This window comes from Mustela nigripes, chromosome 11 (genome assembly GCF_022355385.1).
Source record: "Mustela nigripes isolate SB6536 chromosome 11, MUSNIG.SB6536, whole genome shotgun sequence".
NCBI lineage: Eukaryota > Metazoa > Chordata > Mammalia > Carnivora > Mustelidae > Mustela > Mustela nigripes.
In genome coordinates, this window is record NC_081567.1 from 36464606 (window position 1) to 36604341 (window position 139736).

General features: G+C 48.3%; 8 protein-coding genes, 1 long non-coding RNA gene and 1 pseudogene across 30 annotated transcripts in view; 5 read left to right on the forward strand and 5 right to left on the reverse strand.

Annotated features, from left to right (window-relative positions):
• CLUAP1 (clusterin associated protein 1) overlaps positions 1–24348 on the reverse strand; it is a 32673-nt gene extending 8325 nt beyond the window's left edge. For 2 of the 13 annotated variants that reach the window (XM_059415513.1, XM_059415512.1), the window contains exons 1-9: positions 24241–24348; positions 21245–21356; positions 20026–20110; positions 18369–18548; positions 14839–14934; positions 11406–11489; positions 8438–8571; positions 4579–4720; positions 2549–2621 (exon numbers count right to left, since the gene is read on the reverse strand). In XM_059415513.1, the coding sequence (XP_059271496.1) occupies positions 2549–2621; positions 4579–4720; positions 8438–8571; positions 11406–11489; positions 14839–14934; positions 18369–18548; positions 20026–20110; positions 21245–21356; positions 24241–24262 (928 nt within the window). In that variant the 5' untranslated portion in view covers positions 24263–24348. Of the gene's footprint in view, positions 1–1743; positions 1822–2548; positions 2622–4578; positions 4721–8437; positions 8629–11405; positions 11490–14838; positions 14935–18368; positions 18549–20025; positions 20111–21244; positions 21357–23842; positions 24022–24240 lie in introns of those variants that run through there. The other 11 variants (XM_059415500.1, XM_059415502.1, XM_059415501.1 and 8 more) reach the window with 11 other exon arrangements.
• A 4811-nt stretch (positions 24349–29159) lies between these two features.
• On the forward strand, positions 29160–31044 carry C11H16orf90 (chromosome 11 C16orf90 homolog). Its single transcript, XM_059415891.1, has 2 exons — positions 29160–29180; positions 29668–31044. Exons 1-2 carry the CDS (start codon positions 29160–29162, stop codon positions 30163–30165), a joined length of 519 nt encoding a protein of 172 aa, XP_059271874.1. The 3' UTR covers positions 30166–31044.
• Positions 31045–31195: 151 nt separating this feature from the next.
• NAA60 (N-alpha-acetyltransferase 60, NatF catalytic subunit) lies at positions 31196–75007 on the reverse strand. 5 transcript variants are annotated; one of them, XM_059415528.1, is made up of 7 exons: positions 74839–75007; positions 43138–43253; positions 40503–40632; positions 39146–39242; positions 37975–38209; positions 36595–36942; positions 33906–36337 (listed from the first exon to the last, which is right to left on the reverse strand). In XM_059415528.1, exons 2-6 carry the CDS (start codon positions 43245–43247, stop codon positions 36786–36788), a joined length of 729 nt encoding a protein of 242 aa, XP_059271511.1. In that variant the 5' UTR covers positions 43248–43253; positions 74839–75007; the 3' UTR covers positions 33906–36337; positions 36595–36785. The 5 variants fall into 5 exon arrangements, with proteins under 5 accessions (XP_059271513.1, XP_059271511.1, XP_059271510.1 ...); XM_059415527.1 differs by lacking the exon at positions 74839–75007 and adding an exon at positions 59459–59545; XM_059415530.1 differs by lacking the exons at positions 33906–36337; positions 74839–75007 and adding an exon at positions 31196–31284 and having other exon boundaries at positions 43138–43346.
• Positions 43270–104518, reverse strand: ZNF174 (zinc finger protein 174). 4 transcript variants are annotated; one of them, XM_059415515.1, is made up of 4 exons: positions 104452–104518; positions 103369–103994; positions 102136–102358; positions 95406–98913 (listed from the first exon to the last, which is right to left on the reverse strand). In XM_059415515.1, exons 2-4 carry the CDS (start codon positions 103774–103776, stop codon positions 98312–98314), a joined length of 1233 nt encoding a protein of 410 aa, XP_059271498.1. In that variant the 5' UTR covers positions 103777–103994; positions 104452–104518; the 3' UTR covers positions 95406–98311. The 4 variants fall into 4 exon arrangements, with proteins under 4 accessions (XP_059271499.1, XP_059271500.1, XP_059271498.1 ...); XM_059415516.1 differs by lacking the exons at positions 95406–98913; positions 104452–104518 and adding an exon at positions 43270–43357 and having other exon boundaries at positions 103369–104445; XM_059415517.1 differs by lacking the exons at positions 95406–98913; positions 104452–104518 and adding an exon at positions 90152–94031 and having other exon boundaries at positions 103369–104445.
• On the forward strand, positions 75234–82539 carry ZNF597 (zinc finger protein 597). 3 transcript variants are annotated; one of them, XM_059415472.1, is made up of 4 exons: positions 75234–75455; positions 75554–75638; positions 76506–76632; positions 78747–82539. In XM_059415472.1, exons 2-4 carry the CDS (start codon positions 75606–75608, stop codon positions 79859–79861), a joined length of 1275 nt encoding a protein of 424 aa, XP_059271455.1. In that variant the 5' UTR covers positions 75234–75455; positions 75554–75605; the 3' UTR covers positions 79862–82539. The 3 variants fall into 3 exon arrangements, with proteins under 3 accessions (XP_059271455.1, XP_059271456.1, XP_059271457.1); XM_059415473.1 differs by having other exon boundaries at positions 75234–75383; XM_059415474.1 differs by having other exon boundaries at positions 75234–75345.
• A 95-nt stretch (positions 104519–104613) lies between the features above and the next one.
• LOC132026973 (uncharacterized) lies at positions 104614–109654 on the forward strand. The gene is made up of 2 exons (XR_009407042.1): positions 104614–104799; positions 106201–109654. It is a non-coding gene; the product is annotated as an uncharacterized LOC132026973 (long non-coding RNA).
• Positions 109655–110118: 464 nt separating this feature from the next.
• On the forward strand, positions 110119–112683 carry LOC132027116 (zinc finger and SCAN domain-containing protein 32-like; annotated as a pseudogene).
• Positions 112684–112768: 85 nt separating this feature from the next.
• LOC132027117 (zinc finger and SCAN domain-containing protein 32-like) lies at positions 112769–115740 on the forward strand (the record flags this gene model as incomplete). Its single annotated transcript, XM_059415893.1, is given in 3 exon segments — positions 112769–113055; positions 113057–113337; positions 113340–115740. Coding segments are annotated over 3 exon segments (738 nt in total), but the record flags the coding sequence as incomplete, so codon positions are not given.
• Positions 115741–121745: 6005 nt separating this feature from the next.
• Positions 121746–122684, reverse strand: LOC132027237 (olfactory receptor 2C1). Its single transcript, XM_059415985.1, has one exon. The coding sequence runs from the start codon at positions 122682–122684 to the stop codon at positions 121746–121748; it is 939 nt and encodes a 312-aa protein (XP_059271968.1).
• Positions 122685–139087: 16403 nt separating this feature from the next.
• The window catches only part of LOC132027238 (high mobility group protein B1-like), a 1165-nt gene continuing 516 nt past the window's right edge, over positions 139088–139736 (reverse strand). Inside the window, exon 1 of the mRNA XM_059415986.1 lies at positions 139088–139736. This exon is cut by the window's right edge and continues 516 nt beyond it. Coding sequence (XP_059271969.1) covers positions 139509–139736 — 228 coding nt within the window. The 3' untranslated portion in view covers positions 139088–139508.

Consider the following 139736-nt stretch of genomic DNA (forward strand, 5'->3'; position numbering starts at 1 on the left):
TCAGAGTCAAGAATAGTCTTTCCAACAGATGGTGCTGAACGACTGGACAGCCCCATACCCAACAATGAGGTTGGACCCCTACCTCACACGACATACAAAAATTAACTCAAAATGGATCAGAAATCTAAATTATGAGTTGTAACTGTAAAAATCCTGGAAGAGGGACGCCTGGGTGGCCCAGTGGGTTAAGCCACTGCCTTCGGCTCAGGTCATGATCTCAGGGTCCTGGGATCGAGTCCCGCGTCGGGCTCTCTGCTCAGCAGGGAGCCTGCTTCCCTCTCTCTCACTCTCTGCCTGCCTCTCTGCCTACTTGTGATCTCTCTCTGTCAAATAAATAAATAAAATCTTTTAAAAAAACCAAAAAGAGTCACACGTGGCTTGTTGCGAGGTACTAAGCAGCACAGTTCAGGCGCTGAGCTTTCCGAGCGCCTCACGCATCACTGTCTCGAGCGCCAGTACGATGCCAGCATGCAGGAGGCAGTAAAGTAAGTGTGAAATGCAGGAATGTCTGCTCTCCACTAGAACATAAAAACTAAACCACAGTAAGGTTACTAAAGTGCTTTCTAGAAATTTCTCAGTCATTTTATGAATGTACCACCCGCAGCAAGGTTTAAAAGAATGGTGGGAAGATGAAGGCTGCCTTACTTAGTACAGAGCATCTGAACAAAATACTTGGCCTTGCTCCTAGGGCGTTCTCCTATCTCTAAGCACTCAGACTTTCTCTCGCTTCTTCAAGTCCCTTCCTCCAAACCCACAAAGCCAGTTTGGTGACTTCAACTCCGCTCAACAGAGGAGACAGGAGCGTCAGATGGGAGCCCTTCAGCACACGATCCGCCTTCCAGCTCGTCTGTCCTGCCTCAGTTCAAGTCCTGCATTCACACATTCAGCAGAGCTCACTGCCTCACTGGGCTCTGCTTCCCACGCTCTTACTCACTCCCAGGACTCTCACCTGGTGCCTCCTTTCTCCTCACATCCATAGACTGAGGCTTTGCTTCAACAGCATCTCCTATTGAGGCCTAGAGAGATGCCTACTGTGACCCCTACTTAAAATACAATTCCACCCCACCCTCTTCACCCGCTTCTCTGCTCTACTGTCCCCCCCAGGGCATTTTTTACCTTCTGCATACAGCTTGCTCTGTGCTCATCTCCTCACTGGCAAGTACACTGCTTAAAGCAGAGATCCCTGTCTTTTGTCCATTAATGAATCCTTCACGCCCAGAAGAGAGCCTCAACAATGCTTCCGGCGCTCAATCAGCTGCCTGCAGAGTGGTCTAAACGCGATGATCTCTTCCAGCTCCTGAATTTTGCCCATTCTCACCCATAATTCATGTCTGTGTTCTATTAGGTCTTTCTTTTCAGAGAAGTTCAGAAGGTCTTCCTTTTTATATCCGCCCCCCAATCCCAATTCTCTGGGCAATGTTCCCACATATACAGCAAAGCAAAGAAAGGCAGCACACCCTAAGAACTGCTCAGTGCTGAGCAGCACTGAGACTAGCCCTTCATATTTTCCTACCTTCTTCACCATCCCAAGCTAATTAAGTGCTATCCCTCATTCAGCTGTGTTAAGCTGGAAATTATTTTTCCCAAAAAAGCTAAATCAGAGATGCTCCTTCAAGAGATCCCAAACCTACGGATCACAAAATTAAGTCTGGGTTCAGAAGAATAAAGCAAGATCAGTGAGAAAGGCCTCACGTGCTGGCCTGGGAACAGAGAAAGGTGCAGCCAACCCATTGGGGCTCTTACCTGTGCTGGGCCTCTCGGGAGAGGATAAACTCCACGCAGGCTTATCACTTAGGGCCGCTTCAGGCTCTCCTGGCTGACCTGGAACCATAAAGGTGAGGGGCTGCTTTGGCTAGAGAGGCCCTTGGAATTCCCTACGCTTGCCCCTAAAGGATTCTCCAGCAGTCCCTATTCTCCCTCAAGAGTTTCCTGAGATTTAGGAGAGAGAGGCATATAACAAGTAGGAAAGAAGAGAGATACAAAGAGAGAGAGAGAGAGAGCTCTCTCACGTACAAGCCTGAAGCCCCAGGTACGGCATCCTCAAGCACAGGAGAATAAAATATTTCATCTTAAAAAAGAGAGCAGCAAGCAAGAGAAGGAGGCAGTCTGAGACACGCAGCATGAAGACTGAGTGCTGCCACTGGTCCTGAGGCTGACCTGACATTCGGTCAAGTTCACGGATGAAGCACGCTAACCAGTCGTGGAGAACAGTCCTCCCCAGCATCAAGCTCCTATATATAGGTAACCCCATCTCCCTACAGACAACAGCCTCGCTGATCATCTTGGGTCACTGGGGGCCTAGGATGGGTATGTAAGTAGGGGACTCACTCTAAGCGATTAAGCCATTCGCATGCACGGCATCACGACACTTGCTTTCCATCAGTAAGCCCGAAAACAAGGCACCCTACAGACCTCCGAGACTGGGCTCTCTTTTCTAGTTACGTATTATCTGCAATTAAAACCTTCAAACAGGAAAATGATATTTTAGGTGACAAGAGCCCCCAGTGCTCGCCCGGGGAGACCGCGCTGACTGGGAGCCTGGCCTTACTTCCACTGCGGAGCAGGCGCTTCTCCTCCTCCTTCAGCTTGTTCTGCATCAGGCGCAGAGTGTTCTCGGCTTCCTATGGAACAGCAAACACAAGACTCAGAAGACAGGACCCTTTTGGGGGCTGTTTCATTATTCTTTAACACCTGGGTACATAGAGCTAAGTCCGGGCTACAGATCCCACAGAGATCTAAACTACATGAACAGACCACCACCACCTGAGCACAAGCTCAGGCCGGGCCGCTTGCCCCACTCTCTGCCAGCAGCAGCCCAGAGAACGGGAGGCAGCAGAGGGGGTGACTGGCCTGCCCAGCCCTGCGGAGAACGCAGTGACATGGCAAGAGGCCATCCCGTGTGACCACGGGTGCCTCCGGGGGATGTGGACACGGGAACAGACGCATTAACTATGGGACAGTACAGGCCTCCTGCTCCTAAAGAATAAAGTTCTGCACAACTCCAGCCCCAAAAGAGGCAAAATGGTGAGACTGATTAGGCTGAAAAGAGAAAGAAATATTAGTCTAACTCCTAGGGGGACAAAAACTAATGCTTCAGCTGGGCTGCCTAATGTGGCCCTGATCACTGTCAAAAGAGGGAACAGGAGAAGAGACTGGCTTTTAAAACTCTGTTGTCCTAAACATTAAAAAGAGAGCAGTGTTTCGTGCACGAGCTAGCGTGAGGGGCCAGCGCTGTAAGCACAGAGCGGAGGTGCGAGCACAGAAGAGCTAAGCAGCTGCCGAAGGATGGAGGGACATGCGTCCCTCCTGGCACTCTCTCTGCCCGCTCAGCGGCCCCACATGACAGCACGGAAGGATAATTTACTGTCACTGGCCCAGACACCCAACTTTTAAAATGTCCTGAACTCCAGGCTCTTGCCACTGCCCTCCAAATGTGCCTGTCCCAGGCCCTGTGGCTCCACAGCCCGCCCTTACCCTAGAGCAACGGTGGCAGCGGGCTCCTTGCCAAGGGAAAGGTGCCCGCAGGAGGGCGGCACCTACCTCCAGCCAGGCCTCCTGTGCCCCAGGGCAGCTTCGCCTGTTCCAAACACCCAGGTTTGTAGGAAGGCGAGCATAACCTTTATACCAAAAGCTGTCAAGGACAGCGTGAGAAAGGGAGACTGTAGACCGAATTCATCATGAACAAAGATTCCAAGTGACCACTCCTGGGGTTAAGTAGAAATATCCCCAAGGCATAAGAACAATTAAAAAACCTTTAGTAACTTGGTCCAACTTCCTTTGCTCTGAATTATGTATTTATCAGCTCATGGGACCTGAAATGTTCTTTCCTAAATGGCCTTGAGCGCTGGGACGAGAGAAGCCTGTAAAACCTCTGGTTCTGGGTCGTACACATTTCCCACAATAATCAAGAAACTGCACTTCCTCTTTATTTCCATCCTCCTCTCTGATACACAGGTTTGGATGATTCAATTTGGATGATTCAACCAGGAAAAATCTTTCAGTGAGCTGACCAAGCAAGTTTTTAGATCTTCACCCAAGACCAGTTACCTAGTCTGCAGGACTCAGTGCAAATTAAAATGCATTTTAAAAATTATGAAGACTTTCGGGGTGCCTGGGTGGCTCAGTTGGTTAAGCATCTGTGTTCAGCTCAGGTCATGGTCCCAACAGGGTCCCAGGATCGAGTCCCGCATCGGGCGCCCAGCTCCATGGGGAGTCTGCTTCTCCCAATGACCTTCTCCCCGTCGTGTTCTCTCTCATTCTCTCTCTCTCAAATAAATAAATAAAATCTTAAAAAACAAACTATGAGGAATTTCAATCCAGTGACAGCACAGCACTGAAGCAAGCACAGGCTCTTCTAAGCTTAGTCTGTGCAACAACTCGGGTCACACATTGGTCCTGTGTGCAGTCTAACTGACCAAACCCATCAGAAAGCCGACAACCTTCGAGTCCAGGCTACACTAAAAGCAACACAAAAGAATTACATGAGCAATCCTCAGACTTGATCGTGGCGAAAAAACACTCACAGATTTATTTTTTCCACAATGCCATTTGCAGCAGACCTACAGGCCAAGCACTTGCCTCAAACCTCTCTTGCTCCATCCTGTGATGGTCTTCGAGCTGCTGTTCCAGATAAGCCAGATTTCGAAATTTCTCTAGATAAATGTCGTACTGCTTTTGCAACTCCTCCTCGATCTTCTCATATTCATCCATAAACGCTGGCCTGGAACAAGCGAATGAAATACAAAGTGAAAGATTATACTGTGAGTTCTGGGTCCCATCATAATTTGCTGTGGAAAGCCTATAGGTGGAGATGGTTCTTCAACTTGTAGCTGTTTAAAGTTAATTTTCCAGGGCGACTGGGTTGCTCAGATGGTTAAGCGCCTGCCCTTCGGCCCAGGTCATGATCTCAGGGTCCTGGGATCAAGCCCTGCATAAGGCTCCCTACTCAGGGGGAAGCTTGCTTCCTCCTCTCTCTCTCTCTGCCTGCCTCTGCCTACTTATAATCTCTCTAAACATTAAAAAGAGAGCACTGTTTCGTGCACGAGCTAGCATGAGGGGCCAGCTCTAATAAATAAATAAATAAATAAAATATCTCTAATAAATAAATAAAATCTTAATAAATGAAGTTGATTTTCCTTTTCTCCTCCCTCCCCTCAAAATGAACATACCTATTGTTTCTTTTTTTTTTAAATCAAAAGCTCGGGGCGCCTGGGTGGCTCAGTGGGTTGAGCCTCTGCCTTCAGCTCAGGTCATGGTCTCAGGGTCCTGGGATCAAGCCCCACATTGGGCTCTCTGCTCAGCAGGGAGCCTGCTTCCCCGCCTACTTGTGATCTCCCTCTCTCTCTGTCAAATAAATAAAATCTTTTAAAATAAATAAATAAATAAATCAAAAGCTCTTAGGGGCACCTGGGTGGCTCAGTGTCTGCCTTTGGATAGGGTCATGATCGCAGGGTCCTGGGATCGCATCCCATGTGGGGCTCCCTGCTCAGTGGAAAACCTGCTTCTCCCTCTCCCTCTTTCCCCTGGTCCCCCTGCTCATGCATGTTCTCTCTCTCAAATAAAAACAAAACAAAACAAAACAAAACAAACCACCACCCCAAAACAATCAAAAGCTCTTTGTAAAAATTTGAAATAATCCTGAAAGTATGAAGGCTAAAGTAAAAATCACTCATAATCTGGATCACCTGGGTGGCTCAGTTGGTTAAGCAACTGCCTTTGGCTCAGGTCATAATCCCAGGGTCCTGGGATCAAGTCCCATGTCAGGCTCCCTCTGACCCTCTGCCCTCTCATGCTGTCTCTCTCTCAAATAAATAAATAAAATCTTTAAAAAAAATTAGTCATAATTCTATCACCATATATAAGCACTTAATAATTGATAAGCATTCTTCCAGACTTTCCTATGCATGGATACATACATGGCACATATTTTTAAGCATCATTAAGTTTATTATCTTCAATGAAGCTTTGCAGTCTTTTCTCTTACTCAAAATGCCTTGGATTTTAATAGACTTAAAAAGTTATCTTGTATCACATACACCTCGCAAAATCAAGAAGTTAAATACACACATTATCTTACTTGAGCAAAATACTCCTCAAGTATACTCCTCGATATATTTTGGGTGCTCCAAAATATATTCAGCCCCCAAAAAAGGGAAATGCAGGTTGCAACAAATTGAAGCTAAATTTTTTTTTTAAAAAGATTTTATTTGAGGGGCGCCTGGGTGGCTCAGTGGGTTAAGCCGCTGCCTTCGGCTCAGGTCATGATCCCAGGGTCCTGGGATCGAGTCCCACATCGGGCTCTCTGCTCAGCAGGGGGCCTGCTTCCCTTCCTCTCTCTCTGCCTGCCTCTCTGCCTACTTGTGATCTCTGTCTGTCAAATAAATAAATAAAATCTTTAAAAAAAAAAAAAAAAAGATTTTATTTGTTTATTTGACAGACAGAGATCAGAGTAAACAGAGAGGCAGGCAGAGAGAGAGAGGGAAGCAGGCTCCCCGCTGAGCAGAAAGCCTGACACGGGACTCGATCCCAGGACCCTAAGATCATGACCTGAGCCGAAGGCAGTGGCTTAACCCACTGAGCCACCCAGGCGCCCTGAAGCTAAATTTTTAAAAAAGACTTTGTAATTTTTTTTTTCTTGAGAGAGAGAGATTGCACACAGGGAGGGGCAGAAGGAGAGGGAGGGAGAGGACCCTCAAGCAGACTCACACTGGGTGGGGGCCCGACATGGGGCTGCATCAAGACCTGAGCTGAAACCAAGAGTCCAACGCTTAACTGACTGTACCGCCAGGTGCCCCCAAAGCTAAGGTTTAACAATATAAAATCGAAAACCAAAACCATAACACAAAAACCTGTTTCAACTGGTTTGCTGAATCTATTCTTTTCTCTTACTGGGAGAACTTTCTTTTTTTTTTTTCTTTTAAAGATTTTATTCATTTATTTGACAGATAGAAATTACATGTAGGCAGAGAGAGAGAGAAGAGGAAGCAGGCTCCCTGCTGAGCAGAGAGCCCGATGTGGGGCTCAATCCCAGGACCCTGGGATCATGACCTGAGCTGAAGGCAGAGGCTTTAACCCACTGAGCTACCAGGTGCCCTGGGAAAACTCTCTTAACAATATAAACAGGGAAGCCTGGATGGCTCAGTTGGTTAAGTGTCTGTTTTCAGTTCGGGTCATGATTCCAGAGGCCTGGGATTGAGTCCTCCATCTAGCTCCCTGCTCAGCTGGGAGCCCGCTTCCCCCTATCCCTCTGTGTACACCCCGGCCACGGTTTCTGTGCTCTAATAAAGAAATAAAATCTTTAAAAAAATAAATAAGGGGCGCCGGGGTGTCTCAGTCGGTTAAGCAGCTGCCTTTGGCTCAGTTCATGATGCCAGGGTCCTGGGATCAAGTCCCGCATCGGGTTCCTTGCTCAGCAGAGAGCCTGCTTCTTCCTTTCCCTCTGCCTACTGCTCTGCCTACTTGTGCTTTCTATCACTCTGTTAAATAAATAAATAAAAATCTTTTAAATAAATAAACAAACTAAAAAATAATAAATAATCTTTGGGACTAGAGCAAAATACAGAAACTTTTCTATTGAAAGGCCATAAGGCTTAACAAAAATGAATTTATGCCTGAGAGGCAGAATTTTTTAATGAGACACCCGTGTCAGGTGGCCCAGACTACAAAGGTGGAAAGGGCATGGGCTTGCCTGTGGTTTCCGCTCCCTGGGTTACTCATGTCTACAGGGGAGATCTTCCCACAGATGTTAGAACTAGTGTCAGGTTGTGGGCCAGTCACCAGTATCTCCAAAATGCATGACATTCAGACAGATGGAGCAGCTACACAGATGGGAGGGAAGAGAGAAAAATAAAGGCAGAATGAAAAGGCAAAGCAGTGATGCAGGAGAAAGACTGACAAGAGATGGAGCAAGAGAAGGAGGGCGCGAAATGAGCAAGAGAAAGGCTCTAAGAAAATGCGAGGAACCCACTTGAAAGGGTCCGAAGACCTGGACGGTACCATTCACAGTCCCTGGAAAAAGTTCCCTTTCAGAGAGGGAACGTCAAAAGAAAGATGAACTGGTGAAGAATTACAAAGGTCTAAAATCTGCTCAAACTAAGAAATGGTAGTGTGCTTCTGCTTAAACCTCGTTCATGGCAAGGCACAGATCTTAGGAGACGAGCCGTGGGTAACTTTCACCCTCTGGGTTCACTAACTCTGCCCTGCATTCCAAGAAGCCATAGAACCCTGAAGGGAGGTTCAAGAATGGAGCCGTTTCCCAGGCACACTGAGAACAGTAAAGACGAGTCTGGCAGGGCGCGTTGTTAGGACGTGTGTGGCCCCCACACTCTCAGTCCAGATGGCCCCACGCCCGAGGGGCTACCACCACTGACCACTTGTCCTCACGCTGCTAGAATGTACAAGACAACTTTCCACCCACTCTTCAGGTGTTTGGATCTACCTGACACTCTGCAGAGTCTGAAGCCGCTTCCGATTTCGTTCCAGTTCTAACTTCCTCTTCTCGATCTTGGCTTCTAGGTTAGCTTCGTCAGAGGCCACGTTGTTGAGCAGATCTTTAGTCTTCTGCACCTGCGCCTGCGTTGAATAGGAAATGAATGAGAGGAAGGCCCAGGAAGCAACTCCCCGTGGCTCCTGGAAGAGAGGAATTCCATAGCTCCTCAGGCACAGCGACATCATGCTGCATAAAAGCAAAAGTAAACACACAAAGCACACTCCCCCAAGCCATCACTCAGTTAGCCGTTTCCAGACAGGAAGTCACACAGACCCAGAAAAAATGATCATCCTTTCCCCTGAAAAGAGGATGTCTGTAGCCATGCAAACAAGGGAGGATGGAAGGAACAGTGTCCCGAGTAGAGGGAGCGGGCCTAGATGTCGTGTGCGGTCACTGGCTCACACGGCTGCCGTACCACTCTGGCTTGTCAGTCGGCCTTTATTCTCACTGTTCTGCTCACTCCCCTAGTTACAAACATCTGCATCACAGAATATATGCACCAGGAGACAAAAAGAAACATCAGGTGGTCCCAGCCCTTGTCCACTGCCTGCTGGGACTGAGAGAGAAGGTTTCCCCTCCCTCTGGCTGGCAAGTACACCTCAACTACAGACTAAAACAGGGAAACCACTCTGTGAAGTCAGCGAAAAAGCGGCTCCCTCAGTGGACCAAGCCTTTGGGAGGGAGCCTGGGCAGCTAGGGCAGAGAAACAAAGTGAAGGGGAAGAGAGATCACGGACAAAACACGCAGGCCTTTCTGCTGTATCACAAGACCAAGTTCATCTGACAAGTGGAGGTCAGAATGAATGCACAGTCTTCACACCCGTGTCGCCTGGAAAGCTGGCCGGGCAGGCCTACAGCTCAGCTGCAATCTGCCGCATTAGGAACCACATCTGGAACCAGCCAGCTGAGTGTGCCGCTGCTTTCTGGGTTCTGATGTGCCAACTCGGCCTTAAGTTCCTGATGCCCGACAGGGGGTTCTCCCCCCAGTACTTCGGCACAATGTGTCACGCCCCGGAAACACGGAGGGACTGTCTACCTGCAGGTCTATGGTCTAGGGTCCATGAAGAACTCCTCAAAGAAGTTCTAGAGTCCATGAAGAACTCCTCGAAGGAGCCCAAACACTCTCTGTAACTGTCAAAGACAGTGTATATCTGGGAGCAACCACTTTTACTCTTTACTTACGGCTGAACTTTTTTCAACTAAGTACACTAATAATTTCATGAAAATAATCATATCACTCTCCATTGGAAAACCCCACAAGAGGTATGAGTTCACTCTCACAGGAAGACAAGGCGAGTTTCTGAACAGCACACACTGATGGTGGCTCTTCTCTGAATCAGTCAGACAACACCTAGTGGATGTATCTGACTTCAAAAACAAAAGCAGTTTTTTAAAGGTCTGTGCTCCTCAAACATGAAATACCAGCGGGGCACCGGGGTGGCTCAGTTGTTTAAGTGTCTGACCCCAGTTCTGGCTCAGGTCATGATCTCGGGGTCATGGGAACTAGCCCTGCGCTGGGCTCTGCGCTCAGCAGGGAGGCTGCTTGACATTCTCTTTCCCTCTGACTCTTGCCAGCACATGCATGCACCCAGACACTCTAATAATCTTTCAAAAAAAAAAAGTGAAAAAAAAAAGTATCTGTGTGATAGACACAATTTCCCCTAGCTTTCTGAAACAAATGGCTTACAGATCGTAACCCTATTATTCATGCTATTGCTTCGGTTTTGTTTTCAGAATTATCACGTATCATGGACCTTTTGCAAGCACAGACACGTTAAAAGGTGCTCGCCATCCACGGTGCACGGCTGGAACTAACCCCATGTGCCACCCATTCTTCAAGAAGAAAGAAAGAAAATGGCACCTGGGGGGGCTCAGTCAGTTAAGCATCTGCCTTCTGCTCAGATCATGATATCAGGGTCCTGGGATGAAGTCCTTTGTCCGGCTTCCTGCTCAGCAGGGAGTCTGCTTCTCCCTCTGCCCTTCTCCCTGCTCATGCTTGCATGTGTGTGGCACATGCTTCCTCTCTCTCTTGCAAAATAAAAAATATTTTTTTTCTTTTTTTTTTTTTTTAAAGATTTTATTTATTTATCAGAGAGAGAAAGGGGGAGAGAGCGAGCACAGGCAGACAGAATGACAGGCAGAGGCAGAGGGAGAAGCAGGCTCCCCGCCAAGCAAGGAGCCTGATGTGGGACTCGATCCCAGCACGCCGGGATCATGACCTGGGCCAAAGGCAGCTGCTCAACCAACTGAGCCACCCAGGCGTCCCGCAAAATAAAAAATCTTTAAAAAAAGGGATGGGCGCCTGGGTGGCTCAGTGGGTTAAACCTCTGCCTTCAGCTCAGATCATGATCTCAGGGTCCTGGGATCGAGCCCTGCATCGGGCTCTCTGCTTAGCAAGGAGCCTGCTTCCTCCTCTCTCTTTGCCTGCCTTTCTGCCTACTTGTGATCTCTGTCTGTCAAATAAATAATAAATAAAATCTTTTAAAAAAATAAAATAAAATGAGAGAGAGAGAGAGAAAGAAATCTCTGTGCCCATGTTTCAGCACCCAAATAAATAAATAAATAAATAAATAAATGGAAAACATGAAAATCACTTAAATGCCCAGCAGCAAGGAAGTGGTTAAAGTATGAAGAGTCCCTTAAATAGAGCATTACTTAGGAAAATTGAAGAATTTAATCAAATTATTAAATTATTAAAACTGACAAATTTGGGGGGATAAGTTGTTCATATTTATAACAAGGGGAAAAAAGTAACCTAGAATGTATCCTTGAACGTCCTCTGCATTTCCCATTTCCCCACGATCATACCCCTTCTCTGTCACTGGGCCAAGGGTTGGTGTTTCTTGAGGAGGCAGGGAATAAATCAGTATTTTCAAGTTCCAGGCACAAAAACATTAAATAAAAGCAAATAATCTTACCAAAATATCTTTTATTGCAATTCTCATCACTTTTTCAGTTTCGTTTATTTCCAGAGGCCTGGCAATAGCTTCTGTTCTCAATTCCTATGGGAAACAATGAAATGGAATTACACACACTCTCAGAAAAGCAATTCTCAAAATAAATCCCCAGATCTGGATATGGCTTATGGACTAGTTCTCAAAGTTCCATCACAGGGTGCATCTCTGATACAGAAACACTTCTTCTAGCACCTCTTCCAAATGTCTCTTCTTTTTTTTCTTTAAAAAAAGAAAAACACCCCAGACCCCACTGTGGGGCCTGAACTCACAACCCTGAGATCAAGAGTCATAAGCTCACCAACTGAGCCAGCCAAGTGGCTCCAGGTCTTTCTGATCCTACCACCAACCTGGTCTCCCTCCAGTGCCCTTGGCCTTCTCCAGCTAAAGTCCCCACACACCCTCAACACCAGGGGGGCAAAACTGGGCTTACCCTCATCATCTTTTCTCCCAAATTTGCTTCTTTACTTCTATTTGTTCAGGTGAACCCCAAACCAAGTGCAGCTCAACCAGCTGTCCGAACCCCCTGCCAGCCCCTATCATCATTCCTATGATTCATTTCCTCTAAATTGCCTGTCACTTCCAACTGCAACCGATGAGAGGAGTCACATTGTCCCCGCCCCTAGCATTAATCACTAACCAATCAAAGGAAGCATTTGTGCCTATCATACCAGTGCCAGGAACTTCTGAGACATGGGACTTCAATGCCAATGCAGGTTCCTGCAGCACTTTCCCCAACTCAGTCTTGGGCTTCCTTTATTCCACGGTACCCCTCAGGGCCCACACTGGTGGAAAGCTACAGAGAGCACAGATCAAGGTGCCTTGCCTGTCTGTCGTTGGTGCCAGTACTCAAAGAATGTTAGTTGAGTGTATGAAAAACCAACACCAGGGGCGCCTGGGTGGCTCAGTGGGTTAAGCCGCTGCCTTCGGCTCAGGTCATGATCTCAGTGTCCTGGGATCGAGCCCCGCGTCGGGCTCTCTGCTCCGCAGGGAGCCTGCTTCCCCCTCTCTCTCTGCCTGCCTCTCTGCCTACTTGTGATCTCTGTCTGTCAAATAAATAAATAAATAAAATCTTAAAAAAAAAAAAAAAAGAAAAACCAACACTGGATGGGGGATCTTCCTCAGATCACAGCTGTACAGAATTTGAGAAGTACCATATTCATGGCTCCTATGGCAACATTTCGGCTACTGGTTATTTCAATTCATTACGGGACGGTGCTAAGAGTCCCCAGTGGAAACCTGGTTAAGTCTCACCATGAAGCCACAGCTCTGTGGCAGTTACCAAGTGACTAGCACTTCACAGGTCTGTCTCTAGGTCTGTCAGAAATGTGCGGAGACACATGCACACAACCGCACTATAAAGAGAAAACACAGAAGGCCTGGGGAGCTGCCTTGTTAGTTATCTAAATTAGCTATGAGATAGGAGCAGCAGCTTTGTTCTGTCAACTGGGCAGCTGGTCAGCCACTAGGTTAACACATCAGCAATGCTGAGCTGGCATCCCAGTCCCCTGCTCCCTGTCTGCTCCTGGGGCAGGAATGAAAAGCCAGAAGAAAATACCATTACACTAGAGCAGTGATGCCAGAAGGCGGGCCAGGCCGAAAGGACAATCATGGCTGACAAACCTGACTGGAGTAAAAAGAATTAAACGCATTTAGTTTAAAAACACTAGAGAGCGCCCGGGCGGCTCAGTCGGTTCTGCTTGGGTCAGGATCTCAGGGTGGTGGAATCAAGTTCCAGATCCTGCTCCTGGCTCAGCAGGGAACCTGCTTCTCCCTCTGCCTTCTGCTCCCCCTGCTTGTGCTCTCTCTCTCTCTCTTGCTTTCCAAAAAATAAATAAATAAAATCTAAAATCAAATAAATGAAATAAATAAAAACACTAGAGGTGAGGGGCGCCTGGGTGGCTCAGTAGGTTAAAGCCTCTGCCTTCAGTGCAGGTCATGATCCCAGGGTCCTGGAATTGAGTTCCACATCAGGCTCCTTGCTTGACGGGGAGCCCACTTTTCTCTCTGCCTCTGTCGGCTGCTCTGCCTGCTTGTGCTCCCTCTCTGATAAATAAATAAAATCCTTAAAACAAAACAAAACAAAAAACCACAAGAGGTGAGCATGTATGCTTCAAATGCCATAAACCCTTACAGGAAAGAATTAAACAAGACTCCACTTCTTAAACCAGTGGGTCCCAAACTCTGCTGCATGTTGGAATCCCATGACGATCCTTAAATGCTGGATGCCTGGAGGGTGCCTCCGGGGCGCAGCTGGTTAAACAACCAACTCTTGGTTTGGGCTCAGGTCAAGTTCTCTGCAAAATATAGCCTCACACTGGGTTCTATACTCAGAGCAAAGTCTGCTTGAGATTCTCTCTGCCTTTGCCTCTGCCCCTCCCGCCCACACATCTCTCTCTCTCTCTCTCTCTCTCTCCCTCAAATAAATAAATAAATAAATATTAGGGGGAAAAAAAGGCTGGATGCCTGGCTCTCACCCCCACACATTCTGATTCACTGCTTTGGGGGACAACCCAGACATCAGGTGATTTAAAGGGAGCCCTACAGGGGTTTTAGAAGCCATATTCTCATTAAACAGCTCGGTAAACTCAGTAGATGAAGCACTCTTTTCGGCTCACATTGGCTAGAAGAACAGCAGATACATTTTTATGGTGACACCAACGTCAGCTGATGAGTAGTAGCTGCCTAGGTCACGGGCTGCCCAGCTCTGCACACGTGAGAGTCACCCAAGACTTACAACTCCCAATGCCCAGGTCCGCTCCAAACCCGTGACACTGGCACGGAAGCCGGGTACCAGTAGTTTTTACAGGACCCCACAGCATCCCACGCAGAAGCAAAGTGTGGGAACCATGGGTGCAGAAGAGTACTTTGTAGACAGGAACGTGGAACTCCTCAGGAAAAACACCAGACTTTGCTAGGTCTGCCACGGGCATGGAGGAAAGTTCCAGCAACATGCTATGTAACATGCTACATAACTGCCGCTCCTGAACGAGGAGGGAAAGCTATTAACAACAGATCAGCAGGGGTGCCTGGGTGGCTCAGTTGGTTAAGCAACTGCCTTCAGCTCAGGTCACGATCCTAGGGTCCTGGGATCGAACCCCACATTGGACTCCCTGCTCAGTGGGGAGCCTGCTTCTCCTTCTCCCTCCACTGCTCTGCCTGCTTGTGCTCTCTCACTCTCTCTGTCAAACAAATAAATAAAAATCTTAAAAAAACATTTAAAAACAGACCAGCGGGACCAGAAGTAGGAAGAGCAGCTAATGCTATCACCTCCCTGCAGATCATCTCATTTCAGCAGGTACAGTGTGATGAAATGGGAAGGCCGGGGAAAAGCAGAATCAGAAAAAAAACCTTGAAAGAGGCTGAGAAAGTATTTAAGTGTCTGAACATGGCTCACCCTCAATTCTACCTCCTTGCCCAGCAGGTCATACAGGGACGCTCCTCTGGAGGTGATTTCAGAAGCAAGCTGCCTGGCCGCCTTCAAATCTGCAATCTGGAGGGAAAATATCAAACACAGAAAACTCGGTGAAGCCTTGGGGCTCTTCGGTGGCTCAGTCGGTTCAGTGTCTGCCTTTGGCTCAGGTCACACAGTCAGGGTCCTGGACCAAGTCCCTCATGGGGCTCAGAGGGGGAGTGTGCTCCTCCCTCTCCCTCTGCCCTCCACACTGCTCCTGAGCTCTCTGTCTCAAATGAATAAAAAATTTAAAAATGAAAATAAAAAAAAGAAATAACCAGTTTGTTAGAATCAATTCCTGCCTCCCATCAGGACACTGGACTACTGAGCACGTTTTCCACGAGACCCATATTTCCATCCTGTGAACAAGCGCTCCCAGGACATCTGGGTCTCTCTGAAAGTCCAAATCTCAAGTCGAATGTAATCTTTAACCAGGAACCATGGGAGTGTGAAAGTGACATGCTTCCTATTTGGAGGAGGTCACAACAGGGGACAGGCGACCAGAGGGGAAGCAGAGAGACACATTTCCTACCGCAGAATGCTGCTGCCCCCGGCTCTCCGCCTCTGGACAGCCTGGTGCACAGCTGCTGGGGCTCCTGGGAATTAACCTGCACAAAGCCCCACGGTGTGACCCGCCTCCCTCAGGGGCGGCATCTACTGCTGTGAAGATGACAGCCTCTAGCCCCGAGCATAAGCTTCTTTCTTAGGAGTCACAGGTCATCCCACTTCCTTGCATATGGTAACTTTTCCAGAGAATCCAAACATTTCCTTGCTCTGCTCACTCTTCCTCTCTCCAACTCCCACACCGGCCACAGCAAGTCTCCCTCTGCATTCACAGCTGCTATCTTCCCCTCCCTTAGTCCTGCAGGGTTCCGATCCCTCCAGCTCCAGCTCCCCCGGCCCAGACCACCTCATAGCAGCAAACATCCCACTTCCTTAGCAGTAGTCTCATCATCTCCCTTGCATCCCGGACCCTGAGGCCATCAGAGTTCAGTCCCCTGAACTCTTCTCTACTCACACCCCCTCCTAAGCTCGTGGCTGTAACACTTTCTACAACCGAACACCTCATACTAAACAGCTCAGCTGTTCCAACCAAACTCCCGCCTTTCCTACCAGGCCTGCTCCTCCCACACTCCCCTCCCTTTCAGTAAAGGCAACTTAACCCCTGCAGGTGCTCAGACCAAGAACTCCAGAGCTATGAAGGCTAAAACTGTGTGGACTTGCCACAGATGGCCTTTTCCATGTTTCATTATTTAAATTTAAATAAATTTGGAACCCTGTTATTCGGTGACGCTAGCTACATGTGGCAAGTAGCTCCAACAGTATGGCATAGATAGAGAACATATCCATCATCACAGAGAGATCTAGCAGACAGGGTAGCTGTAGGATCTTCCTTGCATGGTCTGTTTTCTCTCAACCCACATTCAAGCCCACAAGATCCATGCTCAGAATAGGTTCTAACCCCTGGCCACTTCTTTCCACTGATTCTGGCTCCTGGTTACAAACCTCGGTATGAATTCTTGGACCTGATCACAGGTGATCACAAAGGCTTTCCCTGGCAGGCCTGACAGGGGCACCTGCGCCAGGGCTCACCCCAGCTGAGGCACAGCAGGGCACTGCAGGCTCTGAAGGAAGCAGCAGTCAAGGACGCAGGGCCTTTGACCCCCATGATCCATAAAGTATGTGGGGCCATCACTCCCAGGTCTCTTCATGGCGGGCTGAGGTGGCCTTCTTGTGGGGGAACTAGGGAGAAAACCTGGGGACACTCTTCCACTCCTAGTCCTCCCCCAACTCAGGGTCATAAAAGTGCAATGGCCATGGTCACCAAACTGTGGAAAAAACCAAGATGCCCTTCAACGGATGGATGGATAAGGAAGATGTGGTCCATATACACAATGGGCTATTTCGGCTCCATCAGAAAGGATGAATACCCAACTTTTGTAGCAACATGGACGGGACTGGAAGAGATTATGCTGAATGAAGTAAGTCAAGCAGAGAGTCAATTATCATATGGTTTCACTTACTTGTGGAGCATAAGAAATAACAGAGGACATGGGGAGATGGAGAGGAGAAGGGAGCTGGGGGAAATTAGAGGGGGAGATGAACCATGAGAGACTATGAACTCTGAAAAACAATCTGAGGGTTTTGAAGGGGTGGGGGAGCAGGAGGTTGGGGGAGCCTGGCGGTGGGTATTGTGGAGGGCACATATTGAATGGAGCACTGGGTGTGGTACATAAACATTGAATTCTGAAAAGAATTTTACACTGAAAAGAAATTTTAAAAATTAAAAAAAAAAAGTGCTGGAGCCTTTTGTTCAGGGCTCCCTCAGGAGACAACCCCTTCAAGGGTGTGCCATCTCCTGGGAGACAAAGGAACAGTGTGGTGGGAGGGAGGCGTGACACTTCCTCTGCTTTTAGCCCCTTGATCAAACCATCACAGTAAGTGACTGAATACTTAACTTTCATTTCGGCTTGCTGCTTTCATCAAATCCTCCGATGCCTGGCAGCTCAGCTGTCTCCCATCTTAGCCGAGCTCCTGATATCAGCAACCACTCTGTCCAAAGTCACTGACATGTCTGCGTGTACCCTCATGCCCCCCTCAGTCTAATCTCAACCCAGGAGCCGGAGGGATCCTTTTAATACAAAGTTTCAAATTACGTACTTCTCTGCTCAAACGCCATGATTTTCCACTTCCAAGTCAACCTCTTTACAGTGGCTGTGGAGACACCACAGGGTGGGGTCTGTCAAAGGACCCCTCCGAGGGGCGCCTCAGTGGCTCAGGGGGTTAAAGCCTCTGCCTTCAGCTCAGGTCATGATCTTGGGGTCCTGGGATCAAGCCCCGCATCGGGCTCTCTGCTCAGCGGGGAGCCTGCTTCCCCACCCACCCGCCCGCCTCTCTGCCTATTTGTGATCTCTGTCAAATAAATAAATAAAATCTTAAAAAAAAAAAAAAAAAAAGGACCCCTCCGAACTCTCATGCTCTCCTCTATTGACCCATTTCCTCAAATACACAAAGCACACTTTTTCAGAGGATACTCTTCCCCCTCCGCTGCACGGCTTGCTCCTTCCCTGCTTCGCATCTCGGCTAAGGATGTCACCCACCCCGTCTCCCTGTTGCAGACACGGCCTGGCCCTGCTTTACCATCCCCCACACACCGATCACCTCTGACCTGCCAATCCTTCTGCTTTGTGGTGTAGTCTGACTCCCCACTGAGCCTAACAGAGGATTGCTGTCTTGCTGTTCACGTGGTACCCTGAACATCTGAACCGCGCCTGGCATATAGTGGGTTTTCCATAGGTAGCGGATTAATTTGTTGTGACTGCTGTTTGTATCTAAATGGTGATGAGCACAGAACTGACAAACTGCTTTTAGTCAAGGGGTAAGGAAAGAAGCGATGACATGAGTGTCTGATATGTTCCGTTTCAGAGTTTAAGAAATACACACACTGCCCCACAGTGGGACATTGTCCTTACCTTCGAGCCAAGATCAAACTTGAATTTGCTGATGTCCTCCTCCCCTATCTTAGAGCCCTCCATCCCTTTGGTCTTCATGGCATTATAAAGGACAGAGGTGATCTTCAAAAGCTCTTTCACTGCATACCCATCTGCCTGATAAAGCTTCTTGGTATTGAGTTTTATATGCGCTTTGGTGGCCTATTTTCAGACAAAAAAAAAAAAAAAAGTAAGGCCCTTTCCATGAAAATAAAATCCAACTTGAATCCCATGTAGGTAACTTGAAAATCTCTCTTTAACAAAAACCTGACTGTATTGAATCAAACTTCCAAGTGACTCAAGCATTGCAAGTGGGTGTATGAACTGATATAATCTTGATAGAGAGCTATTTAGTAACTGACAATAAAATTACAAATTCACCCATCTTTCCAATCCTAAGAACTTATCCTGGGGTCACTGTCACAAAGTCCTACGTGTGGGCTATTCACTACGGCACAGTTTCATAGAGCAAAAGTTATAAACTATCTAAACACCTGGGGAAGCTGGGTGGCTCAGTTGTTAAGTGTCTGCCTTTGCCTCAGGTCAGGATCTCAGGGTCCTGGGATCGAGCTCCGCATCGGACTCCCTGCTCAGTAGGAAGTCTGCTTCTCCCTCTCCCACACCCTGCTTGTGTTCCCTCTCTCACTGTATGTCTCTGTCAAATAAATAAACAAAATCTTAAAAAAAATCTAAACACCTATCTATATATAAATTACATAAACTATGGTATACTCATGAAAGCGATACTACTCAGGCACAAGACAGAATGAGGAAACTGGATATGTATTCGGAAAATTCTCCAAAACACACAACTAAGTGAATAAAGCAGGATTCTAAGCAGTGGTGTACCGTACGCCACCATTTGTGTAAAAGGCAGGGGAAAGAATGTATATTGTGTTTGCTTCTCTGTATGTAAATAAACTCGGAGGATGGAGATGGGGATGAACTGGGTCAATGGCAGACAAGAGAAAAAGTCCTTTTACCCTATACCGTTTCATAATTAAGAAGAAATTCTGAGGAGCACCTGGGTCAGTCATCACTTAATGACACTCAGTCATTAAGTGTCACCTTTGGCTCAGGTCAAGATCTCAGGGTCCTGGGATCAAGCCCTATATCAGACTCCCTGCTCAGCGCGAAACCTGCTTCTCTCTCTCTTCCACTCCGCCTGCTTGTGTTCTCTCTCTCACGATCTCTCTCTCTCTCTCTGTGTCAAATAAATAAAATCAAAAAAGAAAAAATTTTGAACCTATACTAAACTAACTGAATAGAATTCTTAACACATAATGAATTAACGGGGCGCCTGGGTGGCTCAGTGGGTTAAAGCCTCTGCCTTCGGCTCAGGTCATGTTCCCAGGGTCCTGGGATCGAGTCCTGCATTGGGCTCTCTGCTTAGCAGGAGCCTGCTTCCCCCCCCCTCTCTCACTCTCTGCCTGCTTCTCTCCTTGTGATCTCTCTCTGTCAAATAAATAAATAAATTCTTTAGAAACAAAATAATAATGAATTAAAAACAAAAAACAAAAAAAATGCCTCCACAGAAACTTGGTGACCAGATGGGCTTAGAAACACGAAAGCAGCCCCCATTGGGACTCATCTGTAACATACTTAATATTCCAACTCCAGAAAATAACTGTCAACTAACCAGAAACTGGGCAATTGCTTTAATGAAGAAAACTCGGTCTTGTTCAGTCTCAACATCAGAAGGGATATCGGTCTGAGGTTCATACCTTTCAGAGAGAGAGAGAAGAAAAGTTAATTAAGTACAAAGTCCACGAAAGAGAAAATAGGCAGCTGAGAGGATCCGTAACAGCAAGCTCTCTAAGTCCCCGGTTCAGGTAGTAAGAGTGAGAGAGACTTCAAAACCAGCATAAAAGGGGCGCCTGGGTGGCTCAGTGGGTTAAAGCCTCTGCCTTCAGCTCAGGTCATGATCCCAGAGTCCTGGGATCGAGCCCCACATCGGGCACTCTGCTCCATGGGGAACCTGCTTCCTCCTCTCTCTCTGCCTGCCTCTCTGCCTACTTGTGATCTCTGTCAAATAAATAAATAAAAATATTAAAAAAAAAAAAAAAAAAGGCAGCATAAAATCCCAAACACCTCAGGGAGTGAATCCTCACCTAAGAACCGACTTAAGTGATGACAAAAATCCAATTAGGGGCTCAGCTTACAAAATTAAGTCTATCTCAGACCTCAAAGTTCAACTAAAATAATGAGAACTATCACTCTGGCTGAGCAGCCCTTGACCTCACAGAGCCAACCAGCTAGCTGAGAAGCAGCGGTTAGGGGAGTTCTGGAGTTACTGACGACCCACCAGGGGTCAGTGCGGTGCAGTCCTTGGTTTCCTCCTGCGCAGCCTGCAGGCTAAGGAGGGTTTTCACATTTTTAAAGGATTATCACAAACAAAACACAGGGGAGATTATGCAACAAAGATCTTATGTAGCCTGCAACACCGAAAATATGTATGACCTCCTTAAAAAAGATCGCCCACCCAGAATCATATTAGATTTTTCACACATATGAAATCTGAATCTGAATGATTTCTACCTCATTACACTTCATTATGTACTTCATTATAGTCATTAGAGAGTGTGCAGAGATCCTGCTCACTCCTGACGACAGTGAGAACGTGAAGGGGAGCCTGGACCACTGTTCGCATCAGCTTCTGAGAAATCTCTTACCAATGCCTCCCTTCTCCACAGCGCTCCTCAAGCTCAACTGATTTTTAATAGGTTATAAGTGAGTCTTTCAAACTCAGAATTTATTGAATTCTTCCTTCTGCTTCACCACAGTATCCATTTTCAATAGGTGGCTATTGAATAAAATACAGCATTCATTCTTAGACTTTATTAAAGTACATTTCTGACCGTTTCACAAGCCAAAGCAGCACTTCAGACACAAGTCCAAAATTTGGTGTGCGGAAGTTTTCCATGGAGATGTGGCGAGGGTATCCCAAGGCTCTCATCATCTCTGTAAAATCTGTCCAAAGGTAAAATACAGCTCAGTCAGTTCCCCCATCAAAGAGCAACTACTTACTTACTTTCCTTGTTTTCCCTCTTTATTCCCAACATACTGACAGTTACAGGACTATTTATCAAGTCTCTAAGAGGGAAAGCAAAAAGGAGATGAAACTTTAAATACATAATCTGCTTCCTGAAAAACACTTAACTTCAATGGGAGGAAAAAGTGGAAGCTGTATATTATAATGGGGTCTAGGCGGGCACCTAGGTGGCTTGATCAGTTAAGCGTCTGCCTTTGGCTCAGGTCATGATCCCAGGGTCAAGGGATCGAGCCCTACATTGGGCTCCTTGCTCAGCTCCTTGCTCAGGAGAAGCCTGCTTCTCCTTCTCCCTCTGCCTGCTATTCTCCTTGTGTGATCGCTCTCTCCCTCTCTGTCAAATAAATAAATAAAATTAAAAAAAAAAAAAGTCTGATATAATAGGGTTTAAGGATTGGCTGTAAATAGAATTTCTCCCTTCCATATGTCATTTCCCTCTTGGATATCCTTCTCTTTACCTCTCAAAATGAGAAATATCTGGTTTACAAAATGTCATCAAGAAAAAATATGCTGGGGCGCCTGGGTGGCTCAGTCGGTTGAACATCGGACTCTTGATTTTGGCTCAGATCGTGATCTCAGGGTCAAGGGATCAAGCCCTGCACGGCTCCACACTCAGCAGGGAGTGTGCTTCTCTCCCTTTCTCCCCCCACACCCCCAACCCGTGCTCCCGTACAAGCGCCTGTCTCTCTCTCAAATAAAAAAAATATATCTTTTTAAAAAAATGTTAAATGTTAACAGTGGTTACATTTAGGGGTGTTCATTTAGTACATTTAGTGGGGCAAAGTTCACCTGTCTGAGTTATTCTGGAGTTGGCTTTTTAATCTTATTTATTTATTTTTAATCTTTTATTTATTTATTTGAGACAGAGAGAGTGAGCATATAAGCAGGGGTAGAGGCAGAGGGAGAAGCAGACTCCCCACTAATCAGGGAGCCCATTGTGGGGCCAATCCCAGGACCCTGGGATCATGACCGGAGCCAAAGGCAGAGCTTCACCAACTGAGCCACCCAGGCATCCCAACAGCATTGTATTTAAAGAGATCTTGAAGAGACTGTTTGAACTATACAGAAATATTTTAATTCCTTTTATAAACCAGAACAAGAAACAATAATACTAAAACTTGTTGAAACTGGAGGTTGTGGTGGTCACTACGCTTTAAAGCAAAATGAGCAAATGAACACAACAAACATTTTTGTTTCCACAACATGCCAGGATCTGTTTTTGGTGTGCTTCTGGCTCTACAGAATGCCTGTTCCTGCTCTTCCTCGAGGTTCAAATGATCTCAACAACATTTGCAAAAAAGCTACCTGGGCACTGGAGGTTAGGTTGGATCTCACCAGGCAAGAGGAGATACAAGCAAAGTAAGAAGGGCACAGAGGGCCTCGTCACTGCTTTCTGCGAAATGTGAGGAGAGTGATGGTTTATAAAGCAGCTTTATTCCCACCACAAGCCACACACTGCCTAAATACTTCTTCCTATTAAGCCGTAGTAGGGTCCCATTAATTCTGCAAAATGGGGACAATTGGACTATTATTTTTACTGAAAGTTGCACAAATGTATGGCATTCATTTAAGGTCAAAAAGTTCAGAAATCCCTTTCTTAACACCCTCTTCCAGGCACAACTGCATTTAATGTCCCCTAGCAGAACCCCGGCCTCAGCCTGCGAAGGAGGAGAAACTCATCTCTACAACACACCGTCACCAAGAACCTTCAAATCCCAGAGGGCATAATTCACACCACGGTGCTACTAGGTGTGCCAATAAAATGTGATGCCTCTTCCCCTATATTTACATGGAAGAAAAAGAGCGATTCCTAACTGAAATGACAATCGTTAATGGTGAAATGTCCAGCAATTTGTTAGAAAACGGGGCAGTAAAAACAGGCCTGGATGACAGCAACTTGGCAATCACGTGCTACCCCTAAGCAGGTGGACCCAGGTGGCCCAAACGCTTCAGGTTCAGAAAATGCCCACTCATGGAAAGCAAAGGATTTTGACACACAGTCCCACGGCTCCAACAGTGCTTTCCACCCAGTTCTAGATGGGTGACTTAAAGCAAGCTGCTTGACTTCTCTGTGTCTCCGAGTCTTTCATGCAGGGATCACACTACCCACCTCACTGTGCAAGTGAGGACGAAAACCAGGTATTTACTGCAAAACACCTGGTGTGTAACAGATGCCCCCAAAGTAGCAGGAACCAATTCGGGTTATCTCCATCCCACGTCCCCACTCTCCCAGCACAGCCCCTTTAGGAACGACTCAGGCTCTGGAAGTGAGAAAACCGAATTCAAACTCCGGCGCCAGATCCCACCGCCTGGGTCCTAGGGTCGAGTTCCCTGCCCTCCCGGCCCGTTCCTGTTCTCCAAATACAGAATATACAGTGGTTCAGGAAGCCAATAATACGTTGCACACCCATATACAGGAACTCCCCGGCAGACCGTAAATCAAAACATGCCACCCACGACGGTCATTCACCAGTCCCCTCCGCGGTTTTGCTCGTTTTTCTGAGCTCTTCAGCTAACCCGACTCCGAATCGGTCTCAGCGTTTTCCAATACGGTAGCAAGCAGCCGCCTGTGGCCATGCAAGCCATCTAAAATTAGACAAAATTAACACTTCGGCTCCACAGCCGCCTAACCACACGCGGCCAGGGGCGCTCACAGCACCTCGCGCCAGGTCGGAGTGCTGACAAGGGGCGGGGGCGCTCGGCTTCGGGGGCGGCAGCGGCCAGGGACTCCCCGGGGCCGCACAGGCCCAAACGGGGAAGACTCGGGCGCGGACCCGCAGGGGAAAGCGGGCAGGGCGGCCTTACTGCGGAGTTCGCGGAAAGACATGGTGCTCTTAATCCCCCGCAGCCTGGCGTCTGGGCCGCGAGCCCGTCAGGGCTCACGGGTCTCTATGGCAACGCACGGAGGCTTGACGGCGCGCGGCTCGGGCCAAACAGGACGAGAGGCGAAGCGGCCAGATCGCGCGCGTGCGCAGGGGGCGAGTAGCTAGGGGTTTCAGGGGACGCCAAAGAAGCCTGACCCAGGCGAGCGGCTACGCGCCTCGCGGCATCTGGGTCCTCTTCGCACAGTGTGCAAACATACATTGGCACTGGCGGACACATTCTGAGCACCTACTATGTGCCTAACGCTGTGCTCGGCGCTCTACGTACTGCTGCTTATTTCTTCCTCAACTCCCCAGAATGTACGATAATGTCACGAAGCCGGGATTCCCTCCTGGGTCCTGTGCCCAGCATCTTTCTCCCCGGCCTGGGTAAATTCGCTGGCTTCGCCAGCAACCGAGACCCTCGAGAAACGGCAAAGTAATGAAGTGAGGCCGGGGACGTCAGAAGCAAAGACCCAGGATGCCCGCGGGGCGGCGATAGGCGGCCATGCGGCCACCGCGCAAGCGCAGCTCGCTTTGGCTTCACGACATGCCAGAAATCAGCCCGAGTCCTGGTTTCCCGGCGATTGTCCTGGCAACGGAGGCTCTTGGGGGCCCCTAAGAGGGTCAGTTGGTTAAACGTCTGCCTTGCACTTAGGTCATGGCCCCAGAGTCCTGGAATGGAGCCTCCTGTCCAGCTCCCTACTCAGAGGCTCCTGGAATGGAGCCTCCTGTCCTACTCCCTACTCAGAGGAGTCACCTACTCCCTCTCCTCCCTGCTCTTGTTCTCTCGCGCTCTCTCAGATAAAGAAAATATTTTTTCTTTTTTTTTTTTTAATAAGGACATCAGCTTATTCTTTTTAAAAAATTTTTAATTTTTTAAAGGTTTTATTTATGTAATTGACAAAAAGAGACAGCTAGAAAAGGAACACAGCCAGGGGAGTGGGAGAGGGAGAAGCAGGCTTCCCGCCAACCACGGAGCCCCATGCGGAGCTCAACTCTGAACGCTGGGATCATGACCTGTGCAGAAGGCAGACGCTTAAAGATTGAGCCACCCAGGTGCCCCAATAAAATATTTTTTAAAAAAGATTTATTTGAGAGAGACAGAGACAGTGGGGGGGGGGTGGTCAAAAGGAGAAGCAGACTCCCTGCTGACCAGGGAGCCCCATGCGGACACTGGATGACACTGGATCGCAGGACTTAAGGATCATGACGTGTGCCAAAGGCAGTCGCTCAACCGAGCCACACAGGCACACCCCTCAAATAAATAAAATCTTAATAAAAAATAATTTTTTTAAAAATTTGACATAGACACAGAGGGAACACAACCAGGGGGAGTGGGAGAGGGAGGACGGAAGTACAAGCAACTAAAGAAATAACGTAAAGTGAACCTCATCAAAACTGAAAATGTGGGGCACCTGGGTCACTCAGTGTTAAAGCCTCTGCTTTCCGCTCAAGTCATAACCTCAGAGTCCTGGGATCAAGCCCCACATCGGGCTCTCTGCTTGGCTTCCTCCTCTCTCTCTACCTGCCTCTCTGCCTACTTGTCTACCTACTCTATCAAGTAAATAAACAAAATCTTGGGGGAAAAAAACTGGAAAATGTGTGTGCCAGGACAGACACTATCAAGAAGTGAAAAGACAGCCTCCAGAATGGGAGAAAATATTTGTAAATTATGTATCTCATAAGTGTCCAGAATATATAAAGACACCTATAAACTCAATAAAAAGGCAACCCAGTTTAAAAATGAATGAAAAACTTAAGACATTTCACTAAAAAAGATATACAAATGGTTAACAAGCACATGAAAAGATGTTCAACATCCTTAGTCATTAGGGGAATACAAATTTAAACCACAGTGAGATACTATTTCACTCCCACAAGGATAGCTATTAAAAAATTTTTTTAAGGGCGCCTGGGTGGCTCGGTTAGGCAACTGCCTTCAGCTCAGGTTTTGATTCTGGATTCCCAGGATCAAGTCCCATATCGGGCTCCCTGCTCAGCAGGGAGTCTGCTTCTCCTGCTGACCTCTCTCCTCTCATGCTCACTCTCTCTCTCAAATAGGTAAAATCCTTAAAAAAATTTTTAAAGGAAAAAAATAAGTATTAATAAAAGTGTGGAGAAATTGGAACTCTTGAGCATTACTGGTGGGGATGTAAAATGGTGCAGCCACTATGGAAAACAGTTTGGCAGCTCAAGTAGTTAAACAGAATTATCATGACACAATAATTGCACTCCCACCTATACACTGCTAAAAATTAAGAACAGGTTTTGTTTTTTTCTAAGATTTTATTTATTTATTTGAGAGACAGCATAAGCAGGGGCAGAGGAAGAGGGGCAGGCAGACTCCCCGCTGAGCAGGGAGGACAACATCGGGCTCCATCCCAGGACCCAGGGATCATGACCTGAGCTGAAGGCAGATGCCCAACTGATTGAGCCACCCAGGCACCCCAGTATGATTTCATTTATATAAAACTCTAGAAATATGCAAATCTACAGTGACAGAAACCAGAGCAATGTTCCCCTGAGTAGGAGTGGGGCACATAAAAACAGAGGTGACAGATTTGTTCTATTTTGATTGTAGTTTCTTGAATGTGTATACTTATTAAAATATATTAAATTGCATACTTTAAATATGGGCATTTTATATGTCAATAAAGCTGTTAAAAAATTAACACCCTAGGGGTACCTGGGTGGCTCAGTGGGTTAAAGCCTCTCTCTGCCTTTGACTCAGATCATGATCCCAGGGTTCTGGGATTGGGCCCTGCGCCTGGCTCTCTGCTAGGTGGGGAGTTTGCTTACCCTCCTACCTCCTACCTCCCCCGCCCCCGCCCCCGCTTGCCTCTCTGCCTACTTGTGATTTCTCTCAAATAAACAAACAAACAAACAAACAAATAAAATTAATAAATTAAGGTCCAGGGCACCCAGCTGGCTCAGTCAGAAAACATGTGGCTCTTGATCTCAGCGTCATGAGTTCCAGCACCACACTGCGTGCAAAGATTACTTAATTAACTTTAAAAAATGGAAAACCAAGAGAAGTGACTCTGGCTGCCGTCTCAGTGCTTCATTTGTGCTCTGCCAATTATAGTGGGTGGTGAGTATAGTGTCATGTAGTTAGCATCACGACCAAACTATAGAACAGCTCCATCACCCCAAAAATTCCTTTTCACCTAACTCCTCCTGGCAATCGCTGATTTGTTTTTTGCCTTTCTCTTTTCATCTTATCCAGAATTTTCAGTTTTGATGAGGTCCAATTTATCTATTTTTTTCTTTTGTTGCTTGTACTTCTGTTACTGTATCTAAGAAACCACTGCCAAATCCAGGGTCATGAAGATTTACCCCAGGTTTTCTTTTCTTTTCTTTTCTTTTTTTTTAAGATTTTATTTATTTATTTGACAGACAGAGATCCCAAGTAGGCAGACAGGCAGGCAGAGAGAAGGGGGGAAGCAGGCTCCCCACCAAGCAGAGAGCCCGATGCAGGGCTCGATCCCAGGACACTGAGATCATGACCTGAGCCGAAGGCAGAGGCCAACCACTGACCCACCCAGGCGCCCCAGCCCCAGGTTTTCTTTATATAGTTTTATCTCCTGCATTTGGGTCTTTGTTGGATTTTGAGTTAATGTTTGTATATGGCGTGAGGTAGGGGTCCAACTTCATTCTTTTGGTTGTGGCTATCCGGTTGTCCCAGCACCACCTGTTGAAGGGACTATTTGTACCCCACTAAATGGTCTTGGTCCCCTTGTTGAAAATCAATTGACCACAGATGCATGACTTCATTTCTGGACTCTCCTTTTTATTACATTGGTTGAGATGTCGAGCCTTATACTCATTCCACACTGTTTTGGTTATTGTAGAATTAGAGTAAGTTTTGCAATCAGGGAAAAGGAATCTTCCAACTTTTTCTTTTTTGATATTGTTTTTGGGTATTTGGCTTGTAATTCCACATGAATTTTAAGATCAGCTTTCCTGTTTCTGTCTAAAAGACTATTGGGATTCTGATACGGATTGCACTGAATTTGTAGATCATTTGGGGGAGTCTTGCTGTCTTAACAATGTTAAACCTTCAATCCATAAACAAGGATTTTGGGGGGTATTCTATTTGTCAGTCTTTTTTTTTCTAGCTGTTTTGTAGTTTTCAATGTTATCTTGTACCTCCTTAGTTTTATTGTTTTATTCTTTTTGTTCCTTGCTAGTACATAAAAATACAATTTTTTGAGTAAGTGGATCTTATATCCTGTAACTAATAAGCTGGTTTCTCTCTACTGGTTTTTATCAGCTCAAAGCAGCTTTGTTTTTACATGTGAGTTAATGTTTTCCCTACATGAGAGCATGTCATCTGTGAATGAGGAGTGGTGAAAGTTTAACTTTTGAAGAAACTGCCTCCCAAAGCAGTGGTACCACTTTACATTCCCCTCAGCAGTACACGAGAGCTCCAGTTCTTCCACATCCTAATACTTGGTATGACCCACATGATACCCCATCATCTATTTATAGGGCAATAGACAGTGTAATTTCAGAAAAATTAAGTGACTTGCTCAGCTACCCTGAACCACCTCCTCAGGAGGCTCAAAGCACTGGCTCAGATCTCACTAAGTCTGTGTCCCTAAAGCCTCATTTCCCACCCATGGAGGAGCAAACTGAGACCCCAAGAGGTCACCCTGGGAGTGACTTTCCAGCCTGCAAGAGCTGAGTCTATTTTGTGTAGCTTGTCCCAAGTCAGAGGATCAGGGACCTCCCCTAGGGTTCCACCCCCTTCCCTTGCCCTCTACCCACCCTGCTCCAGCCCTAGGCAGCATCTCCTCCCAAACTTGGGAGTCCAGGAAGGCTGGGAGTCTTCCGTTTGACATCATAGAGCTGGTTGCCATGGGAGACCTGCAGACCCAGGTGGGGGAGAGCAGAGCCCTGCTGCACAGGAGGCCCAGCCGCTCCTCCCCCACCACGCTGGCCCTCCATGGAAGCCTTGGTCTGTGCGTTCTCTGAGCTGCGCATAAGAGAAGGTGCCGGGCTGCAGGGAGGAGTGGCAGGAGGAGAGATGCACTCCTATTCTGACCTGGGCCCAAAGCCACCAGTGGCCTCAGGGACATGCATGCTTGGGAGAGGGGAATGGCCACTGGTCTAGGCTGTGTGACCCTGGACTGTGATCCCGGACCCACTGCAATTTCTATACTGACACCAGAATGCTCTTTCTAGGGTAGGGGGAAGAAAGGGGTGGTAGAAAAGGCTTGAAATACTGAAAGAGCTCTTTCTGTCACGATCTCAGGCTTCTCAGACCTTCCTGTTGGTTGGGAAAGGGAAGAGGAGTAGTATGTGTGTGTTGGGTGCGGGGTGTTGGTGGGAGGCAGGGGACTACGCCCATCTGACGGAAAGGTAGAGTGAGGCTCAGCAAGTCTCAGGAGTGCCCATCACACCAGCTGGTCTTAGAGCATGTGACTGTGTTCTCCCTTCTTGGCTGTTGCGGCCTGCCAGCCACCACCCTCCTGCTCTCCCCTCTGCAGATGCAGTGAGCTGGACCCGAGGACATCCCAGCCACCCCGACACACCACCCAACATCTACGAGGGGGGTCTGGGGGCCCAGCAGCAGCAGTGCCCCAGTGCCCAGGGAAGCAAACCCAAGAACTTCCGGCTGCGCCACCTCCGGGGCCTGGCTCTCTACCTGCCAGGCCACATGCAGGCTGCTGGCCAGTGTGAGAGCCACTGGCTAGGCCGGCTCATGGCCAGGGGCTGCCTCCCACGGCCTGAGAGCATGGTCTGGCCCCTAGACCTGCCACAGGGGACTCTGGGCTCCGTTAACAGCCATTGCTCAGCCCTTCTGGAAGCTCCAGTGCCCAGGGACAGCCTGGGAAATACAGGTAAGCACCTGTCTGGGTGACGCAGGGCTGGAGACAGGAGGGAACGACTCAGGGAAGGGTTGGCTGAGGACTCAGGTGGACAGAGATGGGCCCTTCTTCATTCCCAAGGTTCCGGGGTTCCTGTCCCAGCTCTGCACTCAATGAAGGACCTTGGACAGCTCCCCACCATCACCCCTGCTGTCCCCAGCTTCAGTGTGCCCATTTATAAAATGAGGGGGTGGTTAGACAAGGGTCCTTTCAGCTTGAACCATCTGTTTCCTCCTCCTTCCTCCCTCCCTCATGGGCTCTCTTTCAGGAGAATTCCCCCTCCCTTCCTATTTTGAAGAATGCCTGGTTCTGCGGGTTGAGGAGGGGTTTGTAGGATAGCCTGGCAGCCTCCACTTGGGTCCCTCTGAGTGATTTGTCTCTCCCTACTTTCCTCAGCTTCCAGTTCCAGCATGGACCCAGCCAAGGGTGTCCCCTCCCAGCTGGGTCCCTCCGAAGGCTTGGGGCTCAGATCCAAGAGGTCCTGGGGGGCCTCAGAGGAGTCCACATGTCCCTTATGCAAGCGAACCCGCTCTGGGGCTCTGGAGAGACCATAGGGATCTGAGTGCCAAGCCTGGCTGTCCCAGCTGTGGACAGGAGGAAAAAGGATGGCTCAGGAGGAGGCAGGCTCAGGAGGAGGCAGGAAGGGCTCAGTCCCTACCGGCAGTCGTCCCACACTGAGACACCCCAGCAGCTGCCCAGCACCAGAGCTTGGGCTAGCCTCAGGAAGAAGACTTAAGGGGGGGGAGGGAGGAGGAAGTCCTTCAGGAGGAGCAGAAAAAATAGAAGCCCTTGCAGCCTGCTCCAGCTCAGGTCGGCCACTTGTCCCTGGGAGGCCAGGCTGAGCGGAGATTTAGGCCCCAAGAGGCCGGGGAGCCTGAAGGTCTAATTTCAATAAAAGCCAAGGCCTGCACCTTCTTGTCCCTGGGTCTGTCTGTGGCGAGGTCAATGCAGAGAAAGAGCCTCTTGGAGCACCTGCCATCTGTGTTGAGAGTGAATTTCCAGGTTGATGCCAGGGAAGATCCAAGGTGCTACTGGTGTTGGTTCCGAAGTGAACGTCCTCCTCTGGCGGGGGAAACTCCTTGAAGTCTTCCTGGATGTACATCTCAAAAGACCTAAATGCAAGCCACGCCATCTAGCTGAGACCGCGGAGGACAAATGAAGCAGGCCAGGTGTAGGGAGGGTGTGGGGGAAGACAGCAAGCTGAACCCCATGCCACCACTTACAGTCCTTGGTTAGTTCACTGCCCCTTGGGGGACCCCTGGCTGCCCTGTCCCTCCACACAGGATGGGTACAGTCCTTCTCCCAGGAAGGCTGGTCTCCAGGCACATACAGTTTGGACTCCTCTGTACCAAGGTGTCTCAACCTTGACTCTGCTGACATTTGGGTCTGGATCTTTCTGCTGGGGCTGCCATCCTGTTCGTTGTAGTATGTCCCCCAGTGTGATAATCAGGTGTCTCCAGACAGTGTCAATGTCCCCTGGGCAGGTGTGTGTGTGTGTGTGTGTGTGTGTCAGAATCACTCTGGTTGAAATCCCGTTCTATATCACTAGACCTCAGCCCGGGGGGGGGACAGGATGGGATGTCCTGGGTTTATTTCAGTGCCCCACACTGTGTGGCTGACTTCCAGTCCCAGCAGCCCAGGTCAGCCTGTGGCTGAGCCGGCCCCACCAGGGGCTCCAGGCAAATCACGTGATGATGTCAAGGACACTCTGGACACCTGGACAGCTGGGTTCCTTTCAGATGGAGAGGAATAATCCATAAGGTCCCCTCCCAGCCCTTGTACCTTGGTCTCATTTTGGAGGTCCCTGCGGGATTTTCAGGTTGTTACAGTGTGGCTGTGGTCATGGGCGGTGGGAGCCTGAGTTGCAGCAGCCAGAGAACAGCCCTAGAAGGAGGACTGATGAGAGATGTTGAATGCTCCAGCTGGGACCAGGACAGAGACATAGTTACTCAGCAGGTCCACCAGATGATCCACTTGAGGGGATGACAAAAAGGGTGTCTCCTCCGTCTGCCACAACACCTACTGCCTCAGAAGGCCAAGGCCAGGTAGGATGAAGACAGAAGCTAGGGAGGCTGTCCCAGGCACTGGGCAGAAATGAGATCTTGCCAGAAGCCACAGTATGTGGTCCATGCAGATAGTCAGAGGTGCAATCCCCTCACTTTTGGAGGAAGCTGTGAGGCTCAGAGGGGAGCAGAGGCCACTCCACAGTCCAGATCCTGGGACACCCAGGCTGTGGTCAGTGGCCACTGTGCTGGCCTCTAATGTGTGCGTCCCAGTATCTGGCTCATGGAGTCCCCCTCCCCTCACCTTGAATTGGGACTGGCTCAAGGTCTTGTTTGACCAACAGAATGTGGCCCCACCAGGGAGGGGCTCCAGGCAGATCTGGCCTGAAGGATGCCTGGCAGCTTCCAGTGTGTGCACTGGGGGAGGCCTGTCTCACATGATGGGAAACCAGGTCAGTCCGGGAGAGGCCATATGGAGGGAGCCACAGCCAGAGCCACAGCCAGAGCCACAGCCAAGCTCTGGGCCCTCCTGGAGTGATTCATGGGCCCCAGCCCTTCCATGGGAGAGACTGCTGCAGCAGACAAGCTGGGTCCAAAGAGAACTTGCTGGGCTGACCTCTACACAGTTCCTCCCTCAACCTCCCGAGACTTTCTTGAAAAATACTCTGGGAGAGGCTGAGAGCGAAGCCATAGTCCCAGTGTCCTGGGGCCCAGGAGCTGACGTGAAGGAACATCCCAGAGCAGCAGACACTCGTGGAAATGTGCACTCACTACCCTGGGGACACTGTGCCCTTGAAGCCCACTTCAGGGAGGCCGTCCTGGGAAGGCACAGCTGTGTTCAGGGCAAGGCTCAACCACGAGCCCCATCCTCCCAGGGGGCAAGCTGACAGTCGGCCACACAGCCAGGCAAGGGCCCCAGCGAGTCCGCTACTTACTCCTGAAGCTGGCCCAGCGGCACAGAGGGAAATGCACCAACATTAGTAACCTGGGTGTGACTTGCCAGCACCAGGGACACTGCTCGGTGCCCCTTCTGGGGTATCAACCCCTCCTCTGCCCCGGGGCTCCCCCACACCCAGCTCTGCAGGTGCCTCTGCCCTGTGCCCCAGGGAGGGCTGCCTGGATCATGCCCGACCCCCGGGGAGCAGCACACGTGGGCTCTGGAGGGGTCCCAGCCTGGGCTGGGCTCTCCGGCCACCATGCACGTGCTGAGTCGCTGTGAGCTAACTCACAGTTCCTGAACCAGTCTTCATCTGCCCAATGGAGTGGCAAACAAGACCTCCTTCCCCAGAGTGGCCAGAAGCTCCGAGGTGAGACTGGTGGAAACCCCTGGCCCCAGGCTTGGCCCAGCCAGAGGAACCCTCCCCCAGGCTCCCATGCTGCGGCCCAGAGTCCCCACCTGACAATTGAGTTGAGTCCCCTGTGGAACCTTCTCTAAGCCAGGACAGTGCCTCGTGACAGGAACAGGCCCTAGCTAAGGCCATGAGCTGCAGAGAGATCCCCGAACCGCTGGTGGCCACTGAGGGCCTTCTGCTCTCAGAGCCTGGTGCGCTGCTCAGCTCTAGAACTGCTTCCCCACCACTGTGTTCTTCAGCAGATGAGGCAAAAGCAGTCAGCCCTTTAAGCTAGAAGCCCTCCCTGGAACTTGACAGTGGACAAACAGCTCCTGATCTGCCCTTAGCCACAGAGCTGGGGCCCAAAGTGTGGCGGCCTAGCACTGGAAAGACAAGATGTGACCAATTAAAGTCTGTTTATTTGTAATGAGACAAAACACTACAATCTGTTCAACACTGGGCTGGACACTGCAGTGATTGGGGGCACGGAGGGAAGGGCAGGGCAAGGCCTCTGAGCTCGATTATGAATGTCCAAGGCAAAACCTTCCAGAAGACTCTTCCTGACCCCTCGGGGCAGAAATAAAAATCACACGTCACCGTTGATTCAGATGAGAGAGAACACCAAGCTGGGCCTCAGCATGTCGCCAAGGTCAGTGCAGAGGTGGGGACAGGTCAGCGAGCCGGGGACCTGTCCCTGAGGGGGACACCGCCAGTCAGAAGGTGGTTGGAGGAGGAAAAGTGCTTCCCGGGCCCAGGGCTCGCCTTCCTCTTGAGAACACCTTTCTCCCACCCAGAGAGTGGAGGCGGCTCCACGCTGGGCAGTTCTGGGGGAGGGGAGCATGGCAGTCACTCGGCCCTCGGCCCTCAGCCTGGTTGCTTCCCCCTTCTCCTGCCCTAAGGCCGGCGCACCGCGGCCATGGCTCCATGACACTGCAGCAACACTGGGCATGACTGCCACCCCCCTCTACTGCAGAGGGCCGGGCAGGCGGCAAGCAGCAGTGGGGGTGGGGGTAAGGGTGATGCCAGAAGCGAGTGATGTTCGCACGCACACTTCTTGGCTCTGACAGCCTCTCCTGTCTCTGCCCCTGGGGGCTGAGGGGCCGCAAGGCACGTGATGGCCCCCAGCCCCAAAGGCTGGGCCCCATTGGATCGAGAGCACTCGACTTCCTCCTGTCTTCATCTTGGGAGCTGTAGCTCATGGATTTGGGGGCTGGGGAGGGGACCCCCGGGAACCTCACTGCCCCTGTCCTCAGCCCAGCTCTGGGGGAAGCTCAGGTGAGCCAACACCTGCCATCTAATAGGCAGATCCGCGCTCCCGAAGACAGCGAGAAGCCCTCAGCAGGAGGGCACCGGAGGACTTGACCTCCCGAGTCAGGGTCTAAGCCCCCGAGTATAAGGGCCTGCTTAGCCAGAGCGAGCCATTTTTTTGTTTATGCAGAAAACTTAGATTGAACCTGCCCCTTCCCCCAAGAGGAAAGCGCTTAGAAACAGAACGGATGAAATACGGCCAAATAGCCCCAATAACAGACCGCAGATACCAGGACATGTCAGGCTGAGCAGAGATAACGGAGCCCAGATACAGGGACGTGTTCGGCCAGGTGGAGACGTCCAATCAAGTGAAAGTGCACGTATTACCCGCCAAGAAGTGTGAGCCCCGCCTTTTAGGCGCCAGACAAAGGCGCCAATTCTAGCCAAGGTTATAGGCTGAATCAAGTAACTACTATAGGGTGAACTGTAATTCAACTGGCCACCTGTATGTGGCCAGGCTCAACCACATGGCCTTTACTCTATAAAAGTTAGTCTGTGAGGCTGGGAGGGGTCCCCTCTTTGCAAGAGACGGCCCTGGCCGATCAGTTTGATTCTTGATGCTTGGTGCGAAATAAAACTTTGCTTGACCTTCGCTTTGTATCAGTCTCGCTCCTTTGACCATGGACCCAACACGAGCTCTGTGCTTGGGTGAAAAGCCTCTGGGCTCTGTCCACCAAGCGACAGCCCCTCACAGAGAGGCAAGGGCTGCTCCCCCCACCCCAGGCTTCTGCGGGCTGGTTTTGGACAAGGATCTGGCATTCCCTTTCACCCCCTTGTTTCTGAGGCTCCCCTGTCTTTAGGGTGAGGTCTGTCCCTAACACCTGGGTTCCTCCCTTCCAATAAAAGTTCATTCCGGCTTTGGAGAAAGGAGCTAAAAGGAACCAGCAGTGGAGGGGAAGAAATCAGAAGAGGAAACAGACCACAGCGAATGCTGCCACACCCCAGCCAGCCAGCAGGGCTGGCACATGTGCGTGAAGGCGGGACCAGGGCGCACGCAGGCAGATGCGGCGGTTTCCGGAGGTTACCAGAAAAGGAAAGAGGGCTGGAAGAGCCTGTGGGAAAGAAGAGGGGAGCAGGGGTGAAGGCCCCCAAGGAGATGTCCTGCTCTAACCTGGAGCACGAGCCCTCCAGGACCGGAGTCCCTCCCAGTCTGCACACAAATCAAGGCACAGATGGGGGAATCCAGCCCAAGTGGTCATGCAGTGCCGCCGTGTGAGTCCCCCCCAGCACCCAAGTGCTCTGGGCTGCATCCGTGCACCAGGGTGTGGGCCTGGCAGTCCGTGTGACCCCTTGTGGCTCGGAAGTCTGAGAGACAGCTCTCTGTGGCACTCATGACCTCAGAAGTGGGCACATCTGAGCAGAGCTCTGGTTTACCAGGCACCTGCCCCAAGCAGCTGCTGCCAAAGCAGACCTGGGCGCTCGGCCACGATGCAGAAGGAGGGCAGCTGAGTGGTTGGGGCCGGCGGGAGGAGGAGCTTGATCTTTTGGTGCCTTCTCCATTTTTGAACCATGTGAATGCATTCCTGTTTAAAATGTAGTTCAGGAAGTGAAAAGAAAGAAGTCTGGCCAAGGGCTCAAGGACTCAGTTTTCCTTCCTGAAGTTTCTGAAAGTCAGTCAGGCTACCTCAGCTCTTGGGACCACTTCCCAACATCCCGGTGCCTCAAGTGCCACTCAGGCCCTCCTGTTTTTACAGATGAGGGCGGCACGGGCTTCATTTCCTGGTACCACCATCACACGGGGCTCTGCTCCCCTCTCCCCACGCCACCCGCTCCCAAGTACCTGTCAGAGACCAGGTGTGCCCGCGACGCTCTGCTCCGAGCCTGCGTAGCACTGGGCCTGCAGCTGGGGCAGGCCAACGGGCCCGGCAAGGGGTCACCGGCTCCTCTGTAGATGACAGAAGTCCAACAGCCAGGAAGGCGGTTCTGCGGGGTGCCGGAGGGCAGGGCCTGCTGGTGGCTGCCCAGCTGGCATCACATGGTCCGGCTGTAGGCAATGCCTCCCTTGCTGGAGATGCCAGACCACGGCAGGAAGCTGCAGAGCAGGCTGTGGGCCTGACGGTAGATCCTGTGCGGGATGGAGCAAGGGCTGAGGTTCGCTAGCGCAGAGCCCAGGTGTTGGATGTAGTCCGTGGGGCTCCGTTAAGGAAGACTCCGACTTGCCTGGCCTGCCCACGCACCCCTGGGTGGCACCGTCAGCAGGGAACCACATGGTCATCTGCAGGACTGCATGCAGATGCCACACCGTTTCTGAAGGACACCCAAAGCTCCGGAGAGTCTTTCAGCTGGAGGTCCTCTGCTGTGCCAAATAAGCAAAGGTGGCACACGGTGCAAGAGGACCTTCTGGCAAGGCCTCGGGCACAGGGACACCTGGACCAAAGCTGGCAGACGGGGACTGTGGGCTGGAGCGACAGGTATGCTGGAAGAGCAAGCGTTCCCAGTTCACTCCCACGCTCAGTCATCAGAAGGCAGGGCCCTGTCCCTGGGACAAGGAGGGGGGGTCCCATCTTCACAGGGACTAGGAGGCCTGCAGGGTCTGGGGCCATGCTTCTCCCTCCTGTTTACTCCCCTGTGACATGACTAAATCGTTGCCTCCCCGGGTTCATTCCTCGCATGCTCACAGAGTGTCAGGGGCCACACCCTCCATCAGGGAGTCTCCCAGCCTCCCTTCTTCCTATCCCAGCCCAGAGAGGGCTAAAGAGAGAGTAGGGGAGGAACACAGCTATAGGTCACAGGCCTCAGGAAAGAAAAGGTCTGAACCCAAGTGATCCAAACAGCCAGCAATTCTCTTCGCCCCACTGTGTGTCTTCTCCCCAGCCCGAACAAGGCCCGCTGAGGGCAGGGGATGGTCTGCTGGGCTCACAAGTGTCTCTCCTGCGCGCCCGGAGCAGGAGGCTCTCCATTGCTATTTCGTGGGTGGGTGGGTGGACCACGGGCTGAGAGTGTTAAAGCCCACAGCTCATGCCAGCTGAAGTCTGAGGAACACTGAGCACAACCAGATCTACCCACAGCACCACCTGGTCAGGAAAAATGTGTCCCGTGAGCTTGGCCTTGTGAATCACGTGAAGGCAACGGGGCTCCATCTGGCATGTGGGCCCTGCCCCTGCAAGTCACCCTTGAGGCTGGGAAGCCGCATCCCTCACCCCCGAGAAGTAAAGGATATAGGATTGTCCAGGGAGGATGGCCGCCGTTGATGTAGAGCACATAGGTGAAGCCATCTTTGAGGACCCCTCGGATGGAGTAATAATAGGGGAGATAGTGATGTTGCTTAAAGTCTCTGTTTTCATAGAAGTTTATTGCTGTGTTGTTGGTGGTGAGGACATGCAGGTAGATGGCTTTGCAGTGGTCTTGGGCAGTGGTTGATATGTGATCCTTCAAACTCTCAAGTAAAAGGGAACCTGCAGGAGAAGGGGTGACAGTCACACACAGCAGGACAGGCTGGCAGGGTGCATGAAGCAGACGAAGAAGCGACCTTGCCAGACATGTCTACACATCTCCCTGCCACTATACCGAAGATGGAACTCCCAAAACCACCCGGTCAAAGCCCCTAAAATCCCAAAGCCAGATGGGGCTCGTCTGCCGCACACTGTCGGGCATCTGGAACCATACACTGGGGCCAGGGAGTTCCCTTGAAGGGGCTGGGCCCAGGGAGGAGACTCACTAAACTCTCCTATGATGGAAAGAGCAAACTCGAGCCCTGGAAAAGGCAGACCAGGCAGGCCTGGGTCACACAGGAAGACCGCTGCCTACTGGCCGGGTGGCAGAGTGGGGGGAACCTGGGGACAGGCCTGGGCACAGCTCCCAGCATGCAGTGGGCGTCTGATAAACGGCAGCCGGACTGGTTTTTTCTCTTTTTTAAAAAAGATTTTATTTGTCAGATAGTGAGAAGGAGAGAGCACAAGCAGGGGGAGTGGCAGGAGGAAGAAGAAGCACGCTCCCTGCTGAGCAGGGAGCCCAATGTGAGACTTGACCTCAGGATCCCTCGTGATCTCAGGGATCACGACCTGAGCTGAAGGCAGACGCTTAACCTGACTGAGCCCCCCAGGCGTCCCTGGGACTATTTTTCTATCCTTAATCAAGAACACTTTGGGACCAAACATAAGTCGTGTGTGGTGGCAGGTGTGCTGAGAGGGGCCCATTCCCCAGAGACCTGACGGTGGGTGCAAACGGCGCAGGTTGAAGGCCCATGGACTGGTGGTGGGGCAGGAGGCTGAACGTCCTTGCAGGACGGGGGGGACGAGGGACATTTATGGGCTGGTCATCGGCACATGGGAAATGACTGGACAGGGAGGCTGGAGCAGACGTGGCGTGCCCTCGAGCCCGGCGCCCCTTACCTATGCCGTGCTTCCTGAACTCCTTCACTACTCCCAGACTTAGAATGTATGCAACCTGCGTGTCAACAGAGAAGTTGGAGGCTAGAATATCTCCATCCTGAAGGAAAAGGCAGACACGGAGGCAGATTAACGGCTGAGGCACCTGGTACAGGGCACATCTCACCCACCAACTCCCTGATCATGACACTTCCGGGGGCAGAGGTTGGGGCGCGAGGGGACAGAGCAAAGGATAATGGAGAGTCACCCCCACAACCCACACAGAAATGACAGGGTGCAGGTCCTTGGGGCACACATGGCTCAGCTAAGGCACAGAGTGTTGCTTCTCTTGGGGATGCGTGGTGCTCCCGGCACAGGGCGGTAACAGGGATTCAACCGTGCTGCACGGACACGTACGGGGCGCTGGGGACCAGACGAAGCTTGAAAAGGTTTGCCTTGGATCGCACGCTGCCCCCAGGTGGTCTCTAAGTAGAGGGAGCGGGGGCCTTAGCCACCCCTCCACTGCCCTGCGCCGCCCACATCGCCCCATGCCCGCGCCCCGGTTTCGGAGATGGAGTTCCGGCCTGGGAGGCTACTGAATCTCACCTCCGTGCGAGACCAAGTGGAATTAAAAAGCTCAGCAGGAAGCTGGTAGTTCTTAAAAGAAGCTACCTTTGCCAGAATCTAATTATGGGCAAAATGGAGTATACTTGACAGGGTCAGGTCTTTCAAAGGGAGATGTCTTTACTGTACTTCTGAGGAAATAACCTGAAGCTAAACAGGTAGAACCAGCTGCCCGTTGTCAGCGGGTTCTTTCCTGCCCTTGAAGTACACACCCACACGGTAAGCACTGCTCCGTCCCGAAGATGACCAAAACTGTTAGGCCGAAGCTTGACCCAAGACAACCACGTGGAACCATGTGTCTGTGGCCATGACCTCGTGTTTTACTTTACACTCAGGACAGAGCTTGCTTACATGGGCCCCCCAGACCCTTAGGAGTTCTGACACAAATCTAAGACAAGGATGAAAAGATCTCCGCTAACCGGAACCTGGCATGTCCTTCCACCAACCACAGCACTGCTGGCCGTTTCTACGAATCCCCGATCCTCCCAGAGCCCCCGACAACTCTGGGGGCTCTCAGCGTGTCATTTACACTCCTCCCTACTCTGAAATGACAGTCGTTGTGAAGCCTGCGGCTGGGTCTCCTGTTCGTGGCTAACTGTATCACCTACACCCAGGAAGAAACCAACCCAACTGGGGATGCGTCCCGCAATGGATTCAGGCTCCTAGGAGAAAGGGCCACAGAGCAGGCAGCGTGATTTGGTCGCGCATCCCAGTGGCCCGTGCAGTGACAGGGAATCCCCTCGCTACACACACTTACCTCCTTGTGTATTTTGCTCCTACTTTTTATTTCGGCTACTATCATTCCCACGATGGCGCCTCTGTAGGTTGCGGCAAGGGAAAAGAACTTCTTGTTGGAGGTGATATCACGATACCATGAGTCTGGGTACCTGAGGAGGAGAACAAACTGAGGTGAACCTGCAAAGGTCAAGTTTAACTAACATTGGGCTTCACAGGGGAACCACAGTGTGCCCACCACTCCAGGCTAAGAAGGAGACTGCACCAGACGGTCTTCTTAAAGCATGATCTGTCTAGATGGGACTGGGGATTTCTTTTCTTTTTTTTTTTTTTTAAAGATTTTATTTACTTATTTGACAGAGACAGCGAGAGAGGGAACACAAGCAGCAGGAGGGGGAGAGGGAGGAGCAGGCTTCCTGCCCAGCAGGGAGCCCAATGTGGGGTTCAATCCTGTGACCCTGGGATCATGACCTGAACCGAAGGCAGATGCTTAAAATGAGCTACCCAGGTACCCCAGGACTAGGAATTTCTTAAAAATGTCTTTTTCTTTCCTTAAGAAGAGAAAAAATTTTTTTAAAATTTCTTATTTACTTGGGGGGGAGGGGCAGAGGAAGAGGGAGAAACTCAAGGCAACCCTGAGCACAGAGCCCAATGCAGGACTTGATCTCATGACCCTGAGATCATGACCTGAGCCTAAACCAAGACTCAGACACTTAACTGACTGAACTAGCCAGGAGCCCCTAAACAAGACTGGGAACTTCTGATTGGAAAAATGATTTTACTATTATTACAGGAGAGATGAGAGGGAAAATCCTTTTGACGACATTCTCTTTATGAGAGCAGGATGTGGAGGGACAGCTGGAAGAGGTAAGACTGATGGCCCCTGATGCCCCACAGACCTGAGTGATTTCCAAGAATTCTGTGAGTCCTTTTGAAGACTGGGGGTGTGGGGAGAGCCAAGTTCACAGGTGAATGGCATTTGAGTTCACTGCACCTCCCTGGGCAGGGGCAGGGACAAGCCTTTGAGGGCAGGGTATGGCTTGGGTTGCTAGGGGCTGTTCACCAAGACCACCAACCAGCGGAGCAAGATGAGAACTTTCAGTGCAAAGCCCCTGGATGGTAACAAAAACAGACTCAACCATAGCCAGAAGGCATGGTCAGAAGGGCAGGGGCACTTGGGGCCTCGGGAAGTGTGGGTTTTTTAATTTGGAGTAGACATAACAGGTTAGTCTAAGATGCCTTTGTTGAGACCAAGAGCTGGGAAAGGGCGCCATACCCTCTCAGTGACATAGCAGACAGGTCCTCTACTCGGTTCTGCTCTGGAGAGGCCATTGACCACCCACCAGAAGGTCCTACAAGGCATCACCCTCACCCCTCCCTGGTCCTCTTCACACAACCCAGGGGGCTCGGCTGGCGTGGCAGCCAGAACACGGAGCTACCACCATACAGCGTGTGGGCCTGCAGTTCACTCCGCTGTCTTTGGAACCTGAGGCCTTGGCTGTAGGAAGCTGTGAGCAGAGGCCGGCAGGCCGGGTGCCTCAGGAGCCACAGCCCCGTGTGGCTCTACCAGACGCATGCGCCCTCCATGGGGCCTGATCCAAGCACATACTAGGCTACTCTGCAGCGGCAGTGGGACTGCTGGTGGAAGCAGGGCCCCTCTGTGACCCTGAAGACACCACTGGCTCGCATCCCCCCCACCCCAGGGGCTGAGGCACCTCCTACCAGAGCCTGCCCGTCCCCGCCATCCCTGCCTGCAACAGGTTGTTAAACCATCAGTCTGAGGTCAGGACTCTCCTGTAAACACGAGGCCTAGCAGGATCTAGTTCATTTTTTAACAAGATGTTTGTTTTTGTTTGAAAATAAAGAATTCTTGTGATGAGAACTCCGGATTTACAGTCTGAACACCTTGCCGCATGTGACATATACAGCAGTGTTCCCTCTGGCTGGCGTGCTGCCCATCACACTGGTACTTCTTTATCTTCTAACTGCCAGGCAGTAAAACGAAGCCTGCGCCCACTCTTTCCATACAAAAGCTGGATGTGCCCATGATGGAAGCAAAGCGACAAAACTGCAGCTAATAATCTGCCCCCCAGGCTACGGGAAACATCCTGCTCTGGTGAACAACCCTAAGCGTTCATCTGGCGCATGTTTTCAAATAAAAGCAGGATTGGGATACGCCCTCTGCCTAGTCTGCGGTTTCCGTGTATTCTCTCATTTAAAGGAGTCCTCGTCAGCAAACATACCTGCTCTTCCGCAGACGCCTGCCCCCGCCCCCAGCTGAGTAACGAGCACTTGCAGGCGTGCACCCCAATGGACGGAACCGAGGCCGCAGCCCTGACAGCCACGCTGCTGCTCAGTGCTCTGAATCGTCAGCAGCGCGCACTGGACATCTGCTCAGCTAAAGACCCTCCGGAGAGGCCTTCCGGGGAACTCTCTGTGCCGGGGAGGCCGTGAGCTGGAAAGAGGCCGATGGCAGTCAGGGCCCGACGCCCGGGGTCCAACAACAGGCAAGGTAACCCTGGGCCACCACGGCACCTCCAGGCCATGCTGGCTGTCCCAGCAAGTCGTCTGGCTCAGGCACCTGCGCTTCTGAGAGTGGCCCCCCGCCCCCCACCCCACCAAAGTGCAGCTGGGACAGTGGGCGCCGCTCAACTTACTCAATGGGGAACCAATCGCCGCACAGATGCTTCACGGTGTCTATGTCATCGTGGCAGAGGAGGCGTAGGCTGACCTCGCTGAGGGCGCTGGACGGCACCACCTCTGTCATTCACACCTGCAGGGAGGGAGGCGGCGTCAGGAGGGCAGCCGCGCCCCGTCACCAGCCCACGGAACCGGGCACTGTCACCGCACGCTACTTCCTCCTCTTCTCATGCTCACCTGTGAGGCAGGCAAGACAGGGAAACTAGTACTGTCCCCCATAGACAGACATCTCCTCAGTAACTGCACAGAGAGTGTCTCTCACCACAGCCCTGAGCACAGGGGGCAGTCATCCCCACACTGCAGATGAGGAAATGGGGTGCCTCTCCCCACCCCGCTCCTCCCCGTCTGCTCCCGCCTCTCTCTCCCTCTCTGTCACTGCAGAGAGCACCCCCTCCTCCCACTTCACCCCACACCCCCACCTCTCCCAACCGGGTCTCATCTGGGGCAGCCTGGTGTGGGGCGACAGTTGGGCTGGATTTCAGCGGAAGTGGCACCAGCTGGCGGGGCTGTTTCTCCTCCCCGACTCAGCCAACAGAGTCTCGTGGGCAGGGAGACAGACCACGAGACAGGCCAAAGTTCAAATCAAGGGTCATGAGTTGCTAATAATTCTTTTATTTTAAAAAATATATTATTTATTTATTTATTTTACAATGGATCCTGCATTCTTATTTTTCTTTCAGCAACCTCCATGCCCAGCATGTGGCCCGACCGCGTGACCCTGAGATTGAGGACTAGGCAGGCGCGCTGCCCACAACTCTTCTGAATCAGGAGGGTGTGTTCAGCCCAGGCTGCTGCTGGAGCAGCCTGTTTCAGTTAAAGGCAGGCAGGTGGAAAGGCTGGGCTCCGACAAAGAACCTGCACCCCCAGGATTTAATGACTACAAGAAAGCAGAACCTGCCACCTCAGGTCTAGCAGCCCCTCGAGCCCAGCCTCTAACCGCGATGTGAAATTCGCTAATCACTCAGGGATCCCCCTAAAATGCTGGGCCCGGACCCAATCGAGCCTCCACGCCTACACGCACACAGGCTTCATTCAGTTCAAGGACACCATGACGCCCAACAAACATGAAATTAGGGGCATTCTGCAAGACAACTGGCCTGGTCTCTTCCAAAGATAAAGGTCATTAAAAAAAAGAAAGAAAGAAAAAAGTAAACTAAAAAAGGTGAGGAGACCCACCACCGAATGTGATATGTAAAACCCCACCGGGAAAAAGAACAAATCAACAAAACCTTCTGAGAAAATGGAAACACAGGCTGGACCCATGATGTTACAAAGCTGTTACTGACGGTATTGGACAAGGAACTGAGTAATTACGTAGGAATTCTTGGGAGTGAGGCGTCCTGAGGTCTGAAACTTACTTACTTTATTTATTTATTTGTTTTAAAGATTTTATTTATTTGACAGAGAGAGAGATTACAAGTAGGCAGAGAGGCAGGCAGAGAGAGGGGGAAGCAGGCTCCCTGCTGAGCAGAGAGCCCAATGCGGGGCTCGATCCCAGAACCCTGGGATCACAACCTGAGCCGAAGGCAGAGGCCTAACCCACTAAGCCACCCACTAACTTTAAATGGCTCAAGAGAATCCAACTATTTCAGAAGCAAACAGGACACAACACTGAATCTTCACCACTGGATCCAGGCAGCAGGTGAGACACAATGCACGAACTTAGTGCCCACACACTCAACTTCGCTGCATGTTCGAACTTTCTCATAACAAATGTTGCTGGTGGCAGGACCCCGGAGAGGCTGGTCATTACCTACCAACCTGAGTTTACTCTAGAAACTGGTTCTCTGAGTGTGCACCGACAGAGTCCTGGCAATGTCCAAAGGTCTAGGGGCCCCGATGCTCAGCCCTGACCACTCAGCCAGCCCAAGTTAAGTGCCTGGGACAATCCTTCAAGGTCACCTGCATTGACTGCTCTGGCATCGTTAATGCCCGGTTCCTGTGAGACCGCAGGTGTGTCCGGGAGGGGCCCTGGAAGGACGTCTCCTAATATGCGAGCTGCCAGGGGCTGAAATCCACCCGAGGCTTGACTGCTGGAATTGGGAGGGGGAGCAGTTGCTCAGCCTCTAAGCCCTGGACATAACCCCAGCAGGCTCTACTCAGCAAGAAGGCTTCCTGTGAGGGCTGGCTAGGCGGGCAGCCACCCCAACCACGTGCTGCTGAGCAGTCGGGCCAAGGGCCAGCCGAGGGCAGGAGGAGGCAGATGCACTGCAGGAGCCCCGTGGCTCTGAGGCCATGTTGGGTTCTGTCTTTCCAGCACAAACCAAGCTCCTAGGGGCGGGGACCACGCCGCTGACAAGTCCCCACACAGAGCACCACCTCAAAAGCTGAAACAAGTGGGGACCTGCTTCCTCCCCCTCCCTCCATGTTTTCAGCCAAGTGCCTGTGCACTGCCTGTGTGGGGTCTCCATGGTGTGGATCCCTCCTGTAGCCCTACCCACAGTGCGAGGTGCCCTACCCCAGGGCTCTCGGGAGATGGAATTGGATGTTCATCAGGACAAGGTTTGTTCAGCTGCTTGAGGCCTGGTGGCCCCAAAGGTCCAGGCTCAGCCAGCTGCTGGGGCACCACCTCCACTGAGACAGGAGCCCTGCTGGAGACCGACCACAGAAGGGGATGGAGCTGGTCTCTGGATACAGGATCTGGCTGGAACCCCTGAAAGCCAGGCTGACCCAGGCAAAACCCTCTTTCTGGACAGGACAGAGGCAGCCAGGTGTGTTGACAAAACAAGGGACACAGCCATTACAAAAGTTGAAGGGAGAGGCCCGCGGGCATACGGCCCTGGACAGCCCCGCACAGCTGCAGGGCTGTACTTGTCTGAGTTCTTAGTTCCAAACACAAAACAAAACAGAAACACCAACCAAACACAGAAACTATCCTCCGTCTAGGCAAATCTCATCATCCCATGTCAATTTTCTTTCTTCTTTCTTGAGATGCACCTTCAAAAATGAAACCCTGTTGGGTCAACAACAGCTCTGCTATTTGGTTCCTGAACAGCTGGGCCATTCCAGGGCTCAGCATCCCCATCTGTGGCCGCCCACTCCAGCCCGTGACCCTGCTGGTATCCAGGACGCGGCCTGAGGCCCAGAACATTCTGGTGTGACCTTAAGGACCTCATGCCTCTCAAATGGCCAGCCACATCCTGGGAAATGGGACAAAAACTGGCAAGTCCTGAATTTTAAGAGTCATCTCTGTCCAAAATATATCGTAGTGGTCACTGGAAAGGATGTGGTTCCCCAGTCATCCAGGGCAAAGTGCTGTTTTGTCCCAGAGAATATGAGCGTACGGGTTAGAGGGGTTCACGCACCAAGAGCAGGATGGACCCTGGCACCTCACATTCGGGTACAAAGTGCCGCTCCCCTGGAGGTTTCTGCACAACGCCTAAAGCGAGGGTAACCTTCCCTTCTGCCACACAAGAGATGGGTTCAGGCACTGAGCCTGAATTTATCTCTGGCTCACCCTTCAATAGCCAGGCTCTAAGTCCCCTCTAAAACAGAGACAGTCAGGCCCCACAGGGCAGGGCCGAGGCCAGCACCAGCTGTAGATGGCAGAGGGCTAGGAACTGAAGGGGAAATGCCCATCAGTGCGGGCTACTGGTGCCTGCCCACTGGTGACCAGCACGGTCTGGCCAGGCCAGGGACATTTCCCTGACCTTTAAACATTGATGTCCTAAGTGTCTTAGCTCCGACTCCTAACAGGTAGTTCTCAGCCGCTGGTTCAGTGTTGGAGGCACCAAACAGTTCAGTCTCACTTAAACTGGAAGGAGGCCCTGCCCCCCAACCCCCTCAGCCAAGTTCTGAATCCACACAGTTTACCTCTGATACCTTATTTATTTTATTTTAGTTTTTTAAAAGATTTTATTTAGGGGCTCCTGGGTGGCTCAGTGGGTTAAAGCCTCTGCCTTTGGCTCAGGTCATGATCCCAGGGTTCTGGGATCAGGCCCTGCATCGGGCTCTCTGCTCAGCAGGAAGCCTGCTCCCCCGCCCCCCTGCCTGCCTCTCTGCCTACTTGTGATCTCTGTCAAATAAATAAATAAAATCTTAAAAAAAAAAAAGATTTTCTTTATTTTAGAGAGATCGGGCGCACAAGCAGGGGGAGCGGAAGAGGGAAAGTGAGAAGCAGGCTCCCTGTTGAGCAGAGAGCCCTATATGGGACCTGATCCCAAGACCCAGAGATCATGACCTGAGTCAAAGGCAGACACTTAACCGACTGAGCCACTCAGGCACCACCACCCCCCATCTTTTAAAAAAGATTTTACTTATTTGAGAGAGAGAGAGAGAGATGACTCTGACACTTTAAAAAACAGTTCTCTGGGCGCCTGGGTGGCTCAGTGGGTTAAGCCGCTGCCTTCGGCTCAGGTCAGGATCTCAGGGTCCTGGGATCGAGTCCCGCATCGGGCTCTCTGCTCAGCAGGGAGCCTGCTTCCTTCTCTCTCTCTCTGCCTACTTGTAATCTCTCTCTGTCAAATAAATAAATAAAATCTTTAAAAAAAAAAAAAACAGTTCTCTGGCACAACATACAAAAAATTACTAAAATCAACAACCAATGGCTTCGTTTATCTTCTCAGATATGAGAACAGCACTGCGCCTGTTTGGAAAACGTCTGTACTCTTGAAGAGATGTACACTGGATATGTAGAGACGAAATGACAGAACATCCTGTAACTTCATTTAGTTGGAGCAAAAATGCCTAAATGTTAATAACTGTCAAGTGGGATGAAAGGTATGCCAAATGGGTGTTTGAAAGTGTTCCTGGGCGCCCAGGTGGCTCAGTCTAAGCATTTGTCTTTGGCTCAGGTCATGATCCCACAGTCCTGGGATGGAGTTCCACATCGGGCTCCCTGCTCAGCGTGGAGTCTGCTTCTCTCTCCGCCCCTCTGCCGGCTTGTGCGCTCTCTCTCTCTTTCTCACAAATAAATAAAACCTTTAAAAAAAAGTGCATTTCTCTCTTAAAAATAAGTTCCCAATTAAAAACCAACCAATCATCCACCCACCAAACTTTTCCACAGAGGCTGAGTTTGGGATAGAGAGGGCAGGTTGGCCAGGTGACTGATGTAAACGACTCGGGCATCCTGCACCCTGAGCTCTGGGAAGCAGTGCCAGCCGCTGGGGCAGCCACGCCAGCCTCCGCCCACCTCTGCCCTGGAAGAGCGAGTTCTGGGCAAACTGCGGCTGGTTCACGGACCTGCACTCTGGATCCCGGGGGTGCTTAGGTGCCTAGTTCAGAGGGTTATGGGTTCAGGAAACACTGCTCAGGACCGAAGTTAATCAAATGTCAAACTCCACTGATGCTTTAAGGAGCAACGGGACACAGGGCATGGTTTTAGGAGCTGGCCTGAAGCTGCTTGAAATAACCTGGAGCTTCTGGGTCGAAGTCCACAACAGTACATCATCCAAGGCCAAGCCCTGCCCCTCAGTGCAGTGTTTCCAGAGAAGGTTCCAGGGACAAGGGTCCTCCCCTCCCTGTGGCAACGGTCTTCAGGGAAAACCCTGGTGGACAAGCCCAGACACATCACCACCTGCCAATCCAAGTAGCCAAACAGGACGATCTCCCAAAATCCTCAATAGTCCAGCAAGGACACTATCCCGCTTCCGCACTGGGCAAGAGTGGGAGTGGGAGTCCATGATGGACTGTCAGCAATGACCGAATCATTGAACCGCGGGGCACACTCAAACTACACCTGCCACCACGTGGATGAACGTGAAAATGAGACGCTGGCCGAAAGAAGCCAGACTCAAAAGGCCACGTTATCTTATGATTCTACTTACATGAAATGTTCAGAGCAGGCAAATCCGGCCACACAGTAAGTGAGTGCTTGCTGGAGACAGCAGGATTGGGGGGGTGGAGGGGTAGTGGCTACGGATGTGGGGTTTCTTTGGAGAGCGGTAGAAATGTCCTGAAACCGCATGTGGCGATGGGTGCACAGCTCTGTGAATACAGCAGGAGTGCTGAGAGAACGGTGCACTCCGTATGGGTGAGTTATACAGCATGTGGATCACAGCTCATTAAAGCTGTTAAAAACAAAACAAAACAAATCCTGAGAGTGAATGTTTCTTTGGTGAACAAATGGATGAAAAAAAATTACTTCTGAAGACAGTCACAGTAGATTCCAGAAAGAACCAGAAGGTTTGTAGCCTGCGAAGTAATTGCAGGGACCCACGCTGGTGCCCATGGGAGGCTAGCCTGGACCCTGCCACCTGGGGGGTGGGGTGTGTGTGTGTGTGTGTGCAAGCACGCACATGCACCTGTGCCCCCCAACAGGGCCGGGGAGGGGGACCCCTAGGAAGACAAGGCTGAAGATCAGAGAGCTTGGCAGGTGACTCAGAGATAAGGAACCACCAGCCCACCAAGGCCCATCTGGTAGCTTACTCCAGATTTGGACCAATTTTAATTACTTCATACTCAAAGGAAAAAAAATCTGTCACACTGCGTGAGAAGTGACCAGAGGAAGTTATCGAGTCTTAGCCAAGAATGTCTGTGCCATCTATGAGTCTTCACAGGGTAGCAAATGAAAATGCCTTTGAGAAAATAAAGATCACGCTCAGACTCCCCTTAGCCCCAGCAGAGAAATCAACACAAACCGCAAATCACCAGAGGAATCTGAAATCAGCCTGCAGCCCCAGGATTTTACCAGTGCCAGGAAACTCCATGTCCTCCTCTTTCCAGGAACAGCTCTCCAGACTGCTCATCTGCTGTGAGACGGGCTCGAGCCAGCTAAAGAAATGGCATGCCACGACTGCCTGCCCTCGCTCTCAGCAGAGCCGCAGAGCCCCACCAGCTGTGCCCCTTCACGCTCCTGCTCAACAGCCCACGCGATCCGAGCTCCCGCGGAAAAGCACTGCAGGACAGGACCCTGTGGACGTGCGCTCAGCAGACCCGCCAGCGCCAGGCACAGAACGAGTACGGGCACCGGGCAACATCAGCCAGCAGTCGGGGTCCGGACGGTCACAGGCTGACCTCGGATGCGAGGAGCCAGGGAGCGAGGGCTGGGCGTGGAGCGCGTCCTGAGGGGACGGGTTGTTCTCTGTGTAGACAGTGGTGGTGGTTACACACACAGACAGTTAAAACTCACTAGGTGCATTCTGTCGTATGTACACTAAACTTCAATGAAGTTGATTTTAAAAGATTTTTTAAAAACCCTGTACGTTGAGCCTGATAGCAAAAGGAGAGACCTATAATAAATGAGCATCTCATGTCCAAGAGTCATAAAATTTTCCCTAGTATCCTTGGGACAGGCTCTTGACCAAAGGGATAGGATTTGTTCCCTATCTGACGTTCAAGTAAACACTGGGCTCCGAGATGCACCGCTGTTTGTGGAATCTCACACCCCTATTAAATGGGCTTCCATGGTTTCAAAAGCCTTGGTTTAAAAATAGAAACAAGTCACTTTTAACTAAAGGGAAAATGCAGCATTTATAGTGCTGAGTCTGTCCCAGCCCAGCTGACAGCAGGCAGAGAAAGGAAAGGAAGGCAGGGAAAGGGAGAGCCTGGTGTTTCCCACAGGAAACACTGGCGTCGAGACCAAGTTTACAGAGAGGGTGGCAGGGCACGTGAGATGCTGGTGTGGGGGATGGTTCACAGACAGGGAGCAGGCCAGGGGACCCACCTCTGGTACATGTAGGAATCCCCCACTTACCATCTAGAACCTTCCACCATGTGCCAGTCTCCTATGGCTATGGGCTACTCTTACGGCTGATGGGACAAGAATCCTGATGATTCACCAGAGAAGGGGCCAGCGGGTGAAGCCAGAGCACAGCCGCGCCCCCATCCCGGCCTCCATTCCGAGCCCTTGGGTGCTGGCACTGGAGCTTCAGACACGCAAGCCACCTCTCGGGACATTTCCCTACGAAGACACAGACTCAACTACACTACAACAGCAGGGGCACGTTATACAGGGAACCCAAAGTTCACTTAGACTTTGAAGTTAAAACATGAAGCTGCAAAGGTTCATGCTACTCTGAGAATTCTTGCCTGGGTTTCCTGGGTCTGCATCCTGCCCTTGGCCTCTGAGGGGGCAGGGTGGTTGAGTGAAGTAATTCAAGGAGGGACAGAAACCACATTCTCCAAGATCCAGATGAAGGGCTGTCTGCTCACCTGCTCTCTACCCTTTCTCCTTCCCCAGCCTCATCCTCTGGAGGCTGTCTACAAATCTTGTTTTCCTTCTGTCCTGAAATGACGCCCTGTCCCTGTACGAAAGGCCACTTTTCCCTGAGGATTCCCAGGTGGCGGGAAGGGCTGTTGTCTGGACACCTGGGCACTGCCTCCACGTGCTCAGCCACAGGGATAGAGTGAAATGGAGAAAAAGCCACCAAGATGTCCCCAACATGCACAGGAACACTTTTCATCTCCCCTCCACTGCTAAGTGCTGGGGATTCAGAATCCGGGGGCTGAGAATGGACCTTTCCACTTCCTGGAGAGGTTTCCTGGCACTGTCATGAGGTCCACAGGGCTGTCCACTCCCACCCCAAAGAAGGAGGCTGGAACAACCCTATTCCTGGCCCCCCCGCTTTGAGCCCTGACACCCCAGGTCCATAGGGCCTCTTCCTTCTTCAAAGACACTGCTTCTTGGTCTCACACAAACCACATGCAAATTTTAAAAAGCACCCACTCCTCTTAATGTCTTGGGAGGTGCTCTGGCCTCTCCCCTTGCCCTCATCAGACATCCGGTATTCAGGCCTGCCATGACCACACTGCACACTCTATCACTCCTAGAACCTTCCCTTCCTTTTCTTCTTTCACTTGCATTGGTTCAAAGGGTCCTTTCTCCCAGCGCGGTGAGCCACCCTCCACTTAGGGCTATAGGTGCTAAGTCCTCCCTGTGCTCTCAGCCCCTGCCACGATGCTGGGGTCACTGTGACCACTGAGACATCGGTTCTGTATGTGCTTCTGCTTTATTCTGTCGCTGAGAAGATGAAGCAAGATGGCCTTTTCCAAACAGCCCAGCCCCACAGCTCCTCCTGCCCACACACCTGCTCTGGGTACTGCGCATCCCCTCTCTCGGACATGCCTTCCCGCCACTCATTCCCCTTCCACACCACTACCTGCAGCGCCCCATGTGCTGCCACCTTCCCGCTCCATCCGCTGTGCCCGTTGTCGGCCCCACGACAGAGCACCAACAGCTTCCCCGCCTCGGAAGCCAACAGCCTCTGTCAGGACTGCCCTCCCCAACCCTCTGAAGCTCACAACTGAGTCCGTCCCTTTCTTGAAGCCTGAGCTCACTTCACCCACGATGAAGGACCACCCTGGTCTTTCCCCGAACTCCAGGCTTCTTCTCAGGTGAGGCCCAAGGGAAGATTAGCACACGCTCGCCCAAGGCCCGAGAACCAGTCCCAGGGCTCTTGGGAACGTGCAATTCTGCAGACGTCAAGTTGATCTGCTTGGAAAATGCAACAGTAATGAGCTCTAAGTTCTTGCCTTTAGGACAGACGAGGGACAAAAGGAAAACTAAGCCAGGGACAGGGACGGAAGCCTGCCTTGCACAGCGGTAAAATGGGCTGCAGGCCTCAAAGGAGACTGAGGGACACAGGGAGCCCTCTTCATAGCTCAGCTGTGCACACAGGCAGCTGCTTGTGAGGGAGCAAGTGTCTCTCCACAGCAGCCTGGGCTCCTTCTGAAACCTCAGTGTAGGAGCAACATGAATAATTCACAAGATGACAAGAAACAAGCACCCCGCACTCTGGCTCCAAACAGCCTTCCTCTTTAAACCTACCCCACCATGCTCTAAGGGGAGCCTGTAATTCTCACAGACGCTTCTCTTCAAACATGAATTGACAGGGGCGCCTGGGTGGCTCGGTGGGATAAGTCTCTGCCTTCAGCTCGGGTCGTGATCTCAGGGTCCTGGGATCAAGCCCGCATCGGGCTCTCTGCACAGCGGGGAGCCTGCTTCCCCACCTCCCAATATGCCTGTCTCTCTGCCTACTTGTGATCTCTACCAAATAAAAAAAAAAGATCAAACACAAATTGATCATACTGGAGGATTCCATTTGTAGGACACTCTAAAACTGGCTAAAAGAATGAAAAGTGACAGAAATCAGAATGTAGATGCAGTAGGAGTCACTGAGAAGGGACAGAAGGCAACTTGCCGGGGCAATGGTGATAGGCTGTGTCTCCTTTCAGTGGTCGTCACACACATGGTTCTGCTTCAGATCTGAGCAGGTGGCCGCATGGTAAACACCAATCAGGTGCCAAGTTTTCTGCCAGGGGCCGGTGAACTTGGGGTGCCTGCACTTAACAGCTGGGTCCTCCTTCAGATTCTTGAGGGTGAGAAGGCAAAGACAAAGGCCTCTGTGCAGCACAAGGAGGACATCTAGCATTTTGGAGCTCTGATCTTAAGCTTTACATTGTGCCTCAAGATGACACAGATGTCATTTTGTTTTAAATTTATTTTTCTATTTTGCTTTGCTGCACATCCGAGGTAAAATGACCAGATGCAGAGGGCATAGGCGGAGGCCACTGCGCACGTGCGCCACCTGCAACCCTGATGCTCCCTGAGAAGGCATCTGTACTCACGCTGCTCAGCACTGTCGGACAGACTCCCTGGTTGTTCTCAGGACCCGCATCACAGCACTGGAGCCAGCGAATTTCCACACAGACAAAGGCATGGATTGTGGGAAGGCTGCCTAAGGCCTCTTTGCCTTTTGTGGCCTTACTTGGCTAGTGTCAGAAGGAAAGCCTAGGTCTGGGGTAAGACAAGGACGAAGAGGAAGACTGGAAAAGAATATGAGCTGGAAGAAAAGGGGACACTGGAACTAGGGGCCAGAGACGTGGAGCCCCGAGTAGACACCATGGTACCCCTTGTTGGAAAGTTCCCCTTGTTGGAAAGTTCCAGACACGTCTCATCTTCCCAGAATAGAACATGAGGGTGCAGAAGAGCTTCCACTGCCAGCTCGCATGCTGGTGCCGAAAGACAGAGCAAGGGCGTGGAGCCCACAGGGAGTGTGCAGGACTGCCCGGTGCGGGGAGGAAGCACACCTGCCCCTCTGCTTCTTAAGCTGGGGTCTTGGTCGGAGGCCACCTGACGAGGAGCACCCAGAATACAGCACCCACTTCAGATCCAGGGAGTGGTCAACTAGCTCGCTTTAACGACACAACCACCTAGAAGTTGCCAGATTTTTAGGGAATAAAAACATATGTAATAACCTGCAGTCCTGACCACCAGCTGAGACTGGACCCTGTCTAGGGCTCAAACCCAGCCAGGAGTATGTTCTCCCACACAGAACTCCGGCGGCCAGAGCAGCCCTCAGCCCTGCTGGGGACAGTGGGTAACAGGGACCAGGCAGCTACTCACTTTCAAAGTAAAAAGAACAGCAATAGGGGAGTTGGGTTTCAGAGACTGTTCCCCACCCCCCCCAGGTCCCCGCTGCCCCCCGGCAGGCCAGGCCTCCCTGCCTTTCTTCCACGTTTCCAGGTGGGTTTTTAATCTCCACTTATCTGGCTTTGCACTTAAGATCCTTCAGAATCAAAGAGATGTTAATTATGAAATTGGGTCAAATTTGGTATAAATTAACACTTGATCATGAGGCTAACTTAATATTTTTAAAAACTAATTTAACCTCCTGTCAGCATTTGCCTCCGGAATTACAGCAGGTATCTGTGTTCAACACTCATTTCTGTATTATTTGAGCTTATTTTTATTTTTTTAAGTGAGCTTGAGTTGTTTTTGTTCTCAGGGAAAAAAAAAATACTTTCAGGTGGTATGAGCAAATCATGAATACATTTTTATGAGAATTATCTCATGGGCTGTTTTTAATTAGCAACAACTTGGAAGTTTTACAGTGTCTCTTCAACTTATAAGTAGAAGGATTACCCATTCTGCCCCAAAATAGTATCTCATAGTGCTAACTTTCTAATCCCAGACTCCTGGAATAGTGTGGCATTTTGTGCACGGATACCAGAAACAGATGCTCAAAATTGTAATGAAGCAAAATGGAGGTAGTTGTGGTTAAGGAAGGTAAACAGACTTGTAAACATATTGTAAAGGGCTCCGTGTAATCACTAAACAACTCTTTAAATGGCTTTATAAAAGCCAATTTAAAATATTTACAAGTTTTAAATGACCATTTTAAGAAAGGTTTTAAAAAAACATTCCCCGGGCACCTGACTGGCTCAGGTCTCCATCCGGGTCATGAGTCTTGAACTCCGGGTCGTGAGCTTGAGCCCCATGTGGGGTGCAAAGATTATTGAAAATAAAATAAAATTAAAACAAGATTAAAAACATTTTCCTTTTCTTGAAGGAGAGAAATGCTCTTGTAAACTTTTTTTTTACTATGAACACATGTTCAGAGTAAAATAAGCCACATGCAACATAAACCAAAACTAAGATTCCCATACTTGTCCCAACCCCAGTATAATGACTGTTAGTGTTTCTGGTATTTCCTACGAGAAAATGATTTTTGGGGGCATCTGGGTAGCTCAGTCTGCTAAGCGTCTGCCATCAGCTCAGGTCATGACCCAGGGTCCTGGGATCTAGCCGTGTTGGGTCTCCCAGCTGAGCAGAGAGTGGTTTCTCCTCCTCCCGCTGCCCCGCCAGCCCCACTCGTGCTCACTCTGTCAAATAAATAAATAAAATCTTAATGACTTGTTGTTGTTGTTACATAGAAGAGGGCCTGGCTAGTAAGGGGCTGAAGGGTCTTTGGGGTAGTGGGTACACAGTACTCTCATGCCATGACCATTTGTCAAGTGGCGAACTTTTCTCTGAGGTCACACTTCAATGAAGGTGTTACAAACAGAAGGCCAGAGGAGAAATAAAGTCATCTGAAACTCAAACTGGAAGAGCAGCAACCCTCTGAATCAGCAAGCCCTTCTGAAGAGTTTAAAGAGAGGAGTGGTTTGAGAAAGAAACAAAACTGAAGCAAGTACCCACCAGCACACCCCCAAGAACACTACAGAAAAGGTGTAAATATTACCACACCAACATTTTCCAGATAAGAATTCTTCTCAGTATCACAGGGACAATTACCTACAAGCTCTTTTATATAATGAAACTGCTTTCTTCTTGGTCATTTTCAGGATGGGCTCAAATTTCAATACTTAGCTGCCCAAATAGATCATATTTCAGGAATTCAGGAAATAAAAAAAAAAAAAAAAAGAGGAACGTGATTTGATTTTTAACAACAGTAACTATTCAACAAGAAACTGGATGAATTTTTTATTTAATGCTGTTTGTTAACAATGACAAAATACTTTTCTCTGGTGTTCCTACGGAAGCAAAGGGAGCAAAGACTTTCTCAGACCATTGTCCTGTGTCGCCTTCCACAAGCACCTCCTTTTTGCTTCTTTACAACTGTCAATCTGTCTTTAGAAGGTTTTTTCTTGCATTTGTACCCAAAATGCCATGCTATTTCAAGGCCATGGGGTAAAAGCTGGCCCTAAGAGCCCATTTGGGGGCAAAATGGGTACTTGTTCTCACTATCTAAACACACATTTAATAATGTCCACACTGTCACATTCATAGGTAGTTCTACCCCCTTCCAGGACGTAGGTCCTGCCTGAGCAGGAAGCTGATCTCAGATGAAGAAATGAGGAGTCTGAGACGCTGACAGGACAAACAAGGGACCAGCCCTCATGTGCTATTCCTCCTTCTCTACCTGACCATCGGGTTCAGCTCAGTGCTGTGGCTGCCTTGTCTGACTGCCGCACGTCTGCTGGCCTCCACAAAGGGGCACTCAGGCTCCTGGGAGCCTCATTCAACTGTTGACCTGGACCCCAAACTACTTCCTGCAGAAAGCTCTGGCTCCCTGTTTAGACCTCCTTCCTATCATTCCACGAGCACTGAGCAAATGCCTTAGGGTTCACAGCACAATACTAACCTACTCTTTGCTCACTGGGCTTTCCAATGCATGGGTCTTTCTTTCACCAGCGGTGGAAGGACTTCTGCTGACTCAGAACTGGCCTGACAGCTGGCTCCTATCAGAGGTCATGCTAGAAAAGAATGGTATTTAGAGAAGGAGACCTAATCTTGACATTATCAAAGACACTTACAAGTATTTGGTGGAAGAAAAAAAATCAGCATTTGAACTTGGCCAGAAAGAGACCCACGAGGTGCAGCCTTATTTGCAGACTGGCATTTACCTAAAAGCAACGCACACAGACAGATGCAAGACCAGCTTTGACGTGGAGTCTAGACCTTAAGCTTGCTTGTCACAAAGGAACGGTGATGAAAAACGATGAGGGCTTCATGGATTCCTTCCAGAAAGAGATATCGAGAGAAGATAATGGAGATAAAACTTAGACACAGAGGAGCCACAATTTAAGAGAAGACACTGCCTGACAGGCAGCCAGCTCTCTATTCAGGTAGGAGAGCTGTCACCAACACTTGAGACCCCCAGGCTATTTCAGCACTGCAAAGACATGCGCCAACCTAAATTCAGAGCTCGCAGGATTCTCCCCTACACTGTGTTACTTGTGGCTGCTGCCGTGTAAGAATGCTGTGTCCATCTGGTCTAAACACACCTCAGGTTGCCAGAAACCAAAATGCTGCTAACAGTACACGGAGACTCAGACCTGGAGCTGAGTATCCAGTCAGCAATGACAGCGTCACCCCAGTTCAGGGGTAAGTGTTTTTTATCTCTCACATCTCCTAACATCCAGGAATTTTCTTCCAACCCAGACTGAGGCATGCTGTTCCCAAGCAACTTCAAGTCCTATCTGAAGCCTTTGAGTGGGTGTGGTTAAAATACAGATGACAAAGTCCTGCAAGTTACAGAGAGGCAAAAGCTACACACAGACCTTTTAAAAACATGCCTGTACTTTCTATTCTGGCCTGTCAACAGCACACTATGCCTTGACTTTGTTTTGTACAAGTTTTAACTGTTCACAGAATCCCAGCGTGCACTGAGCATGCAAGCTCAGTGAGATGAAATTGTAGCAAACTGTGGCCCAATGGAGAAGCAGCTCTGGCACACTGCATTCCCCAGGGCCGATCTGCACGCTGATTGCTACAGATACAAAATCTAAAACAGGGTGAAGTGAAGACCTGTGTGCACTGCCATGACTGATCTGTCCACTCGAAAAGATGACCAGGACTTACATTTCAGCCACCCCTGAGTTTCTTCTAGTGTTTATTCCATTCTTCTCCAAACTTAAGGCAATTCAGAGATTTTTGTGAGAGACAGAGAATTTGTTTTTGCTCCAGCCCCTTTTAATTCAATGATGCTCAAGACTCCCCTCCTTCCTGTCTCGCAGGCCGAACAAGTAACTTCTCACATCTCTACATCACAAGATGTCACAGGGATTGTGGTATTTCTGTAGATGACCTGGAATCACGGACCTTTTCTGGATCACTCAATTAATCATTAACTAGAGGTTTCTGCCTTAAGTCCGCTGGTGACACTTCTGCAATCAGCAATGTCCTCTCCAGTTCTGACACTCCAATTAACAACCACTCGGGCACCGCAGGGAGTGAGTGTGTGGGCCTGCTATCCTTTTCCATCGGGACAAGTGAGTAACAAAATCTTATGGCTCAGGACTTGACAGAGAGAGACACTGCCTGACAGGCAGCCCATGTCCACGTTCACTGCAGAGTAACGCCAGGTCCTGGGCTCTGGCACCCGCTGGGCATAAAGGTATGTGTGGTCAGTGGTCCAGAGAAGGCCCACAGCCTCCCTCACAATTTTCTCACGGGGACACACCACGGGAGCTAGAGGCTCCCAGGCTTGAGAAGCGCCCGATCTGGTGGAGGAGGTCAGAGCTGTTGTAGGGTCTGCATGGCTAGTCTGCAAACTACCAGAAACGTAAGGTATTCACCTGTCTTTAAAACCAAAAGGTAGAACTGAGGACGAAAGAGTCAGAGACGACGAAGACAGAGCCCCAAGCTTTCAAGGGTTCACAGGAGGGCAAACAAGTCGGCAAATAACTACAATCCGCGCAACAAGTACCAAAGCAAAGGCAGGTCAGGAGAACCGCTGACCTGTGAAAAGGCCAGGCCCTTCCTCAGGAGGGCGACCCGGAGAGAAACGAGGGGCAGTCTGACCGCTGGTCCCAAATTTCCCCCGCCAACTCGTCTTGGGGCCTGGCCGGGAGGCGCTCAGGCAAAGAGGGCACAGGGGCGGAAGAGAGTGCGGGAAAGCGCGTCCGTCCTCGCCCCCCTCAGCATCCGCCGGCGCGAGCTCCGCGAACCCTCGTCACCCCGCGGACACGCCTGGGCACCCAGAAGCGTGGGTCCCGCCCCAGCCGTCCCGCACCCCTCGGGCCCCCGCCTCCCCCGGCCCGCTCAGGTCCGGGCGGCTCCCCCCTCCCTCACGACCCCAGTCCCACCGCAGGCCGGAGCCGGGGGAACCTCACCTCGGACGGGAGCCGGCGGCAGCGGACGCCGTCGTGGGGCTCAAAGCATCCTGGGGTCGCGGGATGCCGAGAAGTGGGGCCGCTCGAGCCCGAAACGAATTATGTAACCGGCAGGGGCCGCAGCCGGGACGGAGGCGGCGGCGGCCCGCGGCACTTCCGCCTCCCGCGCCGGGCCGGCGGTGCAAGCCGGAAGCCCATTGGTCACCGGCCCCCACGTGGGACGCCGCCGTCGCTGCCTGACGCCGCCGCTGCCCGACGCCGCCGCCGCCATCTTACGACCGGGCAGGCCTCAGATGAGGTCCGGCGGCCGGACGTGAGCGCCCTTCAGGGCCCAGCTGAGTGCCCCATACGCAGAGCGGGGGCTTCCAAGACGGGGATTGCTCCCCGCCCTCCAGTCCTGCCTGGGCTGACGCTCCCCTCGCTTGGGCCTCGGGCTTTTCCATCCCCGGCGCCTGGCGGGCGTCGAGCCCCGGAAGCGTGGCAGCGTGGACGCTGCCTCCAGCCAGTCTGTCTCCGCACAAAGGCTGTGGAGGGCTGTCGCCGCGCCAGTGGGTAGGGGTCGGTCGCACTCAAGGTGCCGGAGGGTCTATAGCACAAGATCGAACCCAAGTTATGTACAGTAGGGAATCCGTGTTGAGCAACATCTGATAGTAACTTTAAAACAGGAATTTTTGCTTTGCCTTCACAAAAAAGTGGTCCACGCAGCCAAAGGATGGAATAAGAATGAACTGCTTACAGTCGAAGGCTAAAAGGATCCACCTTAAAAAGATTTAATTCCTATCCAAGAGAATAAACTATCACAAATAAAAGTAAATAAAATAACACTATCTCAGAAAAGTTAAAAGCAAATTCTTTTTAACATTTTGAAAAGGAAAAAGTGAAGAGATGAGAAGTTTTCAAAGTAACTGGAATAAACAGATCAAAAGTGATATGGGGCGCCTAGATGGCTCAGTCGGTTAAGCGACTGCCTTTCTTAAGCCTTTCACTGGGGTCATGATCCCAGGGTCCTGCCATCCAGCCCCACTACCCACTTCCCACTCCCTGTTCAGCCCGGAACCCCGCATTCTTCCCCTCACTCTGCCCCTTCCCCCACCTTCCACTTGTGCTCTCTCTCTTTCACTCTCTCTCAAATAAATAAAACATTTTTTAAAAAAGTAACAAGGCAATATAAAACAAGGAAAAATCTATTGCTGTCTACATAATGTGATGTGTAGAGGCGGATGGAATCTTGATTTATACAAAGCAACCTGTGTATTTCCTTTTTGTAACAGTTTCTGTAAGTTCCTGTTTTTTAAAGAAAGCTGAGAATAACACTTGAACAAAATGAAAAAAGATCTAATATTCTTTACAGCTTGCCAGTGCAACATGTTTAAGGTCTACAAACATGCCATTATAAGCAAACATGCTGCAGTGAACTGTGTTTGGGCCCATTTGTAACATTCTGAGGACTCCACACAATTATATTTAGTGTGTCATTATTAAATTATTTTTAAATTAAACTTGTTGCAAAAAAAAAATTAAGGTTGATTAAAAAGATCCACACAGTACAGCAAGATAAATGAGGGCAGAACAGTTGTCAACAATGTGGTAGGTGTGTAAAATACAGTTTTAAGTCCTATATACTTTCCAGAGATGGGCTGCAATTTTAGCTCAGATCTTTCCAGAATCTACTTTCAAGAGAACAACTGGTTACAAGATTTAAGGGGTCAATGTGTCAGATTTGTCTATTGTCTATTGTCCCACAAATCTTTCTTCTCCTCCTTCTCCAATACCTGCTTTATCGCGTCTTCTTGTAGTAACAGAACCCCTCCCCCTACAGCAAGCAAATAGCTGTTAAGGCAGGCTGTAATTTCTCAGCCTCCCTTGCAGCAAGTGAGGGTGTATGCCAAACTTATTACCAATGGACAAGGTGAAAGTGACGTAGGCAATTTCTGTGTCTTAAAAGCAAATTGCGTTAATGTTACCAGTTGGTGAAGCTAAGTTGACAGGTATATAGGGGTTTGCTGCATTTTTCCTCCAAAGATTCAGGTTTGGAATTTTTTTTTTTTAAAGATTTTATTTATTTATTTGACAGAGAGAGATCACAAGTAGGCAGAGAGGCAGGCAGAGAGAGAGAGGAGGAAGCAGGCTCCCTGCTGAGCAGAGAGCCCGATGCGGGACTCAATCCCAGGACCCTGAGATCACGACCTGAGCCGAAGGCAGCGGCTCAACCCACTGAACCACCCAGGCGCCCCAGGTTTGGAATTTTTAAAGATTTTTAAAATATATCTATTTGAGAGAGAGAGAGAGAGAGCGAGGGCACGAGCACAAGCAGGGGGAGGGGCAGGCAGAGGGAAAAGCAGGCTCCCTGCTAAGCAAGGAGCCCGATGCACGACTGGATCCCAGGACCCTGGGACCATGACCTGAGCTGAAAGCAGACACTTAACCAACTGAGCCACCCATGCATCCCAGGTTTGAAAAAAAAATTTTTTTTAAAGATTTTATTTAGGGACGCCTGGGTGGCTCAGTTGGTTAAGCAGCTGCCTTCGGCTCAGGTCATGATCCCAGCGTCCTGGGATCGAGTCCCACATAGGGCTCCTAGCTCAGCAGGAAGCCTACTTCTCCCTCTGCCTCTGCCTCCCACTCTGTCTGCCTGTGCTCGCTCTCACTCGCTCTCTCTCTGACAAATAAATAAAATCTTTAAAAAAAAAAAAAAAAAAAAAAGGGCGCCTGGGTGGCTCAGTTGGTTGGATGACTGCCTTCGGCTCAGGTCATGATCCTGGAGTCCCGGGATCGAGTCCCACATCAGGCTCCCAGCTCCATGGGGAGTCTGCTTCTCCCTCTGACCTCCTCGCTCATGTTCTCTCTCACTGTCTCTCTCTCAAATAAATAAATAAAATCTTTAAAAAAAAAAAAAATTAAGATTTTATTTATCTGAGAGAGAGAATGAGAGTGAGAGAGCATGACAGTGGAGAGGTCAGAGGGAGAGCAGACTCCCTGTGAGCAGAGAGCCAGATGTGGGACTCTAGGATCATGACCGGAGCCAAAGGCAGTTGCCCAACCAACCCAGGTGCCTGAAATTTTTTTTAAATAAAGAGATGAGCTTTAAACAAAAGGAAATTGCTTGCTTTTCTCCTCTTCTTTCTCCATCCATGGAAAATGGGTGCAATGATAAACCCCTCCAGTAACAGAAGTGAAACCCTACCTATGCCCTTGCTACTTAGTGTGGCCTGTGGTCCAGCAGCATCAGTATCCCTGGGAACTTGTTAAAACTATCGAACCTCAGGCCTCAGCCAGATTGAATCAGAATTTGCATTTAGTTAAGAACCTACATTTAACAGGATCCCTAGTTGATTTACAGTTTGAGAAGCCTTAAAAACATTGGAAGTTTGAAGCACTGAAACATTAAAGTTTGAGAAGCCTTTCCTATGTGATGACAGAGGTACAACATTCTGTTGTTTCCAGGGTTCTATGCACAGTACTTTAAGATGAACTGTCAAAACTGAGAAGGGCATGTATATCCATTCAAACTTTAAAAACACTCTTTTAAACACAAACGAGAAAATGTTTTCCCAAGGGCTTACTACCTGCCTAGCACTGCATTAAGCTTCTAACACAGGATCTCCTTTATCCTCGGGACAAGGAGGTACCACACATTACTATGTGTTACTACAAGGGCTATTCAAGGTAGTTGCCCTCTTAAAAAAAAATTCCATCCCCAAATGGTCCCTAATTGCTTTAATCAATTAAGGTCAGCCCTTTGGGATGCCTGGATGGCTCAGCTGGTTAAGTGTCTGCCTTCCGCTCACCTCATGATCCCAGGGTCCCGAGGAGGCCCACTTCCGGCTCCCTGCTCAGCGGGGAGCCTCCTGTTTCTTCCTCTGCCTGCTGTTCCCCCTGCTTGTGCTAGTGTGTGTGCGCTCTCTCTGAAAAATAAATAAATGCATAAATCCAGGGCTCTGGTATACATAAAAAGATAATAATAAGGTCATCCCCTTGTCTCTTGGCTCAGTGATTTGGCTGGTGTGGTCGTAGGTCTCCTCCAGTTGCTTCATCAGGAGCTGTGTGTTTTGATCACTCTGTCTGCTCCTCCTCCCTCTGGCTGCAAGGCCTCTTCTGCTGTACCGTTATAGTTCTCTTGCCTAGTCATGGCCATGGGTCAAGCAGGGAGACACCTAGAGCTACTACCCTTGAGCAGAGCCAGCAATCTATACCCCAGTAGTAGCTCAGCTGCATTCCAAGCTGCCAAGCAGAGACAGGGCTCCAGGGAGCACTTGAAGGGAAACCCTCAACTCCTGCCTCCTCAGATGCAGAACCCTCTCCCGGCCTTGGAGACAGGGAGGTATGCAGGCTTCTCGGGCCGGGCGAGCAGCAAGCCCCCATCGACCCGGGTTGGTCCTGCCCTTCCCAAGCCCCAGCTTATTCTGCTAATTTTGGAAGTAATACATACTCACTGTTCTATGAATCTCCAAGGTCAAGATCTCTCCAGAAATTAAGGCATTTATATTTGTAATTATTTATTTGACACAGAAAGGGAGGGAGGGAGAACAAGCAAGGGGAACAGCAGAGGGAGAGGGAGAAGCATGCTCTCCGCTGTGCAGGGAGCCCAATACGGGGCTCGATCCCAGAATCCTGGGATCATGACCGGAGCTGAAGGCAGAGACGCCCAATGGAATGAGCCACCTAGGTGCCCCCAGAAATGAAGACATTTAAAATTTCACTTCTCCTTTCTGGTCCCTGGTGTCTCATCTGGCCAGAGGAACAAAGTTGGGTACTACTCTCTTACTCCAGCTGTGGATCATACCCCCCTATCTAGGGCCCTACTCTCTACTCTGTCAACAGACAGACTAGGGTTGGGGGCAAGAATAGCGGGGTCTGGCAATCACGGTTTCCCCTACAATACCCACACATTCAGCTTCTAGACAGTGTTTTAACTAACAACTTTGTAGAGAAACCTGCACACATTGCAGATTATTTTTTTTTCCCTTAGGGACAATTCGTAGGATGTTAGTTAATATCATTCTTTTTAAAGATTTATTTATTTTAGAAAGAGAAAGCTGGGGGAGGGGCAGAGGGAGAGAAAGAATCCCAAGGAGACTCCCAATGTGGGCCAAATCCCACAATCCCGGGATCATGACATGAGCCCAAACCAAGAGTCAGACACTCAACCGACTGAGCCACCCAGCGCCCTCAAAAGTATTTCTAATTGACCACATTTCAATTTGGCAACAAACCCCTGCCCAAAGGGTTTTACCAGTTTTTTTCTGACACCAAGAGTAAAAAAACTTCTGTCCTCACCAACATGGGATATTATTATTCCTTACCTCTCTGCATCTGGGTGAAAAGATCTCACAGTTTTAATGTGTATTTCTTGGTAAGTTTGATCACTTTTTTCTATTTTTATTAGCCATTTATATTTCTCTTTATATGATTTTTACAGATGTGTCCAACATATTTTTGCTTGGGCTTAACTAGGGGAAGGGAGATTTCCTAACACAAACTTTTTCTTTTCTTTTTTTTTTTTTTAAAGTAGGTTCTAACGTGGTTTGAAGTGATGCGCTTCAGAGACAACGCCCAAGAGAGAAATCTTGAGATGTCTTTGGGGCAAAAAGGTAGTTTTATTAAACCAGAAGGACAGGATCCATAGGCAGAAAAATCTGCACTGGGGCCACGAAGAGTACTCGAAGAGTACTCGATTACATACCTTCAAGTTGGGAGGGGTTAGGGACAGCAGGAGCCTCCAAGGTATTTTGGAAACAAGGTTTCCATGACCCTGAGGGGGCTAGCTATTGTTAGGAAAAGGTCATTTATTACTGCCTAATAAAAACTGTCATGAGACCCTTCAGTGGTTGCCGTGCACTTGGAGGATGATTGCTAACATTTATCTTGGGGGGTAGAGAAATAGGAAGTTTGCAAAGGAATTCGTGTTAAAGTAGACTTACAGGCTCCTGGCAGATGGGGCGTGGACTAAGATTTCCTTCTGCTTACCATGGTGTCAGCACTGAGGCAGTTGAGTTTCTGGAGAAAGGTCATTCTGCCTGTTTCAAGGACTTGTCAGTGGGCTGTAAGCAGCAAGAAAATCTGCTTCCTCTTTTGGCTTTGTTTCCCACATCATACACTCCATACCCAGTGTGGAGCCAATGTGGGGCTTGAACTCATGATCCTGAGATCAAGACCTGAGCCAAGATGAAGAGTCAGATGCTTAACTGAGTGAGCCACCCAGGTGATGAGGGAGCAGGAGGCTGGCTGAGGACAAAGCAAAAGCTGGTGCCTTGCACCCCACCCCCCTTCATCCGCTCCCCTCCATATGTGTAGCATTCCTCAGGCACCCCTGACTGCCATAAAATGATAAATAGTTAACTTGCTGAGATCACAATCCTGCAAGACAGGAGTCTCCCTTGGTTTGCAAATGTCCTTGAGATTACAACAAAGAAATTACCTTATCAATAGCCCAATTTTCAAAGACTCAAAACTCAGTTCCTCAAGCCCTAATGTCACCCTCCCCTCCATAAAAAAACCTAAGGAGGCGGAGGTAGAAGGAAAAGTAAATAAAGTTCAATTTCTTCTAAACCTAAATCTCATTAACAAGGATGCTTGATAGCAGGAATGTAACATTCCACCAGGAGACTCCCAATTGTCTTTACTTGATAGTAACTAAGCCTTCAATATCCTGATAGTATTCTTTGCCCCAATAGCCCTTCTGGACACCCCTTTGTCCTCACCTACCCAACTCCTGTGTATATAACCAGCCACTCCTCACAACCTGGGGCAGCAGCTCTTCCTGCCCACGGGTCCTGTCCCCGTGCTTTAATAAACCACCATTTTGCACCAAGAATTCTTAAGAATTCTTTCTTTAGTCGTCGGCTCCGAACCTCCTCATCCCACCGAACCTGACTTAGGTTCAGGAACTTCATCACAGGCATCCCTAACATAAACCTTTTTTTTTTTTTTTTTTTACAAATATGCAAGCCCATAGCCAAGTTTCAGAACCACAACAAAAGGAGAAAAGTTGAAAAGTAGGCTTCCTCTTTCTGACTTCAAGTGCCAGAGTTCTCCAGATAACCACGATTGCCAGGATCCCTGTATCCTCCCAGAGATCTTTACACGCACAAGCAATATGGTATTTTTACCAATAAGAAGCAAATGTGGGGCACCTGGGTGGCTCAGTGGGTTAAGCCTCTGCCTTCGACTCAGGTCCTGATCTCAGAGTCCTGGGATCGAGCCCCACATCGGGCTCTCCGCTGTGTGGGCAGCCTGCTTCCCCCTCCCCATCTGCCTGCCTCTCTGCCTCCTTGTGATGTCTGTCAAATAAATTTTTAAAAATGTTTTTTTAAAAAAGAAGCAAATACGAGTGAGGTGAGGGCTGAGCTTAGATACGGGATTCTGTTCCCTCCTTTTTCCCTCGCTTTAAGAGAGCTGGCCCCTGCACCAGGGGCCGTGGGTACAAATTGCCACTGAAATGCATTCTCTGCCTTTAAGCAGATGTATGACTACAAGATGGCCTGATAAGGGTTTCCACAGAAGTGGTGACACACGACAATCGACACTCAGACTTTTAGAAGGGACTATGAGTCAACACAAGTTTGCTGAACATCTATCTGCCATGTGCTACACCCTGCGTTACAGTCCTTCCTCAGGGACCCTGTATGCTTGCCACCAACTCTGAGAAGTAGGTATGGTTGTCCCCATTTTGTCGACCATGATGCCCATCCTGTCCTGACTCACCCAGGAGGACAGCTGGGTTTCAAAAGTCAGGCTTTCCAGGAAGACCCTGAAAACATTTTCCAGGGTCCCAGAAACAGACTATGACCAAGCCACTTCATGGCAAGCCCAGTAGATGGCAGACCACATCTGCCGGGCTTGAGAGGGCTCTGGACCACCCTGGGGGCACCCCAGGGAGAGGAAAAGCCTCCTTGGACTGGCTTGAGATGGGGGAGATTACTGATTTGTGCCCCTGAAAGGTTTATTAACATTTGCATGGATCAAAGCCACTACAACCAAGAACCAAATATTTGGCTTCCAGTGAAATTCCCATTGGGTATAAAATGCTCCAAGGGTTTATGTGGGTCACCAAGGATGATCCTGCTTGCTGCTATAGAACCAAGACAGATGGAGCAGGGGACAACCATGTGGCCGCTGGGCCCGGTCTTAGAGGGTCAGGCCAGCACACTGGGAGGGTCTGGTTCTGGTATATTGTCAGTACACCCTGAAGCTGGGCTTACTGCTCGGACTCACAAAAGACTGAGACTTAAACCAAATACTGGCTTACCTGTTCATGGTTATAGATCTATTAAGATCTATCTTAAGATAGATCTTTTACTTGGGCCCTGTTCCAACACAGGAGACCCTTCTCTGCTGTCAGGAATGCCTGTCCCTTTCTTTCAACATTTCTTTTGCCTGAGGAGCACTAGGAGGATGCCAGACTCTTGCTGGGTCCCCTCAGACTAGGCGCCTCTGTAAACGTGTTCCTTTTCCGAACCACAAATCCCAGCCTGATTAACTTTCCAGGCTTTGCTTAAAGTTACTTGCTATTTCTGAAGAAATTGATTTCATCTCAATTTTCTCAGCTTAATTCTCAGAGCTCAGCCTTATTCCCCTTCTTCGAAGTTCTTGGGAAACACGTCATTACACAAAGCTCTATGTGGACGATGCAGATGTGTCTGATTGATGATTTTATTTATAAACTTTTTTTTTTTTTTTTTTTTTTTTAAGTAGGCTGCATGCCCAGCACAGAGCCCAACACGGAGCTTGAACTCAGAACCCTGAGATCAAGGCCGGAGCCACGATCAAGAATGGGATGCCCAGGGGCGCCTGGGTGGCTCAGTGGGTTAAGCCACTGCCTTCGGCTCGGGTCATGATCTCAGGGTCCTGGGATCGAGTCCCGCATCGGGCTCTCTGCTCAGCAGGGAGCCTGCTTCCCTCTCTCCCTCTCTCTGCCTGCCTCTCCATCTACTTGTGATTTCTCTCTGTAAAATAAAAAAAAAAAATCTTTAAAAAAAAAAAAAAAAAAAAAAAAAAGAATGGGATGCCCAAGCAACTGAGCTACTCAGGCATCCCTAAAAATCTTTTCAATGATAAAGCTCATACTTTTGAGCACTTCTTGTATCCTAGAGTGTTGTGTCACATAGTATCTCATTTAATCATCCTAACAACACGAGGCAGGCCATGAGGTATTCACACTCGCTGTTCCTATTTTGCAGCTATGGAAACTGAGGCCTCAAGAGGTCAAATAATGAATCCAAGATGTCTGAGCTGTTAAGCTGCAGGGAGCAATTTCGACCCACACAGTTCAACTCCAGACTAGTTTTGGAAGTAATACGTAGGGCGCCTGGGTGGCTCAGTGGGTTAAGCCACTGCCTTCGGCTCAGGTCATGATCTCAGGGTCCTGGGATCTAGTCCCGCATCGGGCTCTCTGCTCAGCGGGGAGCCTGCTTCCCTCTCCCTCTCTCTCTGCCTGCCTCTCCATCTACTTGTGATTTCTCTCTGTCAAATAAATAAATAAATAAAATCTTTAAAAAAAAAAAAGGAAGTAATACGTAATCACTGTAATAAGAAAAATATAGAAGAGTATAAAGAAGAAAAAATTACCCTTTGCTTGCCAGCCCAAGATGATCACTCAGCATTTGTATGTCTCCTTATTGCTCTCTTCAGTGTATTTTTAATAATGATAGTATTTTATGTATAGTTTGATATGTTTTAATAATTTTTTAAAAAAATTTATTTATTTATTTGACAGAGAGAGAGATCACAAGTAGGCAAAGAGTCAGGCAGAGAGAGAGAGAGAGGCAGGCTGCCCACTGAGCAAAGAGCATGATGCGGGGCTTGATCCCAGGACACTGAGATCATGACCTGAGCCGAAGGCAGCGGCTTAATCCACTGAGCCACCCAGGCGCGCCTGCTTTAATAATTTTTAATGTTAGCACTTCCCCATATTTGGTAAAACTCCTTAAAAATAACATGTTAATTGGCTGTGATATTTCCTCCTGAGAAAGAGGAAACATTCTTAGACTTTAGGTCATTGCCACTTTTTTCTACTGTACATAATTCTGCAATAAACACCTTCATGATTTTCCATTTTCAACACATTTCCTTAGGATAACATGGCACTGGCTGCCAGATGTCCCAGTGTCCAATTTCTTCTTCTTCTCCTTCCTCTTTTTAAAAAAAGATTTTATTTATTTATATGCCAGAGAGCGAACACAAGCACAGGGAGGCAGGCAGAGGGAGCAGCAGACTCCCCACTGAGCAGGGAGCCCAAAGCAGGACTCAATCGTAGGACCTTGGGATCATGACCTGAGCTGAAAGCAGATGCTTAACAGACTGAGCCACCCAGGCGGCCCTACTTTCCTCTTCTCATCGTGATACAGCCTCTGCTTTTCAACTGGGCATGGGCTACCCAGAATAACTTCTGTTTCCTAGCCTCCCTTGAGTTAGGTGTGGTTCTCTGACTATGTGACTAAGTTCCAGCTAATAGGATGGGACTCAAAGTGGCACATGCAACCTCCAAGTTCTGCCCTGAAAAGAAAGGGACGTGCCCTCCTTTCCCTCTTCCTGCTGGCTGTGACTGAGACAGGGCAGTGAGCCAAGCTGGACTGGGAGTCTGAGAATCAGGAGAGAAAATACCCTACGAGTAGGGAAGTGCAAAGCAGCAGGAGCCTGGCTCCCAGGCAGCTTTCCAGGGCACAGCTGTCAAACCGGCTTGAATTAAATGTGAGAGAAAAATATATTTCTATTTGTATAAGCCAATGTTGTTTTGGGTCTCTGTGTATAGTTAATGAAATCGGATGCCCAATTAATACAGGTAGATATTTACAATTAGATTTACAAGGTCAAATGGTATGAAGAGTTCTGAACCTCATGATATGTATACTAGAGACAAATTACTTTATAAAGACTTTATTAAAAAATATGCTCCTTTACTCACCTACCTGCAAAACAAAAGCATGTGTTTTACTATCCACCCTCTATCATTCAGTATTAATATTTAAGAAATACTGGGGCACCTGGGTGGCTCAGTGGGTTAAGCCGCTGCCTTCGGCTCAGGTCATGATCTCAGAGTCCTGGGATCGAGTCCCGCATCGGGCTCTCTGCTCAGCGGGGAGCCTGTTTCCTCCTCTCTCTCTCTGCCTGCCTCTCTGCCTACTTGTGATCTCTCTCTGTCAAAAAAATAAAAAAAATCTTTAAAAAAAAAAAAAAAAAAAAAAAAGAAATACTGACTAGGGCACGTGGGTGGCTCAGTTGGTTAAATATCTGCCTTTGGCTCAGGTCATGATCCCAGCGTCCTGGGATCAAGCGCATCCGGCTCTCTGCTCAGCGGGGAGCCTGCTTCCTCCTCTCTGCCCTCTTCTCTGCCTATATGAGATCTCCCTCTGTGTCAAATAAACAAATAAAATCTTAAAAAAAAATCTTGACTAATAAAATGGGTTTCATTTCAGGGGCGCCTGGGTGGCTCAGTGGGTTAAAGCCTCTGCCTTCAGCTCAGGTCATGATCCCAGGGTCCTGGGATCAAGCCCCGCATCGGGCTCTCTGCTCAGTAGGGAGCCTGCTTCCCTTCCTCCCTCTCTGCCTGCCTCTCTGCCTACCTGTGATCTCTGTCTGTCAAATAAATAAATAAAATATTTTAAAAAAATGGGTTTCATTTCAGTGGGTTTCCTCTGACCGTGAGCACACCATCTGCACCAAGACGCTGCCAGCTTTGACTCACTCTCTGCAACTCCTCTCCCTGCTCGGGCTGGCTCGGCACCTTGGTCCTCCAATACAGCCTTTCTGTCTGCTTCAGGGGAAAACAAGGCAAGTCCATCACTTCCCTCCTGGCCATTCCATGCTGATTTGTTCACTCCTGGGTCAAGTGTCTCATTAAACCCCTGATCTCCAAAGGCTCAATCTGTAGGGTCCTTCGGGGGGAAATGAATTGTCTGAGCATGTAGTCTTCTGGTCTACTCTCCAACTCGCTGTTCCTTCTCTGTCCTCACTGTGCCCAACCTGTAGGCTCTGTAGATCTTATCAGCCTCCCGGAGTCTCTGCTTACAGCTTCTATTTGCAATAATCAATCAGTATCAGTAGGTCCAGAATCTTCCTTTGGAAGTATTTCTATCCTCAGTGACTAAGAAAGAATTCTGTTAGAGTTGACACAAGAGGAAAAGCACTTTGTTGCCATAGTATGAATTACTGGAGGCACAACCGAGAGCCCTTAGCTGCCTCTCTTCCTCCCTTCCTTCTTCCTTCCTCTTTCTCTTTCTTTTCTTTCCTCCTTCCTCCCTTTCTCTCTTCCTCCTTGCTTTCTCTTTCTTTTTTGGTCTCTCTGATGAAGGAATTCCTGCCCAGTTAGAGGTAATTTTAGATTCAAAGTCGTGACAGCCTCTTGCTGTGACAGTAAGTCCTGCAGGCATAACCAGCAACCCCCACTCCCTTCATTAGAGACGGGATACTAATGAGCCCAGGTTCCTAACTGCCCCGACATGCATTCTGGATTCCTGCGAGAAAAGCCTCTTGCTGAAGTTGAGAGAAGAAGCTAATCTTGTTTATCTTCTCTTCTGGTACATTCTGACATGGCCCTGACAATTTCTCATTGGTATTTATATCTCACGAAGGATACAAAGGCCGTAATGACTAGAAACATACTTATTTTTAAATAATAAACCCTGAAAAACAGTATTGTCTGGGAATGTTAAAAACGCCAAACTTAGCAATTTGTTCTGGAAATTATGTTGAAACTTACTAGGGAAAATATCTATACTTAAAAGGGAACAATGGTAATCTCTGAATGATAAGAATATGGCACTTTTATTTTCTATTTTTTTCATATCTGTATTTTCTAACTTTCTAAAATGCACACATACTGCTTTTTCTAATAATAAAATGTTATTATTTTTTAAAAGATTATTTTGAGACTGAGAGACAGTGAGAGAGCATGAGGGGGATGATGGGCAGAAAGAGAGGGGGAAGTAGGCCCCCTGCCGAGCAGGGAGCCCCGACTTGGGCCTTGATCCCAGGACCCCAGGATCATGACCCAAGCTGAATGCTTAATGGACCGAGCCACCCAGATGCTCCTATAAAAAGTTATTTTGGGGGGGGCACCATGGTGGTTCAGTGGGTTCAGCCTCTGCCTTCAGCTCAGGTCATGATCTCAGGGTCCTGGGATTGAGCCCTGCATTGGGCTCTCTGCTCAGCAGGGAGCCTGTTCCCCTCTCTCTCCACCTCCATGTGATCTGTCAAATAAACAAAACCTTAAAAAAAAAACTGTTATTTTTCATTTTTAAAAAGATAATGTGATCTCCAGAGAGACAACAGATCTTTGGCTACAAAAGAATTTTAATACATACAGATTATTATGATATTTTAAAGGCTGAAATGAAGAAGATTGTCAGAAGGTTGTGCCAGAAGGATTTTTGAGGTCTTTTAGTTTTGTTTTTGTTATTTTTTAGAGAGTGTGTAAGTGAACGGGGTTGGGGGGACAGGGAGGACAGGGAGGAGAGGGGCAGAGGGAGAGAGAGACTCTTAAGCAGTCTCCATGCACCCCAGGATTTTTGAGTTTTGACAATTAAAATCTGTTACTGGAGGGGCGCCCCACACATCTCTCTCTCTCTCATAAATAAAATCTTTTTAAAAAATCTGTTACTTGAACATATAATGGATATATCATCAAGCATCTCAGATTTTTAAAAATCCAATTTGGACATATAATTCAGTCTTATCCTTTCAATCTTGGGTCTTGGGCTCTGTATCTCATCTCTTTACTTTAAACAAGATCCATCTCTCAAGCCCCTTTCTTCATGTACTTGCTTAACTTCAGTACTTACAGGGTCTAGGGAAGATTTAGTTTCCTTTCCTATTTCAGAGATAACCTTCTCTGATTATCCATTGAGTTAACACCACAAGCTTCACTTCTGGTCAGTGGAAACTGTGTTTCTCTCCTTGTTATGAGACCAAAGTTTGGAGGAAAAAGACACAAGAGCCTTTTGTTCTTGGTGAAAGAGTCAAAAATCAAAATCAGGAGCCTGTGAGCCCTAAATGAGATATCCTTGACATAAAAATAACGTTAAATATAAGCACAAAGGTGGGGGGTAACATGACTACTTGAGCACTACCATGAGTCAAAGATGAACGTGCTTTCAGTTTAGACCTCTATGAACCAGGCTGTTAGCTTTTCTTCAACATTTATGCTTTGGACGGTCTAGCCTGTGGGGAAATTTTTCCTTATTCTTCCACCAGTCCTTTTACCACCTTTCCCCACCCCCTCCCCCCAATACCTCTTTTGGGACCCGTTCTCAGAAGGCCTAGCTCTTTGCTGGCAGGAGATGTCCCTTGTGGCAGATGATCTTAGTTACCTATTTGACATCTGTTCTACTTCCTTCTTTTTCTTTTCCGACAGAGCCCTGATTTTGTGCAGGTAATTGGCCAGGGGAGGCTGGGTCCTTCCCCCAGTGCTGGGGGGTGAACTGTGGTTGGTCAAAACCAATTATGGTAGGTATAGTCTTTTTATCTTTGATAATTACCGGTTTAGGATGGGTATCTGTCACAATGCACATCTGCATGTATTATGTGGTTTCCACTGTCACTTTCACCGATATGCTAAGGATGGCAGAGGAGAAATATCGAAGCACTGGGACCTTGACTGTGTCACCGAGCCACTGAACTAACCAATCTGCACCTGCGCTACTTTAGAACACGGTTTTGTTGGGTTTTCTGCTACTTGCAAGTGAAACTGTCCCATCGGATAGTCCACCGGTTCCCACTACTTATTTTATCAGTTCTGAAAATATTGTTTCAATAACCATGCAACCATTTCTTGAGTAACCTTTTAGATACAGGAACGTGTTCCTAGAATAAGAAAATACATTGAGATTTACCCAGTATTTTCTATTAAGGTACGTATTAGCCTTGCCTTTTCATCTTTGTAAATTGGCACCTTTGTAAACTGACAACTTATTTGAAACCACCCTCCGAGGAGAAGCATTTGGAACTGTTTGCAGCTTAGGAAAGCAAAGTCGTATATTGGCCAAGATGACCCGAGCAATCAGTGGCAAAGCTTGAGAAGGAGCTCAATTTTAAATTCCAAATCCCTACACCAGGGCACCCAAGGCCAATGAAGTATAAAATATGTGGCAATAGGACAGGCCGCATATGAGGTATTGCTCACGCCTCGCAGAGCAAGTCAAAGGCTCTACGTCCGCTAGAAATCCGCTGTGGCTCTGAGCCTCATTTGGCTCAGCTCGGCCACAGCCGCGGGACACAACTCCCCTAAAATGCTTTGGATCAGAGCCTAGCAACCTAGCCAAAGCCGATCTGAACTCTGTCCATGCAGAAGACACCCTTTTTCACTCCACGGCCCCACAGTCCGCCCAGAACAGCGGACTTAACTGCTCAGGCCAAGACTAGGACTTGCACTCCTGGCCACTCACCTCACTCACCCCGGCCGGACCCACATTTTGGGCCCACAGGGCACTGCCACCCGAAACCACATTTCGGTGCCAAATAGTCCTTCGGGCTCGGAGTCTCCCTGTCTTCTTACTTTCCAATTTCCCCGAAACATTACGTCGCTCCGAGGTCACCCTACCTCATCACACTCTACCGATTCACTTAGCTGCCCGCAGCTCACCCGGGAAACGCAGGCAGCGGAACCGGACATACTTACTTCGGGAGACAGAAGGAAAACTACATCTCCCAGCATGCCGTTGAGGCATCGGTCCTCCGTTAACGGACTCGATTGGTCAACACACAAGAAGGACTGCCCCCTTCGGAGGAGCTCTGGCCAGTCACAGGGCAGAGTTTAATGACAGCAAGGGGGCGGGCCGTTTCCGGCTGCTTTCCCGGCAGCTCCAGCATAGAGGAGCGTGGGAGACTCGAAGTGCTTGTGGCTCTCCGTCTAAAGTGCCAGTCGGGCGTCGCCCTCTGCTCCTTCTGACCGGGTAGCGGGAGACTTTCTAACATCACTAGTCTTGGAGCGGTAGGTGGGACCTGGCCGGCCCAGGAGTCGGCCCCGCCGAGGCTGGGCTGCGGATAGGAGCCTTGGGCTCAGGTATTAAAGGGGTTGGGAAAGCGAGGAAGCCTTGATAGTGCACGGAGGGGCTTTGCAGCCAAACTGGCTCCTCTGAGGAATATTCTCTCCCCTCCTAGATCTGTCTCGAAGTCAGTGTGGCACTTGAGGAAGGCACTCCCTGCCCCTGAGATGGCGTCCACGCTTCCGACAACGGGGGCCCAGGTAAGAACAGGGTCCCTTCTCGGGGTCCCAGTTCCTGTCGCTACTTTCCGGCCTCTGCCTGCCTTCCCTCGGAAGAGAGCTAGGAATGCCCGTCTCAGTGGGAGGGCTCCCGATGCCCAAATAGCTCCTCGATGAAGCTGTCTTTGTCCCTGGACCAGGCACTTGGGAGAAATGGCCTATCACATTCTTCCTTTCAGAACCACCAACTGGGAGTAGGGCCCGTTGGAGAAGGCTATCAGAGTTCCTCAAAGTGGCTTTCTGGAATACTGCTTAAACTTGCAGACTTCTAGGCATATCCCACACCTTTTGAATAAACACAGAAACGAAAGCCCCAGATGATTCGTAATCGCGACGAGGTACTGTTACTTTAGAAGACGGATAAACTAAGGGAAGGAGGACTAGGCCTGGATTTGATTCCAAAGAGAGCTTAGCAGTGAGCGTCACTTGCAAGGAGGAGGAGACTAGGAAGCAAAAGGATGTTGGGAGAACACTGGAACCCCTGTCCCTTTTCATGATTCTTCCTGGGCTGCTCAGTTTTCTTTCCCTTAGAGCATCTGTACGTAATGGTTTCCCTCCCTGAGAGTTCCCTCATCTTTTCTAGAAGTCTCTTCTAGAACTCCTTACAGTTTACTGTCTTGGCCCCTATAACACTGCTTCAGAAATTACGTCCATTTTTACTCCTTCCTAGTTTCCACCACCACACTTAGGACCCATTTATTTATTAACACCATCCCCAGCACTCATGAACCTTTTACACCAAGCCCCTTCCTCCCGTGGTTCTGATGTTTGTAGCTCTTGTCAGTCCCTAAACTGAGGGGGTCGCCTTGGGGTCCCCCTACCCTGAGATGGGCTCTCATGTTGTTTCAGGGGCCAATGCTGTTTGAGGATCTGGCTGTGTATTGTTCTCAAGAGGAGTATGTGAGTCTGCACCCTGCCCAGAGGTCCCTCAGCAGAGACACTACCCAGGAGTGTTTCAAGGATGTGGTCTTGATGGGTAAGGCAGCTGGTTTTCCTGCATTTCCGAACTTCAGTCAGTTCTAGGAACAGGATTCCATGTCTCATTCACATGTTGGTATGGGGGTATGGGACCTACCTCTGTCTGATCTGTGTGGATAGAACAAGAGCTTGCGTGACAGTGTGGTATTCAGAGAATGTGATGATTTCTTAAAAAATCCTATCTAGTATAGTGACTGTGGTTTTACACGAGATATGACAGTACCCAGTAATCTTCCCAAATATTTGTTAAAGTCAATTCACAGGGGCCCCTAGGTGGCTCAGTGGGTTGAACCTCTGCCTTCAGCTCAGGTCATTATCTCAGGGTCCTGGGGTCGAGCCCTGCATCAGGCTCTCTGCTCAGCAGGGAGCCTGCTTCCCTGCCCCCCCCCCCCGCCCCGCTTGTCTCTCTGGCCTGTGTGATCTCGATCTGTCAAGTAAATGAACAAAATCTTTAAAAAAAAAAGTCAATTCATAGTTTTACTTGCAAAACTTAATGAGTATAGGTTACTATTATCTACTAAAGATTTGAAATTGATTTACTCTTAAGGGGGTGCTATGCCATTTTCACATAAGGGGAACTACATGCAGAAATGTTCCCATACCTGAGTAGAGTTTGTCTCTGACTAGGGTTGACTCTTGGAACTATATCCTAATTCGTGTTTCATATTTTCCACCTCTCTCTTCATCATGTTCGTGTTTCCCTCTACCTTGTTGATCCTAAGAAGTATGGTTATAGCTATTCTAACATTGTTTCTACTAGTTTCATCATCTGTGTTATTTCTGGGTCTGTTTCTGTTCATTGATTTTGCTCCTAGTTATGGGTCATAGCCTCTGCTTCTCTACATGTCTGGTAATTTTTGATTGGATGCTGGACATTGTCAGTATTCTGTTGCTGGATGTTGGCTTTTGTTGTACTTTTAAAACTATTTTTTGTACTTTGTATTTAAGTTACTTGGGATTGGTATGATCCTTTCATGGCTTGCTTTTTTGGCTTTGTTAGGCTGTGTTCTGAGCAGCCTTCAGGCTAGGGCCCATATGACCTGCTGCTAAGGCAATGTCTTTCTGAAGATGGAGCCTGATAGCTTGTGTGTTCCATCTTGGCTGTCAGAAACATGAACTATTGAACTATGTATGTAGTGTGAACTCTGAAGATTGTTCTGTGTTCCTTTCTGATGGCTCTTTTCCCAGTCTGGGATACTCATGTGCACTTACAGAATAATACTCTGCCCAAGTCTTAATACTCTGCCCTACCTAGATGTCTACAGCCCTGCCTGGGCACCTGCCTCTTCTGCAGTACTTTTTTGTGAAATTCTAGCCTTCCTGGCATCCCTGAATTTGGTCTCCTCAAAACAGCAAAACCACAGGGTGTCATTTGGATTCCCACACTGCACTGCAGCCCAGAAATCCATCCCAGGCAGTGTGCAATGGCAATCATAGGGCTGTTTCTCTGGAAGGAAAAGACCCTTTTTATATTGATATGTTGGCTTTACAAATCAAGAATATTTTGAAAAATATTAAGGAAGAAAGATTTTTGGCAGCTCAAGTTCTGTCAGCCATCCTAGCAGTGAGACCACTTGTCTTTGGCTGCTGTATGCATGGCAGCTCTACCTTGATCTTTCCTCCAGGAGAGGTAAAGAAATTTTGAAGAACTCTCCTGGTGACAATAAAACTATTTCTAATAACCATGTTATTTCTCTGCTAGGTAGAAAAATACGTACTTGCTCTCTTTCTCTCCTAAATAGGAATCCCCGTCTCTACTCCAGTTATGGTCGCTCAGCAGTCACTTGAGATTGCGTAAATGATGAAAAGTTCTTGAGACTCAGGGCATTAATCGGAAACCTCCCCTGGACAGCATCTACCAAGATTTCCCTTAGTTCCCATCCTGCTAGACCCTAATTCAGTTATACCTCTTTTCCCCTTCCTCCCCTCGAGGACCAACAACCTCGATCCTCTGGGAAGTCAGTGGAGCCTGCCAGCCTGATTTTGTTTAGTACGAGTGTCTGGGGTCTAGGATAAGCCCTCTGTGGGTTCTTGGTCCTTGTGTAAGTAGCTTGCTCTTTCCGCAGTACCACTTGAGGGTGTTGTCTATGTTTTGCTTTGTTTTATCAACAGGAGGGGAAGGCAAGACTGAGACTTCTCAACGGTTGAATCTAGAGTCTACAGGATTTGAAGAACTTGCCGCAGAAAACTCCTCCATCACTGTGCCCCTTGTCTATTACCCAGAAAAATCCGAGACTGGAGTTGGAGACCCAGAAAGGAAAGTATCAGGTGGAGCTCCTGCTTGCAAGAAAAGGCTCATAAGCCTATTAGTTACCATTGAAAACCAAACCCCATTACTAGAACTATCTCAATGTTTAGGAACCAGAGCACTTTCTGAAATTCTTGAATTTCCTGGGGAAGAAGCCAAAAATTTGTACAAGTGTCCTGAATGTGATGAAAGCTTCAGTGATAACTCATACCTTGTTTTGCATCAGAAAACTCATTCAGGGGACAAAAAGTATAAATGTGGTGACTGTGGGAAGATTTTCAATCATAGAGCCAATCTGAGGACACACAGGAGGATCCATACTGGTGAGAAGCCTTATAAGTGTGCTGAGTGTGGCAGCAGCTTCCGCCAGCACTCACATCTGTCTCGGCACAGGAATATCCACGTAAAGGAGAAACCCCACACATGTAGCGTATGTGGGAGAGGTTTTACGTGGCTCCCAGGATTGTCACAGCATCAGAAAATCCACACTGCTAAAACTTATGAATGTACCAACTGCAGTAAATATTTTGGTCAGAACACAAATCTGGGTTTGCGTGAGAAAACGCACATGTCAGCCACCCAGTACCAGTGCCCTCGGTGTGTGAAGTGTTTCGGGCAGCCCTCGCACCTTTTTCTCCCCGAGCAGGGTCATGAGGATGACTCTGAACACTGCAGCGACTGTGGGGAGAATCTACTTTTGTTCTCAAAATTCAAACCCTTAAAATGTCCTGAGTGTGCGAAGACCTTCCTGCGTGTTTCTGAGCTCATTTCCCATCAGAGCATTCATAGAGGGGAAAAGCCCCATAAATGCAAAACATGTGCAAAAAGTTTTATTCTGGATTCAGAGCTTGCATGTCACCAGAAGAGCCACACGGGAGAGGAACCTTTTAAATGTAGCACATGTGGGAAAGGTTTCAGGTTGTATATGCATCTCACTGTTCATCAGCAAACCCATACGAAAACCACCACGTATATCTAGCAAGTTTTCATTAATGCTGTGCTTCTTAGTATCTGGATTGAAAACTGGGGACCAGTTACCCTTTATGTGCCAGGCATTTTACATGCATCCCATGTCACTTAGTACCCACCAGAACTTGCTTTAGGCATTATGACTTCTGTTTTATAGCTGAGGAAGCAGTCAATGTCAGCTAGTGCGTGAAGCCAGGATTTTAACTCAGTAACTCATTCCCTGTACACATTCTATTTGTATGAGTCAGAGAATGATAAGGACTTTTTTTTAAATTCAGTTTTCATTAAAACGAAAGTGTTCCTAGATGTTCTTTTACTTTTGTTACACGGTTTCTAAGTAAGTTTTAGAAGAAGGAAACTTTCCCTTTTCTTTTCTTTTCTTCATTTCTTTTTCTTTCTTTCTTTCTTTTTTTTTTTTTTTGCCAGTTCTGCAGACCTAGTATCTAGGAAAGTAATTTGTCTATATCTGTCTTATGCTTTTTGGGGTCTTAACTAAATGTAACATTTGTAAGAAATGATATTTCATACATGATTTTCTGATGTAGTTTAGAAGCTTTTACACCTGCTGTGAAAGGTTCCCAAATTAAGTGGACAAGTTGGTATCATAATGGCTATTAGTATTCGTGGAGTTCCATTCTCACATATGATGCCACTGGCCTTTGTGACACATTTGCAAGGAATTTTGGCAGTCTGCCCATAGCCTTTTCTGGTGCCTGGACTTGACCTAGGGAAACATACTTGCTCCTCTCTGGAAGGAGTTACCTCCAAGTTGCTACCAAAGCACATTACCTGCCTTTCTACGAATAAGAGTAATTATTGTTCAGTGAACATGCTAGATGCTTCACATGTATTATCTAATTTAATCTTCAGGGTAAGTGTGACAGAGAAAGGGCTATCCTTGTTTCATAAATGAGGAAACTGAAGCCCACAGAGGTAAAGACAGTATCTTGCCGAAGACAAAAAATAGCAATGTGCTGAAGCTGGCATTTAACCTTGGGTCTCTGTGATGCTGAAGGTTGTGCATTCTTCAATCCTGTTATGTGTCTGCATTTGTGTTAGGTCCGCAAGCAGCCAGGAAGGCTGAGATGGGTGGGTGAGGATGGTCATCATGGAGGCTACCCTGTGCACACGCATCCTAGAACCCTTTCATTGCCTTTGTGCTTTATCCCAAGCCTGACTTAACGTGTATGGTAATAAAGCAACAGAAAGATTCCCCAAGACTCCCAGTTCAATCTCCCATCCCTATGATCCGATCAGAGATTGCAAACTTTACAGAATACAGTCCTTAGGGTTTTAGTTGGATTTTGATGAAAAAAAAAAATCCTCCTGATCGCCAAAGAAAAACATATACAGAAAACTATTAGAGTTTAACCAAACTACTTGAAAATATATAGGTCTTTAGATACCTGCTGTTACATATAAATAGAAGAGCAAAATATGGTTGAACGGAATGGTTGCTAATGTTAAAGAATCAGGGAATCGTGCAAATATACATTCGTACACAATTTCTCTTTACAGCAAAATTGTGTGCCTATCAGCAAAACTAGTTTCTAACGGACTTTTGAACAGGATGTGAGAATGGTCTTAATTCTTCCGAAACAGTATGGAAGTCCAGCACTGACTAGCACGGGATCACTGCTGGGAAAGCTCTCGAGCAGAAACAGGGCTCTTTAGGAGAGCAGTACCTGCAAGGTGTGGTCTTTCGGTGGAATAGCACGTTGGGAACTGAGTATACAAAGACATGCTGGCTACTGCTGTAAGCTCTTACCACTGCTGAGAGGCAAGAAAATAGTCCTGGTGAGTGAGGGAAATGGAGACTAACCCAGCTCACCCACTTCTATCCCCCTTTTTGTTATTCTTGTTTCTTGTTTGCAGATCCACTGCTGAGACCCTGTGCTCTGAATGTCAAGGTCATACTAGACTCTGATGTCTCGACTCAATATGAGACGCCAGTCTGCTAAGGCTTTAGGGTCTTAAATTAAAAAGTGAGGTCATCTGTAGGTTGTTCTTCAGCAGATCTCTGGGGACTTAGAATTGTGTAGAAAGATGGTCTCCAGTTAAATTTCTTATCAGCCAACTTTGGGATATAATGATCTTTGCTAGATGCCAGAAAGCACTGTCCATCAGCTCTCCTGCTTCTGCTTTTGGTGGCTGAACAGAGTTACAGGCTGGGGAATGAAACTGGGAATGTGGCCCCTACTCGTGCAGTTGCTGCAGAAAGTAGAGAAGGCTGTCCTAGAAGGAAAGCGGACAGAATGGGGCTGACATAAAAGATGGAAGCTGTCATGCTTTGCTTTGCTCCTACAACAGTATGGGGGAAGGTGAGAATTTATGCCCTAAATGCTGTTCTGCACCTCAATATGTGAAGTCACCTTCTCAGATGAGGCTTCAGGTTTTACATTTTTCTTTATTCTTCTGATTTTGTAAGATTATGCCAAACCTCCTTAAAGATATTAGAAAATTAGCACTTCTATAAAAACATTAACATACACTTGAGTGTAATTAAGATAACTTTTTGGTGGAATAATCATTGCTAATGACTGGTACGCCAAAAAAAATTAAAAATTAAAAAAAAAAAACCTGAGTGTCAGTTACTGTAAAAGAAGCATATTTTCAGTTGTTGCCTTATTGTACACTTCACCTAATTATATTTGCTGGATGTAATTCAAGCTGCTCTGAGCCCAAAAAGTTGGAGGAAGGAGTCAGTCCACCAATGAGATCCATGCTGTTTTATAATGATGGCTTTTTCATCTTTCTGTTTACAATGTTGACTGATGGAGCTAGATTTCACAGTTTGTTATTAACTTGAAGATATTAGCCCAGTATGTTAGCGTTACGAAATACTTGATAAAAATTAATATAAGGATGAGAAACACAGTTTACTGTTATGAATGATTGGCTTACTATCTTTTGCAGCATCGCTATTGATATACTATGCAGGGTGAGAATTTTGTACTAAGGAAATTAACTCGAACAAATGTGGTTTCTGTTGCTGGTGCAGAGATGAAGATGTGTATCAAACAAGTCCTTAATGTGGTTGCCCGAATACCAGGGTGTATTAACAAGCCATCATTAATAAAAGCAGCATTATTTCAGTAGATTTCAAATGTCAACAGTTCATATTTTATAACTAAAGAAATTGTGTGATTTAGTTAATCTGGAAGGAGTTGGATTCAATATAGTTTTGTTTAGAGCTTTGTTGCAGTAGTTAATAGCCTATTCGCATCTCCCCATTTAACACAGAAAATGACTAACACAGTATACAGGGAGTGAAAACAAGTGTTTTGAGTCTTCAACTTCTGAGGTCCCATAGAATCAGGTGGCATTGTTCTGAAGACTGCAGCATGTAACACAATCTGATACTGCAGATTTTGCTCCAAGTAATCTGCCAATTTACTTAGTATGCACACAAAGCAGATTATAGTTCATCTAATTAGTCTATTTTGACTAATGGTTCATTGTACTAGTTATCTAGTGTTTTTGTTTTGACCACGTGTTAAAAAAAGTAACAATGATCTTCATTTGAAGTATGTATATTCATCTGCTTTAGTTTTGTAGATTGAAAAAGCTTATTGATCTGATGTCAGGAGGATCATTATCCATCTTTTCATGCCCATTTGACTGCCCCCCCCCTTTTTTTTTGCTCTTTTATTCTTTGATATCCCTCCTTGCATTAACACCCTGTAAAGACTGGTGATAGAATGAGGGGGGGAAAAATATATATATATATATATATATAAAACCCCGAGAATCTGCTGCAATCTATAATTCGCTTGGATACCTCCCAAGTATGTCTGTTACATGCACTTGTACTGTCTAATGTTTTGATTTTACCTATTTCGGTGTGTTCTCATCACTTAGTTCTAGAACGCACGCTCTCACTAGGCTGTGATTAAGTCTATCTGATGTGCGCCACGGCATCCAATACCTGCCCCTCTCTGAGGAAGGCGACTAAGCACACTTGCTCTTCCACACACCAGTGGTTTTGGATGGCAGCGAATTTTGAAGACGGGCGGGAACTGTGGGTTTGGAGAGTGAATGGGTGACCTCGAGCCATTTCCTAACGCAGATACAAATCTTTAGCTCCCCGGAACGCAGAAGAAAGTTCCAGTGCAACCCCGTGAGGCAGCCCCAGACTTCGAAGTCCCCTCCAGCCCCGGCTCCGCGCGTGGTATGGGGGTCGGGGTTGTGGCACCTGCGGCCACAGAGGGTGGCAAAGGCCTGCGTGCTCCCCGCCCAGAGCTGGGGGTGGAAGCCGGCAGTGTGCCAAACAGCCCCCAGAACGTTCTGCGCGGCCAAGGAACGCCCCGGCGGCTTGCCTTCAGCAGCGACCCGCACAGACCGGTCCAAATGCCAGCGAGATGAGACGCGCTAGAGCGACCCACAGGGCTGGGAACCGGAAGTGATGCGCTCACTTCCGGCGACCTCTTAGGGCGACGGGGCTGTGCCCTCCCGGGTCGCCTGGGACGCTGTGGGCGCCTCATAGCGGCCTTCACCGGGTTCCCAGCCTATCCCTGGCACCCACCGCGGGGCCCTCCCTACAAAAACTGGGCTTTGGGCCGAGAGCGTTTGATGACGGGTCCCTTCAGTCTCGCCCTCTGCAGCACAAGTATGGCTGTTGGGGGCCAGAGCAATCTCCATCCCCCGAGTCTAGGCACAGATCACGCGCCAAGGGCAGGAGGAGTCCGTGCTACCTCCGCAGCACGAAGTCCACTTTGGCAGTGCGAAGTTGCTGGCTCGTCCAGTTTGTGTACCTTTGGCTTGTTGAAAGAGACACTTTGGTTCCGACTTGTCGGGTAGAATGTGCTCTAGAACTAGCGCCTGTCTCCTCGTTGGCCTGTGTGCCTCGCGGCCAAATTCACAGATGATTCTGTGGCTTACTGTATCCTGGGCTCGCCTGAGTACAGGGTCCTCCCGAATGAGCTTCGCCACTTCCGTGACTACAAAGACCTCACTTCATGTCTCGCCCAGATTCTTTCTCTCCCTGCATTCCAGATCCCTATATTCAAGTGTCCATGAGACATCTTCCTTTGGATGTCTGAGGCATCAGAACATGTCCTACGCTGAACTTAAACTTTTAGCCCTTGATTTGTTTGCCTCCAGTATGTGGTGCCACATACACACAATTGCTCATGCTACCAACACAACTCCCTCTTCCTCTGCTCATCCATTCCCTCAAGTCCTGTGGCCTTAGATCTCTCTCTCAGACCTGACTGGTTCTCTGTGTCTCCACTTAACAGTACTCACTGGGGTTGATTTAAATAGTCCTCTAACCTCGCACATCACTCTTGTTCTCTGCCAGCATAGCTAACACATCTAATCATGTCACCATCCAACTTGACATAATCCACTGGCTTCCCGTTGTCCTTAGGATAACATTCCAAAACACTCAACAGAACTTTCCAAACTGTTACTTCCCTGCCAACCCCAGCTACTTTCTTTATTCTCTCTCTCCAGCTGTACTATCTTTCTTTCTTTCAGTTCATTAAATGTACCAAGCTCTTTACTTCCTCAGGAAGTGTGAACATACTTTTCCTTTTACCTGGAACACCACCCGCCCCATCACTACCTACCATTATAAAACTAAGTAGTAATTACACAACTAGTGGTCTAATGTCTCTGGGGGGGGGGTGCACAGGGAAGGACACATGGCAAATGCTTAAAACTGTGCATTTAAAGAATGAAATTTCTATGGCTCTGTCAATTTTATACTTTGGATACAGCTACAGGACTGACAGGAGGAAAGGGAATAGGCATTGGTGCAGTCATTTACAAGTAGACAAGAGGTTTAACAGCAGCCCAGAAAAGCTGTAAGGAATTTAGCAAAAAGTTTGAGTAAGATAGTTCTCAGGATAAAAATGTTATGGTGTTCTATTGCTTGGAAGGAATAATTTAGCGAAGAGGCACAATTGCTATAGGCTTATAGCAATTTGAAGGAAGTGTGGTAAATGTGGTTGCATTTCATTTTTTTTTTTTTAAGATTTTATTCACTTGACAGGCAGAGATCACAAGTAGGCAGAGAGAAGGGGTGTGTGTGGGGGGGAAGCAGGCTCCCTGCCAAGCAGAGAGCCCTATGTGGGGCTTGATCCCAGGAGCCTGGGATCATGACCTGAGCCGAAGGTAGAGGCTTTAACCCACTGAGCCACCCAGGTGCCCCATGCATTTCTTTTCTTTTTCTTTCTTTCTTTTTTCTTTTCTTTCTTTCTTTTTTTTTTTTTTTAAAGATTTTACTTATTCATTTGATGCAGAGAAAGAACACAAGCAGGCAAAGTAGCAGGCAGTGGGAGAGGGAGAAAAGCAGGCCCCCGCTGGGCAGGGAGCTCAGTGTGGGGCTCAATCCCAGGACCCTGGGATCAAGACCCAAGCCGAAGGTAGATGCCCAACCAACTGAGCCACCCAGGCACTCCATGCATTTCAAATAGAATTGTGCTGAGCTAATACAACAGAGAAGGAGACTTTAGAGAATTGGGTCTACATATCCTCCTGCCTTGAGCCTTCTGTGAGTAAAGCGTTAGTGATTAAAATAGCTCAGATTACTGGCACAGAGGGTAGCTGGCCTGACAACATTACTGCCTGTGCTGTTCCCATTCTAGAAGACCCCTTCAGTGGAAGAGGGGTAGCACCCAAAGTGGGCAGAATGGTCCCACACTTGCAGGCTAGGCTGCCCAGAAAATTACAAGAAGGGGAACTACTGTCACCCTGAACACTCTGGAACAAAAGGGAACTTGGCTAACAGTTTCACATTCCTCTTAGAGGTTAAGTTTCATTTGACTGATGTGGCTCAAGAGCCACATCAACCAACTGAACCAGCCACTGTGGCTGGGAGTAGACTGGCCTGGCCTGGTTGTCAGACACACTCCTGGAGCTGTGGTTGGGGTCAGCCCCACCAAAATTACATATACAAAGTGGAAGAGAAGAGGTCACTTAAAGGGATAATGCGGAAAGAAGAGAGTATGGGGCTGGGGTAACACACAAGTCAGAGTAGGCAGACAGGCAATTAGAGTAGTGATGGAAACGTCCAACACTAATCAAGGGCTTGTTCTGTGCCTGGCCCTCCTGTGCTGAGCACTTTTCCTGGATTAGTTCGCCATTGACATCATCCATGTTTCCCACATGCAAAAAACGGGGCTGGACTGCATGGTGTGTAAAGAAGTAGGAGGAGACAGGGTGGAAGTCTCAGGTTCATTGTTGAAGGTATGTGATTAAAGCCCAGCTATCTGCGATTGTGCAAGCTTTGGAAAATGACTGTGTCTCGGCTTCCTTGAAGGCCCAGAGAATAATCACAAAGTCTGCCTTCCAGTGTCTAAGGGTTAAGGGAAATGCTGTGAGGTACACCTCTGAGGAATCATTACTGCCATCAAATGGTTGTCCTGGCAGGAGAAACCCAGAAGGCCCTGACCTTCCTCTCTTCCCCCCACCTTTTTTTTTTTTTTTTTTTAAATGAGGTTATCAGTTTATTTATTTATTTTTAAAGATTTTATTTATTTGACACAGAGACAGCCAGAGAGAGAACACAAGCAGAGGGAGTTGGAGAGAGACAAGCAGGCCTCCCACTGAGCAGGAGGGAGGGGCTCCCTCCCAGGACCCAGGGATCATGACCTGAGCTGAAGGCAGATGCTCAAAAACTGAGACACCCAGGAGCCTCTGACCTTCTTCTCTCAAGTAGAGCCTTCCCCAGTCATTTCCCACCGCGTAATTCCTGCCTTAAGTTTTTTCCTTAACAGTTTTACAGTTGCAGTTTGTGCGATTATCTGATTGATGAGTTTCCCCCTCTAACACTGGGCTTTCTGGGCATGTGTATGGTCTGGGTTCACCATAGCAACCCCAGCACCTAATGGTGCCCGGTGTGTAGTAGGCATTTAATAAATATATATAACAAGGGCAAAGGAATTTATCAAGTGAGCCTCCAGGACAGCCTTTCAGCTTTAGGCTAATGGTCCCAACGATCACCAGAGCCAAGCCTTCCAACCCGCGTTGGAAGCGGAGCCAGCTGGAACTACATTTCCCAGAGAGCTCCACGGCAGCCAAGGGTGCCGGACGCCCCAGTCAGAGGAATGGACAGGGTACTTCCGGTTGACGTTCCGTCCCTCGCTCTCGCCCACTTCCCCTGTGGTGGCCAGTGCCATACGGGTCCACTTGGGAAGTGCTGGCCGGGGCTCGCTCCGTGGAAGTTGCCAGTGCACGCGTCCCTGGGGGGGGGGGGGGGGCGGGGACTAACTCTACCGCCGAGCAAGTCCGAGGCCCATTAGAGGAGATACCGTGCACGGCTCCCGGCTCCCCAGTCTCTGAGCCCCTGCTTTCTATGTCCCCCATTTGCCACTTTGGGTAAGGGTACGCAGTGGGGGAGGAAGGCCGGGCAGGGTACCCTGCTTTGTGGTACAGGCTGGGACCGAGGGTTGCAGCGGAGCGAGTGAGAGAGGAGGGCCTGCAGTAGGAGGGGGTCCTGGGATTGAGGAAGAGGGGGTGGCTTCAAGAAAGATTCAGGGGGTGCCTGGGTGGCTCAGTGGGTTGAAGCTTCTGCCTTCGGCTCTGATCATGATCCCAGGCTCCTGGGATCCAGCCCCGCATCAGGCTCTCTACTCAGCAGGGAGCGTGCTTCCTCCTCTCTCTCTGCCTGCCTCTCTGCCTACTTGTGATCTCTGTCAAATAAATAAATAAAATCTTAAAAAAAAAAAAAAAGGCAGATTGAGGAGGCAAAAGTAATGATTGAGCTGGGGAGAGTGCAGGGAAGTTTCTGGGCAGAGGGACTGGATGGTGTCAGCTCTGTGGAGAAAGGATGCCTTCATGAGTGTGGGTTTTCTAACTTCATAAGGAGACGGTTAATCATGAGTGACACTGCAGCTGTGCTAAGTGCTACAGGGGAGAGGTGTGTTATGCCAGGAAAGGTATTTACCCAGCCAGGAAGCTCAGGGAGCCCACTTGGGAGAGCAGAACACTGACTGGGAGTTCACTGGTTGGAGACCTCTGGAAAGGACACAGGGCCAGGGGGCTGCTGTCTAACAGAGAGTGTGCCTGCTGGCCCCATCTAGCCAGGTGGGGCCCCGCCTGGGCAGCCCCACGCTGCCCCAGGAAAGCAGGCTTTCCCTGCTCACCTCTACTGTTTGCTTCGAGGGGAAAAAAGCCAGAAACTGGAGAACACAGACTCCTGAACACACCCTATAAAGATACAGGATGTGACATTCCCAGGTCCAGTCCTAGCTGTTAAGGGGCCGTTTTCTACGCCTAAGATGGCTGCAAACTTGGGTGCCCTGGACCTCCCCATCCCCTAGAACTACAAAGCCTTCTGATTAAAGATGCCATCTGGGGGTGGGAATCCTACCTGCAGACCCATGATGTTGATCCGGAAACAATGTTGTCAGGGCATCAGACCTTCTGCCTCGAGGAGGTAGCTGGGCCAGGGAGGTTCTTGTCCACCATGGGGGATTGTGCCATCAGTGGCTAAGACCAGAGATGTCCAGGAGCAGAAAGCTACTACAGTGCTTATAACTATCCTGAGACATCCCCACTGGGTTCAGCATGAGCACCCAGAGGGTGACAAGAGGCAGTAATCCTGATGGAGGATTTGCAGAGAAAGTCTAGGAAGCCAGGATGCTGGGTGGAAAGGGCCAGAAGAGACCTAGAGAGTAAACACTGGATGGATGATAAGCTCCCCTCCTTTGGGGGGTTGAGTGGGGTGCCCTGAACAGATGCTTTCCTTTTCCCCCAGGGGTCCTATCTCCCCAGATTTCCAACAAGTATCCTCACTGTGGAGCTCTGAGGGTCACCTCTACTTTGACAGACCCAAACTCTCCAGGAATAGACGGGCCGCTCCAAGTAGAACTAGAGAGCATTTTGTCTAAGCCCCTGATTTTACTGAGAGCTCGGAAACTGCCCAGCTGCACACTAGGGACAGAAGCGGGTCTTCAGGCTCCTTGCCTTTTCCAGGACTCCCAAGCTGTCTCATGTGGACATGTACCGCAGCAGCATGCTAGCTGTGTGATCAACCAGTAACATGTAAGGCAGTCACTTGTTCACTTTCAAAAACACAGTTATCTGGTCATAACTCTGTGACTATACTAAAAACCACTGGACTGTACACTTTTTTTTTTTTAAGATTTTATTTATTTATTTGACACAGAGAGAGTGATTGAGATCACAAGTAGGCAGAGAGGCAGGCAGAGAGAGGAGGAAGCAGGCTCCCCGGCAAGCAGAGAGCCCAATTCGGGGCTCGATCCCAGGACCCTGGGATCATGACCTGAGCCGAAGGCAGAGGCTTTAACCCACTGAGCCACCCAGGTGCCCCAAGAGCTGTATACTTTAGGAGGATGAATTTTAGAGTATTTGAATTATATTTCAAGGGAAAAAAAAAAAAACTTTGAAGTAAAGTTGAAATCAGTATTTTACAACTGTAGTACACTTAAATGTAATACACAAAATAACATATCAAAGACATGAAAATAATTTCTGCTACCAGCTTCTTTGTGTGCAGACCTGAGAGGAAAGCTGCTTCTGTCTTCTCTGTACAAAGAGCAGAGTCTCTTGTAAGATGAGCTGCTACTGATCTGTGTGTTAGAATTTGCTAAATACTATAAATCAAAGTAAAAACCAAATAAGCTGGATGTTAACATAAGAATGCAGTTCCCAGAGGCACCTGGGTGGCTCAGTGGGTTAAAGCCTCTGCCTTCAGCTCAGGTCATGATCTCAGGGTCCTGGGATTGAGCCCCACATGGGGCCTTCTGCACAGTAGGGAGCCTGCTTCCCTCTCTATCTCTGCCTGCCTCTCTGCCTACTTGTGATCTCTGTCTGTCAAATGAATAAAATCTTAAAAAAAAAATGCAGTTCCCAGCAAGATAAATAAATAGAAAAAAAGGACGTTCTGGTTTAGGCAGTTTCCTTCCACAGAAGCCATGCGTTGCAAAGGGAAAATAAGCTACATAGCTTCAAAGAACAGGACTGGAGGGTTTTCTCTGGGGCCTGGGGGAAGAGCTGGGGGGGGGGGGGGAGTGGATGCAAGTCGGCCTTGGGAGGGCACTTCCCACTCAGCCCCTCAACCCCCTAGCATGAGTAGTCCTCTGGGATATAACTGGGCACCCCATCCCCTCTGCCTGCCTCAGAAGGTCCCTCACTCTCTAAAGCAAACTTCTCTATCAGAGAGAACTTCTCCTTAGCGTGAGCTTTCAGGATTTCTTCCTGAAGGCAGGCCTCTGATTCTGGTGTCATCTATGACCTCTGATTCCTCCAAATCCTGGGTCAGACACGACTCCTCCTATCTGGTCTGGAACAGGACTTCCTTCCCAGGGAAGCATCTGCTTGGGGCCATATGTGTCTCAGAAGTGGACATACTGAGGCACGCTCCCCAGAGGCATCTGTATCCTCACATGCTTTACCTCAGCTTCACCCTGAAAACACCGTCCCTGGCGGGCTCCTTCCCTGCGTTCCGAAGAGTTCAGATCAACAGATGTTTACAAAGCTTTTGTGCGGGGCATTCTAGAGGCGAAAGCACGAGTCCTCGCATCTCTGGTCCCCTGCACCTGCCCATCCCCTCTCCAGGGTATTTGCAGAAGCAACAGAGGCCCCAGGGACAAAGGCCCACATGCTCCAAGTCCAGCGTCTAGACCCTGAGACGACTGGGACAGCACTAAAGGCACACGGCTTGGATCCTCTCATCTAAACCTCACAAAGCTGAAGGCCACTTCTGAAAGGCGATCTAGAGTCAGGACTGGAACTAGGTCTGTCCAAAGCCAAAGTTAATGTACACTTGGTGCTATGGTCTGAATGTTTGAGGCTTCCCCCAAATTCATAGACTGCAATCTGAACCCCCAAAGATGATGGCATTAGGAGGCGGGGCTGTTGGGAGGTTCTTAGGTCACGAGGGTAGAGCCTCATCTATGGGATGGTTCTTGTAAAAGAGACCCCAGAGCACGTCCTCGCCCCTTCCACCGCGGGAGGTCCCAGGGACAGGAGGCCGAGTATTAACCGGAACCCGACCTGGTGGTGCTGGCACCTTGATTTTTTACTTCAGCCTCCAGAACCGTGAGAGCTAATGTCTGTTGTCTGTAAGCCCCGGAGTCTGTACTTAGTTACAGCAGCACGAACAGACTAAAAGACCTGGCTACCCTGAACTGTCTCCCATCACTTCTTTCCGAAAGGTAAAGCAAGTGCCTTAAACTCGTCCTCCGACGTGGTCTTTGGTATGAACACCCATGCTCCACGTCAACCATCCTTCTCTGCAGTGTCACTTGCTGGGCTCTGCCATTTCCTGGGACTGTGTCGGTCTCAGAATCCATCAACTCACCCCACTCCCACCCACAGCTGGAGAAAACACCCAGCTACTGTCCTCTCCCAACAAAACTGAGTCCCAGTACAGGTGGGGTATCTGCTCATATGTCTGCCCATTACCCCCAGACATCTTCTCATACCTCACAGTGGGACCCAGGTAGCCCCCCAATTTTAACCTTCATTTCTGGGTGTTCAAAGATGCTTAAAGCTGCTCTGTGAGGGATACCCTCCCTTGGCCACCCCGGTCTCTCTCCTTGCCCTTAACCCTCTGCTCTACCTTCTAGAGCAACCCCCTCCCCAGACCTTGGGCCCATTCCTGCTTGCAGCTACTCCGGTGGCACTAACACAGGGTGCCACTCTCAGAGGCTCTGTGGCCCTATGACAAACTTTTCCTTGGGTTTTTGCAAATTCTGTATTTACCAAAAGTAAGGAGCACACTATTCACAATATCCAAAAGATGGAAACGACCCCAGTGTCTTCCAGTGGAAGAATAGCTATACAAAATGTGGTAAAAAGGAGGGACATTCTGACGCACGCCACAGCATGGAGGGACCTGGGGGACATGATGCTGAATCAAAGAAGCCAGTCACAAAAGAACAGCTATGGCGTGACTTCACTTACACCAGGTCCCTAGAGTCAATGTCACAGAGACAGAAAGCAGAAGGGTGGCTGTGGAGGGAGGGGAATGAGGAATGTTTAATGGGGACAGAGTGTCAGTCTGGGAAGCAGCAGTTCTGGAGAGGGATGGTGGAGAGGACCGCTGTATGGTTAAAGGGGCCAACTGTATGTATATTTTACTCTGGTAAAAGAAGATAAAGCAAAGAGCACAAAGGGCCATGCTTGAAAGGAGTGCCTCTGCTTTGGGGCCCCTCTGTCTGGGACATTGATTTTATTCACAAGCAGCCTTTCCGAAGAAATTCTTCTCCCTTTCAGGACATTATCTCCTGTGACTGTGGTGTAAAAAAAATGCCAAATGCAGGGAACAGGACATCTCCGCCCTCGAATCCCTGCAGCCTCATCGCCCCTCCCAGGATCTGAAGGGCTGAGTAGCTAATTCAAGAAGCTACATACTACTTGGCACAGAATTCACCTTCCTTTCGTGCGATGCTGTCCAGGAGACAAGATGCTTTCCGTATACACATTCACTTCACCCATCCTGTGAGGGAAGCAGGCCAGGTCTTCCCATTTCCAGGGGAGGACACAGGCCTGGATGTTTTAAATGACACATCCAGGAGACCGGGCTAGAGAATGACAGGGCTGGGCGCAAAGCCATGCCTCAGTCTTAGCCTGGCATGAAGTCCACTCCTTCCCCTTAACAAGTTGCCTCAGGGGGCACCTGGGTGGCTCAGTGGGTTAAACCTCTGCCTTCGGCTCAGGTCATGATCCCAGGGTCCTGGGATCGAGCCCCACATCAGGCTCTCTGCTCTGCAGGGAGCCTGCTTCCCCCTCTCTCCCTCTGCCTGCCTCTCTGCCTACTGTGATCTCTGTCAAATAAATAAGTAAAATCTTTAGAAAACAACAACAACAACAACAAAAACAAAGCTGCCTCAGATCTGACTATGGCCAAGTGACCCCCAAGGCAAGGCAGATTCTTGGGGTCTGTCTAGCTGGCTTTGCCCTTACCTGGTTCAATACAAGTTTCGAGAGCCATTCTAGAGAGTGATCTTTGGGGAGGCTTGCCTCATACTTCTGTTTCACCGCTGATTCAGGAAATGTGACTGTACTGGTCACTTTTGTAGTCTGGCAGGTGACAGGTGCTTTAAAAGACGTACTGCGGGCGCCTGGGTGGCTCAGTGGATTAAGCCGCTGACGTCAGCTCAGGTCATGATCTCAGGGTCCTGGGATCAAGTCCCGCATCGGGCTCTCTGCTCAGCAGGGATCCTGCTTCCCTCTCTCTCTCTCTGTCTACTTGTGATCTCTATCTGTCAAATAAATAAATAAAACCTTTAAAAAAAAATAAAAGACATACTGTAATCGCACAAAAGTGTATTACAAAAAAATGGGAGAAAATATTTGCAAGTCCTATATCTGATAAGGACTTGATTCCAGTATCTATAACGGACTCTTATAACAATGAAAAGACAACCGAATTCTAAAAGGGCAGAGGTCCTGAACAGCCATTTCTCCAAAGAAGATACACAGATGACCAGTAAACATAGGAAAAGATGTCCAACACCAGGGTAACGCAAACCAAAACCAGAGTGAACACACTTCATGCGGACTAGCGTGCTGTAATCAAACCAATACCATGTGCTGACGGCGATATAGAGAAACTGAGACCCTCACACACTGCAGGTGGGGAACTGGGGTGCAGACCCGATAGAGAAAGCCTGGCAGCTCCCCAGAAACGGCTACACATAATGTTACCATATGGCCTAGCCACCGCACTCCTAGTATTTACCAAGGGAAATAAAAGTGCGTGTTCACAGAAAAACTTTTTTTTAAAGATTTTTTAAAAAATTTTATTTACTTGAGAGAGAGAGCAAGAGCAAGGAGAAGCAGCAGATGAAGAGGGAGAAGCAGACTCCTCACCGAGCAGAGAGCCTAATGTGGGGCTCCATCCCAGGACCCTGGGATCATGACCTGAGCTGAAGGCGGACGCTTAACCGACTGAGCCACCCAGGCGCCCCGTTCACAGAAAAGCTCGTCACACGTTCACAGCAGCACTATTCACAAGAGCCCCGAAATGAAAACAATCAAATATCCACTGGATGGATGGATAAGCCAAAGCAGTCTATCCACACAGTGGACTGTAACTTGGTCGTGGAAAGGATAAAGTCCTGACACAATGAACCTTGAAGATGTACGAATGCAGAGGGAGCTCAAGGGGGCACGCGGATGGGGAATGACTGCTAGATAAGACGGGGTTTACTTCAGCTGTTGAAAATGTTCTCGTAGGAGTTGTGGTGATGGTTGCACTACTCGGTGAGTATCGTCTAATTATGGGTGAACATTCTGTGTGAAATACATCTCAATAAAAACAGAATTTTTTCTCTGGAAACACTGGGTGAAATTTCAACACTGTATCGGATGGTATTAGGGAGTCATGAATTCTGTTGGGAGTGGTAATGGTATTATGGGAAGGGTTTTACAAGTCCTTATCTACTGTAGATGGAAAATGCTTTTCAGGGACATCTGCGAGGCCCAGATTCTCCACTATGCACCATGTTTCCTTCCCCCTGTCTCACTGGGGGCCACCAGGGGAGCCGTCCCCCTCCATGGCTGAATACAGGCCAAACCCAGACAAGATGGTAAACCTTACAGGTTGCTCATGGGTGAAGAGAGAGAGTACTTCTTACATGGGGTAGCTAACTGCAAGGCTGCAAGTCAGTGGTCTGGGCGGAAGCCCTCTGGCGGAACCAGGCGTGGGCAAGGGGGACCGGGAGGATCCTACCTCTGAAGGTGTACACTGGCAAGTGCGGCTGGACCTGTTCCAGCCCTCAGATTCTGCTCGCCGCGAGTCGCACCTCACCCGCCGAGGAGAACTGGATTGGGAGAGGCGAGGTAGCATCAGGGCTCGAAAATGTTTTGGAATGAGTGATATTCAGAATGGTAATTTTGTCACATTTATTGAAGGACCACAATTGAACAGACAGCCAAAGACTTTACGATTCAGCAGTTATTTTGTTCAGAAGAGAGAAAACACATACAGGTTCTTTGACACATACCAAACAAAACTTTCATTTAAGGGAGAGTTCCTATCCCAACTCTTATAAATAAGAAGAGTGGAAATCTAGGTTTGTTTGCTTTTAGGAGAGAGCTTGGACTAACCAAGTTGATTCAACAGACAGAACAGACAGGTGTGGTTGGCGAAGTCTGGCCTCCCAAATATGTACACATCCTAATCCCTGGAAACCATGAATGTTACTGTCTATGGCAACCAGGATTGTGCAGATGTGACTGAGAATCTTGAGACAGGAGGATTCTCTTGGATTATCTGAGTGGGCCCAATAAAATCATGACGGCCCTTTTTATTACACAGGGGGCCAGAGGGTAGGAGTCAGAGGACAAGGTGATGCGACAGAAGATGGAGGCATGTACTCTGAAGATGGAGGAAGCAGCCACTAGGAGCTGAGAAAGGCAACAAAACAGATTTCTCCCCTCAGAAACCTTAATTTTGGTTCTGTGGAATGGATTTTGGACTTCCGACCTTTGGAACTCTAATAAGAGATTAGGTTTGTGTTGTTTGAAGCCACTAAGTTTGTGATCACGTTAGAGAGCCAATGGGAAACTGACACAGACGTAGCCATGATTAGGAGGGTCCTGTGACAGCAAAACTGTCCTGGAAAAAGATGGATGAGGTGGAAGCAAATAAGCAATCAGGAGGCTCTAACCGGTGAGAGGTGACAGACGGGGGTGAGGTAAGGTGCAGGCATAGTAATACAGACAAGCTCCTCTAACACCTAATACGGTTGCTGGGAGGGGGACTGTGATGTAATCTAAAAGGCCACAGAGCTTCCATTCAGTCTCTCACTGCCCAAAAGGTAAGAAGCTTTGTCAACTGTATTCAACACTGTCACCAGGACCTACGATTCAGGCAGGACCAAGCCTTGTCCAAACACCTACTTCCCTTAGCTTCCTTTAGACTTCATCTAAAAGCTAAGACGTTGGAAAAATACGGTTCTTGTCCTTGAAGAGCTTTTACTGTGAGAAGCATAGCTCCCCAACCTTGTCACCACTGACACTTTGGACTAGGCGACTCTGCTGTGGGGCTGTCCTGTGGACTGTAGGATGTTTAGCTCCATCCCTGGTCTCTACCCACGAGCAGCCAGCAGCATTTGCACACATGGCCAAATGTCCGCCCCCCAGGGGGAGGGGGGCAAATCTGCTCCCAGGTTGAGCCCCACTGGTGTGCGCAGTGAAGCAGAGAGGGACACAATGAAGTCGGCCTGGAACCAGTCAGAGAGGGTTTTGCTGAGTATGATGCTCCTGTGAGAAGGGACAGGGAGGAAGCAGTGGGGGTGGCAGGTCCTAAATTCAAAGGGAGCAGCATGTTGCAGAACCATGGTGGGTGAGGGTAAGACACAGCCCAGAGGTGACCGGCAGCAACTGGAGGATCCCGCTGTTTTAGCAAGAATGCCACATACCCGTGTCCTGCTGGAGGCGGTGCACCCATCCACCGGGGTCTTCTCTGAACTCAGAGGTCCGCTGGCTTGCTCTGGGTGACTGAGAACTATACCAACTGGGTTTGGATTCTTAGTTGAGAGAATGATGGGATGGATTCGATCAACTCTCTGGCCTTGTTCCAGAACTTTTATATTTTATACAAATATATTTTGTGTTTTTTAAGAAAATTCACTGAGATATAATCTATATATCATAAAATTAACCCATTTCAATGGGTTTTAGTAAATGTACTGAGATAATCCACTTTTATAACACTCCATCCCCCAATCATCTTGTTATTCTTAAGGCTGCCGGCCTGAGTAAGGAAGGAGGTTAGTAAGGGTCCCTTTGGCATGTCCTTAGCAGTCTCCACACGCTACACGCTTCTTCCCCATTGCAGCTTTCCCCTGTTGCCTGGGTGGGGGCTGTAGCAGCTGAGATTTCTTCCTAAATCAAAGGTGTTTTCATATAAATAATTCCCTCAACATGTGTGAACTGCATGTATATGTGTGTGTGTGTGTGTGTGTGTGTAAAAGCACTATTTACTGGGGAATCCTCTCCTCATACAAACATGTTCAAACTCTCACTTCATGTGTCCTTTGTTATGACCAGCCAGAAACTAGAGTAAGAATATTAGGGGATTTATATTCCAATGACCTTCTGTCTTGAAATTCTAGTGGCTCACTGATCTTTATTAAAGAAGTGTGTGTATGATCAAGATTGTCTGGTATGACAGCAAGTACATTAAATATATAAGTAATTTACCCTTGGACACGTTTAGAGGATAAATAAAGGGGCAGGAGACCCCGCAGGATCGGCGGGATTGTCTTGGCAGTTACTCCCTGCTCTCCAGCAGAAACCCCGGTTCTGTCTGACTCAACACCCAGAGCTGCCATCTCTTCACTCGGTCACCAACAGGGTCACATCCCCCTTGGTGTCTTCTGAGACTCCTCAGCAGCCAAACGTGCACCGGCATTCCTCAGGGACTTCTTGCTTTCCTTGTAAGTCACACAGTCAGTCTGTGGTTTACATGCAAGTGAGGGGAAAGAGAAACACAGACACCTTCCTTCTGAACCGAGTGCGCAAAGCCCCGCTATCAGTCCCCGTGGTGGAGTCTGTGGTGCTGGTGGAGGTTTGAACTCTGGCGAAAGCTTTTCCCACACTGGCTGCACTGGTACGGCTTCTCCCCGGTGTGGATCCTCTGGTGCAGCTTCAGGGTGGACTGGCGCCCAAAGCAGTTCCCACACTCTCCACACGTGTAGGGCCTCTCCCCTGTGTGTACACGCTTGTGTCTTTTGAGCTCCGAATTCCACGTGAAGCTTTTCCCACAGTCATCACATTTGTAAGGCTTCTTTGCTGAGCGGGTCGGCTGGTGACCAAGACGTTGCAAACGACTGCTCAGGCTCCTTTTGCTTCCTTTGCTTTTCTTCAGCTCTCGCAGCGGGTGGCTTTTCAGGGGGCTGCTGATGTATTCCAGTTCCCTGCAATGTCTCTGATAGTGAGTGAACGGCTTCTGAGCATTTGGGGGGCTGACCTGCCTCCGGGACAACCGGGGTTCACTCATACTCGCCCCTCTCGGCTCAGGACTCTGCAGACCATTCCCTTTGGATCTGCCAGGGGAAGCTGCACATGGCTTTCCTCCTTTAGCCCCCTCTGGCTGTGGATTTTCCTTGTTGTCACTTTTCATTCTGGGGGCCTCTATAATTAGAAAGAATATGTTTCATTTCCTGGGCTTTGAAGAAAGAAGCTCAGCAAATGAGCTAAGAAGTATTCTCAAAGCGTGGTCCTCCACTGGCAACTGGCATTTGATTCATCTGGGGCACCTGTTACACAAGCAGGCTGTTCCTGTGTCCCCAGGGTTGCTGAGTCAGAATCTCTGGGGGGAGGGGAGCTGGAAATCTACATGGCTAACAGGCTCCTGGGAGGACTGTAATTTATATTCATGTTAGGAACCAAGTTCTCCAGTCCCATCTCTCCTTCCTACCTTTAAGGAAAGGTTAGGGAAGGAAGAAACATAGAAAAGCAAACCCATCAGACCTGAGTGGCAATAAACAAACGAAAAGGAGAGAGTTGGGGCACCTGGGTGGCTCAGTGGGTTAAAGCCTCTGCCTTCAGCTCCAGTCATGATCCCAGCGTCCTGGGATCGAGCCCCAAATCGGGCCATCTGCTCAGCAGGGAGCTGCTTCCCCCCCACCCTCTGCCTGCCTCTCTGCCTACCTGTGATCTCTGTTTGTCAAATAAATAAATAAAATCTTTTAAAAAAAAGAAAAGGAGAGAGTTGAACTGTTGAACTTTCAACACTGCCAATCTACTCACTCTCATGGACACGAAATGATTACAACTGTCACTTCAAATAATGGGAAATTCAGCAAATGTGGTGTGTTCTTTCATTATAAACATGACGGCATTAGGGTTACAAACTACAAAATGGGCTAGACATGTATCCTAATTTCAGAAACTCTGCTATTTCTGACCATGAGCGCTGAGGATCAGGACAGAACCATGCTGGAATGTCTGTGGGCAAGTTGGAGGCTCTAGAACTGTGTTACCCCACAGGACTGCTGCCAACTGAGAAGTGTGTGTGTACATGAGTGTGTGTATATACTATTCAATATGGCAGCCACCAGCCACATGGGGCTAATGAGTCCTTGAAATGGGGCTACTATGATGGAGAAAACAGAATTTTAAATTTTATCTAATTTCAGTTAATTTTAATTCAAATTTAAATAAGCAGCCTATACCTTTATGGTCAACTGCTTTTTGACAAGGTTGTCAAGGCAATTCAATGGAGAGAGTAGGCTTTTCAATAAAGGGCGCTGGGCCAACTGGATTTCCACATGCGGAAGAGTGAGGATGGAGCCCTGCCTCACAACACGTACTCAAAGTAACTCAGAATGGATCAAAGACAAAAACAGAAGGGCTAAACTAATGTCTCTATGAACAAAACATAGGTATAAATCGTTGTGATTTCGGATTAGGCAAAGGTAATTTACATATGTCACCAAAACACAAGCCAAATGGAGAAAATAGATAAATTGTACTTGATCAAAATTAGGAACATTTGTGCTTCAAAGGACACTATTAAGGAAGTGAAAATACAACCCACAGTGGGAGAAAATACTTGCAAATTATATATAGAGGCCGAGTATACAGGATATAAAAAGAACTCTTACAACAAAAGATTAATCCAAATTAGAGACAGGCAAAGGATCTGAACAGATATTTCTCCAAAGAAGATATACAACTGACCAATAAGCACATGAAGAGATGTTCAACATTATTCACCATCAGGGAAATAAAACCTCCGTTGGCACCACTTCACACCTAATGCAACTGTTGTAACCAAAACACCGAAAAGTGCTGACAGGGATGTGGAGACATTAGAATCCTCACAGGAACTGCTGGTGGAAATGTAAAATGGCACAGCCGCTTTGGAAAATAGTCGGTGTTTCCTCAAAAGGTTGAACAGAGAGCTAGCTACTGTCTGACCCAGCAATTCCACTCCTAGATATGTGGCCAAGAGAAATGAAAACATATGTCCACACAAAAACTTGCAAACAAATGTTCACAGAAGCGCTATTCATAACAGCCAAAAAGTGGAAACACTCCAAATGACCACCTGATGAATAAACAAAACGTCCACGTGATGGAGTATCAGCCGTAAAAAGGAACAAAGGAGGGACACGTGTGATAACACGGGTGAAGCCAAAAACCTTCTCAGTGAAAAAAGCCAGTCACAAAAGAGCACAACATATGTGATTCTGAAATATTCACAATAGGCAAATCCAGAGACAAAGCAGATGGTTGCTGCCAGGGGCCGGAGAGGGGGCACTAGAGAGTGACTGCCAGGAGGTCTGGGTTTCTTTCTGAGGTCATGAACATTTTCAAGAATTAGACAAATAGGGATGGTCACACAAGCGTGTTAAGTACTAAACACCACTGAATTGTATACTTCAAAAGGTGATTCTTACAGTACATGAAATATATCTCTATAAATAAAATTTAAATAGCCATGTGTGGACAGTGGCAACTTACTGGGCAGTGCAGCTCTGAAGGAAGGCACTACTGGATCTTAGGGTAGAGACTCTACCTTCGGGGATCGAATAAACAATGGGGCCTAGACACACACTGAGCTGCCTAGGATGAGGCAGAAGGGAGTGTGCGTGCTCAGGACCACGAAACCCAGAGGTTATGGGGTAGGACCAGAGCCAGGGTCACAGTGCTTTTCTGCTGGATGCCCCAGGTCTTCTCCACTCCCAAGTTCAGAGAATAACCAAACCTAAGTGTTTCACTGAATGTAGGAAATCAAGGTGCTCCAGCCTTCTGGTAATATTCTCTAACCTGCTGACCATCCCCTCTACGCATATCACTAAGACTGGCCAGAGTGTCTCTGTTATTCAATCTTAGAGATCACAGGACTGAGTACAGCAGGGCCACCAACGACTGGCACTGTGCCACAGACGGATAAGGCAATGGACACAGGAGGTGAAGCGCAGATACTGTCACAGGAGAAGGAAGAGGCAGAAAATAATACGGAGCAGCACTCTTCCTCTAACGTATAGCATTCTTTAGGCCCCTTCTCAACATGGGACAATTTTAAGCAATGAAACTCAGCCACAGTTTAGAAGGTAGTTCATCAGTGGTCATATGTGGATCTGTCACTACAAGAAGCTCCGAAAGGGACAGAGTAGATAATCCCATTACGCACTGACATTGAGTCATTAACAGAAAATGATAAAACTGTACTTCTTACACACCTATCACTACCATGCTAGTCAATGAAATCTGTTGGGAAATAAAGATCTAGTGTTACACAAAACATTAAAAAATCCGACATGCAGTCTATGGTGTCTCAGAACCACAGGATGTTCTGACGGAGGTAAAGATTAGAGAGGGAGAGAAGAGGCACGGAGTGTTTACCTGGGCCGGCCAATCTAGGGCTTGCTTCCTGGAGGAGCGGGGATTTGTCCCAATGATGAGTGCTCAGCTGGTCTTGAGATTCTGCCTGGGAAGGCTCCTCCAAAGAGTTCTCCCTGGGACAGCTTCTAGGAGTTTGCAGTTGAAAGTCTGGGAGTTCCTGTTCTCCAAGCTGAGACCCAGTCTTCTCCAAGAGCACCTTCTGCCCCTGCATACAAACGGCCACCTAGAAAAAAGCCCCATGCATCAGAGTGCAGCTTGAGGACTGGGGGCAGCCTGACCTCTTCCTGCTCTGCAAGGATCCTTTCCTTTACCCTGGGGTATACCGACAGCAGTCCAGAGGCCAACTGTGAGAGACGATGAAAACTCTCAAAGGTAGCAAAGGGAAGGACATGCAGAATGATTAGTGAGATTAATCTTAATCCATGGAGGCTTCAAATCAGCCAAGACTTCCTAAGTGGGTGACCCTAAACAGGGTCTTTCACAGGGCTTCAAGCTCATCAGAGAGAAGGCACAGATAACAGGGTCAGTCATGACATCGGCCTAGGAGAGTCGCATCCTGTGTCTCACCGTATGTCACCCACCCAGCAGATTCTATCAGAAAAAGGTCCCACTGGATCGGGAAGCATTTGATGAGACCATTAATAATAAAACCCATACTTAATAAACTGTTCTGCCCAAGGCTTCCCTGATAAGGAGATCCCAGTAGTAGTATGGCTAGAAGACTGCCCGCTGTGTTTCCTGACAGCCTCCATTCCTCAAAGCATATGGTAGTTGGCTTCCTGCCTAAGCCCTGAATGGGGTCTAAATTGGGAGACTGGAAAAAAATACTGGCCAAATGAGCTGCAACTTCCTGATCTGCAGGGAAGACACATCACTGAAGCCAGGTCCACCATGAAGGTCCCCCCAAATCAAATTCCTACCCAACAAGATGACCCTGCCTGCTAAGAATCCTGATAGTAGGAAAACTTCAGGAGGAATGGGTGTGGGATGATGTTTAGGGACAAATGCAAGGAACTTACTTGATCCTCTACTTTCTTACTGGAGTACTAGTGCCTAGATTTTCTAAAAACCTATTAACATCCCCCAAGGGGGTTCCCAAATAGAGGCCAGAAGCAACATTTGTAGTCATCGGGTCCATTTCTGGACTCTGACTAAACAGGGAGGGATACAGAGACCAGATACCATCCAGATGAGAAAGAAATCCTGGCGACCACGAAAGAGGGCCCTCCTTACCCACTGCTTTGGTCTCTTGGCAGCTCTTTGAAAATCTTCCACCAGGGTCACAATCTCCTTGCTGCTCACTGGACATCGATGCCTGATCCGGGCCTGGATCTCTGGAGGCAGGATGTTCAGGAACTGCTCCAGCACGAGGAGCTCCAAAATCTGTTCCTTGGTGTGCAGCTCGGGCTGCAGCCACTGACGGCAGAGCTGCTGGAGCCGGGAGAGGGCCTCTTGGGGTCCAGACACCTCTTGATAACAAAACCGTCGAAAGCTCTGGCGGGAGAGCTCAGGATCGGGGCGGTCTTTTTGCAGAGTGGGTCCCCGTTTGTCTTCCAGTTTTGTTATTATGTGTCTCTCTGGCTTGGAGGAAGCCTGAATGTGGGACTGCGAGCTCAAAGTTATCTCCATCTTAGCCGCCATCTTGGGGCTCGGGAGACTGGCTCTCTCCTCCGAAGCAGCTCAAGCCTTAGGGCTCATGGCTCTGCACAAGTCTCTCTCAACGTCAGCAAGATGTGGGGGAGGGCGGGGCACACACAGGCCCCAAGCTCCCGAGGACAACACAGGGACTGACGGTAGGGAGAGTCTGACCCTCTGACAGTTTCCTCAACTGTCTCGAAATGGAGGAAACTCATAACGTCCTGAAAGGAACGGGGGGGAAAACCCTGCTTTTATTTCACCGATAAACACAAGGTCTCAGAGGAATTGCGCAGCGTGATCCAACTGGCGGTCGGGAAACCCCAGGAAAAGTTTGAGTTGTCACACAGGTGGCCTGCGCCACCTCCCCGGCACCCTGGCGGCGCCGACCTCGAGAACCTAGCCGGGAGCTGCGGGGCAGGAGGCACCGCACGGAGGGCGCGGAAGCCCCCCCGCTCGCAGCAGTGCTGGCGGAGCGCGGCTGTCGCTAGCTCGCGACGCCCGGCAGGCCCGCCGGCTCCGGCCTCCGAGGGCGCCCCGGCGGCCCCCCAGCTGGGCGAAGCTGCGGCTCTCGGGCGCGCGGGTCACCTTCGCGGCTGTGTGAGAGCCCGGCAGGGTGGCGCCTGAGGCGGCAGCGTTGCCGGCGACCTTGCACCCCGCACCCACCTGCCGCGGACTCACCTCTCTGGGGACCTAGGACCCGGAAACCAGGAGCCAGGGCTGGGGGCGGAGCCGAGGCCGCTCGTCGCGGACACTCCCACTGGCTGAGGAGAGAATGACGCAGGAAAATACGGCACTGGAGGGTCCGCCCCCTCTCCCGGGGAATTGGCTCCCAGAGGGCAGTCTCTCTCGTCTATTTGCTGCAGAGTTTGTCGATGCTGGCGAGGGACGGCGACCGTCCTTTCGCAGTGCACGCTGGGAGCTGTAGTCCAATGGCGCCACTCGCGAGCATGCGCAGCGGGTGGGTTACCGCTCGGAGTCGGGGCGTTGTCCAGGCTCTGACTTCCGGACCGGCCGCCGAGCGAGTCTGTAAGTACTCCGCTTCCTCGCCGCTGCGGGGTGGAAGCTGGGTCGGACGCCTTCGTTTCAGGACAGTGGGCACAGGCGCGGACGCCCCCGCGCACGCCCCGCCCCGAGCCGGCCACCCCGGACTCCCGGCGGGCCGTGAACCTGCGGGTGCTCCCTCCCGCCCCTCCCAGCTCCTGACCCTCGCGCCCGGCGAACTGGCAAGACTCAGGGCATCTCCGCCGAGCGAGACGTGAACCAGTCCGGCTCCTACCCTTGTCCTGCTTTCCGCCGAGCGCCTGGGTCTTCGCCAGAGTGAAACACAAGAGCAGCATTCTCAAACGAACTATGGATGGGGTGTTAGGGGTCAAGAGGAGCACGAGCTCCGTCATCCGCCTGAAAGTAGGGTAGCATTTACTAAATTATTCTGCATCCGGACAAGGTGCAGAATATGGAAAATGTGCGGCATGGCATACATCTTTGAGGCCGGGGCCCTGCGTGCTGTGACGCTCCTGTTTTGTTATAAAGGACTACTACCAGGAATGCCTTCCATTTCCCTGTCAGTAGTCTCTTGGCTGCATTATATGTAAAGAGATTGTAAGTGAAGGCAGTTCAAGATCTTTGGAAGAAGAGCAACCGGAATCCAGTTTTTTAAGGTTTTTGTTGTTGTTTTTAACTCCTGTAATCAGGCTCACCCCTTTGGTGCAGGAGTGGTTATATTGAGACACACAATGACAGATCGCTCCAGTCTTACCTCTTCCCAATACAGCAATTCCTAGGAAATTTGGAAAACCTCAGAGACTTTTGACAGGCTCAGTTTATGTCAGATGCCTGACGTAAACTCCTGGGGTGGGAGGGAAGGGTACTGTAAGGAATAGCCCTGTGACACCAGCTGGAATTTAGGACTCAGTTACAAAGGAAGAAGATGCAGATCCGAAGTAGGAAGTAGTACTGGAAAATGAAAGCATACCACAAGTCAGTCGTGTCTCATCCACACTGTGTGTGTGGCTGTGGTGGTAGTAGAGACGAGAGTGTGAACGATGAAGAAGTTAATCCAGAGGCACCTTATGAGAAGGTGACTCCTGGCTTCCTGAGGGAATGGAGGGCAGGGACCAAGATCCAGGCATACGGGGGACACAAGAAAGAACAGCTGGGCTACATGGGAAAGTAGCTTGGGGAATTCATGAGCAAACACCACTGGCCTGTGGAGAAAACTGTTTTGATAATTCTAGCACTTCAGATTCTCAGATTGTAGAGGGAGCAAAGGAAAAGGGCAGAAAGTACATCACGGGAAGCAGAGGGAAGGACTATGAGATCACTTTATGCTGTCTTTTTCCATTTCCTGCAACTCCCCTTCCAAGTCGCTGAGTCATTTTTTAGCTGTGATTCTGGACCACTAAGGTATTCTCTGATTTCTGATTCCAGGAAGACTTTCGCCAGTGTCCAGGAGAATGGTTTTCCAGTGATATGAAAAGAAATGGAATCTGATCTCCAGGGTAGTAATGGCTGCCAGTCAGCTAGGCTGATGACAGAAATCATGGCTGCAACAAGGAGTCCCCAGGCATACCCATTCCAAGCAAGGACTGCTACCAGGGACAGAAATCAGGCCTTCCCAGCACCAGCCCTGACTCAGAAGCCTACCACCAACGCTTCAGGCAGTTCTGCTGCCAAGAGGTAGCCAGCCCCCATGAAGCCTTTAGCAAGCTCTGGGAACTCTGCTGTCAGTGGCTAAGGCCTAAGACACACCCAAAAGAGCAGATGTTGGAGCTCTTGGTTTGGGAGCAGTTTCCAACCATCTTGCTGGAGGAGATCCAGACCTGGGTGAGGGAGCAACATCCAGAAAATGGTGAGGAAGCTGAGGCTCTGGTTGAGGATGTACAGAGCGCATCTGGCCAGCAGGTGAGGACAGGCATTCAGGACCTGCTGAGTTTCGTTACGAAGAACTGAGCAAGAAGCATAGGAATCTGCTTAGTGGAGAGGAGCTTGAGCTGAGAAACACACAGTAGCGCTCTGTCCGCCACCAGAAACCACAAGCTGGCTTGGGGTGGTCCCTGCCCTTCGTCTTTGGGGAGAATTTCTCGTTTGGTGCAATAACGTAGACACGGATATATTCAGTTTATGTTTAAGGTCCCTAATACAAATGTAAAACCTCAGAATACTTTCCAACAGAAGGCCAGGGAAAGGACAACTATCCCTCACCCTCGGAGTTGGTGAGTTAAAATCCAGTGTCTCTTGCTGAAAGTCTCCTTGAGGGCAGATGCCATGTGTTATTCACTAAATAAAGTTGCATTAGAGCTGCTCCTGCTGCCAGGATTAAGGGGTCGGTATGGAATAGTGATGAGTTTCACAAAGTATGCCCTTGTCCACTTAGGGACTAGGTTGGACATGTGGTCAGTGTAACAATCTTGTACATTTTGGGAGAAGGGAGCTGTGAGAGGCACAGGAGAAGAAAAGGAACTTGGCTTTGGTTGTAGGAGTTTGTGGGAGGAAGGCAACTGAGATCCCAATCCCAAGTCTGGGAGAGGCACAGAGTAAAGGAGGAGTGTGGGCCAGAGGGACGCTGTAGGCTGAGCCCCTCTGCAGTCAACAGGAAGCAGCTCGCTGCTACATGCTCGCTGTAGAGCTACAGCTCGCTGCAGAGACTACATGCCTGGAACGGGAGATGCCCGTGTCCCCAGTGAGGAGGCAGACGTATCCTCGGGCTGCGGGAGGAAGAGCTGTGTTGACATAATGTGGAGAAGGCAGAACCGTGTGGTGGGGACATGAGGGTCCAGGCTGAGGAAGTTCCTGAAGAATCCAGGGCATCGGGACAATTACTAACCACTAGGAGGGAGCAGAGAAGGCCAAGCAGTAGCACGTGGACAGAGTTAGAGACTGGGTTGGTAACCAGCGGGAGCCGCTACATCTGATAGTCCTCCTGCTCCTGGCTCCCTTGGCCTCTCTCTGTGGGGCCGGTCTCTCCCTCGTGGCCACCACCATTTCAGAGCCAAGCTCTTCACAGGAGTGAGATGGTACAGGAATGTCAGGGTTAAAAGAATTACCTGAAACCTGTCTGGGATGGGACGGGCAGAGCAGGAAGCGGAGGGTAGAGGGAGCAGAGCAGGTTGGTAGCACGCGTCAGGACGCCGGCCGCCTCTGCCCACCACCCCTCGCTCACTAAGGGCCAGTTAGAAGCTTGTGACATAACGGACGCAGGTGGCTCTGAAAGACACAGGTGGCTCTGAGTGCCTGCCACGTGCCCCGTACTGGGGATTTCACAGTGAATGTGACAGGCGTTGTCCCTGGCCTGCAGGAGCCACACTCCATGGGGAAGCGGACGACAGGTGAAGGAAGAAAGCTACTTTGGGATAAGTGCTTGGCAGGAATGAGCAGCTGACGTGCTGGACAGGGACCACAGGGCGGACAGGAAGTGGACATGGCAGGAACTGAGCTGGGAGGGAGGCACTGTCTGTGTCAGCAGCTTCGGGTGGGCGAGGGTGTAGCCCATTTGGCGGAGCAGCGAGGGGTGGCTGTGAGGTCCAGGAGGAGAGGAGGATGGGAGGTGCGAGGGCTGGACAGGGTATCGTGCGGCTTATGCTTTACAAGCCCTGCTGGGTTGTGATAAGGCGGAGGGTGATGACAGGGTCTGGCAACCAAGGTCCGAGTCCTGGAGCAGCCTGTGAGCTGCACACGTTAGTGGCTGATGTGACAGCTCTCTTTTATGTCAGGGGAGCTGAGCAGATGTGGGGAAGCCTGGACATGGGGAGAGAGGCACTTCCCACGCGAGGCTGCTGTGCTCCCCTGCCGCAGATGTGTGCCCGCCCAGCACTCGACCACCTCACCTCTGTCTGGTGCTTGCAGCTCCTGATCTTAATCACTAGAGACCAGATGAGTGAGACCAAATTCTGCTTTTTGTTGTTGTTGTTGTTGTTGTTGTTTTGTTTTTTTAAAGATTTTATTTATTTATTTGACAGAGAGAAATCACAAGTAGATGGAGAGGCAGCCAGAGAGAGAGAGAGAGAGAGGGAAGCAGGCTCCCTGCCGAGCAGAGAGCCCGATGCGGGACTCGATCCCAGGACCCTGAGATCATGACCTGAGCCAAAGGCAGTGGCTTAACCCACTGAGCCACCCAGGCGCCCCTTGTTGTTGTTTTTTAATCACAGAGGTCTTAGACTATTTCTTTTCTGCCTCCTAGGTCTCACATGGTTTCCTAATGCCACTTGTAGAGGTTTTATAGTCCCTTATGCAAGAATTTCTAGTGACAGATGATGGGGTCTGTTCTCAGGTCCCAGATTCTGGGAAGGACTGGAAATAGCTCAGTGAGGAGACAGCCCTGTTGGGAGTGCCTAGAAAGTCACTGAGATCCCACCTGAAACGGGGGATTGATACAGAGGAAAGCACTTTGAAGGGGTCACAGAGCTCACAACCCAGAGCTGGGGAACAGTCAGAAGGTATGCCAAAGTCTCTGCCCTCAACTGGGGCTGAGGAGGAATGCAGTTTTGAGCTTGAGTAGGCTGCAGGGTTCTAGATTAAATGCTTTTGAAATAACCCAGAAAACAATATTGCAAATGTTACTCAATGGTAACTGCACAGAGGGTGGAGACTTCTTATGTGTAGCCCTAATTCTCCTTGAATTAGGGCTACACATTTGAATTCTGTTACTTCTAAACCAGGTACATTCACATCCGCAAGCTTGCCCTCACCTGCACACCAGCTCTTCCTGGACTTGAGACAAACCCTTCTCATGCAGCTTTTTTTTTCAACATGGGAAGAGAGGAGGGCAAAATTGTTGATTTTAATTGTTAATTGTTGACATTATATTTGCTGTACTGTTCTCTTGTAAGCAGATGAAACAATCAGTATATCGTTATTTCATTAGAATCCTTGGGAACGTCCCTGCCGTCCGGTGTGTGGTTGCTGAGGCTGTGGGGTTGAATGTGAAGGGGCAGGACTCCGTGCGCCCAGGCCTGCTCCTGCAGCTCCCCCTGGCTTCGGGCTCCGATTCCTCGTACTGGAAACTCCTCCGATCAGACTTGTGTGTGTTCCCTGAAGTTCTGTTATTAGGTCCACAGAATGAACACTTCCATACTAGGATTCCTGCTGGCCTGAGAAAAATGAAAGGCTTGAGTTACTGTGGTATTTTTAGGAAGACAAGGGTCATCTCTGGGTGGTGGGGCTTAAAGCCTCCCCCACCCCCCATGAAACATGTTTTTTCTGTAATGTGTATATACGGCTTTAGAATGAAGCAATTTTTCTTTCCTTCCTTCCTTTCTTTCTTTCTTTCTTTTTTTTTTTTTTAAATAAATGGCTATTATGCCAACAATCTTGGCCCTACAGAGATCTGCAGGGGCATCACTCAGAAGAATGACAGAGATCACACTCTGGGTAAGGAAGCACATTCCCTCAGGGACAGACTGTCTCTGTTCCTCTCTCTCAAGACACACAGACTGGAAGACCCGAGAAAGGATGAAACAGACAGCAGCAGCGGAGACTGCTGGGTGAGGGAAGGAGAAACCGGGAGAGTCTGAAAGCAGGCACGACACACAAACTGCAAAAAAGGGAAAGCAAGACACCAGAGGATCAGGACGGGGCGGCCAGCACGTGTGACAACGAGTGGGACCGAGGGAGGGGCGAGACATGGAAAGCAGTGGGGACAGAGTGTGGCAGGTGGAGCATGGGGCTGGGGGACAGCCCGCAGCCCGGGAGACGAGGCCCATGGGAAGAGCAGGAAGGTGCGAATGCACGTGCGCACACAGCCAGAGCCGTCCTGAGGGGCGGCGGGCACTGAGTGGTGCTGGTGGGCTTGTGTGCCCAGGCCTTCAGGGGGCAGCGGGCCCTTCAGAGGGTCAGACCCTTAGAGCCATACACCCAGGGAGGCCCCCAAGTGAAGACATAGGCAGCTCTCAGGACAAAGAAGTGGGATTCGGGATAAAAAAGAGAAGGGCAGCTCTGGTAAATACCCCACAGCCCCTCCCCATCAGAGGATGCCCTTTCCGCTAGGTGTGTGAGGAAGGAAGCCCACAGTGGGGTAGCTTCCTGGGCATGGCCACACGCAGCCGCGGCCAAGCTGGACAAACTGGCACATAGCTTCCTGAGTGGCTACCTCTGTCGTGTGGTGTGCAGGCCCCTGTGGTCTCACAGTGTGTCCCTTGTCCCCTGGCAGCAGGTGTGCCCTGGGGCGACAAGGAGACCGAGACCCTCCTGGCCATCCTCTGGGACACTCAACTTCCTGATGAACTCGGTCTCGTCAGCACAGCCAGACCTACAGGGTGGTGGCAGGACATCTCTGGGAACAGGGCGTTCTGTGGGCCCCAGAGCTGTCCTGTGCCGAGTTCAGCAGCCAGCGGTCGAGGTGGGGGCGGGCCGTGTGCCGGAGCCTTGTGTCCTTCATGAGGCAGTGGGTGCCCAGTCAAGTTCCTGGGCCTCTGCACCCAAGGTGGCGAGCTGTGCTGTTCCGGCCACGAGGAAAGGGCTGTGAAGTCTGGAGAGCTGAGTTGGCAGAACAGGAAGCACATAGCTATCGGAGAAGGGGCCTGGGCGGACGGCGTGGCCGGAGATGAAGGGGACTTCCAGGAAACTGGCCGGGAAGGTAGGAGACGGGACCTGCTGGTCTTGTTCCCACACAGAATGGGTAGGACTCTTGGCTCTGACAGCCAGGGGACAGGGAAGTCCCCGCAGAGGCTGTCACCCCCCCCATCAAGAGGGCACTGCCTCCGCTGCTGCGAGCCCACAGCCCCGACTGATGGCCCAGTACAGGCCAGAGAGGCTGGTGCTCAGCAATGCGGCTTTTCCCCGTGCCCTCTGCAGCCCAGGTCCGCCTCCGCCGGCCTCTCTCACGGAGCACATGGCATTTCCCTGTGCAGCAAACGTCCTCGGCTTCCTCAGACCACTGTGGGCCTCCAGCCCAGACTCTCTCCCCTTCCCTCCTGCTCCAGCAATGCCCTCCTGTCCTGACCCCAGTGTGTGCTGGCTGCGTCCCCGCAGCACGCTTTCCCCTCGTTTCCGCCGAGCTCAGGGCAGCCTGTTGCTACTCAGCTGCCGGCGGCGAGGCCGTCGACAAAGGAAGTGACACCTGGGGACAGACTGGCACAAACAGAGCTGGCCTCTCGGCCTCAGATAGATCACTGTGTCTGAACATCCAGAAAGAGACAGTATAGGGATGCCAGGGTGGCTCAGTCAGTTAAGCATGTGCCTCGGCTCCTGTCGTGATCCTGGGGTCCTGGGATGGAGCCCTGCATCAGGATCCCTGCTCAACGGGGACGTACTTCTCCCTCTCCCCCTGCTTGCTGCTCTGCCTACTTGTGCAAAGACGCTGTCTCTGTGTCAAATACATAAAATCTATTACAAACAAAGAGGAGTAGTATAGGACAGTAGATAGAATCTAGGAGTGATTTTCCTGTAAGCCCAGGGTTAGGAGTTTGTAAATTCTGAAATCAGAGAATGAACTAGGCTAGTACTTAACAAAAGGCTGAATCCTGGGAACAATTTCCATTTAGGGGATGCCTGGGTGGCTAAGCTGGTTAAGCATCTGCCTTCAGCTCAGGTCATGCTCCCAGGGTCCTTGGATTGAGTCCCCATGTTGAGCTCCCTGCTCAGTGGGGAACCTGTTTGTCCCACTCCCTTGCCAGTGTACGTAACTTGCTTTTACCTTCTCATAAATAATGAGAACTTAAAAAAAGAAAGAAAGAAAGAAAGAAAGAAAGAAAGAAAGACACCATAGAACAGTACATGGGATCTCCAGGTTTTTTCCTCACGACCACAGGGTTTGGACCGTGAACATAGTAAAACTGGAAAATGCACTTAGGCTATTGCTTAGCACAAGGCTGACTCCCATGAAGAATTCCATTTACGTATTTGTCCCTTATGGTGCTTTAACAGCGACTTTCCTCGTTGTCCTGTTCTTTCTCCACAGCCCTGTGTCTTTCTGTTCCCTCAGGTCTTGAGATCAAAAACAAAACTAAAAAAGAGAATCAAAAAACGGATGACTCGGGGCAAGCAGAAGTGAGGAAGGCCATGTGGAGAAAGTCTAAGGAAAACCCTGAGCCCAGGAGAGACCAGAAGGGTGAGCCTGAGCCAGGAGGGCAACGTGGATGTTCTCCAGGGGAACAGGCAGGAGACCCCCGTCCCAGGAGAGGAGGAGGCAGCTGACACCCCGGGCCAGAGAGAAGGCCTGTGCCCATCTCTGAGTAGGGGAGACGACTCTCAGGGCTCTCAGGGCTTCCCAGTTCCCCGAACTGGGAAAACATCTAAGTGCCAGCAGTGTGGGAGAAGCTTTAGCCGAGGTTCCTACCTCATTCGGCACCAGAGTCCACATAGGAGAGGAGCCTCACGAGTGCGGCAAATACGGGAAAGGCTTCAGCGAGGGCTCCAAGCTCCCTGTGCACCTAAGGACGTGCACAGTGGAGAGACCCTATGGCTGCGGGGAATGTGGGAAAAGCTTCAACCAGAGTTCCAGGCTCATTGTCCACCAGAGTACCCACACCGGGGAGAAGCCTTATCAGTGTACCGTCTGTGGGAAGAGATGCAACAACAGCTTCAGTGCTCACCGGCGAGTCCACAGCCGGCGGAGTCCCCAGCCCTGTGCACATGTGGGAAAAGCTCCCACATCCATGCCCACCAGAAGACTCACACTGAGGAGAAGCCCTACAAGTGCTCTCGGTGTGAGAAAAGCATCCCCAAGAACCCTGTCCTCACCCCCCATCAGGGGCACACAGAGAAGACACACGCACACCCCAAAAAGGGACACAGGCTATGAGGGCATAGGAAAGCCAACACATCAGTCCCCTAGTGAGTCTCTCCCGAAGCATCTATCGGCTTGTGGAGGCTTCTGTGAGCGAGTCTCTGGCTCGGCAGGAGACTTACAAGCGGATCTCAAGAACCACAGCAGAGGGCACCTGGGTGGCTCAGTGGGTTAAGCCGCTGCCTTTGGCTCAGGTCATGATCTCAGGGTCCTGGGATCGAGTCCCGCATCGGGCTCTCTGCTCAGCAGGAAGCCTGCTTCCCTATCTCTCTCTCTCTCTCTGGCTGCCTCTCCATCTACTTGTGATTTCTCTCTGTCAAATTAATAAATAAAAGCTTTAAAAAAAAAAAAAAAAGAACCACAGCAGGGACAGGAATCCGAGTATGTGTGCCCAGCTCTCTTCCTAGGCACGCCTGTGACCCACAGTCCTGTGTCACCATGGACTTCCACACAGAATCCACAGTCCTGCCAGGAAACAAGGGTAACCTTGTCCTGGAGAGGCCTGGGAACGGTTTCTGGGGCAGGTCAGAGAAGACCTTTTCCCTGCTCATGGGAAGCACATCTGGAAGGGAATGGCCTTCATGAATCCTAATCCAATGACCTCTAGGCACCTGCTCTCTGCCATGTCTACCTCAGAGTAGGTCACTGCTCTGTCCGCCAGTCACCCAGAAAAGAGAGTAAAGCAGGAGGGACAGCTTAAGTCACAGGGTACCACTACTCTAAGTGACTTAATCTCAGAGCAGGTGTGCCATCTGGGTTCCTTTTTCTAAGATTTCTCCTCTGTATCATGCCCACCCAGGTTCTTGGTTTCTTGTGTTACATTTAATGGTTTCTACAGGTTTATAAGCATTACTATTTCTAATGAAAATAATGGTGTCTCTCCCTGTGCTCTTTTGGTGCTTATTTTCTCAATTAGAGACTTTATTCTTGGGGACCTGGGTGGCTCAGTCAGTTAAGGGTCTGCCTTTGGCTCAGGTCATTATCCCGGGGTCCTGGGATCAAGGCCTGTGTAGGGCTCCCTGCTCAGTGGGGAGTGTGCTTCTCCCTCTGCCTCTGCCCCACACTCCTGCAAATGTGCTTTCTCTCTCCCTAAAATAAAGAAAGAAAATCTTGTAAAACCCAAAAAACTTTATCCTTGTGCATAGGCCCACAGGTTCCTGAAAGTGCCGAAGAGCCTGTGTCGGCACAGGAGGACATAGAGGGGAGCAGCAGAATTGGGTTGAAGGTGGGCTGCATGCTCACGGCGCGGGGGACATCAGAGGTGTAAGGAAACGGGTGCAGGAGGAAGGACCTGCATTGAGGAGTACTAAGAAACAACCTATAACCCATTATTCTGAGGAGATATTTAACCTGTGAAATTTCCACGGATTAAACGTGGTCAGAGATGGGCGTCGCCTGGTTCCTGGCCTGTTAGTACAAGCTGTTAGTACTTTCTCGAATTACAGTGAAAGTAAGAGTCATGGTGGCTGCTTCAATCTTTTTGAGGAATTAAGCAAGAACAATTTTCTTCTTTAAAACAATAAAGAAAAGTTTTAGTTTTAGGGAAGAAAGAGAAGGCAGGCAAGTCCTAAGAATCCGTGTCAGTGTCTCCTCCAGTTGAGCCTTGCCCAGGCACCCACATTTGCCTGCACACACCGTTCCCGAGCAGGACTCCCACAACAGCCTATGCTGGTTGGTTCCCAGAGCCCCAGGCGCAACGCTGCTCTATGCAGAGGGTAAAAATAGCATCTTTCTGGGTTTCACTGTGACCTGTCCTGGGACACCTGACTCTACTGGACATCACAGTGGGGAAGAGACAGAACCCAGGGTGGATCTGCAGGGAAGGGCTGTGCATACCTGGTCAACGAGCTGGATTTGTTTAATGAGTGAACCAGCGGAAGTCAGTGGAAACAACAACGGTGGCGCCCAGGCAGCCTCTCCAGCAGGCTCCTCCCACTCCCGGGTGCTGCAGCCAGGGCGCTGGGGGCAACTGCTGACTGCTTGCCTTGTTGAAGTGAGGCTGCCTCCCCGCTCCAAACTGCTTCATGCCCCCGTCTGCCGGGCAGAGAAAGGAAGAGCCCAGCCCTCGCCTGTCAGCTGCCCTGGACAGTCTGGAGGAGACAGGTAGGAACAGGAGAGCACATTCATTTATTCGTTCCTTCAAGAAATATTTGGTATTTCCTTGTTCTTTGCTATACCCAGTTCTTTAGCAGCCGCATACAACACCGTCAGTGAAGCGGACACTCATCTTCCAGAATCACCTCACCGGACCTAGAAAAACACCAGCACCAGTCAGGCAGCACCTCCGGCTCCAACACCCTCAAGATGGGACCCAGCTCTGCCGGGCATCTCTTACAAGTCCTGATTAATCCAACCTTTCACTGCATTCCCCCAACCCCACGGGGACTAGCTGCTCACAGTGTCGGGTACCTTTCTGCCTACCTCCCATGGACTCCCACAGCCTCACCACTGCACTGGCCCCTGGAGGAGGAATCTGAAGTAGGTGCATAGCAGGGAACACCTTCAGGCCTACAGCTCTCTTCTCTGGTACAGAACAGCCTCCTGGTTTGGTTCAGCCCTTCACGTGTCTATTAAGAAGCCAGTTTTCCCTCCTGTGTAAGAAATCCTGGCACTCACCAAATGGTTTCTGTAATTCCCTCCCTCATGGAAACATTTTAACTAATTGATAGAATCTCAGTGGGCACTTCCTTGTGATTTACTAACCACTCCTGCGGGCAAGACCCTCAAGATTCTCACAACCCAAAGATGACGGCCAAAGCCACAGGCCGCCACCGCCCCCCCCTTCACAGATATCTGCTGTGGTTCCTCAGTCTAAGATGGCAGTTGGGCACTCGCAGCCGAAACGGGAGCTGGATCCCTCCAGCTGCCCGACCCCTCTTCTCGGCCTCTCCTGTGAGGGGACTACCCTACCAGCCAGTGCAGGAACCGGCTGGGGAATACTGGGACCCTGGGCTGGAGTGCACACATTTCTCCACTGACCACATCACGTGCGAATCTCTGCATTTTGTATTTTAGCTCCCACATCATTGTTCTGTTACTCATCCTTGCCTGGCTTCCTGGCAGACAGTGAGAACAAAGGACTCTAGCAAGTAACCTAAGTCACTGAGGCAGGGGTCAGGCCTCCAAGAGAAAACTTGGTGCGGCCAACCCTGTTCTGGCAGATGGAAGAAGTGGGTCAGACGTGCTCCATGGACTTCGCCATTGTAGTGGCACCTCTGGAGTTTGCAGAAATATGTGATTTACTAAGTGTTTCAAGTAAAGTCTGGGTTTCCTGGGAAGCCCAATGCACACTACTACAAAAGAAGAGGAAACTGGTCTGTTTGAAATGTCTCTGTCTTCCCTCTATTTTGACTACTAACTTTCTAAACAGGATGGCTGAACCTCAGTACTACTGACATCTTGGTCCAGAAAGGTATTTATTGTGGAAAGGTATGGTGCGGGGAGAGGTAATGTTTTGTGCATTATAGGAAACAGGTAGCTGCACTCCTGGCCTCCACCCACTAGATGTAATGACCAACCCTGAGGTGTTACCACAAAATTGACTCCATTGTTACCATGTGCCTTTTCAGACAAAATCGTCCTTGGTTAGGAACCCCGGTCTAGGGACACGTCATTAGACCAGGCTGGTATAAAAGTTTTCATCTCTCCACCTGGTTTTCCTACATAGCAAATCTGGACTTCCTGACTCTCCATGTATCTAATCCAATTGTACAACAAATCTCTTCCAAGGCCCTGGAGACTTCTTGTTACCACTGAAATAAGCTACGATCTCCAGGCTTGCAAGGTTGTCCTCGACAATTGAGGCCCCTCCAGCCTCACTGTCTACTACCCTATGCACATTCCCCAACCAGTTCAGGTGAACCAGTTCTAGGTTCTGGAATAAACAGGCTCTGGCCTTTCCAGTCTCAGTGCCCTGACCAACTAAATTTTTCCTGCCTAGAGTACTCTTTTTTTAGGGTCCTCTTCTTTCTTTCCACAGAAAGTGAACAGGAGGGGCTGCAGGTCTCCGTCCCTCCAACCAGGGGAGGAAGGGCACTTGAGCCTAGAAATGTGGAAAGAAGGAAACTTTTATGTCCTCAAAGAGAGCACTATGGAAAGGCAAGACCCCACAAGACGAGTACTGCCACTATCACCACCGCCTTCTTGAAGCCTCCGAACGCTGGGAACTCCTCCTCGGCCCTGTCTCTAACTCGCTCTCAAAGCGCCTTATGTAACGCCAACCAATACCAGGACGATTCTGGTGGGTTGTCTTCACCGGCTTAGGAGCTCTTGGAGGGCAAGATGAGGGTCTGAGTGCTCTTCCGAAGGGCCTCAGTGAACGCGTGCTTCAGCGCCGTACATCGCAAGGGCAGGAGGCTCGGAACCTTTCAAAGGTCTCTCCACGTGGAAATGCGCGGACGGGTGCCCCGAAGGGAGACGGGTGGCGCGCCGGGCACTTCCTCCCCACACCCCCCAAGAGGGGCGAGGTGCCGGCACACTGCCACTCGGTATTCGCGTCCCGGGAGGGAAGACCACAGCTGCAGGATACAGGGAGGGGCCGCAGAGCTCGGGGCCTTCCAGACGGGAAAAGTCAGCTTCACAAGAGTCACTCACGAGCCACTCCATCTTTTCCAACGCGCTAGACCGAAAGCTGCCGCGGGGAATGCCGGGACCTTCGGACGGCCTGACGCATGCGCAATGGCTCAGCCCCCCAATGGGCGGGGCGGAGTACGCAGGCGCTTCCTAAACGACCTTTCGGTTTCTCTGGTTTCCGCCTCCTCCTCACCAATGAATCGACAGGATCTTCTTCGTGTCGTGCCCTGGAGCCAATCGGTGTATTTAAGCAAACGGCGGATGGGGGGAGCGGGGCTTTAGGCGTTTGTTAACTCTCTCCTATTGGTTACTGCTCTTCTGTTGGCCAGACGCTTCCGCTTCCGACTTGCATGGGTTTTCTTTCCAATGTAGGTGTTGCTCAGTGGGTTTTACAGATGGGACAGCGAAGTGGTTAAAGACCGTCGCGGTATTGATGTGCTACGCACACTTGTAAACACGTCCATACTACGTCATCCTGACATCCTATTAAGTCAATAGAATTACCTTTTTCGTCCTCGAGAAGAGGAAACCACGACCGTTTTTAAGTGACTGTCACGAGAGAACTAGGGTTTCCAACCCAAAGTTTTCTTCCCTGTTTCAGTTTTAAATATCCCGTGCATACCGCAAACCGTTCTCCCATGAAAAGAGTTTCCGCATTTCTTATTCCACAAGCTGCACTCTCTTCCCAGAGGAAATAACTGTTACTTGTGTGTATATTTTTCTGAGCCTGCCTATGAAATTTTGCCCGTTTATCTTGAAGGTTTTCTATTTCGATATATCGACCTCACCTTTTATCTTTAGACTGCCCCATTTAGTCATATACCAGAACGTTATTCAATCTTTAACCATTTCCATTTTGGTGGACACTGAAATACTTTTCCTAATTTTGATGTGTCTTTGTTATCCTTGATTGGGATATTATGGATATATTTTGAAGAATGAGCTGATAGATTGGGATGTGGAGTTTGAGGGAAGTTAGTGCAGACTCCTCTGTGGTCTCTCTGCCTTTATGCTGGCCCATTCATCCATCCATCATTTATGAAGACACTGGTTGCCCAGTGAAGGAGTATACTGGATCAGGACATAAATGGAAGGAGGTGGGAAGTGAAATAGACTAACTAATCTCCCTACGAATGCATTCCACTTTGATTAAATATAACACTGAGTAGTTTTTTCTAAACAATCCTGCACGCATTGTCTATTTGATCCTTAAAATGATCCTGCAAGGTATTCTATTCACTTTACAGATGATAAAAAGTGAGTGCTGGAGAGATCAAATCTACTAGCTACCATATCTCATTATTTCTGGAGTACATAAAAATGCTCATACCTCCTTGTGTCATGACTTTTCTGTTATCTGCTGTGTCCCTACTTAGAGCGCAGAGTAACTAGACAGCTACATTTTAGGAAAGAGAGCAGAATGATTGTGGAAAACGGCAAATATGACAATTCGCTTTTTCTCCTCCAGTCCCCTGTGTTTTACTATGACTCTAACTCCACGTTAGATTAAAAATATTCTGTAATTTTGATGGGAAGTTCTTCATTACTCCAAAGTGTTTAAGGATTCCCTCTTTATTTTCCTATTTCCTTCCAAGTTACTTAGCAATTTAAATGACTTGCCTAGAAGATATGACTGTTCAGTTTCCTTGGTTCTCATAAATTAATCCACTGCCATTCTGGTTTATATATTAACGTAGGAGTTTAGTCATTCTGACCCTACCTTCTGAGAACTTCGTGTACTCTAAGCTTGCTTTTTAATAAAAAATTTGAACCTGCAAGTCTCTGTAGTTTGATAAATACACCAAGATAATGCCAGTACTTGGTTAGATCTGGAGACACACTTGAAATATTACTGAGTGGAAAATCATTAATATAGGTCATGGCTCGGATTACAACTGGAAAAACCAATTCAGAACAATAACATAACTAGATTTATTTGGAGGGGGCATTATAGATATGTTCAAGGTGGATATTTGTCACTTTTTGTTTGGCACTGTCCAAGAGACAGGGTAGCTCCAAAGTAGTAAACATAAAAATCCTTCATTTCACAAGTTTAGTTCATAGTGTGAAAATGTGTGGGGCTTAATTCATTTCACTAAATATTTATTGAGCATCTTCTACGTATGAGACATGTGTTTAAGTGTTGTGGAGTGATATACATAAAGTATATCACTCTTCTGAAAATAGTCCTAAAACTATTGATTTCCTTTTCTTTGGAAATGTAGTTGCTAAACAACTTACTCATACTAACCCAGTTTCTCTAAGGAAAGAGTACATGAAATATGGTAGTATGTATGTATTCCCATGGCAATTCTAGTGTGCTATATCACATATTGGCATTCTAATTCTAATACCTGTGTTCCTCAAGTTGACTCATGGTGTGCTGGACTGATTGCTGAATTCCAGTAATGTTAAGATTGAAAAAAAAAACAAAAACAGAACTTGAGGCAGGGGACATGCTTTATGGAGAGATTGATCTTTACTGGGATCCTAAACTTGCTTAAAGAATCTCAGAGCATCCCATAATCCAGCAATTATATAACATATCCAAATGCTGATAACAAATATCATGGCTGGGACTTTGGAGGAGGAAATTTAAATAAAAAGGTTTAATTGAAAGGAAAAGAGTCTTTCTTTTTTCCTCATTAAATATTAGATGAAGCAGAAGATGGCATGTAGACATAAGGAAGATAAACAAGATGACAAAGGAACATATGGATAAGAAGTATTAGTTAACAAGGGCACCTGGGTGGCTCAGTCAGTTGGACGTCTGGCTTCAGCTCAGAACATGATTCCAGGGTCCTGCGACCGAGCACTGTGTCGGGATTCCTGTTCAGTGGGGAGTCTACTTCTCCCTCTCCCTCTGCCCCTCCCCCCAGCTTGTGCACTCTCTCTCTCTCTTTCTCTCTCAAATAAATAAATAAAATCTTTTTTAAAAAAGAAAGTACGGGGGACGCCTGGGTGGCTCAGTTGGTTGGACGACTGCCTTCGGCTCAGGTCATGATCCCGGAGTCCTGGGATCGAGTCCCGCATCGGGCTCCCAGCTCCACAGGGAGTCTGCTTCTCTCTCTGACCTTCTCCTCGCTCATGTTCTCTCTCACTGTCTCTCTCTCAAATAAATAAATAAAATCTTTTAAAAAATTAAAAAAAAGAAAGTATGGGTAGATAGACTGAAATACTGAGAAGAGGCAAAAAGAGATTGAGAAAGATGGGGGAATGGATAGGTACAAAGGTGAACTGTTTGAGTTTTCATTTACTATTAATCAATTCTGATTATTTTATGGAATGATATCATTATATAAGGATATTTCAAGTGGAGCTGCCTTTTAAAGTGCTTAATTTTTTACAAATAGAAAAGTAATATTATTACGTGTAATAAATAACATATAATAACATGTGTACAACAAGACAGTGAGCTATGTCTGTACTGAGTCAACAACCTCTGAGCTGTTGATGAGACTCACCTAAGATCTATCGTTATCTGTAGTCCACAGGATTTTTAGTACATAAGCACAGAATATTAGAAACAACTAACCATATCTTTGCAGCTTAGGGTTTTGGGGAATATATCTTGGTTGCACTAGGGCTGGCTCTCCTCATATTCATCAGGACAGAGTGAGAATGAGATAAAGGCAGAAGAGGAAGAGGAGTTAAATGATGATGGGAGTTTTCCCTTCTCTCAGCCAAGTTCTCGTCCCTTTCCCAGCAGCCTCCTTAGTGCTCCCTTTACCTCCTTGTTTCTTAGAGTGTAGATGAGAGGGTTCACCATTGGTGTGACCACAGAGTAGAAGAGGGAAATGAATTTGCCCTGATCCTGGCTGCTGGTCTTAGCTGGAAGGAGATAGCCATAGATAGCTGAGCCATAGAAGAGTAACACCACCACCAGGTGGGAGAGGCACGTATTAAAGGCCTTTCTCTGTCCCTCCGCCGAGCGGATCTTCAGGACTGCTTGAGCTATGTAGCAGTAGGAGATCAGGATGACGCTCAGAGGGACAGCAGTGAAGAAGGTGCAGACACCATTGAGCACAGCCTCATTGAGACTCGTGTCTCCACAGGCCAGTTTGATCATGGCAGGCACCTCACACAGGAAGCTGTCCACCTTCCGGTGCCCACATAATGGGAGCTGCAGAGTGAACGTCGACTGGATCAGAGAGTTGCTCAAGCCACCCAACCATGCAATGGCAGCCAACAGCCAGCACAGCCGAGGGTTCATCACGGTGGTGTAGTGCAGAGGGCGGCAAACTGCCACATAGCGGTCCCATGCCATCACCACAAGCAGAATGCACTCGGTAGCCCCCAGCCAGAGGAAAACGTAGAGCTGGGTCACACAGCCTCCATAGCTTATGGTCTTGTCTGGTCCCCATAAGTTGATCAGCATTTGGGGGACCGAGCTAGTAGTAAAAGCAAGGTCTAGGGACGAGAGGTTGCTGAGGAAGAAGTACATGGGAGTGTGGAGCCGGGCATCCAGGCAGGAAAGTAGGATAATGGTTGAGTTCCCAAGCAAGGTCAGCAAGTAAGAGAAGAGAATGACTATGAAAAAGATGATCTCCAGCTGAGGATGGTCAGATACGCCCATCAGAATGAAGCCCTCCGAGAAGCTGTAGTTGGAATCTGCCATTCTGGTTGCTGTCAGTCACTTGAGGGATCTGTCCAGGGAAAACCACTGAGAGAAAAGCAAGTTAAAAAAGCAAAGTAGATAAGTCTGCTCTGCATCAGAGAGAGTCTAACAGTTTTCTGGGCGTCATATGTAAGTACCAATTTAATTTTTGTGACTGCACATGTTCACTGCAATCCCCAACAACTGTCAGTCCCACATGAATGGAAACTTTATTCCATCGAATGGCAAACGTGAGTTATTGTTGCATTGAAAAAAGTGCCTTATGAAGAACAAAAAGATTAGGGACCTTTAGCACAGCGGTCACAACAGGGTAGAGGGAGTTGACCATTAGAATTACATGTAGAAATTCTTTTTTTTTTTAAAGATTTTATTTATTTACTTGAGAGAGAGACAGTGAGAGAGAGCATTAACGAGGAGAAGGTCAGAGAGAGAAGCAGACTCCCCATGGAGCTGGGAGCCCGATGTGGGACTCGATCCCGGGACTCCAGGATCATGACCTGAGCCGAAGGCAGTCGTCCAACCAACTGAGCCACCCAGGCGTCCCACATGTAGAAATTCTTAAAATGCACATTTCCCGGGGCGCTTGGGTGGTTCAGTGGGTTAAAGCCTCTGCCTTCAGCTCAGGTCATGATCCCAAGGCCCTGGGATTGACCCCGCATTGGGTTGTCTGCTCAGCAGGGAGCCTGCTTCCTCCACTCTCTGCCTGCCTCTCTGCCTACTTGTGATCTGTCTGCCAAATAAATAAATAAAACCTTTTAAAAAAATACACATTTCCCCAGCCAAGGTTTTTATATGTTCATGGGAGAGGGAAGCGGACTCACTCTATTTGGAAAAGCTCTGCAGAAGTTGCTGATAAACATCTCCCCTCTCTTCCAAATCCTTCCCATTCTTGGTGAAAACTCCTGGTCTAAAAAAAAGAAGTTTTGGGGCACCTGGGTGGCTCAGTGGGTTAAGCCTCTGCCTTCGGCTCAGGTCGTGATCTCAGGGTCCTGGGATCGAGCCCCGCATCGGGCTCTCTGCTCGGCAGGGAGCCTGCTTCCCTCTCTCTCTCTCTGCCTGCCTCTCTGTCTACTTGTGATCTCTCTGTCAAATAAATGAATAAAATCTTTAAAAAAAAAATAAAAAAAAATAAAAAAAAGAAGTTTGAAGAAGAACATGATGAGTCTATAAAATCATGAAAAAAGTGAAAAGAGTCAATAATTCACCAAATACAGAAGACACAAACATGTAAGTTAGGAGGAGGTAAAGGCAGGATAAACAAACTTCACATAAGCCTCAGTAAAGTTAGGTGGAACAGGCTAAGGAAATAAACAGCAGTTATGCATAGGGGGTTAAAAGAGTTAGTGGGTACCCATTATTGGTAAAGGAAACTGGAAGATTTTGGAGGGTACCCTTGATCTTTTGAGATATATAACCATCATCCCCATGGAGTAGCTCTTAACATCTCACAAATAAAAATTAGGCCTTGCAGGGGCGCCTGGGTGGCTCAGTGGGTTAAGCTGCTGCCTTTGGCTCAGGTCATGATCTCAGGGTTCTGGGATCAAGTCCCGCATCGGGCTCTCTGCTCGGCAGGGGGCCTGCTTCCCTCTCTCTCTGCCTGCCTCTCCATCTACTTGTGATTTCTCTCTGTCAAATAAATAAATAAAATCTTTTTAAAAAAAGAAGAGTTTTATTTTATTTTTTTTAAAGATTTTATTTATTTATTTGACATAGAGAGATCACAAGTAGGCAGAGAGGCAGGCAGAGAGAGAGAGAGAGGAGGAAACAGGCTCCCTGCCGAGCAGAGAGCCCGATGTGGGACTCGATCCCAGGACCCTGAGATCATGACCCGAGCTGAAGGCAGCGGCTTAACCCACTGAGCCACCCAGGTACCCCAAAAGAAGAGGTTTTTTTTTGTTTTTTTTTTTTTTAAAGATTTTTATTTATTTGTTAGAGAGAGAGATACAGAGCGCAAGCACAGGCAGACAGAGTGGCAGGCTAGAGGCAGAGGGAGAAGCAGGCTCCCTGCCAAGCAAGGAGCCCGATGTGGGACTCGATCCCAGGACGCTGGGATCATGACCTGAGCCGAAGGCAGCCGCTTAACCAACTGAGCCACCCAGGCGTCCCCCAAAAGAAGAGTTTTAAAAAAAAATTAGGCCTTGCAAAAATTGACAAGGCAAGAAACAACAAATGTTGGAGAAGTTGTAGAGAAAGGGGAGCCCTCTTACACTGTTGGTGGGAATGCAAATTGGTACAGCCACTTTGGAAAACAGTGTGGAGTTTCCTCAAAAAATTAAAAATAGAGCTTCCCTATGACACAGCAATTGTACCACTGAGTCTTTATCCCAAAGATACAGATGTCATGAAAAGAAGGGCCATATGCACCCAATGTTCATAGCAGCAATGTCCACAACAGCCAAAATGTGGAAAGAGCCAAGATGCCCTTCAGCAGACAAATGGATAAAGAAGATGTGGTCCATATACACAATGGGGTATTACTCAGCCATCAGAAAGGATGGATACCCAACTTTTGCATCCTGATGGATGGAACTGGAGATGATGCTGAGTGAAATAAGTCAAGCAGAGAAAGTAAATTATCATATGGTTTCACTTATTTGTGGAACATAAGGAATAGCATGGAGGATATTAGGAGAAGGAAATAATGAAGAGGGAGAAATTGGAGTGGGAGATGAACCATGAGAGACTATGGACTCCAGAAAACAAACGGAGGGTTTTAGAAGAGAAGGGGTGGGGGGAGGTAAGCCTGTTGATGGGTATTAAGGAGGGCACGGACTGCATGGTGCACTGGGTCTTATATGCAAACAATGAATCACGGAACACTATATCAAAACTAATGATACTCTACTAAAGACAGCTATTCAAGCTGAGACTACCCAAGTTGTCATGATACAAGGGATTATGCGCCACCACCGAGAGAATATACTTCCCATGATTATGGTCATTCTAGTTCACGTGATGACTACCCGTCAAGAGGCTACAGTGATAGAGATGGCTATGGTTGTGATCGTGACTATTCAGATCATCCAAGTGGAGGTTCCTACAGAGATTCGTAAGAGAGTTATGGTAACTCATATAGTGCTCCATCTACACAAGGGCCCCACCATCTTATGGTGGAATCAGTCGCTATGATGATTACAGCAGCTCATGTGACAGATATGGTGGAAGTTGAGACAGTTACTCAAGCAGCCGAAGTGATCTCTACTCAAGTGGTCGTGATTGGGCTGGCAGACAGGAAAGACGGCTTCTCCCTTCTGTGGAAAGGGGGTACCCTCCTCTACATGATTCCTACAGCAATTCAAGCCATGGAGCACCAAGAGGTGGTGGCTGTGGAGAAAGCCAATCCAATAGAGGAAGAGGCAGGAGCAGATATTAAAAACAAACAAAGGGGTGCCTGGGTGGCTCAGTGGGTTAAGCCCCTGTCTTTGGCTCAGGTCATGATCTGAGGGTCCTGGGATCGAGCACTGCATTGGGTTCTCTGCTCAGTGGGGAGCCTGCTTCCCCCCTCTCTCTGTCTTCCTCTCTGCCTACTTGTGATCTCTCTCTCTCTCTCTCTCTCTGTCAAATAAATAAATACAATCTTTAAACACACACACACACACACACACCCCAAACAAAACTTTGGACCAAAATTCCTGTTCAAAGAAACAAACAAAAAAGTGGAACTTTTTCTGTCATAACTATTCAAGGACTACTAAAAGGGAAAATTGTGTTACCTTTTAAAAATTTCCTGTTTAAGTTCCCCTTCCATAATTTTTATGTTCTTCTAAGGGTAAAAACGTAAAACCTCTTTAATCTTATTTGGCTTTATGACATTACTATCGATAAGCAAATGTTAAATGTGTTAAGTACTTGACTTGTGTACTAGTGTTGTAATTTTTCAAGTTAAAAGTGTCCCTTTTAGGCCAATTCCTATATCTGATTTTTCCCAGTAAATGAAGCAAAGCAATTCTAAGATCTTCCACAAACATCTAGCCATCTAAAATGGAGAGGTGCATCCTTCTGCTATACAAACAAGCTAGCTATTAGAGGATGGTCGGGGCATGCTACTTTCAGGATTTCAGAGTGTCTTCAAAGTGAAATCTCCATATTCTTTGTATGAAAAACCTGAGATCAGATGCTTATGTAAGGAAAGTGCTTTTCACCCTATAAATCCAAAAAAACAACTGAATAATGCTGGTCGTATTTTGTCTGACATTTCCTTGGGAATCTACAAGAACCTTCTATTTCCCCTCCCCAAAGAAGACCATTTAAGTGTGCCTTAAGCAACTACAGAATACTAAATAAAAAGTTTGGCCAAAATAAAAACAAACAAACAACAACAAAAACATGATGTACTGTATGGTAACTATCATAACACAATAAAAATGAATAAAACAAATATTAACTTTAAAAAAAATAGGCCTCATTAATAATGGGCAAGTAGCATCCCTCTATCAAGTCAGGGATGATAAAGGATTTCAGAGAACTTTTTTTCCTCAGAGAACTTTTCAACCCTCCTTCAGGCAGAGCTTTACCTTACACATCAAGCAAAGTTTTAACTACTTGTCCTTTTCATTTAAAACCTAAGGATTCAGAGGAACAGACTTACCATCTGATAGCCGGCTCATCTTTCTAACCCAGAGTTCGTTCTGAAATCCGTCTCATACCTCTGGCTAGCAGAAGTGCTTCTACTCTTGTACCCACAGAGGGGAAAGAAACAGGCAGACACTGCCCATTTCTTTCCATAAACTGTGTGACATTTGGGTGGCTGTTGTTTTGTGGCTGCTCAGGGATGCCAGAATTTCAGACCGGGCTCTATTCACACAGACTGGTGTTCAGCCCAGGAACAAACCAGCCAAAGCAAAAAAGGAAAAACCATACCTAGAGTGGGAAGCGATCAGCCTCAGTCACCAGAAAGAACAGAAGAAAATGCAGGATCAGCTAGATTCTGAGTGGGGAGTGGTCTGAGCCCGACACACTCCCCAAGCCAACAGGACTGCAACTTCAAGTTTGAATTCAGCAACTGGGCTGCCCTTCAGTTTGTCCTCCTCCCTCAGAGGGTCTCTTTCCCTGGTTCCTGTTTCTCTCATAATCTGGGAAGGTTAAATCGATCCTGCACTCCTGGCATTTTAAGAGGGGCCTAGACAGAACAATAGTGATCTCAAAGGGTGTGCCATTTATGGGCCACTTTTGGCAGGGGAACAGCCAGATGGAGGTTGTCTGAGTACAGAATGGTTTTCAGGAGTGGCTTATATGATGCGCAGATGGTCCTCATGGCCTGCTGGTGAATGTGGTTTGAATGCTAAGGATATTGAGAAAAACAGCTGAGACTTGTGTGTCAAAGAGAATCCCAGATACTGTAATCGCCCACCGTCACCCAGTTTTCTACCTGCTCCTCCTCCGAATTTCACAACTCTCAACGGACCACTCGTGGACTAGGTGCCACATCTGGAATTGGGGTTGGCCACCTCCTGTCATGCCAACTGCTCCAGAGCCACTGGCGTTCCCGGTTTGAGACAGCATGCTCTCGGAGTCCAAGCCTTACTTTAATACTAGCCTGAGCAGTGAAGGGAAAGTGCATCATCAAAAGCAGAGAAACAGGGGCACCTGGGTGGCTCAGTGGGTTAAGCTGCTGCCTTCGGCTCGGGTCATGATCTCAGAGTCCTGGGATCGAGTCCTGCATCGGGCTCTCTGCTTAGCAGGGAGCCTGCTTCCCTCTCTCTCTCTGCCTACCTCTCCATCTACTTGTGATTTCTCTCTGTCAAATAAATACATAAAATCTTAAAAAAAAAAAAGCAGAGAAACAAACCCAATTCTAAATTCCCATTCCTGGTAGAGAAGTTTTTAAGACATGTTTGAAGTATTTCCTTTATTTGGGAGAAGGCTGGCAATGACATTCTTGAGGGCTGTTTGTGCCTGACTCTCTTGCATGGATGTTCTAAGTTAATCTTTCTTTTTTTCTTTTTTTTTTTTTTTAAATCTTTTTTTTTTTTTTTTTATTTGACAGAGAGAAATCACAAGTAGATGGAGAGGCAGGCAGAGAGAGAGAGGGGGAAGCAGGCTCCCTGCTGAGCAGAGAGCCCGATGCGGGACTCGATCCCAGGACCCTGAGATCATGACCTGAGCCGAAGGCAGCGGCTTAACCCACTGAGCCACCCAGGCGCCCCTAAGTTAATCTTTCTTAAGGACATGGTCAGAATGGGAAAGGGGTTTTCAGTGGAGAGTAACATTGCGGGAGAATGGCAAGGAGAACCTCAAACAAAACAAAACAAATTTGTCTAGATGGATGAAGTCTAAGGTGAAATACAAACAAAATCTCTCCAGGCAGAAAGCTTAAGGTATCTGGGGCGCCTGGGTGGTTCAGTGGGTTAAGTCTCTGCCTTCAGCTCAGGTCATGATCCCAGGGTCCCTGCTCAGGGGGGAGCCTGCCTCTCTGCCTACTTGTGATCTCTGTCTCTCTCTGTCAAATAAATAAATAAAATCTTTTTTTTTTTAAAGAAAATTTAAGGTATTTGATCAGATGAACAGGATTTTTTCCCTAAATCTTAGAATTCAAGAATGAGATATAAGTGAGTTTGAATCTTAAAAGAGATAAAATAGGACCAGTAAACCAAAAAGGTGGCAGAGTTCAAACTAAAATGATGGAAATTGTAATGCCTAAGGGGCATCCCAGTTTTAAAATATTGAACTTTAAGAAACAGTTATTGAGAGAAATTAAGGGAATAAATGCTGTCTGAAGGGGACTTCAACTTTTGACGTTCATATCAGGGGAGACAACCAGTCTCCCTTATAGTTGATTTTGAAGCTGCTGTTAGAACAGAAGTCTGGGCTGCACAGATCATGAGCCTGGATCTGGTGGCAGCAGTTCTAACGAGCCCAGGATCTCACAAAATAGGAAAAGGGCTAGACATAAGGCAGCATGTCACTTAGGGATACCAACCGAATACCACCGACTCAGAATGGAGATGGCTGGATAAGCATGGTGTCCAGGAAAGCTCTCCAGGCCACCTCTATCTGCAAGGTGACAGCAGTTTGCAGTGGGTGCCACCAAAGGGAAAGCAGAGTGTTTGACGTGAGGACCAGGAGGGAAGCCTCCTGCCCTGCAGTGCCTGGCCAGTTGCTTAGTGGAAGGTCTTACCTGATTTGCCTGATGGCTTAAAAGACATGGAGCCTGTGCGGATTTTTACAGAGGAGGAAGCAGGAGACAATTGTTCCCACAGAGAATAGTGAAGACATCAGTTCGTTTAACAAGTGGTTGAAGGGAGGTTTGACTTTGCTTTCTCTTCCACTTAATGTCTTCACAATAATGAGGATTTAATAGATGTGATTGCACAACAGGTGTTTTCCTCTGAAAAGGAATATAGGCTTAAATTAAAAACAAGAGAAATTATGACTGGACCTTTTTAGGTTTCAGCATGATAAAATATGGGTAATTTCCTTGGCAAGAGAGAGAGATGTGCCTAGAGATTTGCATGCCTAAGGGCACTGGACTATAACCAAGTCTTCCAGGACCTTCTCATGCTGAGGATTCTGATCCTAGGAGTCAAGTGCGCACTGAAGTATTTTGTTTTTGTTATTCTCATCGGATTAAGAATTTCCCAGCTTCTCTCCTGGACCATTTTACAAATGACTTTGTTAAAGAGTTCTTCACTTGTAGTTTTCAAACTTCCCTTCACGGTTCAAATATGTTTGCCTCCTATCTTCGCTCAGCTGATAGAGAAGGTCACACATGGCCTTGGGGCTGTAAAGCCATGTCACCTCCAACACTTTTTCTGTGGGAAGATTCCAAATCAGCACCTTTAAAAAGCCATTCACTTCACACTCTCTTTCCTTTCCCCATCTTGGTTCCCATTTTGTCTGTCATAAACCCTGAAGTCTCTGTTAATAAAAGTCTGTGGATGGTTCACGAGAATATACCTTTGGCTTCAGGACTCTGCCAAATCCGTCATGCTGTCCCTGGTGGGCCAAGTAGGAGAGAGAGAGAGAGAGAGAGAGAGAGGAATTAGGGAGGAGGCTCTGTGCCTGTGCTTCCCTGCCCACTAGTTGGGAGCACAGTCTTTTAACCTTGGGGCTGGCCCTGGCAGCACGGGCTCTGCCACCTGGAAGCCCAGCTGACTCAGGCTCATTCTGCAGAGCCCAAGAGGGCACTTCCATTCCCCATAGGTAATTGGCACAAAGCATTTGCGTGGCCAGCATATAGGGAAAAGTCTGTCTCTGAAGAACCCACTCCATCTTTCACCTCAGTTCGACCCCAAAGATATATTACTAATTTAATAGTAATAAGAATAACCACATTCATTAACTAATGACCAGTGATGTTACTGTATCCCTTTCAACTTACTTTCATATGCTCCAGCTCAGGTTTTTTTTTTTTTTTAAGATTTCATTTATTTATTTGACAGACAGAGATCACAAGTAGGCAGAGAGGCAGGCAAAGAGACAGGAATGGAAGCAAGCTCCCTGCTGGTCAGAGAGCCCCATGTGGGGCTCGATTCCAGGACCCTGAGATCATGACCTGAGCCGAAAGCAGAGGCTTTAACCCACTGAGCCACCCAGGTGCCCCATCCAGCTCAGTTTTTAAAATGCTTTCTGGGGCGCTGAGCTGGCTCAGTTGGTAGAGCATGGGACTCCTGATCTCATGGTTGTGAGGTTGAGTCCCGCTGTGGGTGTAGAGATTGCTTAAAAATAAAATCTTTAAAATGCTTTTTATGGCAGTTGGAGCAGGTGGTCTGGTCACCACTCAAGAGATGAGTTAACTGAGCAGGAAGTGATTGTATGATGTGCTTAGTGTTAAACATCAGTGACTTCAGTGTTTGCTTCTGCACTGAGCATAAACGAGCCATCCTACAGAGAAGTGGTAAGGGTTTTGGACGCATCATCTGGGAGAAGCCATCCTTGAGTGTTTTTGGGGGAGGAGAAGAGGAGAAGTGATTCCCACTATCTCTGGCCCTAACGTAACCCACGAGTCAGGGGTATGAGCCTTCGATGCTACCACCATGCTGTGTGAAGAGTAATCACTTATGAACGATACTAAATCAGTACATAAAAGGTGACTGGTAACCTCGTCAGGTCATTAGATGTCATGGAAGATACATTATCCCAGAAACTGCAGACTTAGAAACCACGTCATGCAAAGGACTGGTCACTGAGGGTTCACCACATGCCAGGTGCCTGTGGTGTCCAGGGGTGAGCAGGATGGCCCCGGCCCCTGTTGACTGGGGCTCTCCATCCCATAGTCTCAGGCAAGGGTCTCACTCATTAGCGCTGCCTGCTGACTTATGCCAGACACTGTGCTCAGCAGTTTACAAACATTGTCACAATGACCACACCGGGCGGGTTTTATTCCTACTTTATAAGAAACTAAGGCTCAGGGGTGCGTGGGTGGCTCAGTGGGTTAAGCCTCTGCCTTCGGCTCAGGTCATGATCTCAGGGTCCTCGGATTGAGACTTGCATTGGGCTCTCTGCTCAGCGGGGAGCCTGCTTCCTTCTCTCTCTCTGCCTGCCTCTCTGCCTACTTGTGATCTCTCTCTCTGTCCAGTAAATAAATAAAATCTTTTTAAAAAATCTTTAAAAAAAAAAAAAAGGAACTAAGGCTCAGGTATTATATTACTCATCTAAGCAAAGAGAAACTTAAATCAGGTCTAATTTACTACAAAGTCCACACTCATGAAAAATCGAATCTCAATGAACAAAAATGGGGAATTCAGTAAATGATGGCCTCTCCTGGACTATTACACCAACTGTCATCATCGGACTCTGTAAGTCTTCTCTTACTTTGATTTAATTTAATCTTATTTTATTTTATTTTCTACTTTATTCTCAGTCCCTACTCTCATTCCGCTCCACATTCATGGGCACTGAATGTGGCTGACATGCGAAGCGTCTGGGTCTAATTGTACCCTTGTAAAACACAGTGTGTCTTATATATGTAAATGTTTTAAATTGACATGCATGGCTTTTGCCATCGATTTCATTCTGTTTCTTACCTTTTAACTTTTTTTTTTTCACAAGGTTCTCACTTGTTTTAAAAGACACAACCATGTTGCTATGTGCCCAATTGCTTCAGTATTTCTCATACTGAATACACATCTATCGTATTTTATTTTTCATTCATAGGGATGAATGCACAGCCTGTCTTAATTTCCCACTACCATAAACAATGCTGCAATGAACATTCGTGTGTATATCCCATCATGGAAATGGATGAGTGTCTATAACAGATATGTGTGTATGTACGTATGTATATAAGTATATTCTAGATGGGGATTGCTGGGCAACAGGGATATACTTATGAGCCTTCTCAGATTCTGCCAATGGGTCGATGCAGTCTATGACACCCAACAGCTAGAAATGAAGATTTCTGATTTCCCCTCATCCTAGACAACACCTAGTATAATCACATCTTCTAATGTATGCCAAACTGATGGGTATAAATCTCAGTTTAGTCTGCATTTCTGTGATTACTAATGAGGCTAAACAGTTTTTAGAGATGTTTTGACTTTTTAAATTTCTTATTCAATAACTTGTATTTTCAAATCCTCTGCCTGCTTTTAGTTTTTCTGTGTGTTGGTTTACTTGCAGTAGTTCTTAGTATAGTCTAGGTAAAACTTGCTGGTTATACACATTATAAATATTTCCCCTGAACCTATGCTGGCCTTCTTTGAACAAAAATCCTTAATTTTGATATAATCCAATTCATAATTTTCTGCCTTGAAGTTGATTTATGCTTTAAAAAATTTTTTTTTAATTTATTTGACAGACTGAGATCACAAGTAGGCAGAGAGGCAGGCAGAGAGAGAAGGGGAAGTCTGCTCCCAGCTGAGCAAAAAGCCCAATGCAGGGCTCCATCCCAGGACCCTGAGATCATGACCTAAGCTGAAGGCAGAGGCTTACCCCACTGAGCCACTCAGGTGCCCTGATTTGTGCTGTTAAAAATTCTTCCCAATCCCTAATATAGAAATAAATCCCATTTCTTTTCTTCAAATAGTTTTATGTTTTACATTTAAGTTTTTAATTCTTTGGGAGTTCATCACTGTGTGTGATATGAGGTAGTGATCCAACTTAATTATTTTATTAGAAACTGGGCGGGGGGTAGTTTTGCATCACACAAAGCAAATTCAGAGACAGACAGTCAGGATCTGGTGTGGTAGCAGGTCAACAATCATCAATCCAGGTTCCCTCCATCTTCCCGCTCCACCATCCTTGTCCGTGGCTTCTATCCTCCAGGCTACCTGTGGTCTAAGATGGTGACAGTACTCTGGTCATCATGTCCCCAGTGCTGCAAGGAAGGTAGAAGATGTTTTTGCCTCTTAGGGGAAGCTATCCTAGAAGTTCCATCCAATAGCTTCACTTCACTTTCATTGATGAGGATTTGGATACAACATGTAATTGCAGAGGAGGCTGGGAAATGTATTTTTTACCTGATTACAAATATCATATCATATCATACCATATCATATCATATCATGCAGCCCCAACAATATAAGTGTTGTATTACTAAGAAATGGAGAGTAGGGGTGCCTGGGTGGCTCAGTGGGTTAGGCCTCTGCCTTCGGCTCAGGCCATGATCTCAGGGTCCTGGGATCGGGCCCCGCATCGGGCTCTCTGCTCAGCAGGGAGCCTGCTTCCTCCTCTCTCTCTGCCTGCCTCTCTGCCTACATGTGATCTGCCTGTCAAATAAATAAACAAAATCTATAAAAAAAAAAGAAAGAAAGAAATGGAGAGTAGATATTCAGTAGCCAAGAAATAGCTCCTGCCGCCAAAAGATTATTAACTTGCTTTGAAATGGCCTTTTGTATTGCTTGGATAAGCACAAACTCCTTTACAATAAAAAATATCCAGGTTGCCTGGGTGGCTTAGTGGGTTAAGCCTCTGCTTTTGGTTCAGATCATGATCCCAGTGTCCTGGGATCAAGGCCTGCATCAGGCTCTCTGCCTGCCTCTCTGCCTACTTGTGATCTCTCTCTCTGTGTCAAATAAATAAATAAAATCTCTAAAAAAGATCCAAATAAAAAAGATTTTTAGGGTCTTTCAAGTTTTTTGAAAATATTTTACATATTAAACGGTCTTGGCACTACTGTCAAAAATCAATTCACCAGGGGTGCCTGGGTGGCTCAGTGGGTTAAAGCCTCTGCCTTTGGCTCAGGTCATGATCCCAGGGTCCTGGGATCAAGCCCTGCATTGGGCTCTCTGCGTGGCCGGGAGCCTGCTTCCCTTCCTCTCTCTCTGCCTGTCTTTCTGCCTACTTGTGATCTCTCTCTGTCAAATAACTAAATAAAATCTTTTAAAAAAATCAATTCACCAGAGATGTATGGGTTAATCCAGGACTTCCATTTCTATTCACCCAACATATATGTTTATCCTTGGGCCAATACCACAGTTTTTCATTACCATACCTGTGTAGTAATTTTTGAAATTGGAAATAGTGAGTCCACCAACTGTGTTCTTTTTGGAGATTATTTTGACTATTCGGGGTCCTTTGCAATTTCGTATTGGTTTTAGGATGCACTTTTCCATTTCTACAAAGAGGCAGTTTGTATTTTGACAGGGATTGTGTTAAATCTGTAGATTGCTTTGGGGAATATGGCAATCTTAATAATATTAAGTCTTCCATTCCACGAACATGGGAAGTCTGTTTATTTTATTCTTCTTTAATTGCTTTTAGCAATATTTTATAGTTGTTAGTGTACAAGTATTGTATCTTCTTGGTGAAATTTATCCCTGAGTATTTTCTTCTTTTGAAATATTATAATGGAATTGTTTTCTTCATTTACTTTCCAGATTGTTCACTGCTAAGATACAGAAACACAACTGATTTTTGTATCTTGATCTTTCTTACACTTCAACTTTGTTGGATTTGTTTGTTAACTTTAATAGTTGGCTTTTTGTTGAGATTCCTTAGGATTTTCTACATAGAAGATCATGCCATCTGTGAACAGAGATAGGTTTGCATTTTCCTTTCCAATTTGGGAATGAACAAAACAAACTGAAGAAAACATTCTATAGTAGGGAAACATTTATATAAAAAATGTAAATATGTGAAACAATATATACTGTTTATTGATACCTACATACAATTATATAATGCTTCAATAAAGCCAGGATGTTCTAGGAATTTTATGTGTTCATTATTGAATTTCCCTGAAAACCTCACAAGGTGGACTTTTTTTTACTTTCACTTTACAAAACAGAAAATTGAGAAACCTAGACGTCAAATAAATACATACATTCCATGTTCATACATACATACACAATACACACACATTCTCATAAGCCATAAATTATGACACAACCACCAGTCTTATTCAGAGTCCCCCCATTTTACTTGCAATTATTTGTACATGTGTATGCATTTGTGTGTCTGTGTATCTAGCTCTCTACAATTTTATCCCATGTGTAGCTTAGTGAATCCTCCCCTACAGTCAAGATAAAAAACAGTTCCATCAATATAAGGATTCCTCAGGTTGCCTTTTTCTAAGCACATCCTTCTACCTCCTGCCCCCAACCTTAACCCCTAGTAACAAACAATCTGTTCACCATTTGGAAAATTTTGCCTCTCGAAAAATATAATAGGGGCGCCTGGGTGGCTCAGTGGGTTAAAGCCTCTGCCTTCGGCTCGGGTCATGATCCCAGGGTCCTGGGATAGAGCCCCACATTGGGCTCTCTGCTCAGCAGGGAGCCTGCTTCCCCCCCCACCCCTGCCTGCCTCTCTGCTTACTTGTGATCTCTGTCAAATAAATAAAATCTTTTTTTAAAAAAGAAAAATATAATAATATACATATAATACAGAATAATACAGAATATAATATAAATGGAGCCATATAGTATAAAACTTTTTGAAATAGGCTTTCACCACTTAGCATAACTCATTGGAGATTCACACAACTTGCATGTTTTCATGTATCTATTGTTTATTCCTTTTTATTGCTGAATAGTATTCCATAGTATTTATTTTTTTTTAATTTTATTTATTTATTTGATAGAGAGAAATCACAAGTAGATGGAGAGGCAGACAGAGAGAGAGGGGGGGGGATGCAGGCTCCCTGCTGAGCAGAGAGCCCGATGCGGGACTCGACCCCAGGACCCTGAGATCATGACCTGAGCCGAAGGCAGCGGCTTAACCCACTGAGCCACCCAGGTGCCCCCCATAGTATTTAAATAGTTTACCAGAGTGTAAGGCATTTGGCTATATGAATGTAGCTGTTATGAGTATTTGCATGTATGTGTTTTAACTTTTATTTGCATTACTTATACAGAATTTATTCCCAGGGTCTAAGTTTTTGTTTCTTAAGTTTCTTCTATGATATCTTTTTCTTCTGAGCAACCTCCTCTCCTGGTTTAGAAATAATCTGCTCGGGGCACCTGGGTGGCTCAGTGGGTTAAAGCCTCTGCCTTCAGCTCGGGTCATGATCCCAGGGTCCTGGGATAGAGCCCCACATCTTGGGCTCTCTGCCCAGCAGGGAGCCTGCTTCCCGCCCCCACCCCTGCCTGCCTCTCTGCCTACTTGTGATCTCTGTCAAATAAATAAATACAATCATTAAAAAAAATAAAGAAGTAACCTGCTCTTTCTCAGTATGCAAGGGAAAGTACATGTATGGCTTAATTTGACCATGAGCCCTGTAAGTTTTATGCCACATCTTGGGGGCTCTGCTCCTCTGGAAGTGCTGAACGACCAGAGAATGTACATCTAAACACCCAAATTCAGCATTATTCTCTGCACTTTTAAGCACATACAGTAAAAACTCAGTGCTCTTTTTGGGACACTAATCCTGTGTCTGGCACCAGGGTTTGGCCTGGGAACACCTACCCACTTCACCATTGTGGCGAGGGAATGGTATACATGGCTTCTGCAAAGGGACATCTTTCAGATACTTGGTGCTTTCTTGGATATGCATACCCTCGATGGCCTGGGCAGTTTCATGTATGTTCTTAAAGTGAACATGACGATTTGAACTTCTTGATTTGCATGATTTTGTAGGGTTTTCTGGGTAAGTGAGGAAAGAACCATTTTCAGAGATCACCTTAGGCTGCTAAGCTCTTATTTCTCCAGGATAAATGCCCAAGATTACAATTCTTATGGTAATTGCATGTTTAGTTTTATAAGAAACTACCAAACTGTTTCCGGAGCGTCTGTATCATTTTATTACCTTCAGCATGGTAAGTGATCCGTTAGTTCCACCGCATTCTTCCCAGCACATGGTCTTGGTAGTACTTCTCATTTTGGCCATTCTTATATGTGTGTAGTGATATCTCATTGTGGTTTTAATTTCATTTCCCTGGTGGCTAATAATGTTGAACATCTTTCATTTTCTTATTTTCCTTCTGTAAATCCCTTAGTTAAATTTACTGTTTATTACCGTTTATTATGTTTACTGTTTTAAAATTACTGTTTACTTTTGACCACTTTAAGATTGAATTTTTTACTTACTATTCAATTTTCAGGTTTATTCCTATATTCTAGATACAAGTCCTTTGTCAGATAGGTGATTTGCAAATATTTTCTCCAGTCAATAGCTTATCTTTTTATTCTTATTTTTTTAAGACTTTTATTTATTTATTTGACAGACAGAGATCACAAGTAGGCACAGAGGCAGGCAGAGAGGGGGGGAAGCAGGCTCACACTGAGCAGAGAGCCCGATGTGGGACTCAATCCAGAAGCCTGAGATCATGACCTGAGCCGAAGGCAGAGTTTTAACCCATTGAGCCACCCAGGCACCCCTTTATTCTTATTTTTAATAACAGCTTTATTGAAATAATTCACATATAATATTATTTACCTATTTGAAGTGTGCAATTAGTAGATATTGGTATATTCAGAGAATTGTACAATCCATCTTCATAATCAGTTTTAGAATATCTTCATAATCACTAGAAACTTCTTAGCTATTGCCATTTTGACTGAACCTTCCCACCTGTCTACTTTCTGTCTGTGCAGATTTACTTATTCCAAACATTCCATGTAAAGAAATAATACAATATGTTGCCCTTTGTGACTGGTTTCTTTCAATTGGCATCATGTTTCTCAAGGTTTACCGATGTGATGGCATGAATCAGTACTTCATTCCTCTTATTTCTGATGGACATTAGGTTGCTTCCACTTCTGGTCATTGTGAATAGTGCTGCTGTGAACATTTGTGAACAGATTCTTGTATGGACATGCTTTCATGTCTTTTGGATACATACCTAGTTTTGGAACTATTGGGTTATACAGATATTTAACCTCCTGAGGAACTACCAGACTCTTTCCCAAAGCAGTCTTCTTCCCTCTCTATCTCTCTCTCTGCCTGCCTCTCCATCTACTTGTGATTTCTCTCTGTCAAATAAATAAATAAAATCTTAAAAAAAAAAAAAGAAAAGACAGCAATTGTTTGTACACGCCGTCAATGAACAATACAAAAAGGAAATTTTTTTTAATAAAAAAAAATTTACTTAGAAGCATTCAGAATGTCAACAAAACAGCTGCAACTTTTTTTTTTTTGCAATTACAGAGTGGTATTCAGTTAACAGAACAACAATTATTTCGTAGAAGCTGCATCAGAGACAACTGAAGATGAAAAACTACCATCCCCATATATAACTAATTTGTGCTGTGCACCAACAAGAACCTGCTTTAAGTTTCCATGCCAATTTACAACCCCCATACTGTACCAGGCAAGGTTAGTGGCTATTGAAAATCCCACCAGGACAGGGCTATCTAAAGACACATTCGGTAGTGTGTTAACTATACAAAAAAAGACACTGTACAAATCTTACACAGCCTTACATTTCAATTTTTTTCTTTAAAAGGAGTGAGTTGTGTACAGGGGGGTTAAATGCTTTATAGACAAGAAAAAAAAACTGAACCAACTTATTCATCATCATCATCTTCTTCTTCATCTTCCTCCTCCTCCTCATCCTCTTCATCTTCCTCATCCTCCTCCTCTTCCTTCTTTTTCTTGCTCTTTTCAGCCTTGACAACTCCCTTTTTTGCCACATCAGGCTTTCCTTTAGCTCGGTATGCAGCAATATCCTTTTCATATTTTTCCTTCAGCTTAGCAGCCTTCTTTTCGTAAGGCTGCTTGTCATCTGCAGCAGT

Excerpts from the sequence above, each read along its gene's own strand:
- C11H16orf90 (XM_059415891.1), top strand. The coding sequence starts at position 29,160 with ATGGGAGACCTGCAGACCCAG. Across the intron at positions 29,181-29,667 it reads TGGGAGACCTGCAGACCCAG|AGTGAGGCTCAGCAAGTCTC; the intron begins GTGGGGGAGAGC and ends ACGGAAAGGTAG.
- NAA60 (XM_059415530.1), bottom strand. The coding sequence starts at position 43,247 with ATGACAGAGGTGGTGCCGTCCAGCGCCCTCAGCGAGGTCAGCCTACGC. Across the intron at positions 40,633-43,137 it reads GGCGATTGGTTCCCCATTGA|GTACCCAGACTCATGGTATC; the intron begins GTAAGTTGAGCG and ends TCTCCTCCTCAG. Across the intron at positions 39,243-40,502 it reads GGAGCAAAATACACAAGGAG|GATGGAGATATTCTAGCCTC; the intron begins GTAAGTGTGTGT and ends CTTTTCCTTCAG.
- ZNF597 (XM_059415472.1), top strand. The coding sequence starts at position 75,606 with ATGGCGTCCACGCTTCCGACAACGGGGGCCCAG. Across the intron at positions 75,639-76,505 it reads TTCCGACAACGGGGGCCCAG|GGGCCAATGCTGTTTGAGGA; the intron begins GTAAGAACAGGG and ends ATGTTGTTTCAG. Across the intron at positions 76,633-78,746 it reads CAAGGATGTGGTCTTGATGG|GAGGGGAAGGCAAGACTGAG; the intron begins GTAAGGCAGCTG and ends TTTTATCAACAG.
- ZNF174 (XM_059415515.1), bottom strand. The coding sequence starts at position 103,776 with ATGGCGGCTAAGATGGAGATAACTTTGAGCTCGCAGTCCCACATTCAG. Across the intron at positions 102,359-103,368 it reads CCAAGAGACCAAAGCAGTGG|GTGGCCGTTTGTATGCAGGG; the intron begins GTAAGGAGGGCC and ends GCTTTTTTCTAG. Across the intron at positions 98,914-102,135 it reads CCCTAGATTGGCCGGCCCAG|AGGCCCCCAGAATGAAAAGT; the intron begins GTAAACACTCCG and ends TTCTAATTATAG.
- LOC132027237 (XM_059415985.1), bottom strand. The coding sequence starts at position 122,684 with ATGGCAGATTCCAACTACAGCTTCTCGGAGGGCTTCATTCTGATGGGC.